Raw genomic sequence first — 144,179 nt, 5'->3', positions numbered from 1 at the left:
GCTAAAGTGAAATGGCAAATTAAGTCAAAAGTGATGCAGTGGCAAACATTTAAAGGTATATCTCAGAATACACAGAATAGATGCATTCTGAGTAAGGAAAAGTCCAAAGGACGGACACACCATCAATGGTTAACAAGCAAGGTTAAAGATAGTATTGAACTTAACGAAAAAGTATATAATTGTGCCAAGGTATGTGGAAGGCCAGAAGATTGGTCAAAACCTAAGGAATTGCAAAGGGTGACTAAATAATAAGGGGAAAATTATGAGTATGAGAGAAAGCTAGCCAGAAATATAAAAACAGATCGTATGTGTTTCTATAAATATTTTAAAAAGAAACGAGTTAACAAAGTGAGTGCTGGTCCTATAGTAAGTGAGTCTGGAGAATTGATAATGAAAAACAAGAAGATTGCAGATGAATTGAATAAGTATTTTGGATTAGTCTTTGCTATAGAGGATACAAGTAACATTCCAGATGCAGCTATACATCAGGAAATGAAGGAATGGAGGAACTCTGAAAAACTACAATCACCAGAGAAGTGGTACTGAGTAAACTGTTGGAGCTGCGGGCTTACAAGTGCCTGGGTCCTGATGGACTTCATCCTAGGGTCTTTAAAGAAGTGGCTTGTGAGAGAGTTGATGTATTGATTTAAATTTTCCAAAATTCCCTAGGTTCAGGGAAAGTCCCATTAGATTGGACGATAGCAAATGTAACTATTATTTAAAAAGGGAGGGAGACAAAGTGAGAAACTACAGGCCAGTTAGCTTAACATCTGTCATAGGGAAAATGTTAGAAGCTATTATTAAAGAAGCTATAGAAGGGCACTTGGATAAGTTCAAGGTATTCAGGAAGAGTCAATAAGGGAAATCATGTCAACCAACTTCTTGGAGTTGAGGAACTAAGATGTGCTATACATAGATGTCCAAAAGGCATTTGATAAAGTGCCACATCAAAGGTTATTGCAGAAAATAAAAGCTTATGGTATAGGGGGTAAAATTGGCATGGACAGAAGAATGGCTGGCTAACTAAAAGCAGAGAGTAGGCAAAAGTGGGTCTTTTTAAGGTTGGTAGGATGTAACAAGTGGTGTGCCATAGGGGTCAGTGCTGGGACCTCAACTGTTTAAATGACTTGGATGCAGGGATGGTTGCCAAATTTGCTGATGACACAAAGATAGGTAGGAAAGTTGTGAAATGGACATAGGAGGCTCCAAAGACATATAGATATAGTGGGTATAATGTGGGAAAATGTGAAATTGTCCATTTTGGCAGGAAGAATAAAATGGAAGCATATTATCTTAATGGTGAGAGATTGCAGCGGGATCTGGGTATCTTAGTGCACGAATCGCAAAAGGCTAGTATGAAAGTACAGCAAGTAATTAGAAAAGCTAATAGAATGTTATCATTTATTGCAAGAGGAATTGAATACAAAAGTAGGGAGGTTATGCGTTAGTTATTTAAGCACTATTGAGACTACATCTGGAGTACTGCATACAGTATTGGTCACCTTATTCAAGGAAGGATATTCAGAGGAGGTTTATCAGACTAATATCTGGAATGGGTGGGGTGTCTTATGAGGAAAGGTTGGACAGGCTAGGCTTGTATCTATTGGAGTTTAGAGTAAGAGGTGTCTTGACTGAAACATAAGATCCTGAGTGGTATTGACAAAGTGGATACGTAGAGTGTGTTTCCTCATGTGGGAGAATCTAGAACTAGGGGTTCACTGTTTAAAAATAAGGGGTCACCCATTTAAAACAGAGATGAGGTGAAAGATGAGGCCCTGAGTCTTTGGAACTCTGCTTCCACCAGCATTTCAGGAAGGGAGTCTTTGAAAATTTTTAAGGCAGAGGTGGGTAGATTCTTGGTAAGCAAGGGGGTGATAGGTTATCAGGGGTAGTTGGGATGCAGATTTGAGGTTAATATCAGATCATACTAAATGGCAGAGCAGGATCAGGGGGATGAATGGTCTACTCCTGCTCCTTGTTCATATGTATGTTGATGGTGAGAGATTTGACAATGGTAAAGCCATTGAATGCCATGGGGAGATGGTTCAACTTGCTCTTTTTAGAGATGGTCATTACTTGGCACCATGAGACATATGTTACTTGCCGCTTAGCCCATGCACGGATATTGTTTAGGCCTTCTGCATCTGGGCATAGACTGCTTCATTTTCTGAGGAATTCTGAATTAGGTTGAACACAGCGCCATCATTGGCAAATGTTTACCCTAGAACGGTCATTAATGAAGCAGCTGAAGATAGTTGGGCCCAGGATACTGCCATAAGGAACTCCTGCAGCAATATCCTATAGCCAAGATAGTCTATGACATCTTTTGGTTATCTCCAACAACTACCTTACCTTGTGCCAGATATAATAGTTCCCGTCACTGGAGTTTTGCCTCTGATCCCCATTTACTTCAGTATTACTGGAGCTCCTTTATGCTATGCTCAGCTGAATAGCTATTTAATTCTGCACGATGTATGCTCCAAGTTTCTGCTCCATGGATGCTCCAAGGTATATTCAAAACTGAGATCAATAGGTAGATTTTTGGTATCAATGGCTGTGGGGAGTAGGCAGGGAAGTGGAGTTGAGGCAGAAGATTAGCTATGGTTATATTGAATAGTGGAGCTGGTTCAAGGAGCCACATGGTCTGTCTGCCCTGTTTATCTTATGACCTGATCGCTCTGGTACAATTTAAAATATAACGGTGTGTCTTGGTGCAGATTTCCTGTCACTGAACTGCCTCATAGCCACATTATTGATGTTGCTGGTCAAACTCCCCACCCCCCCCAACCCTCTCCCCTCAGATATTGGTGGGGAGAGGGGAAATTCAGCAATGATAATGCCTGTTGAACATCAAGGGAAGATGCTAGATTCTCTCTTGTTGGAGATGGGCATTGCCTGGCACTTGTGGGGCACAGATGTTACTTGCCACTTCTCTGCCCAAGCCTTAACATTTTCCAGGTCTTGCTACATACAGGCATGGACTTCCCCAAGTTCCTGAAGAGTTGTGACTGGTGAACACTGCAATCATCAACCAGCATCCCCAATTCTAACCTTATGTTGGACGGAGGTCATTGATGAAGCAGCTGAAGATGGTTGGGCCTAAGTCACTACCCTGAGGAACTCCTGCAAGATTGAGGTTGAGATGATTGGCCTCCAAAAACCAGAACTATTTTCCTTTGTGCTAGGTATGGCTTCAGCCAGTGGAGATTTGCACCCCCCACCCCCCCACCAATTCCCAGATTTTAATTTTGCTACAGCTCCTTGATGCTATGCTCAGTCAAATTCTGCCTTGATGTCAAAGGCAGTCACTTTCACAACAAAAATAAAAATACCTGGAAAGACTCAGCAAGTCTGACAGCATCTGCGGAGAGGAACACAGTTAACGTTTCGAGTCCGTATGACTCTTCATCAGAACTAAGGATAAATAGAAAAGAGGTGAAATATAAGCTGGTTTAAAGGGGGTGGGACAAGTAGAGCTGGATAGAGGGTAGGTGATAGGTGGAGATAACCAAAAGATGTCATAGACAAAAGGACAAAGAGGTGTTGAAGCTGGTGATATTATCTAAGGAATGTGATAATTAAGGTACAGATATACCTAGTGGGGGTGGGGTGTGGGGAAGGGATCGAAATAGGCTAAAAGGCAAAGATAAAACAATGGATGGAAATACATTTAAAAATAATGGAAATAGGTGGGAAAAGTAAAATCTATATAAATTATTGGAAAAAACGGGGATCGGAAAGGGGGTGGGGATGGAGGAGAGAGTTCATGATCTAAAATTGTTGAACTCAATATTCAGTCCGGAAGGTTGTAAAGTCACTTTCATCACAACTCCAGATTTTAGCTCTTTGTCCATGTGTGGACAAAGGTTGCAATAAGGTCTACAGGCACAGTCCTGGCAGGACCCAAAAAGAGCATGTGTGAGCAGGTTATTGCTGAGCAAAAGACAATTGACAACAAAACCTGCCATCACTGATGATTGAAGGCAGACTGTTAGCGTGATAATGGCCAGATTGGATTTTTTCTACTGTGTCCAGGACATACCTGGACAATTTTCCATTGTTAGGTAGATGCTGAAACAACTTGCTTTAACAATTCCATACAATAGTTGTTCATAATTTCATATGTGCATTTTTTATTTCTAGACATTCAAAAGCAAACAAACATCACATTTTGGAGTCTTGGGCATTCAGTGAAGAAGTTATAGTTAGAAGTTGGGCTTTCAAAGCAAAGGTGCATTCATGCATTTTTTAAAGTAGAAAGTGCATCATGTGCAAGAGGGAAGGAGAAGGAAGATGGGAGATGGGAGATTTTAATCTACAGGTAGACTGGAAAGATCAGATGGACAAAGGTAGCCAGAATGAGTTGTTCATAGAATATTTTTGGGATAGTTTCTTGGAACAGCACATTCTGGAGCCAACCAGAGAGCAGGCTATACTAGACCTGGTATTATGCAACAAGATGGGATTAAATGATAACCTCAGTGAAAGCACTCCGAAGTAGCAGCGATCATAATATGACTGAATTTTACATTCAATTTGAGAGAGGGGAGAGTGGGTCCAGGACTAATAATTTAAACTTAAATAAAGGCTATTATAAGGGTATGAAAGCAGAGCTAGCTAGAGTATACTGGCAAATGAGGTTAAGGATAGGTTCATAGAGATACAGTGGCAGACTTTTAAAGGGATACTTGAGAATACACAGTAGATACATTCCAGTGAAAAAGACTTCAAAGGGGAGAACCCACCATCCGTGGTTAACTAAAAAGTTAAAAACTATCAAACTTAAGAAAAAAGCATGTAATTGTGCAAAATTGGGTGGTAGGTCAGAAGACTGGACAGAATATAAAGAACAGCAAAGAATGACAAAGACTAATAAGGAGGGAAATATTACGAGTATGAGAGGAAGATAGCTGGAAATATAAAGATGGATAGTAAGAGTTTAAGATATTTCAAGAAGTAGAGTTAACAAAGGGAGCGTTGGTCCTATAGAAAGTGAGTCTGGGGAATTAATAATGAAAAGTAACATCCCAGAAATAGCTGTAAATCAGGAAATGGAAGGGAGGGAGGAACTCAGGAAAAGAGAAATGGTATTGAGCAAACTGTTGGAACTGCAGGCTGACAAATCCCGGGTCCCAATGGACTTCATCCTTGGGTCTTAAAAGCAGCAGTTAGTGAAATAATTGATGCATTGGCTTTAATTTTCCAAAATTCCCTTGATTCATGGAAGGTTTCATCTGATTGGTAAATAGCAAATATAACTCCTTTGTTCGAAAAGGGGTGACAGAAAACAGGAAACTACAGGCCAATTAGCTTAACATCTGTCATAGGGAAAATTTTTCACACAATTAGTAAAAATATTATAGGAGGGCACTTTGATCAGTCAAGATGGTTTTGTGAAAGGGAAATCATGTTTAACCAATTTATTGGAGTTCTTTGAAGGAGTCACATGCGCTGTGGGTAAAAGGGAACCGGTGGATGTACTGTACTTAGGTTTCCAGAAGGCATTCGATAAGGTGTCATATCAAAGGTTATTGCAAAAAATAAAAGCTGATGGTGTAGGGGTTAATATATTGGCATGGACAGAAGATTGGCTAGCTAACAGGAAAGAGAGGGTAGCTATAAATGGGTCTTTTTCTGGTTGGCAGGATGTAATGAGTGGTGTGTCACAGGGATCAGTGCTGGGGCTTCAACTTTTTTACAATTTATATAAATTACTTGGATGAAGAGACAGATGGTATAGTTGCTAAATTTGCTGATGACACAAGATAGGTATGAAATTAAGTTGAGGAAGGAGTAAGAAGGCTACAAAGCGACACAGATAGGTTAAGCAAGTGGGCAAATAAAGTATATTGTGGGCAAATGTGAAATTGTCCATTTTGGCAGGAAGAATAAAGCATTATCTAAATGGTGAGAGATTGCAGAGCTCTGAGATGCAGAGATCTGGGTATCCTAGTGCACGAATCACAAAAGGCTAGTATGCATGTAGGCTAAGTAATTAGGAAAGCTAATAGAATGTTATTGTTTATTGTGAGGGGAATTGAATACAAAAGTAGGAGGTTATGCTTCGGTTGTACAGGGCACTGGTGAAACCACATCTGATGTACTATGTACAGTACTGGTCTCCTTCTTTAAGGAAATATATAAATGCGTTAGTTCAGAGAAGTTTCACTAGACTAATACTTGGAATGGGTGGGTTGCCTTATGAGGAAAAGTTGGGCAAGTTAGGCTTGTATCCACTGGAATTTAGAAGAGCAAGAGGTGACTTGATCGAAGGCTTTAAAGATCCCGAGAGGTCTTGACAGAGTGGAAGTGGAGAAGATGTTTCCTCTAGAACTAGAGGTCACAACTTAAAAATAAGGGGTAACTCATTTATGACAGATGAGAAATTTTTTCTGAGTTGAGTGTCTTTGGAATCCTCTTCCTCAAAAGGCAGTGGAAGCTGGCCCTTTGAATATTTTTAAGGCAGAGTTAGATTGATTCTTGATTAACAATGGGGTGAAAGGTTATTGGGGGTAGACAGGAACTTACAATCAGATCAGCCATGATCTTATTGAATGGTGGAGTAGGCTTGACGGACCAAGTGGCCTACTCCTGCTCCTAGTTCAAATGTTCTTGCATTAATATAACTTATTTCATGACCACATGATGTCCCAAAGTGCTTTACAGCCAACTAAGTACTTTTTTGAAGTAGAGTCATTGTTGTAATGTAGGAAATGTTGCCAGCCAATTTGCGTACAGCAAACTCCCATGAACTGCAATGTGCTAATGACCAGGTAATCTATCCTGGGTTAGCTGAGGCACAAATACTCATCAGGACACCAGGGATAACTCCCCTGTTCCTCTTTGCAATTGTACTACAGAGTCTTTACGTCCACCTGAGGGGGCAGACGGGGCTCAGTTTCATGTCTCATCCGAGACATGGACTTTGAAAAGGCATTTGACAGTGCCACACAACCTACTTGTAAGAAAAGTTAATGTTCATAGAATAAAAGGGACGGTAGCAACGGGGATACAAAATTGGCTGAAAAATAGGAAGCAGAGTGTGATGGTCAATGGATATTTTTCAGGCTGGAGGAAGGTTTGTAGTGGAGTTCCCAATGGGTCGGTATTGGGACCCTTGCTGTTCCTGATATATATTAATGATCTAGATCTTGGTGTGCAGGAGACAATTTCAAAATTTGAGGATGATACGAAGCTTGGGAGTGTTGTGAGCTGCAAGGAGGATGGTTTGACATAGACAGGTTGGTGGAGTGGGCAGATAGGTGGCAGATGAGGTTCATTGCGGAGAAGTGCGAGGTGATGCATTTTGATGGGAAGAACATGGATAGACAATATAAAATAAGGTGTGAAATTTTGAAGGGGTGCAGGCACAGAAAGGCTTGAGTGTATATGTGCATGGATCATTGAAGGTGGCAGGACAGGTGGAGACATTGTGTAATGCAGGCCAGCATCCATGGTACCAGCTGTTATCTGAATCTTTAATCGTAATTCAGGTTGTGGTTTTGCTTATTTTAGTCAGTTATTTAAAAGGTGTTATAAAACACTTAAATAACAAAGTAGATAGACATAAGTTAACACCTTTAATGTAATGAAATGTCCCAAGGCACTTCACAGGAGCATCATAAAACAAAGTAGGTCACCGAGCTACATAAGGAGATATCAGGTCAAATGACCAAAAGCTTGGTCAAAGAGGAAGGTTTTAAAGGAGTGTCTTAAAAAAGGAAAGTGAGGGAGAGACATGGAGAGGCGTAAGGAGAGAATTTCCCAGAATCTGGGGCAACTGACGGCACAGCCACCAATGGTGAAGTAATTAATAAGTAGCAAATGGGATTGCATTAGAGGCGTGCAGATAGCTCATAGGGTTGTAGAACTGGAGGAGATTAGGGATGTGTGTGGGGGAGACAAGGCCAAGGAGGGATTTGAAAACAAAGATGAGAACTTTAAAGTCAAGATATTGCTTGACTGGAAGACCACATAGCTCAGCAAGCACGGGGGTGATAGGGAAAACAGGACTTGCTGCGAGTTAAGATGCCGGCAGCAAGAGTTTTGGCAGACCTCACTTATGGTAGGCAGAATGTGGGAAACCAGCTAGAAGTGTGCTGGAATAGCAGAGTCTAGAGGTAACGAAGGCATGAATGTGGGTTTCAGCAACAGATGAGCTGAGATAGGGACGAAGTAGAAATAGGCAGCCTTAGTGATGGCATTAAGCTCAGAAGCTCATCTTGGTATCAAATGTGACACCAAGGTTGTGAACAGACTGCTATTAGGGAGAGGTATGAAGTAGTAAGCTATGGAATGGATTTTGGAGTGGTGACCAAAAACAATAGCTTCAGCCTTTCCAATATTTATATATCCTGGATAGATTGGACGTGGGGAAGATGTTTCCATTAGTAGGAGAGACTAGGACCCAAGGGCACAGCCTTAGAGTAAAGGGAAGACCTTTTAGAACAGAGATGAGGAGAAACTTCTTTAGCCAGAGAGTGGTGAATCTATGGAATTCATTGCCACAGAAGGCTGTGAAGGCTAGGTCATTGATAAATAGGTTCCTGATTGGTAAGGGGATCAAAGGTTATGGGGAGAAGGCGGGAGAATGGGGTTGAGAAACTTATCAGCCATGATTGAATGGCGGAGCAGACTCGATGGGCCAATTGGTCTAATTTCTACTCCTATGTCTTATGTTCTTATTTGGAGGAAATGGCATCTTTAAGGGAATGAAATTCTCCCTCAAGTTGGGGACTGTAGAAGTATGGCAAAGCATTACCATTATATCATTGAAATATAATTAATCATATGTTAAATTATTTCTAGGTGGCTTTAACCTTATTAACTGTTAAAGAGCCTTAACCTCTTTAACTGTTAACTTATATAATGTACACTTTGACAGCTGACTAAAGTGAGATCAGGTAAACAAGGACACAGCAGATAATGACTGGTTGAAGTAGAGAGAACGTAGCTAATCAGGTTGTGAGATGAGCTTCAGCTGATTTAAGAGCATACATAAGCAATGGAGTCATAAGGAAAGGGATACAAATGAAAGAACATGAACAAAACACAGCAGATCTGAACAAGACCCACCAGATCTGAACAAGACCCACCAGACCACTTTGCTGTCCAGAGTCTTGGATAGGGTAATACCGATCTCTATTCTGTTAACTGTTGCTTGAATACTATATGCATAACTGAATCTGCTAATGTTACAAGAAAGCCTCCTTATGCCTGGTCCAACTAGGATTGCCAAGCCACATCATTGACAGGCTGACCTAGTGCTGAGCAGCCCTGATACGGAGGCCCTGTTACAGTACTATGTAGATATTAGGCAGAACACCAGAAGCAATTCAAAATAAAAATTTACGATGGAGCTTGCGGAGGAATGTTTTTAGATTTTGTTTCTTTTTCTGCCAATATATAGATAGATAGCCAGCATGCTCCAGCACTTGATGTGCAATATTTGTAGATGTAAACAAATTCTTGATTGCATTATTTCTTGGCAATTGGGTACATGCAAGAAAGCAAAGTTGATTCAACATTAGTTACTTTATTCCTGCTCAACCAAGAACTGTTATGATTCAGGCTATTTCACAATATATTTTTAAAGCTAAGTTTAACACAAACACCAGCTTCCTTGGTGAGCATGCTTCCAATTAACCAAAATTGGATCTTATGCATGAAGTATCTTGGTTAGAGTGGCCTGAGTGAGCAACAGACACTTTCCATTGGGGTCTGCACTGGCATACATTGTACTCCTAAAAACCAGTGACTGACTGCCTGAAAATTATTATATTTAGCACTAAACAGAAGCAAAGGCAAAAATAGGAATTATAGCTAGTTTATATTTCCCTGTGCTTGCGTGATCTGTTGCCAAATAATAAACTTAAGTCTCAACTTTCTTATCTAGACTATATAACTATGATAAAGGTGCTTTACATGGTATTGAACTTTCATACAGCTAGCTCAGGAAGGATTTATTGGCCTTGGAGAAGGTGCAGCGCAGATTCAACATAATGATACAAGGGATTAAATAGCTAAATTGTAAAAACATTGTGTATACTTGGAGTTGTATCCCCTTGAGTATCGAAGATTGAGGGGTGATCTAATTGAGGCATTTAAAATGATAAAGGAATTTAAATTGGCTAGGTAAGCAGAATCTATTACCTCTGGTAGAATTCAGAACAAGAGGACACAATCTTATTATAGCTAAATCTATCAGGAGGGAAATCAGTAAACACTCTCCACATAAAGGGCAGTAAAAATCTGGAGCTCTCTTCTAAAAGGCAGTGGATGCTGGGTCAACTATATCTTAAGACTGATAGCTTTTAAGTATGGGTATCTAGTGATCTGGGTCAAAAGACAGTTAGTAAATGGGGTTGAGGTATAGATCAGCTATGATCTAACTGAATGGTTTAGCCTTGTTCCTATGGACTATACAGTGGAACAGCAAGATACAAAAATATTCAAGACCTACATAGTCAGCCTGTTAAATACCAGTACCTATCTTCCCTTTGAAATTAAGGTAGCATAAAAGATAAATAGAAACAGCATGTTCACAATTAATCAAATCATTCAATGTGGAACTCAAAGATACAGAATATAGCCAATAAAAAATGTAAAAAAGGCATTAAGCTGGACAGAAAGAACTTCTGTTTCCAAGTTTTATTACTCCTTGACCAGGTAATTTAGAATACAGTGTCCAATTTTGGCTGACTTATATGCTAAATGATATGGAGGCCCTGGAAAAGTCTCCACAAAAGGTTCAGGGGAGAGCAATATTACAGTTTACAAAGGGAAAGTAGGTAGTGCATAGGGTATGGTCACAGGAATCCTGAAATGTAAATTTTGATCATCAAGGGTCAGTGAGGAACTTCCGCCATTTTTATCCTCCCTGAATTTTTCCCTCATCTCTCCAATCACGTGGTCACTCATGGGTGAAGGTAATGGGGCGCATGATGCTCAGGTGCAGCGTTATGGCATGGGACAGGCCCAAATAGAAAAATCTGTCATTTACATATGTTCATAAATTCCTCATCTTATAAACAGGCAGTCTGGTCCGCCTTATGAAGATGATTGTCTGTTTCTGGCATCTTCATGTAAAGCAAAAAAGCAAGAAAACTTTCAATTCCACACATATGCATATATTCTAAAATGTAATTAAAACACCTGAAGAAAATATCAAATCCAAAGTTACAGAATTCAAGTGCAGTAGTTGAGGACGGTAGACAACCAGGTGTGCATCACATTCCTTTCTCATATAGAGAATTACAAACAGCACTCAGCAATTCAAAGACTATTGCAAAACTGTTACCCTGCTGGCAATATATAAATCCCGAATAAAAATGTCCAATGTAAATAGGTCCGTTTTGGAAACTAATCAAAAAGATAGCAGATAATTTCCATAATTCTAGAAGGTGGTTCATTAAATTACAGCTCTGCTATACTAGCAAGTTATTTTTCTTGCTGTGTATATCAAATACTATTTTTTTAAAAATGTTATACAGCACTATTATCCTTTGGGTACATGACATTTATTTTTGAAATTGGGACAGCAAGTTCCAAGAGTTTAGCATTTGCATGGGCTCCAAGTGTGTCAACACTGCCAGCATGCCCCAACACAAAAGTCTGAAATCCATTGCTGTAGTATAGAGCAAAATGGTCAATAAATAATTGACATTAAAAATAAACCCAAAGTAGTGTATAATGAAAATATTCAAATCACTGAACAGTTGGCAAACGTTTGCAAATTTGGAAATAACATCTTATAACAAAAGCCTGTTAAATGAATGCCAGAAATTCAAAAGAATTCAATAGTTTAATATGACAAATATGTAAGCCAGGAGTTCTCGCATGGGGAATAAATTATGTTCAAAATTACGCTAGTTTTCAAAAGTGAGGTTTTTTTGCTCAAGTTTCCACTCAAACTTATTTGCATATTACTAAGCATAAAATCTTCCTTGAATCAGTGGAACAGTAGTCTGGTGCTGCTTTATTAATGCAGCTGAAAATTGTTTATCAAAAAAAAATGAACATTTTTAAATCACTGAGTAACCCAATTTTAAATAATTAAAAATGATTTTGAAAACCCTATACAGAAACACTCACCTGTTGCATTGGCATACAGTTTTAGTAAATGAAATATTTTTTTTTTTACAGAGGTGTCTATTAAGAGACTTGTTGTCAAAAAAAGCTTCATTTTAAGAAGGCCTGCGAATGGCTTAATTAGCCAAAACATATTCTGGTTATTAATAAATTTGGGGTTGTGGCCAGCTTCTAACTCAGTTTTTTAAAAAACTATACTTGCACTGGATATAACTTGCACTTGAAATTCCTTAATGTTGTGTGGTTTGGCTGATTTCATGCAATTTTCACCAGGGAAAAAAACAGTACAACCCAGCAGAAACTCCAGGTCATCACACTTTTCCTCAGATTTGTCAATGAAAAAACTCAGGCCGCCTATAATAGCACCAACAAGAACAGCTACCAGATAGCTTCATGTTGCAGTGGTTCAGGTGAAGAGAAGAATTACTTTGATTGATTTTAGTGAAGTTTATCTTTTGAAAGTGAAGATGCCACATACTTGTATTTTTTTTGTTCTGAAAGCACACATATTCCAAAACTAGTGTCAAAGGGCTCAAATTTTGCAATTACTGGTTAAAATTTCCTACAAAATCTAAAACTTTGAATGTAAGTGGGAAGTAAGTTTTTTTTAATTAACAAATGCAAGCACCTGCATCACTAGTCCTTTCACAGTTTGGGAATGGAACTAAAGCAGGGAAGAGGAAGAAACACGTCCACATCTGCAAACTAGAGAATTGATTTTCAAGCTATGCTTGTGGCAAATTACATGTTAATTTTAAGCAAGCGGTCAAATTATCTTCTATTGTTTTAACTCCACAAGCCCTGGTGTCATCCCTCTATCTAGTGTGTTTACAATAGACGTTAGCTTCCTGTGTATATTTCACATAATTTATAGAACAATGTCTATCAAAATCCTGTTCCCACCATTAGTTTGTCATTTTATTTATGCTTGCTTTTAAAAAAAGTGAATGCTTTCTATTTTCCTTGCAGTGACCAACTAAGTTGGACATGTCAGCGGCTAATTGGAGGTGGAGGGAAAGAATTCAGATTGTTGAAGGAGAAAACAATCTGTAGGGTAGGCAACAAAGAAAAATCTTATTGACTAGAAAGAAGTAATCTGAGGTGAGATACCAAAGTACAATTAAACTTCATCAGTAATTGCACAAATCTTGTGGTCAATGCTGATATTGAAATGTCATTTCTGGGATTTCCTTCCATAGCTACCTAAAAACCTTATTCCCCACCCCTGCTGTCCACCTACCATTCTGCAATGAATGCTCAGCATGTGCTACTGTTGCTCATTCAGGGGTGGAGTGGTAAAAAAAAAAAACGGCCTTTTGCACACTTCATAAACACTCCCAAATGCAGGGTTGCACTGAAGAGCAGAATATCTTCAAAAAAAAGAAAACAAATACCAAAAATAGACTGGAGGGTCACGAAAAGAGATTGCAGAGAAGACACTGTCAAATTTACTTCTACATCTTCCATATAAGTGTTAGGGTACAGTAAGTTTTCCCAGGCTATGATTCTGAAGTTCATCAAATGGATGACGGATGTGAGAACAATCCCATGCCCCTACATTGCAGCTGCAATTCTTCAGGGCCTGATACCAATTGTATTGCTGATCTCTGGATTAATGTGCCATTCAGTGCATACTGATTATGTAGTATGAAACCAAGATGGCAACAGATTCACCTTGAGTTCAGGTACTACATATCTTAAATGGCCACAGTTCAATGCATGAAGCAATTTGCAAGGCCCATCCTTCAGTAGAACCCTTAATAAAGATTCAAGAGAAATGCAAAGGATATAGGACCCATCTCTTCCTTTCTTCCCAAGTCTCCCCTGACCTTCTTTCACCAACCATTGCCAAAAATTCACTTATTCCTACTTTCAGTATAATTATGATGAAATCTAGACCAAAGAACCATGGAATTACAAGCACCAAAATTTTAAAAAGAAAAACCTCCATTTATGTAGGGCCTTTTATGACACCACGACATCCCAAAGCACTTTACAATGAAATATAGTCGCTTCTGTCATGTAGGAAATTAATTACTTCTACTCAGGAGGCTGCATATTTTAAAATTGCCTGTATAGTACAACACAACAGGTTGGAAAATTTGAAAAGGGAGTGATTAAAATAGAAAAAAAGTATACTTTCAAAACTACTGAAGAAACACAACCTGAGCAGCAGCTGTGCATTACAGAAACTTTCACTGCACTCCTTGAAAAACAGATTACAGAGTGAAATATGCCAGACATTTGGCCAGTGGAAATAATAGAGCAGATTTTACAAACGTGCACTACTGGCAAGTTACCTTACCTGCTAGCCAGAAAGACCAGGATACCCAGTGTACATTGGCCATGAGTTCCTAATCTGTGTGGCTAGCAGAAAAAGATCCCCAACTCTAGCTCACATTTATAAAGTACACCCTTGCCCTGTTTGTTTACTATCAAATGCTGAACAACTGGAGGATCCATTATGCTTAGATCAGGAATTCTATAAAATTGGAGTGCACTCTTAATTCAAGCAAAACATTCACAACTGTATGCCAAAGTGCATTCCCGGCAGACCAATCATGTCAGCCTGTTCCTGACCCCCCCCCCGGAACCCATTTCTTGCTATCTTGACTCCATTCCCTCTCCCCTTGTTCAGTCCTTCCCCATCTACATCCGTGATTCCTCTGACACCCTACACCATATCAACAATTTCTAGTTCCCTGGCCCCAACCGCCTCCTTTTCACCAGAGACGTCCAAATCCCTCTACACCTCCATCCCCCACAAGGATGGTCTGATGGCTCTCCAATTCTTCCCCAAACAGAGGCCCAAACAATCCCCATCCACCACTACTCTCCTCCGTCTGGCTGAACTTGTTCTCACACTGAACAATTTCTCCTTCAATTCCTCTCACTTCCTCCAAGTAAAAGGTGTGCCTATGGGTACCTGTATGGGCCCCAGCTATGCCTGTCTCTTTATGGGGTATGTGGAACATTCCTTGTTCCAGTCCTACTCTGGACCCCTCCCACAACTCTTTCTCCAGTACATTGATGATTACTTCGGTACTGCTTCATGCTCTCATCTGGACCTGTAAAAATTTATTAATTTTGCTTCCAATTTCCACCTCTCCATCATTTTCACATGGTCCATCTCTGACATTTCCCTTCCTTGACCTCTCTGTCTCAATTTCTGGTGATAGACTGTCCACCAATATCCATTACAAGTCTACCGACTCCCACAGCTACCTCGACTACAGCTCCTCACACCCCGCTTCCTGTAAGGACTCCATCCCATTCTCTCAGTTCCTTTTAAAAACAGTTCCTCTGACATCTCCTCCTTCTTCCTTAACCGAGGTTTTCCACCCACAGTGGTTGACAGAGTCCTTAACCGTGTCTGGCCCATCTCCCGCGCATCCACCTTCAGTCTGTCCACAAGCATCACCCAGACCTCCGTCGCTTGTCATTTCAACACTCCACCCTGCTCTCATGCCCACATGTCCGTCCTTGGCTTGCTGCATTGCTCCAGTGAAGCTCAATGCAAACTGGAGGAACAGCACCTCATCTTCTGACTAGGCACTTCACAGCCTTCCGGACTGAATATTGAGTTCAACAATTTTAGATCATGAACTCTATCCTCCATCCCCACCCCCTTTCCGATTCTCTACCCCCCCTTTTTTCCAATAATTTATATAGATTTTTCTTTTCCCACCTATTTCTATTATTTTTAAATGTATTTCCATCCATTGTTTTATCTCTACCTTTTAGCCTTTTTTGATTCCTTCACCCCACCCCCACTAGGGCTATCTGTACCTTACTTGTCCTGCTTTCTACCCTTAATTAGCACATTCCTCAGATAATACCACCATCTTCAACACCTCTTTGTCCTTTTGTCTGTGACATCTTTTGCTAATCTCTACCTATCACTGGCCCTCTATCCAGCTCTACCCCCACCTCCCTAAACCAGCTTATATTGCACCTCTTTTCTATTTTTAATTAGTTCTATTGAAGGGTCATTCGGACTCGAAACGTTAACTATGTTCCTCCCTGCAGATGCTGCCAGACCTGCTGAGTTTTTCCAGGTATTTTTGTTTTTGTTTTGCATTATTAAACTGTCCTTTTACATACATTTCAATTCAACTCAGACAAATAGGATTAAAATCTTCTTTTTCCCTGCTTTCTGAAAGGACAAACCTAGAATGAGCCTGTATATTCTCAATCTGACCTCTAATGTGTGAAGTCATAGTAATGGGATTACAACAATTGAAAAAGCTTCGGAGCATGAGATAGGGGAACGCACTGGAAATCAGCAAGACACTACTTTTCAGCAAATTGTATTATATGTGACCAGAGAAACCAAAATGAAAAAATAATGGTGGTAGCCTTTGCTCAATGACTTCAGAAAATCATGAGTTCAAGCCCTACTCCAGAGATTTGAGCATAATCTTGACTGACTTCAGCGCTGTAGTGTTGAATCATTGAAGTTGCCATCTTTCAGATGAGATGTTAAACAGAAACCCATCTGCTCTCTCAGACGGATGCAAAAATTCAATGGCACTATGAATTGGAGCAGGGATGTTCTCCCAGTGCCCTGGCCAATATATAAGCTTCAAGCATTAACAGGTCATTTGATCAATTATCTTATTACTTCTTCTACTATTCACAAACTAACTGCCAATTTGCTTACATTATAGTGATTACAATTCAAAGTATTGCACTTAATTGGCTGTGAATTGCTTTAGACATCCTGAGATCGTGAAAAGCCCTATATAAATGTAAGTTTTTTCTTAATCCATTTGTTCCTGGCTAAGCACAAAAATTCCTAAACTCCAAGTGTCAATTTAGACAGTACATCTAACTTGAACAGTTCCAAAATGCTCACAATTATCTTATTCACAAACTAACTGCCAATTTGCTTACATTTTAGTGATTGCAATTCAAAAAAGTATTGCACTTAATTGGCTGTGAAGTGCTCTAGACATCCTGAGATCGTGAAAAGCACTATATAAATGTAAATTTTTTCTTAATCCACTTGTTCCTGGCTAAGCACAAAAATTCCTAAATTCCAAGTGTTAATTTAGACAGTACCTCTAACTTGAACAGTTCCAAAATGCTCACAATGGAGATTGAGGCCTTAGATTTCAAACTAGTGTCTAGATAGTCAGAGGACATACTGGAAGATCAAGCAAATCACACAGGAGACCTGCAGATTGAGTCCGCATTGTACACCCATTTACACTACCATATAATCAAAACTAAACTGTACACATAAAAGAAAAACTATTGTACCAGTTTAAATTATTACAAAGTTCACCTTAGTTACAGATTTCATGACTTAAATTCAGACGTCTTGGCATCTTGTGAAAGCAGTATCAAAAATCTTGAGAATTCTTTGAAGCTAAACTATTTATAATACATCCTGAAAAGTCAGAATGTGTTTTTTCAACGGCGCAAAGATTTTTGATGGAAGTCTTAAGAAGCAACACTAACACTTGTTTTTACACGTATAGCACTGAAAACCCACTCCTCCTGACACGATAAACTCATCATAATCACAAAAGCAATGAATGAATACATGACAATGCCAAGCACTAATGTTTTTAAAGCTCACGTATTCATCAAACTAATCAGTATGTTAAAACACAAACACAAATCTAACAACACATTTGCAATTGTTTGGAAGAGGGAAGCACATCATTCCAGACATAGGTATAATACCATCATAGCTGCAATGAAACAAAATACTTGCAACTTTCACAAAACATTTCAAACCACTTAAACACTAACTATTTTGGAGGTGCAGCAACTTATTTAGGTCAATGTGCTGTGCAATTAACAGCAGTCAAAACTTTGGCATAGTTAATATAAAACAAGGCTAAGCATTCATTTGGCAAAAAGGAAACTAAAAGTAATGTAAACAGTATTTAGATGCCAAGTCTTCAACTCTGTTGCAACAAAAGGGAGAAAGCATACACAGGAATTTATTTTTCAGAACACTGTAAAAATATATCTTCTGTACAAGTTTCAACTATGTTAATTAAAGCATAAAGAGGTTTAATTTTACCATGTTCTGGAAAATGTTCACATTGTATATAAAGTACAATGTCACAAAATGTACACAAATCCATTACCACAAGGAACAAAATAAAAAGTTTAATTTCTTTCCTCAGGCATAACAGTCAATCACACGAAAACACGACAGTGATTTAAATCTATGTAATGTACTACAGACACTGTTGCCTTGCACACGGTTGCTCTGATTTGAATGTCACATCATAACTCTCCATTATTGACGAGTTACAGTAAGGCACTTTCAAATTCCCAGTGAGATCTTGGTTTAAGTAAGAGCAATATGATTGATGTCCAGAATTTTAATTTGCATGTTCGACGGATATTTGTAGCCAGTAACTTTACATCATTGAGCAAGTGTGTGTGTGTGTGTTTTTTTAAATGTTATATTTTCTGCGACAAAGAAAATTAAAAGGTCTTAGAAACTTTGAACATTTGAATGCTTGGTAACACACCACCTAAGGGATTTCTCTAAAGGAATGCATCCTCTTTCTAGACTGTTATCTATATCCCTCTAATGTTTTATTTTAAAAGTCGCCTGTCTACAATAGATATTTATGAACCCCCCTTTGGCAACCTGGACCGAGTCCATGTTCGTGTGTAGGCCGCATCCCCATTCGGTATCAGCCCGCTGGAAGATTAGGCCCGAACGCTAGGCCTGAGCCAAGTTGCTGCGTTTCTCGGTAACACCGACCCGGCATGTTGAAGGGTAAAGGCGGGCCCGCGGTGGCAGAAGGCCGCACCGGGCTAAAGCTGGACTGATTAAAGAGAGGGAGAGCTCATTTATTACCTGCCGCCAGACTGCCTCCCTCCTCCTCCTCCTCCGCCTCCAGCTCCACCAGCACCGATACCGCCGCTGGGCTTTCGGCTGTTGGGCTGCTTCATGGACATGGCGGTGCTGATGCCGCTTCGACTCACTTCAAATCCCTTAATAAGAGGGTCCGGCCCGACATCCACAGCACGAATTAAAACCCACCCCCCCCCCCCCCCTTCCCCTCTCCCTCTCTCCTCCCCCACGAGGAAGTCGTTTCGGGGACAAGACGGGTTCAGCCGCCTGCTGTCTAGGTCGGACAGTCAGTCAATTACCGCCGCAGCGCCCGTTGCTATCGCCAAGCTTCGGCCGCCGCCACCACAACACGGCAAACGGGCAAGGGAATGGGGGGAGGGGCGGAGGGTGCGGGGTAAAGGAGGGGGGCGGAGGGACAGTGGAAGAAGATCCGGGCACACCTGCGCGCACGCGCGCACCCACCGGCGCATTCACACCTCGCCCGCTGAGTAACTGAGCACACCCCCCCATCACCACACGCAAAATAGGCCAAGCTTTAATCACCGACCCCCATCTTTCTCCGTAGCTGGAGAAATGGCGAAGCAAGCGACGTTTAATAAATTACTGACGACGGGATTTTTTTTTTAAATTGCTATCGTTCTTGTCTTTGCTCTCATCCTCGCCCACTCCTTCTGACCCTTGACCTCTTCAGCAAGGGCGGAGGTTTATTTTGCTGGTTCGGTGGGGGATGGCGGTGGCGGTGAGGGTGAGTGCGGCAGGGTCACGTGAGGGAATGTGCTTTGCCCCTATTGCTGTGCAGAGCAGCTGAAGTCATTGCAGAGGCAGCAGTGAGCAAAGCCACCTTGCACCGGTTCTTAATTAATAAAGTTCATTATTATATTAATTATTATATTAATAAAGTTGTAGTCTGTGGAATTCTCACATTGCGAATAACAGCTTCCCACCCAGCCCATTTTTTATAGGTGTAGTTATTTTCCCTGGCTTCACTGAGTTGACCTGTGGGTTATGATTTGATTTTGCACATAATAAAATTGCATTTAAATAGCACCTCTCACAAACACAGGATGCTCCCCAAAGCACTTTAAAAGTGCTTCATTGGCAGTAAATTGTTGCAATGTAGGATACATGGCAGTCATTTGCCCACAGCAAACCCCCACAAACAGCAATAACCACCAGATAAACAGATTATGTGATGGGGAGGAATAAATATTGGCCAGGACACTCGGGATAACTCCCCTGTTTTTCTTCAAAATAGTGCCATGGGATCTTGGATTATTGTTTCATATGAAAGACAGCACCTTTGGCAATGTGCACTCACTCAGTATTGGACTGGAAAGTCAGCTTTTTGAATTTTGTGCTCAAGTCCAGCAATGAGAAATGAACACACAACCTTCTGACTCAGGGACAAGAAAGCTACCACTTGCTTAAGTCAAATAGGCAAATTCTGTGATTTTAATCCTTTTGCATGTAAACAAATATGGGTAAATTGCACAAAGGGAAAGTACTGAAACAATTGTTTAGGATTAACATTTTTGTACCTGTCCACATATCAAGAAAAATAACGTACCTAAACTATATAGTTAGCACCTATAGCACCTCAGCTTTACCTCCACCCGCACTGCCTGTAGCATTGAAACATTTATCACAATAATTGACTTAAGTAACTAGTTTAGTTGATTTGTTGCATTGGAAAGGGTTGAAAATTTACAAGGAACTCATGATCTATGCAAAATCACCCAAATTGGTATTTCCTCCACCCATCTCCACATAGTTTTATAAAAGCAATATCCTGCAGATGCTGGAAAGCTGAAAGAAAAACAAAAATAGCTGGAAAAACCCAGCAGGTCTGACAGCATCTGCGGAGGGGAACACAGTCAATGTTTCGAGTCCGTATGACTCTTCATCAGAACTAAGGAAATATAGAAATGTGGTGAAATATACTTCCCCCCTCCTCACCATCCAAGGGCCCAAACACTCCATACAAATGAAGTAGCACTTCCCTCAATTTAGTTTACTGCATTCGCTGCTCCCAATGCGGTTTCCTCTACATTGGAGAGACCAAATGCAGACTGGGTGACCGCTTTGCGGAACACCTTCGGTCTGTCCCCAAGCATGACCCAGACCTCCTTGTTGCTTGCCATTTCATCATACCACCCTGCTCTCATGCCCACATGTCCATCATTGGCCTGCTGTAATGTTCCAGTGAAGCTCAACGCAAACTGGAGGAACAGCACCTCATCTTCCGACTAGGCACTCTATAGCCTTCCGGACTTAACATTGAGTTCAACAACTTCAGATCATGAACTCTCTCCTCTAGCCCCATCCCCTTTCCGATCCCCCTTTTTCCAATAATTTATAATTTTTAAAATATATTTTTCTTTTCCCACCTATTTTTAAATTTATTTTGATCTATCGTTTTATCTTCATCTTTTAGCCCATTTCGATCCCTTCCCACCATCCCACCCCTACTAGGGGCACCTTGTCCTGCTTTCTACCCTTAATGTCACCATTAGCACATTCCTTAGATAATATCACCACCGTCAACACCCCTTTGTCCTTTTGTCTATGACATCTTTGGCAATCTCTTCTTTGCCTCCACCTATCACTGGCCCACTATCCAGTTCTACCTGTCCCAACCCCCTCAACCAGCTTATATTTCACCACATTTCTATATTTCCTTAGTCCTGATGAAGAGTCATACGGACTCGAAATGTTGACTGTGTTCCTCTCCACAGATGCTGTCAGACCTGCTGAGTTTTTCCACATATTTTTAAATGAATTGTTCTAAGGCTGACAATGCCAGCAAGGCTGCATTTATTGCCCACTAGTCACCTGAGTTGGCGGTGGTAGGGTTTCTTCCAAGCAACTGAATAGCTTGCGAGGCCATTTCAGGAGGATATAGAGTGCACCATGGAATTTTGATTAAAGTCATGTATAGGCCAGGTGTAGAAGATGACCATTCTGTTGAAATGTCATTGACCTGAAACACTAACACCGTTTCGCACTCTACAGATGCTGTCTGACCTACTGAACATTTACAGTATTTTTATTTTTGTTTTGGAGTAACTGAAGTAGTATCAGAAGGATATCAATGAACCACCAGTGAGTGGGCTGTCACTACAATCTAACAACTATCATAGCAATTTTTCTTAACTGCTAACCATAAATTACAGTTCCATTGAATTCAATTTCTCACTTGCCACTTTGAATGGGTTGCCAGTCTAGAGCAGAGTGTGAACCACTGACACCATGATTTAATTAAATCATGCAGTTTTTTTTCACAATATTTTAGTAGCCATGTTGTTTCCTCAACCAGCCACTATAGACAATGTTTACATAAAAACTGAAAAAAATAGATTTACAGAAAATAAATATTTAAACTTACCGAGAAAATTGCTGTTGGGGATGTACATGGCTTTGCTCCAATCCCGTCAGGTTCCTCTCTGACCTATTTTTCTATTACACTGATGGCTGTGTCACTGCTTCCTGTCTTCACCCTAATCTAGAATATTTATTTCAAATTTTCTCCTTGCCTATACCTTTACATGATCCAACTTTGGTCTTCCTTTCCTCAACTACCTTCTATCTTTGGGAACAACTATCTGGATCATACTCCTTTCCACTCCACTTCTGTAAAGACTCTATTCTCTTCCTCCAGTTTATGTCTTTGGTTGCATATGCTCCATTCCACACCAATGTTTCAGAAATAATATCCTGTTTCCTCAGTTGAGGATTCCCAACCACTTCCACGGCAGTAGACTAAACCTTCGACTAGGTCTTTCCTATTCCCACGTTTCTGTCCCCCTCCCTTCCCCCACCATACAGAACCATGTTGGGCTCCTTAACCAGCAGATCATCTGCAATTTCCACCCCTTACAGCGTAATCCCACCACACACATCTTCTCTTCCTCTCTCCTCTTTCCAAATGGATCAATCCTCTATGATACAATGATTCACTCTTCCAACATCCCTACCAACTGCATTCCTTCCCTAGTATTTTCTCATTCTCACATTACCATCCACAGCTCCCAACGCTCCTCCTGACAAGAGACAGGAATTTATATACACTTTATGTATACTAGAATTTATTGCTTATGGTGCAATTTCTTCTACACAAATTAAGTAACCACTTTACCAGACACCTCTATTCTGACAACAAATGCAACACAACTCTGTTGCTCACCACTTCAGTATCCTACGTCACTTCGACTCTGGTATCTCTGTCTTTGCTTCAGTTGGGAAGCTCAACAAACTCAAGAAAGTCCATAATATTGAGTTTAATAACTTCAGACCTTAACCATAACTCCCACTGCTTCTTCAGCAGTAGTGCTGGCAATGTGGGATGGGTAAGTCAACAATTCGGGGGATAGGTGAAAGAATGGTTTAGCATGTGATTGGAAACCTCCATTGGAATGCCGTGCCTGCTTGGAAACTATAGTTTTTTTTTATGTGCTTCCTTTTCTACCTGCCTCATCCCCCACTCTTTCAATTAGTCAATCTATCATAAAAACAGAAAATACTATAAATACTTGGATCATTCAGCATGATTATTTTCTTTAAAAAGTATTATTTGACCTATTTGCATTAATGCATGGTTGTTTTAAAACTTGATTATTCGTTACCAATTATGCTTTTAAAGCAAACAAAAAATGTTTGCAGTGGAGAATTCAATCCCACAGCAATTTAAATAAACTAATTTGATTTACAGGAATTGTTAAGCAACTGCTTGTGATACTAGTGCAGGGGCATTAAATATTTTCATCTGTGAGTTCGGTGTTTTATGTCATAATGTGAATTTCTTCTTGCTGAACTGTCTCACAGAATTACATCAATGCATTAATTTCTGAGATCCTTCTTATTAAATTGAAACAAACCATTTAGTTGTATTTGCAATTATGCAACAGTATTTTTTTAAAAAGGTTCATACTAGGAAATTGAACAACTTCATAAAATGGAATAGATTTTGTTATGCTTGAAATGATTTGCAAACGTATTCATCAGCAATAACTTGTATTTTTATATTGTCCTTGGCATAGTAAAACATCCCAAGGTGCTTCACAAGAGATATCAAACAAAATTGGAGCCACATAAATAGATATTGGAGCAGATGATCAAAAACTTGGACAAAAAGGTAGGTTTTAAAGAGCATCATATAGGAGAGAGGTAGCAAGGCAGAGAGGTTTTGGGAGAGAATTCCATGACTTGGGCTCTAGGCAACTGAAGACACGGCTGCCATTTGTGGGGCGATTAAAATTGGTGATGCACAAAAACAAAATTGGAGAAGCAGAGTCCTGAAGGTTGTAAGGCTGGAGATTAGAGATATGGTGGGCTGAAGCCACGGAGCAATTTGTAAACAAGATGTGAATTTTAAAATCAAGGCCTTGCCAGATCAGGAGGCAATATAGCACAGGGGAGATGGGTCAAAGGGATTTGGTATGACTTAGGTTACAAGCAGCAGGGTTTTAGAAAAATTTGAGTTTATGATGGATGAAAGATGGGAGGCAAACCAGGAGAGCATTGGAACAGTCAAGTCTAGAAGGTAACAAAGGCACAGATCAGGGTTTCATCAGCAGTTGAGCTGAGGCAGGGATGGAGATGAACAACGTTACATTTCCATGATTATGTTTTCACTAGTTGAATCCTGATGGAATCCAAGGCTGTAATCTACTTAATGCAACTTACTCGATTACATGCTACATGCCAGTGAGAACCTGACAACCTGACTAATTTTAGACTTACTAAATCCACTTCTTGCCAGCCAGCATTATGAGGGAGGGAACAAAAATTATCAAGGCAAATTTTATGAAGAAATGGAAATCTTGAAGGACCTGTGCTAGGAATACTAACACATCCTAAACACAATTTTCAGATATTCCCTCCCTTACCAGGTTACCTCTCATAAAATGATCCCAATTGTTCTCATGGAACTTGCAAGGGGAAGACTTTTTTTTTAATTGAAGTATGCCCTTAATGGTTAAATGCACTGCTCAGTTAGGGAAATAAGACATGAAGACAAGGAAGTCTAAGTTGCCAGATCTCAGCTAGAGGATTACAGCTGCCAGTTCTGAACTAGAAGGGGAAAAGGTGGCTGCCATGGTTTCACTTCTGATTGCTATCCAGTGACACTTTTACTGCAAGTGAATGTGTGGATAGAAAGTGACAGGATTGTATTTGATTCTGATACTTTCACCCAGTTGAAGAAGCTGCTGTTCTCACTATGAGAAGTAGCCAGTGGGAAGTTACTGTTTTTGGAACTGTACCTCAATATGAGGTTAGGTCCTTTAGGAAGGTGAAAAAAGGAATTAAGGTGAATGCAGTGGGATGAGGGCAGCATGGAAGACAAAAGAAACAAAGGTAAATGTTTACTGTGGCACAATTTTTATTCTTTTTAAAACAATCCCATAATAGTTTTTTCACAACTAGGGCTGCAGCAAAATTTTGTCCATTCTGAACAGCCAAAAGTTATGTTGCACTGCCTGATTCACACGTATGACAGAATTATTGCTCAGTTTATTGAATTGAGATAGTGTGTCTAATTTAGTCCACTCTATGTAAAATTAAAATACAGTGATCCGGATTGAAGAGTTTGACCTGAAATGCATCAATTTGCACTTCAAGATTCAACAGCCTTCAATTAACAATGTGTGTAAAATGTTATTTACAAAATGGTTATATTAATACCTCCATTAAGAAGTAACATGGTTTTGCTGTAGATAATTTACACCTGCATGTTTTTCTTCAGAGACATTTGTTGCAAAACATCTAAAAAAAAACCTGCTTTAATAAATTACCATCTTGTGCAGTGTAATTAAAAATGGTGAACACTAGTGGTCCTCACAGCCAGGTAACAGACATTTCTTGCAGAAAAAATATCTCCTTCAATATACCTGCTTGACAATTTACTCAACACCCATCAATCAACAGCTGTCTTACATCAGCTATCATTCAAAATATTTAATCACTATAATAAGATCAACTCAGGAAACCATGCAAGTAAACTTCAATCTTTAGGTTTCTTTATAATCTGCAGGATATTAATAACTTCTGAATTAAGGTTCATTCAAAAATGAAGTACATAAATTGAAAACACTCCCTCTCTTTAAATTAAATTACATAATATATTAATACACAATTTTTTTTTCTAAGTTTGATTCTTTACAGCAACCACACAATTGCATCTGGCTCTGGCATTACAAGTGTTCCAAGCTTCTTGTTAAGTACTGCAACCCTTAGACAATATACTTACTGCTGACTTGACCACAAATGAGAGAAAGGGAGGACTTTAAGTAGCTTAGGTGCTCTAGTAATCTACCAAATTCCTTTTCCATCCTTCGTTACATAGGTATGATTGGTGCCATTTTGTATTTGCATAGGGTTCTACTCAAAAAATCTATGCATTGCCAAAAATAAAATCCCTCAAAACAAAAACAAATTACATGAAAAAGAACTGTATTAGCTGTAAAGTCAGTCGTAAAGAATAAAATTGTGCAAATGAGAAACAAAATCTCTTGCACATCAACAGTAATTTATTGCAGGATATTCATTCCCCAAAGTGTGGAAGAACTGGAGGTCTATAGATACGGATGATTTGCAATGGCCCTCGATGCAAGTGAAGGAACACCTGGACACATTAGTGAGATATTCAGTTTATTCTTTGGGTGTGAGATTTATGGTGAAGCACAGCCCATCTTTATTTCTTGGGTGTTACATGCTACTTAGAATTCTTTCATTTTACATGTGAATTATTGTTCCTGTTGACAGTCAATTTACTGGTCACATCAGTGGGTAAAATGTGGTTTTACCGTCACAAAACCTGGCTGTAAAAGTCAGTGCACGCACACAAATGGTTTTGTCAGCTTACCGTAATTTTTATATTCTAAAGTTAAAAGCTTATGTTAGTCAATTTGACGGACCCTCATCCTTTCAATTAACTGCAAATGTCTTCAGTAAACTTAACACACATTTAATTTTTTTTTCAATATATATCTACTCTTTTAATTCTTTTCTAATGCTAAGCAATCTTTACTCTTCCCTAATGTCAACATTCATTACTTGCAAGGCAGGTATATAACTTTAAATGCCGGCTACACCACCACTATAACATTTCCATTAGCCACATTACCCAGCTTACAAATGAAATTCTCAATTAATGTTGAATTATGGACAATTTTCTCCAATGGACTTGAATTTAAACTGCACAAATTTATTTCAGGTAGGTATCTAACAGCTGAGAGAGATTAGCATGTATTTAGTTTGGCCACAGTTATGCTGAAATTCCAAAGGAATGCAGTGTACTCATCGACATCATCACCTAGTCCACAAAAAATCTACTTTCAACAATAAAGATGTGCAGAAACACAATTAAAATTTGCTTTTAAATTCACTGTGTCCTAAAGTGTTCCAGGTATGCACACTGTACAGATTTGAATGACGGTTGTGTCAACTATATTGCTACTTCCATTTAAATCATACAGCCTATAATCCAAATAGTGTGTCTAAGTGCTGGACTTGTGGGTCTAATGAGTTAGGTTGCGAATTTCAAGCAAGTTGAAAAATATTAAGACAGAATTTTAATGCCAGTGTCCATGAGCAGTAAATTACTGTGAATTATTCATTGTGATAGAGTAGCTTGTGATGCCCTGAACATTTGACAAATGTACTGCAAACCTTTCAATTGCATGGCTCATACACTTAAGCTCTAATACCAGCAAATATAAATCAATAATGTTGTATTAAATAATTTTTCTGCACAATGCAGAATATAGCCCAACTGCCAAAAAACTGGCAATTCTTGAATATAGACTCATAGATAACACAAGTATGGTAGTAGTCAGCACTGAAAATAAGCAAATATACACACACCTCCCAGGAGGTTTTTTTGTTTTGTTTTTTTTTCCTTCCTCTTTCAAAAATGAGAAAGTTCAACTATTTGCTCCTTTTGCCTCTTCCTCTCCTGGAGGTCTGTTTGGTTATGGCTCCAGGTGACGATGCAGCAGATGCCACTGCAATATTTATCTGTCCCTCTTGAATCTCCTGTCGGGTGTCGGCTGGCATTTGATTGATTTTCTGCTGAGTCTCCAGGTAGAACATGACATCTCGCAGCTGCTCTTGCACCTCTGTAATCTGCCTGTCCTTCTCATCACATGTGTCCTTCAGCTTTTTTTCTTCTTCCTTCAGTTTGGTTTGCAGCTGAATCTGATTAGCTCGCAGGCACTTGTTCATTTCTTGTTCCTCTTTCAGTTCAGTGCCCAATTTCAAAACTCTGTTGTTCAACTGAGAACACCTAACAAAATAGCATGAAAAGAGACATATTTAAAAACACCGGAACACCCCAACTGGAATTTTATAAGAGCTCAATGTTCATTTATTTATTTTGGTTCTCAACTGTACAATACATTTCAATCTCCAGTCACATCTACATTGGGCATAGGAAAAATGACAGGGATTTAGTCGTGGTGGCATCTCCTTCCAATCTTACACAAGAGTAGTTTCCCATGGTAAATACTTCCTGTATTGGTACTATATAACCAAAAAAGAGAAGCAAATATTTTTTGTGCAAGAAGTTCCTGCTTACCAAGCTTGTTAACATATTTCTAGTCAGATTAAATTGTGAGATATACAACATGGATGGACAATAAATTCAGACCTTCATGTCTAGCAACAATAGCAATTTACGATTGGCTACAAATCAGAACAGCCCAAAATACAATTGTTTTAGCCAAGGACTGTACTTGAGACTTAATTCTCTAAATTAAATACACTTTACTGTGTATGCTGTTAAAAATACATAAACAATCCTACACCACTTTTTAAAGCCCTAATAGCATTTATGGTAAAGTTTAAGAGCTAAATGCCATTTTAAACTTCTTGAACAGTTTATGACTAACACTGTATTTCTGCAAAATAAACAATGTCAGTAGTACTGCTATAATAGAACTTTGATTTGGATGATCAGTAGGTCAACAGGTTGCAATTACACAACTCATATTTACACCAATGCAATGTCAGCAAGAATTGCTCAATATGCTTTTGAATTCCACTATAACTACTGTATATTCAAACCTAAACTTCAACAGTTTGAAGAAAAAAGTTCTCGGTTTATCATAGTATCACAGCACAGGTAAAGTAGGAACATAGCTTTCATTTGTAGAATTGTCTGAGGAATAGTATAGAAAGATCTGTTTGAGTGGCTTTACCAGAGAAGTATTCAAAATGCTCACAAAAAATGTCACTCACTGGAACCCAAAAGGATGCAATCTTCAAAATGCGTAAGGCAGGGCTAGTACAAATACTTCAGCATAAAACAAACATTTATATTTTAGGGCTCGAAGAACTTTAAAAGTTGTCATTTGTACAAATATTTGACATGTTTGCCACAGTGCAAATATTTGTGTGAGAACCTGCTAATCATGCAAAGTAAGTACCTTTTGATATGAAGGGACTTGACAAGTCTATTAAAAAATTTGTATTGCAGTCAAAATAGCCCTTCAAGTTTACAAGCAAAAGTTGGAGTTCACAGAAATTTAAATAGTTTACAAATCATGCCTACAGAGAAAATCAAAAGGAGGTGGCACCTCTGCAACAACACAGTCTGGCACAGCTCTTGTTACTAGCTGCAAGATGACGCATATTCCCAAACTGAAACCTCCAAAAACAATATGTGGTACATGTTCCCTACATATCAAAACTAGCATGATCAAATTCCATTTGGAATTTCAATACGAAACTATTCCTCAAATTGCATCCCAGTAACTAACTGCAGAGTGACAAGAGGTCCACCCACAGATCTGCAAGGGCAATCACACAACTAATAGGCAGGATCACATCACACCCCTCCCTAAACACATGAAATAACTGCAACAATGATCATCTATAATCCTGCAACACAAGATTATTCTCAGGTTAACTTTGACATAGGGTCATATTTTAAGAATAATTTTAACTGATGGGCTAGTGATGCCAAGTGTCAGCATGGCTAATTTCTTCACCCTCCGAACTGGAGAAGATCACAGAGAACGCAGCTGTGTTAAAATGAAAAGTAAATGTGGAAGAATTTGTATTTAAAAAAAAAACAAAACATTTCCATTTATATAGTACCTTCCATGACCAACAGGCATCTCAGTGTTATGCAGGCAATGAAGGAAACGTTGCAGCTTATTTGTGCACAGTAAGCTCCTTCAAACAGCAAAGTGATAATGGCCAGATAATCTGTTTTTGTGATGTTGATCAAGGAATAATTTTTTTAAAAATTAATTCATGGGATGTGGACGTCGCTGGCTAGGCCAGCCTTTATTGCCCATCCTAATTGGCCTTGAGAAAGTGGTGGAGAGCTGCCTTCTTGAATCACTGCAGTCCATGTGGTATGGGTACACCCACAATGCTATATTAGGGTGGGAGTTCCAGGATTTTGACCCAGTGACAGTGAAGGAACGGCGATATATTTCTAAGTCAGGATGGTGAGTGGTTTGGAGGAGAACTCCCCGGTGGAGGTGTTCCCATGTGCTTGCTGCCCTTGCCCTTCTAGATGGTAGTGGTCGTGGGTTTGGAAGGTGCTGTCTAAGCAGCCTTGATGAATTCTTGCAGTGCATCTTGTAGATGGTACACAATGCTGCCACTGTGCGCTGGTGGTGGAGGGAGTGAATATTTATGGATGGGGTGCCAATTAAGCAGCCTGCTTTGTCTTGGATGGTGTCAAGCTTCTAGAATGTTGTTGGAACAGGTGGTGAGTTACACATTTCAGGATTCCTAGCCTCTGACCTGCTCTTTAATGTCATTGAATGTCAAAAGGCGATGGTTAGAGTCTCTCTTGTTGGAGATGGTCATTGCCTGCACTTGTGTGGTGCAAATGTTACTTGCCATTGTCAGTCCAAGCCTGGATATTGTTCAGGTCTTGCTACATTTGGACATGGAGTGCTTCAGTATCTGAGGAGTCACGAATGGTGTTGAACATTGTGCAATCATCAGCAAACATCTCCACTTCTGACCTTATGTTGGAAGGAAGGTCATTGTTGAAGCTGCTGAAGATGGTTGGGCCGAGGACACTATCCTGAGGAACTCCTACAGTGATGTCCTGGAACTGTGATGATTGATCTCCAAAAACCACAACCATCTTCCTTTGTGTTAGGTAAGACTCCAACCAGCAGAGAGTTTTACCCTGATTCCCATTGATTCCAGTTTTGCTCGGTCTCCTTGATGGCATACTCGGTCAAATGCTGCTTTGATATCAAGGGTAGTCACTCGCACCTCATCTCTGGAGTTTAGCTTTTGTGTCCATGTTGAACCAAGGTATCCTGAGGTCATGAGCTGAGTGGCCCTGGCAGAAACCAAACTGAACATCAGTGAGCAGGTTACTGCTAAGCAAGTGCCACTTGGTAGCACTGTTGATGACCCCTTCCATTACTTTACTGATGATGGAGTAGACTGATGGGGCGGTAACTGGCCAGGTGGATTTGTTTTCTTTTTTCTGTACAGGACATACCTGGGCAATTTTCCACATTGCTGAGTAGATGCCAGCACGGTAGCTGTGTTGGAACAATTTGGCTTGAGGTGAGGCAAGTTCTGGAGCACAAGTCTTCAGTATGATTGCTAGAATATTATCAGGGTCCATAGCCTCTGCAGTATCCAGTGCCTTCAGCCATTTCTTGATACCACGTGGAGTGAATCAAATTGGCTGAAGACTGGCAGCTGTGATGCTGGGGACCTCCAGAGTGGCCGAGGTGAATCTTCCATTTGGCACTTATGGCTGAAGATTGTTGCAAATGCTTCAGCTCTATCTTTTGCACTGAAGTATTGGGCTCCCCCATCATTGAGGGTGGGCATATTGTGCAGCCTCCATCTCCAGTTAGTGTTTAATTGTCCACCACCATTCACGACTAGATGTGGCAGGACTGCAGAGCTTAGATCTGATCTGTTGGTTGTGGAATTGCTTAGCTCTATCACTTGCTGCTTAGGCTATTTGGCACACAAGTATTCCTGTTTTGTAGCTTCATCAGGTTGACACCTCATTTTTAGGTATGCCTGGTGCTGCTCCTGGCATGCCCTCCTGCATTCTTCATTGAACCAGGGTTGATCCCCTGACTTGGCGGTAATGGTAGAGTGGGGGATATGCCGGACCATATGGTTTCAGATTGTGGTCAAGTACAATTCTGCTGCTGCTGATGGACCTACAATGCCTCATGGTTGCCCAATCTCGCATTGCTAGATATGTTCGAAATCTATCCCGTTTAGCACAGTGATTGTGCCACACAACACGATGGAGGGTATCCTCAATGTGAAGACAGGACTTTGCCTCCACAAGGACTTTGCGGTGGTCACTCCTACCAATACTGTCATGGACAAATGCATTTGTGACAGGCAGTTTGGTGAGAATGAGGTAAAGTATGTTTTATCCTCTTGTTGGTTCCCTCATCACCTACCACATACCCAGCCTAGCAGCCAAGTCCTTTAGGGTTCAGCCAGTTCGGTCTGCAGTGGTGCTACCGAACCACCCTTGGTGATGGACGTTGAAGTTCCCCACCCAGAGTACACTCTGAACCCTTGTCACCTCAGAGCTTCCTTCAAGAGGTGTTCAACATGGAGGAGTACTGATTCATCAGCTGGGTCGGTGTGGCGGGAGGGGGGAGGGGGTGGGGTGCAAATGGTAATCAGTAGCATGTCTGACCTGATGCCATGAGGCTTTCGTCAATGTTGAGGACACAGAGGGTAACACCTTCCCGGCTGTATACTACTATACAGCCACCTCTGCTGAGTATGTCCTGTCCCACTGGCGGGACAGATGATGGTATCTGGGACATGATCAGTAAGGTTCTGTGAATATAATTGGCAGGCTGTTGCTTGACTAGTCTGTGAAACAGCTCTCCGAATTTTGGCACCAGCTCCGAGATGTTAATAAGGAGGGCTTTGCAGGGTCGAGTTTGTTGTTTCTGGTGCCTTGGTCGATGCTGGGTGGTCTGTCTGGTTTCATTCCTTTTATACTTTGTAATGGTTTGATACAACTGAGTGGCTTGTTAGGCCACTTCAGAGGGCATTGCTGTGCATCTGGACATGTCAACCAAATTTCCTTCTCTTAATTACATTAGTGAACCAGAAGGGTTTTTGTGGTCATCATCAGATTTTGAATTCCAGATCGAATTCAAATTTCACCACCTACTTTGGAGCAGAGAAGACTGAGGGGCGACCTGATTAAAGTGTACAAATTATGAGGGGCATGGACAGGGTGGATAGGGAGCAGCTGTTCCCCTTAGTTGAAGGGTAAGTCACAAGGGGACACAAGTTCAAAGTGAGAGGCAGGAGGTTTAGGGGGTATGTGTGGGAAAGCTTTTTTTACCCAGAGGTGGTGATGGTCTGGAATGTGCTGCCTGGGAGGGTGGTAGAGGCGGGTTGCCTCACATCCTTTAAAAATTACCTGGATGAGCACTTGGCACGTCATAACATTCAAAGCTATGGGCCAAGTGCTGGTAAATGGGATTAGGTAGGTAGGTCAGGTGTTTCTCACGTGCTGGTGCAGACTCGATGGTCCGAAGGGCCTCTTCTGCACTGCGATTCTGTGATTCAAACCTGGGTCCCCAGAGCATTATCCTGGGTCTTGGATTAATAGTCCAGTCACAATACCATTTTGTCACTGCCTTGATCAGGACATCGGGGTTAACACTCCTGCTCTTCTTCAAAATGGGATCTTTTACATCCACCTGAGGGAGCAGAGGGACTTTAGTTTAATGCCTCATCCAAAAGACAGCAGCTTTGTCAGTGCAGCACTCCCTCCATATTGTAATGGATTGTCAGCCTTGGTTTTTGTGCTCAAGTCCTGGAGCGGGTAGAAACCAGAGCTAAGAGTGCTACCAACTGAGCCATAGCTGACACACAAAGAAAGATAGGGAGAAACCCTATAACTGGTACCATAGCATAGGAATACAAGGAGAAGGGAAAGAAATTATAAAGATTCCTTTTCTTGATTGATCCTTTCCTGCATGGGTTGCTGGACACCAACTTGTGGACATCAGATAAGGGCAGGATCAACTACAATATCAGGAAATGCTGGAAAATCTCAGCAGGTCCGACAGCATCTGTGGAGAGAGAAAGAGAGTTGACATTTTGAGTCTGTATGACTTCTTCAGAGCTAAAGCTGAAGAAGAGTCAATCAGACTCGAAACGTCAACTCTGTTTCTCTCTCCACAGATGCTGTCAGAGGCGCTGAGTTTTTCCAGCATTTTCTGTTTTTGTTTTAGATTTCCAGCATCTGCACTATTTTGCTTTTACCAATTGTAATATCCCTGTTAAATGAACAGCCTGCTGACAACAGCTCAGTTCATAAACGAACAATAGCCATTTGGGTGTCTGGATTCTGGGATGACACACCACTTTAGGAGCGTAAAGCAAAGAAGGGAAGAAAAGTGACAAAAAGGAAGTAGAAGCTACCACATCACTTTTTGAATGCACCTTTGCCCCACTTAAACTGATGTTTATTTTTCCTTTAATTTATGGGGCAGGCGAAACATTTGTTGCAAAGTGGCTTACTTTCTCTCGAGAGCTTGTTTGTCTTTCATCAGTTCATTCAACTTCTGTTCCAGACTGTCGCACTTTTCAATGGTTTCTTTGAATTTTATTTTCATATTGTTGATCTGGAAATTTGAAATAGGATAGGATCAAGTTTGGAAAGAAATACTGAAGATGGTTTATCAATGTTGCAATTTACATCAATTATCATTCACGTACAGACTCAAGAGTTTACCACATTCGGAGCATTTATTGGTTCTGAATTTTTTTAGTTGCACTGCATTTGATGTCCTTAAAGATAATGTTCTGAAGTGGAGGCTGTAAAAATAGAATGCACTGAAAATACACTCCTGCTTCATCAGCATTTAAACAGACAAGTTAATCTAAAAAAGCTTTGGACTTTGTTTCTGATTCAGGTTTCCAGAATTCATTGTATTTATCCCCACTCCTGATGTACAACTGTTTTTTAGTGCCAGATTTTGTAAAGTTTTTACCTGCATATAAAGAAATATATATGCACAAAAGCAAAATACTGCAGATGCTGGAAATCTGAAATAAAAACAGAAAATGCTGGAAATATTCAGCAATTCAGGAACCATATCGCTGAAAGGAGAAACAGAGTTAATCTTTTGAGGTTGATGATTGACCTGAAACATTAACTCCATTTCATTCCCCAGGGACCTGCACCAATTATTATTAGACTGAATGAGGGATGAAAGATTCAAACTGAATCAGCATGTTAATGTAACATAGTGATTATAAGTTGCATGGTAGACCAGAACTTGAATTTTGCTGAGAAGAGAGACATGTTGGTGAAGCTTTTCATCTCGCAATCATCAGGGCAAACACAAGGATGCCAAATTTCAAACAACCACACAATTTGTGACAGGAAAAAAGTTCATTTACGCTTGCTAGAAGCGACATTCATTCATACGCAGGAACCTGTTCTCTGCAAACAAAAGGAATAATTTCAAGCCTTGCACCTTTTTAAAATTACTCAGGGGCTTGGGAAGCCTATATTTCTCCCCCCCCACCCCCCAAATAGTTTTCTCCATGGCAACGCCTTAGCCAGAATCAACTTGTCAACCAAACATCACCCTTTTCTCCTGTAATATAAATTGTTGTGATTGTTTGAAAGTTGGCATTCTTGCGCTTGTCCTAATGAGTGCAAGATGAAAAGCTTTGGCAACATGTCTCTCTTTTCAGTAATATTAAAGTAATTCTTGTTTCTTCATTTTCAATAGTCCTTCATCTAAATGTTACACACGAATCACATCGTTTTCACCGAATTGCTTGCTCAGCTCACTTGACTATAGTTTCCTAGGCTATCCATATGCCCCCTTTTAAAAAACTGGCAGTATGCTTGCTATTTTCTGATCCTGAGTGCCAGTCCTAATGATTCCTTGAAGATAGTAGCAAGTTCATGGCTGATTAAACCAAATATTGTATGAAGTTCATTGGCACCTAATTCCTCATCTTCCTTTAATGTCATCCAACTGTTAGCTGCCTACATTTTCTTCACTCCTCCTAGAAATTCAGCTTCCATGCTGGGTTCACTGAGCTCCCACATTTCCTGGTATCTTTGCTGTAGTGTGGTCACTTGATACCATGCCACCTTTGGGATCTTTCTCTTTACTATCCTTTAAAAAAAAAATAAACTTTGCTGCAAATAAATTTATAAAAATACTTAACATTTATTTTAATATTCCATGCTATCCTAGCTTTATTTTGAACTCTCGTAACTTATTTCTTAAACCTCCTTTCCTTGTTTTTATATTTGCTGAAGTCTATCTCATGTAACTTAAACACCTAGCAACTTCTTGTTTCAAAAATTTCACTTTTGCTTATACCCACCTCACATTGATGCCTTTAACTGCCTTTCTTCACTAGGTATCTGTTCTGTACTCTGCATAGTATTTCTCAGCCTGACATTTTTCTACCATGTTTTTCCTTCAAAAAGTGCTATTGTCTAGTTTCCTTAATTGATCCTTCATCCCTGCAACATCTATCTGCTTAACATAAACTGTTTTTATTGTCTACTTCTTTCCATCCTTTTTCATATTGTGGTTACTGTTGTCAACTCTTAACCTACTCTCTTATCTCCCGGCTGTTTGTAATATCATGTCCAATAATGACCAACTTGTGTGGGCTGTTTGATCGATCGTTCTACGTAATAATGCCGGAGTGTTGGATCAAGTCTCAACTTATCCTTATTCTTCTATAGATTTTAAAATTTACCCCAAACATCTGCATCTGTTCCTGGCACAGTTCCCTTGTTTAACTAACCTTCTCCCAGGCCTATGACCTAAGGTAAATGTCCACATTTCTCACCCCTATTCACAGAATTGCCACCTTATTTGCACCTGGATCCAATAGGCCCCTGTGTTATCAAGTTCTTTTTCATGTAAAAATCTATACTACATGCAGCCATGCACCCCACCCAGCCCCCAACCAAAACCACGACCGGTTTTCTTTTCTACTGCTATTAAAATAATCTCTATCCCTGTATGTTTACCCAATTAGTGTCATTGTTGAATCAGGTTGATTTGTGACACTTATGATAGCCATTAGGGACATCCAGATATCCCATTTTTTTTCCTAAAGATTCCTGGAATTTATATACAGAAAATTAAGGCATATATTTTCCCAGGCCCCACACTGATTAGTTTATTTATTGGCCATTGTTTTTCTAACTTTTTGTATCACTGTACTCCATAAATTTACTTGTTGCTGTCAGTTCTGTACATGAACTGCAATTCTTTCTGCCTTCAGCAGTCTTTTTTTCCATCTATAATTGCCCTCCTGTAATTATTAGCACAAATCGCTCCCATTGCTTTATTTACCCCATAACAATGACATGGATGAGAATCCGATTAAGGTGAAGTCTGTACAGCTTCCACTTGCCCGAGAATATGTTTCAATGCTCCTTCACTTCCGTCTCTCCTGCTTCTTCTTCTACTTCTGTTGCCCATGTCATTTAGTTCTCTCACATTCTATATTTATCCCTTTCCTGCTCTTCTGATTCATGTGTTGCTTTTTTCTTTCACTTCTCACTGCCTTTAAACTCTCCACCTTCACTTCTCACTCTCCTCTTTCATCTCTCAAGTGACTAGGAAGGATTCTGGTTTGGCATGCTAGCAAGGACTTGATCTACATTGCTGAGCCAGCAGACAGGTGGAAATCACTTAGATTGAACAAGTAGGTAGACCAAGAAACATTTGGAGGAGTCATTTGGGTGGACAAACCTTGAGGCATTCAGGGTGAGCAGATGGGCCAAGAAGTACTCAGTATGGGAGGAGGTGGGGGGGTGGATGTGGGCAAGTGACTAGTTTGGAGCCACTGGAACAGAATGGATGGTCAAGCAACTATTTGTTGGTGAAAGAGCATTGGCCCAAAATGTTAACTTGGTTTCTCTCTCTGCAGCCTGACCTGCTGAGATTCTCCATAATTTGATGAGACATTCAACCGCATCTTGTTCAGGTTGATGTTAAAGCAGGGATCTCTCCCGATACCCTCATTCCAACCTCCCAAATCCACCCAAGAGATGAAATCAGCTTTCCACTGATGTTTATGGAACGTTGGCAGATGTAAATTGGCCACGTAATTTGCCTACAACAGTCACTGCCCTTCAAAAGTAATTAATTCCATGCAACTTGCTTTGAGACATTTCTGAAGTTTGCATTGAAATCATAACTTTCACATAGTTTCCCATTCTGAACTGTATGCCCCTTAGTTCTTCCTTCTTCATAAAATGCAAGCTTTTAAAGCTTAAACTATTGATTTTCATTTTCTCTGCTTGGCGTCTTGCATGATGGACCTTCAGTGTGTTTCCCTAGGGTTTTAGTTTTTAAAAATCAATTCCAGTGTTGCAATCCCAGGAAGTGAAAGTTAGTTCCCTAGTTTAATTGCGTGGGGTATGGAGGGCAAGGAAGAGACAGTTGAGACAGATTAACCATGCTGCTGCCTAGTTTAGTCAAACACATCACCTAGAGTTATCAATAATGGAGAAGCACCTGGAAAGAACAGGTTGTATTCTCCCACTTTCTTGGACATGCATTGCAAGGGAGAAAAATAAAGAATCACTAACAAAAGCAACTTACCTCTTCTGCTGCATCCTTCTCCAAGTGTACTATTTTGTTTTCCCAATAGATGCGTTGAGATTCTAGCTGACTGGTCAGGAGGTATGAATACTGTTGAGAAAATATTTACAAAATCTATTAAATCATTTTAATAAATGGTTAACACAGAACATGAAACATGTTTAAAGTACACCGCTGGATAAATCTGAACATATATTTGCATTCAAGTACCACTTTATTAAAAAAGAGTTCCCATCATTAGAAATCAAAATAGTGTGTAAGCTTATTAAGTTTCTATTTCAGGGCATTTTCCTTTGCTGAGGGATGTTGGCAAGTAGCCATGTTTGCTTTAGATCCAAGTTTGCAGTGTAGCAGAGCAAGCTGAAATTTGTCTAGCTTCCACAAGGCACCTCTTATTACTAAAAAGATTTGCTTTTGTATAGTGCTGCACAGGCAATTAAGTACTTGTGAAGTGTTGTCATTGTTGTAATTTAGGAAATACGGCAGCCAATTTGTGCACAGGAAGTTCCCACAAACAGCAATGTAATAATGGCCAGATCACCTGTTTTTTTTTTGAGGTGTTGATTATGGGATAAATATGGCACCTCTGACAGTACAGCACTCCCTCAGTACTGTACTAGAATGCTAGCCTTGATTTTTGTGCTCAAGTTCTGGAGTGGGTTTTAACCCAAACCTTCTGACTGAGGGATGAGGTGTCACTAATTGTAAACAGGAGGGTAGAGTCTTACAATAAAATACTGCAGGTGTTGGAAACCTGAAATAAAAACAAAATGCTGGAAAAACTCTGCAGGTGCAGCAGCATCTGTGAAGAAAGAAACAGAGTTAGCGTTGCGCTCCAAAGAACAGTCATATTGAACCCAAACCATTAACTCTGTTTCGCTCTCCACAGATGCTGCCACACCTGAGTTTTTCCAGAACTTTGTTTTTACTAGTACGTCCTCTAACACTCTAAGTCCTTGTTACAGCACAATGAAGCTCAAATTTGGCACATTAAACTCCTACCCATGGTAATTTGCTTTTTGAACCATAATTTTACTTTAGGACAAAGAAATATCCAATTTACTGCCCTTCCTATGCATACTCCAAAAAATGCAGGACATACATAGTTGTAAATTCACTATTGGATACAATATTTAAAGCCACTTCTCACGGTGAATCAATGGATGTGACACCAAACTATACAAACTGGCAACTTCCCAGGTTTAATTGATGGCCTGTACAGTGGGAGCCAATACCAAAATTGGTACTTCTGAGGCCTGTAATTGGTCTCAGTGGCACAGAGATGATTTGAGAAAAGGCAAGATTCCTGCCCTCATCACTATCCAGTAACCTTTGTATGCTTACATAAACATAAGCCGAAAATGGGATTAGGCACAACTGTGATGTCTCTCCTCTCTCTAATACTAATTCATCATTCACTAATTTAGATTCATGCATGAAGATCGCTAAAGGTTCCAGACTGTTACTGTTTGCTCTGGAACCATACTGGAGTAAGAGGTGTCAGTTTCATAAGCAACTGGGTTAAAGGGAGGAGACAAAAAAAAGCATATTCAATTTTATAAACTTACTTCCAATTAGCCAAGATAATTTTTAATGTTTCAATGTACAGGTGCCCCTGTAGTACTTAGGTAAGCAGTTTATCCACAGAGAATGAATGCACTACCTAAACTCTCAATTAAACCATTAGAATTGCACTATAAAGCATTTGTTTACAATTTTCCTTCTTCCTGCCTTCAAGGCAGACTGGGTGCCAGCAACCTTTCCCAGGTGACGATACTTCCTCTGTGAGTCCAGACAGTTAGCATCAACAGACTACTAAATCATGAGCAACATTACCTCATTATAGCTGAGCCCAGTCCTACCCTCATGTTCACACATGGCACTTTTCCAGGAGAAGCTGTTATTGTTTCATAGGGACAAACCAAGGATCAAACCTGGAATGTTCTTTAAAGAACTCAATGCAATTCGAGGTAGTGCACTCAGCCATTGTTAAGAGATCCCTGATAATAGACAATGTATAAACTGCCACAAAGCAAAAACCTTTGTACTGATATCTGTATCATCATGTGATATTGCACACTTTCTGCCGTTGCATGCCAGCGCAATGGCTGCATAATAGAACTTTAAGTAAATTATTAACAGTGAGTTCAAGGCTGTAATTTGATCTTTAGATTCAGAAAAGATGCCCCCATTGTTGGCAGTATCTAAGACATCACCACCCACTCTCCGAATGACTCTCAGCCTTCTTCAGTCCCTGGTATCCAGTGCTCTAGCTCCATTCACTCAGTAATCTCACTTCTGAAGCAGGAAAAAAGAACCTCTGTAACATCTTTATTTTAAATACATCAGTACATCATTTACCAACTGAACTGGTTAGAATCAAATTACTTTCATGACGATTTTCCTTTGAGAAGTTTTGATATTTGACAGCTCCACCAGTTTATGACAAATTTTGGACAGGTGTCTAGATTAATTTAAATAGGGTAATCAAAGTGAATTGAGCTTTTCCAAGAGTGTTTTTCCAATTATCACAAAATAAGCACCAATGAATTTTAGGCATCAAGGCTGTCATCCAGTCATAAGCAACCCTTGGCACTATTAAGATTAGACATAGTTGGCTCTGTATTTCAGCTAGGGCTTCCAGGCAACAGGCTGCAAGCTTAATACACAAACCTCATACCAACAGTTCAACCTGCAGTTTAAAAAACATTTTATTTTGTCTGAACCCTCTACTAGCACCAGAGTAGCCAGTTAATGTGACAGAAATTACTGCACCAATAGAATGGGGGAGCTGGAAGATCTCAGCTGGATAGGTTGCTGGCAGCTAATATCTTTGTTAGCCTTGCCTTTACTTTCAATGCTACCACTATGTACAATGACAGGGAAGGAAGGAAAGTCCACCAGCACTGGCTTTTTTGAAACCAGTTAAAAATGTGAATAACCAAAACCTCTCAGTAGCAGCAAAACTGCATGGTTTATAATGGCAAATAAGATCTAAGTTAAGAACCTCCTGGGTACTTGCTTGCTTCTATAAATGGATTTTAAAATAAATATTTATAGGAAACTACACACATTTCTTGCTTTTCACTACCTTTCCTTTAGCTGGGAGAGGTGAATGGGGCAAACTAAAGCCTACACAATGCAAAACACCACTGCCACAATTGCTTACTAACAATGTGCCTACACCAAGACTACAAAAGAATTCACAAGCTGGTCAGTTATTAATAGCCAATGCTCACTAAAACAGCAGTAAACAAGTCTCAGCAACAAATCTACAGGCAGCAGGTTACCAGCGTGCATTGTTTAAATAAATACTTTGGTGTTCAACCCATTTTCACATCTAAACAAAATTTGTGTGGCACTGCAGTATGACCAAAATAATTTCACAATGTCATATTTCACTTTCCTGTGGGGAAAAGCAAGAACAACAGAATCTGAATATAAACAATTATAGGTACACTTTCCAATGGACCAAATAATGCCAGAGGCTGCAGACTTCCACAATCAATCTGAGAAAAGAACAGGAAACAAAAAAAGTTACAAGCAAGTATTTCAAAGGTCCACTAACCTCTAACTGAAGGGCATCAATCTTTTCATCCTGGCAAGTGTCACCCTCACACTCATACTGGACAATTTTTCCATCTGTTTTACTGGCCACCAGGCGATGAACATAGTTATCTAGAGAAACCAAAGCATAACTTCAAAATAGTGAAGATGTTAAAACACACTAGCAAAATGCACTGAGTCATTGTTTTTTCAGCAAATATAAAACACATTGCCAATTGCTAGCATTTGAATATTTCAAATTAGCATTCCTTCACAGCCAGTTTTGTTGTATGCCAAAAAACTAATTGTATATGCCAACATCATAAATTAAAAGAAACTTTTAAATATAAAAAAACCTCCTGGATTAAAAATAATTGGTATTTGAATTCATGCCCTCCCTCATCTTTCCCCCAACCCATACCCCAGCCACTCTCAAGAATCTTTCTACATTTAGAAGAAACAGTAATAGGAAATATTTGTTTTTTTTAAAACCACTTTCCTTCAGCTAATTTAACCAGCAATTTGAGGGGTAAGGGTATATTTGCCTTTACACACTTAAATTGGTCAAGATACAGACTAGTCAAATGTGGACAGTCTGTCAACACTTGCAATTCTCAAAGGGAGCCTTAATGCAGCCTTTCCATAGGAATCCCAAAAGTTACTGCCAAAACAGAACCAAAGTATCAGGGGCAAAGTCACTGGCTCCACTTGAGCACTTCCTTTGAGACTTTTGCTTTGGGATGGTGCTTTGCACCCCCTTTGAAAGTTGGGAGGGTTAGTAACTCAATACACATGGAGGGACAGTAACATTGTCAATATTTCTTCAATGATGCTTCATAAGTATTACCCTTAGCCAATGTTCGTTTTATATTTTAATTATCACCAAATGTTTCTTAAAAGAATCTGAAATTTGATTAATTTCAAATTGAATGAATGGCCTCACACAACAAAATATTAGCAAATATCAGCAGCAATCAACAGAATCCCAGTATTACACCAAGCACAAAATGCCACCTTCGTCATTCTGTTCAAAAAATAGGCAGATATTCAAAGTTTTTAAACAATATTGCTGTCCTGATCAGAGCGTGAGATACCCTACAGCTAATTGCTTAGTTGAGAGTTAATGTAATTTAACACAAAGACTATGGGTTTCGGATATCCACAGCTGCCTGATTTGAATCCACAGCCTAAAACATGACACTAGAACTTAACTACACACCAAGCATTAATCATCACATCTGCATCACAAGAATATAGCTCATTTAGTAAAAGTATGAAGTTATCTTCATTTTAAAAGTACATAGGTCAATAAGATTAGTGAAATGGCTCGTTCATTCCATGGCTGTGTTTATTCGTGCCACAACAATAGGGGGAGCACTTCTTGCACATGCCCAGATGCATATCTTTGTTGGTGTCAGCTACCTGCATTAAAAACAAAGAAGCTGGCTTGACACAGACGAACAATGAAGTTCATGATAGCCATTTTCAGGTCTGTGTAGTGCTTAACCAATTGCAAGTTCTTGTATCTAATCCACCTATCATTTAACAACTGTTCCCTCTGTAAAACAAGCTTCTGACGATTCAGTAAATGATGATGACATAGAATCAGGAAATTTCCCAACTTCTAATGTGGAGAATTGATTGTGACATTTAGTTTAAGGACACTTTTTATTAATTACAACTCTTACCAATGTGGGATTCAAAACCATGACCCTGAGATTAATAGTCCCATTATCTACCAACTGAGCTAGTCAGGCTATGTAGTATCTCCTTACACAAAGCCTTTTCAATTTGTTTAGACTTTCCAATAAATATCAGCCTTATATCAGTTTAAATATCTTACCCACTGCGATAACTATGTACCATAGCAAGTTGAAAGCATTTACAAATTCCATTATATTCATATTTAATCACAGGAATAATATTGATATGGGAGGTTGATATCAATAACTCTTGAAAGATAATCAACCCTCAATGGCTGCCCAGTGAGTGATCCCAAATTAACTGAACTCAATCTCTTGCCTCTTAAAGCAGAGGTATAAAACCTATTGTGCGTTAACTTTATAGCTAGAGACAGCTTCTAAAAGTTGCAAGGCACAGATCAAAATCTGCGAACGTGCCAGCAGCTGCAGTGCGGGCCAAGTGTGCATGCACATTTGTTCCTGACACTTTTCCGGTTAGTGGCAGGAGTTAAAGTATATTAGTATAGTTACCTCCAGCATAGTCCCAGACTCTGTGATTAGTGAGCTGCATGGCATACGTGTGTTGTGTTTCTTCAAAGTGTTTATACGCATGACGGCTGACGTATCGGCCACATCCTATGTGTCCACATATCAAACAAATCCACAGGTTCTGTAGGAGAGGAAGGGGGAAGTAGTTGATTATTTTTAAAAAATAAAAGCTACACTCAGCATGAATATACTCGGATACGTCCTGACAATTTTCTGCACTGTTAGCAGTAACACAGATTTACTATCGTGGATAAACGAGAGCATCTTTTATCTAGTCAGTGGTGGGATGTTTGATTATGGGCACCTTTTAAAGACATTGTTATGTATCAAAGAATACAAATCATCATCCAAGCTTTCAGGTTGATTTCCAAACCATTGCACACAAACAAAATTTTTAAAAATCCTGCAGTATTATCTTTGTTAATCTCCTGGTTTTATTTAAATTTCCCTTTTCTCTCTCACTTGTTGTGCCTCATTTACTCTCTGATCTTCATTTTGTATACACTGGATTCAATTTGTTACTTTTTTCTTTCTCTCATTTGATTGTCTCATGCAACTTTCTGCTCTTCTGTACACATCCTATTATTTCTCCTTGTCTCCCTCACACACAAAAATGCTCGTTTATAAATTGTCAGATAAAAGTGAATTGGGAGTCTAAGATATCTTGCAATGCATCATCTGCACAGGGAGATCTGGATTACCAAATAAGATGTCCTAAACCTTCATCACATCAGTTCAGACCAAAGGTTCATCAGCCAAAGTGAACAGCAAACATTGCAACAAACATTAATTGAAAAGCAGAATGCTGCAGTTGTTGCACATCTGAAATAAAATAGAAAATGCTGGAAGTACTCAGCACGTCATGACAGTATCTGTGGAGAGAAACTGAGTTAACTTTCAGCCTGATGTTCTGATGAAAGGTCACAGGCCTGAAACATTAACTTAATTTCTCACCATAGATGCCACCATAACCTGCTAAATATTTCCAGTATTTTCTGTTTTTATTGCAATGAACATCTCTGCTGTGTACCTTTCAAAGTAGCTAAATAGAAGAATTTCAAATCAGTGGTCAATCCCAATATGCATTTGCAAATAACAATGCCACAGCTGTCTCCACAAATCCTTTGTCTCTAAGAAAGTTAAACAGTGAAGTTAAAAGACTGAAATGACTCATAAGATGGTAGCCTACTGAAAAGAAATGGAATGTGGTCCCTTTAAATGAACGAATGCAGCCTTACATGCCTGGATATCTTAATAAATTCAGAGCTCTTGACACAGCTTCTCTAAGAGGTACATTCTAAATGCTTCTTAAAAATCACTTCTTAAGCCTACTTTATATAAGATGTGTGGTATTAAAAACAAAATAATCTTGTTACTTCATGTGCATAAGAGGGCAGAATAACTTGAACCACAAAGCTTATTTTTAAATTGGTAATCCTTGTATGGTAGCATGTCTGTTTCTCTCCTTTTCTAATGAGAATACATTAATAATCAGGAGCAAAGTGAGGCTTTGTGCATTATCCCCATTCTGGATGCCATTTGTGGCATTTGAACGGTTTTGTTAAAAGGGTCAATAATAAAAACTGAAACAGCTGAAAGCTAGAAAATTCTACGGAATGGTTTACATGCACATGCAATATAGAACTAGTACATGAAATAGATAGGGTGAGGCATACACACCTTTGATCTCTGAAACTTGGGTTTGAATTCACTACAAACAAACTAGAACAGAAGGAAAAATAAAACAGCCCTCAGGATGAAAGTTTGTTCTCCTTATTGTGCCACATGAAAGGAGTCTGGTCAGTCTCAATCCAGTGCTTTATGGTATGTGCCCACCACACATAGCCGGTCTAATTCAACTCAAATGAGCAATCTCACTCAGGTGGTCTTGGGATAACTGATGTGAAGGATCAATGCAATACGGGTGCTCTGTTCAGGATATGGCTGAGTCAGGGCATAGTTTTCTATGTGCTATAAGTAACCTGCAAAGGCTTGAATAAGACACCAACATCAGAAATGGAAATATATTCCAGTCCATAGTCCAGACAACTGAGGCAAGCATTCCTTCTTTTTAAAAAAAAACAGAATTAGCACCCTCAAGTGCTTTAATCTGATCACAGTGTTATTTATTGTTCTTTCTTACCTCCTGGACTCCACACTCAAAACATTTATTTTCTTCAACTGGCTCCGGGGTCTGACAGTATCTGCAAACTGGGCACCTAAGAAAAAGTAACATACTTCGGTTATTAATCAGGCCAGGTAAACAAACTGCTCCCTCTTTTGCATGCAAGTTAATGTTAAATTATTTTACATTTCTGGAACTTTTATACACAAAGGGCAAATGCAGGAGTAAATTAATACATTTTTCTGATTTCTAAAAACTTACATATTGACAAATAACACTGCCTCAAAAGTAAAAACTAATGCTTAGAAAAGAGTTTAAAATCAAGATACCAAGTCATGAGGCGGTATTTATCTATCTTCAGCAAACAACTTAAAAGGCACAATAGAGAACTGAGATACAATAAGTGCCAAGTTTCCTAAATTAGTCCAATTTGGAGCCACTCCAATGTGCAGTCACCTGATTTAACCTGATGTGCTCTCTGTACATTTGCTTTGTCATTTAACATTTTTTATAGCTGCAATGTTACCACACAGCGAGCCAACTATTGTACTAAATCCACCAACACAGATTTGCCGACTGACTTTGGACGAAGAACCCAGGATTCAGTAAGCTATAAAGATGCTTAAGTAAGCAGTGTTGCGCATTTTGCAGTGGCAGAATAAACAAGGTAGGGCTTGTCTAGCAATTTCTAAAAGTAAAAGAATTACCCTTCTATTAACAGTTTAATTATGTACCAATATAATGTACCATTACTAGCTTTTTGCCCATTCTTCTATAATTGGTCTCATACATTACACAATTCAATTCATCCATTGAAATACTTCCAGACTGCACATTGAGAATTTTGGAAGCACTAATGTCAGACATACATATCACAGGTCCCATGAAGCACTTAAAGCTGAAATAGAGATTTTGCTTCATGGATCAGAAAGCTCTTCCACAGATGAAACATCAGCTATAGATTTTAAATGCTGTTACCGTCAAGATATTACAATGGAAGGTTTTAGTTTGTTGTGTAGGAGTTTTGTAGCATGGAATACATTTAACATAGGATCTTTAACATACTTTTACCCCCTACTATACATCAAATACATCACACAGCAACTATGCAGACAGTGGGAGCTGCTATATGAGAATCTTATTCCAATTGTTGTCCTGTATTCCCATAGTTTAAATTCTGTTTGACTTACGTTGTGTCCTCCCAGTGTTGCAAGCAATGACTATGAAAGCTGTGATTACAGAGTATTGTTAGAACACCATTTACAGATTCATCCATTCTTTCAAGGCACACAATGCACGGTGGTAACTCAGTTACACCCATTACAGGAAGACTGGCTCCCTAAAAGAGAGAAAATATAAAATCAACATATCTAGGGAAAACAAAGTTAGGCTCTTACAATCACAATGGATGATACAGAATGATTCTCAAACAGCTAGAGCCCTTTTAAGATCATAACTAGAAATTAGCTAAGGAGCTGCGGTCAAGTAGGTTCCACCGCAGCTAAGGAAAATCTAACATTATTCTTCCTTTAACTTCATTGCTAGGACTTTCAAGTGTCAAGCTTCCTGCTTCAGTCAGGATAGGGGAGAAGAAGATAGTCAAAGTCATAGACATTTCCAGTTGCCTGAGTTGCTTCATTAGCTCACTTCAAATGGAAGGGGGTGATCACAAATATTTTCCATTCCTTCTTTAATTCCCCTGCCTTAAAGTGAGATGGAGTGGAGTGTCAGTTACCTGCTGATAATCAGAACTTATCCATTGAATATCATAAACCAAGCAGACTAAACGACAGAATAAACTTGTTATTTTGATTAGGTATCCACTGCTGCCATTTAGCCACAATATTTGACTGTATTAAAATACAGCACTGTTATTAAATATTGCAGAATACCTACATCCTCAGATTTGATGACCTCAGCTCTTTCCACGTATACCAACTGGCAAACATCATCCTCAATAGAATTAAATTGCCGACCATTACAGGCAGTATAAAAGCTGTCTGCTTCCGCCTAAAAATCAGGAAGAGGAGTAAAAAGATTGCACTGGTAAAAACAATATACTTAATACTTCTAAATACCAAATGCACAAATATGACCAGAATGAAAACTATTTCTTACCTGTGAACAAAATTTGACGAGAACCATATACTGGTTTGGGGTGGAGTCTCTTATTATTTTCATGTGCTCAATCGAATCATCAAATGGAGCAACAAACCTCATAAGATCATGGCTGGTCATGGTGGCTGGGACAGTAAGGATGCATAACATGGCACTACGCCTCACATCTTCTTTTAAGGACGTCATCTTGCTGTAGAAGAAAAACAATATTGCTCAACTCTCCTGGAAATTGCAAAAGGATAATGATGGATAGTCATGAGTAATAATGACAACTCCGCATTTGGGAGTAATAATTACAGGAAAAGGGATGCCAATATATTCAGGATTCGAGTTTAATGAAAGGATTAGTGCTTTTGATGCAAACAGCAACTTGCTAATATCATCCAGGTAATGGATATGTCGCAAGTTCTTGGATAATCTCCAGAGGTACATTCATTTTAAATGAAAACATTATTAATGTTCTAGCTTCCTTTAAAAATTCAAATTAAACTTATTGAGGTATACTTGCCCCTGTACAAAACTATACCACTTAATATCACCATCCTCAATAATGGCAAAGCCTAGCAAGCATGCAAAAAACAAGGCCAAAGTCTTTGCAAATATCTTCAGCCAGAAGTGCCAACAGGATGATCCATCTCGCCGCCTTACTGAGCTCTCCAGCATCACAGATCCCAGTCTTCAGCCAATTTTATGTACTCTGCCTGATGTCAAACAACGGAGTCAAGGCTTTGAACACTGACAACATTCCAGCTGTAGTGCTGAAGACTCGTACTCCAGAACTGGCCATGCCTCTAGCCAAGTTGTTCCAGTACAGCTACAAGGCTGACAAACCTGACAAAGTGGAAAATTCTTCAGGAATGTCCCATCCACAAAAAACTAGACAAATTCAGTCCGGCCAATTACCGCCATCAGTCTACTCTCAATTATCAGCAAAAATGATGGAAGGTGTCACTGCCAGTGTTATCAAAAGCACTTGCTCAGCAACAACCTGCACACCAATGCTCAGTTTGGGTTTTGACAAAGCCACTAGGCTCCAGGCCTCATTACTGCCTTGGTCCAATTGTGGACATCAAAGTTGAATTCCACAGGCCAGACAAGACCGATTGCCTTTGGCTTCAAGGCAGCATTTGAACAACTGTGGCAAAGAGTCCTAGTCAAATTGAAGTTATTGGTAATCGAGGGGGAAAACATACCACCTGTTGAAATCATAAAGGAAGATGGTTGTGGTTGGAGGCCAATCATCTCAGGCCCAGTATATTTTTGAAGTTCATCAGGTGGGGTTCCCTAGGGCCAACCATCTTAGCTGCTTCATCAACGACCTTCCTTCCAACATAATGACAGATGTGGGGATGGTTAATGATGACTGCACTGTGCTCAGTTCCATTTGCAACTCTTCAGAGAAGCAGACTGTGCTCTAATGCAGCACAATATTCATGTTTGGGCAGATGTATGGTTCAAATGTTACTTGTCACTTAAGTGCCAGGCAATAAACCAAGAGGGTCTAACCACCCCCCCTTAACATTCAATGGCATTACCAAATCGCTCACCATCAAATCCTCAAGATCAACACTGACCAGGAACTTAACTGGACTAGCCACAAAGAGATCAGAGGCTGAGTGCTCTGCAGCACGTGACTCACCTCCCAATTCCCCCAAAGCCTTTCCACCACCTATAAGGAATGTGATGGAATACTCTTCACTAGCCTGGACGAGTGCAGCTTCAACAACGCTGAAGAAGCTCAACATCATCCAGTACAAAGCAGGTCCACTTGATCAGCGCCTCATCCTCCACCTTCAACATTCACTCACTCTACCACCAGCACACAGTGGCAGCATTGTGTACCTTACACACACAGGGTGCACTGCAGCAACACCGCCAAGGTTTCCTCAAAATCATCTTCCAAACTCACAACCTTTATCATCCAGAAGGACAAGGGCAGCAGGCGCATGGGAAGACCACCGCCTGCAAATTCCCCACCAAGTCACACATCATCCTGGCTTGGAAACGTATCATCATTCCTTCATCATCGCTGGGGCAAAAGCCTGGAACTTCCTACCTAAGCATAGGGAGTACCTTTAGCATAGGAAATGCAGCAATTCAAGACGACAGCTCACCACCACTTTTTCCAAGGGCAATTAGGGATGAGCAATAAATGTTGGCCTTGCCAGCAATGCCCAAATCCTGTGAAAAAACAAAAAAAAAACACATTCTGGTAGCTGAACACTATCCTGCATCTACCAATACCTTTTATTTTTCATTAGCCTGCCCTCATACAGTGCATTTGGCAGTAAGGAGAAAGCCAAATGACTATTCTTGACCCTTCCTTAACTCCTGAAACTGTTCCATGTAAGCAGGTCATTTTCATTAAACAGCAAAAGCACAGATGCAAAATTCTTATGAAGCAATAGAGATTTAAAACTCAACAGCATGCAAGTATGGTGTTATGGCGGAAATTCAGCCATACACAATTTAAAGGGTAAAAGCAAAATACTGCGAATGCTGGAAATTTGAAACAAAAACAAAAATTGGTGGAAAAGCTCAGCAGGTCTGACAGCATCTGTGGAGAGGAAGACAGAGTTAATGTTTCGAATCTGTATGACTCTTCCTTCATCAGAACTAAAGAGAAATAGAAATGTGGTGAAATATAAGCTGTTTCAGGGGGGTTAGACAAGTGAAGCTGGATAGAGGGCCAGTGATAGGTGGAGGCAAAGGATAGATTACCAAAAATGTCATAAACAAAAGGTCAAAGGGATGTTGACGGAGGTGATGTTAGCTAAAGGATGTGCTAATGGTGACATTAAGGGTAGAAAGCAGGATGAGCAAGTGACAGATGGCCCTGGTGGGGGGGAGGGATTGAAATAGGCTAAAAGGTGGAGATAAAACAATGGATGGAAATAAATTTTAAAAATAATAATAGAAATAGGTGGGAAAAAAAAAATATAATAATTATTAGAAAAAAGGAGATCAAAAAGGAGTGAGGATGGAGGACAGTTCATGATCTGAAGTTGCTGAACTCAATATTAAGTCCAGAAGGCTGTAAAGTGCCTAATCGGAAGATGAGATGCTGTTCCTCCAGTTTGCGTTTAGCTTTACTGGAACAATGCAGCAGGCCAAGGATGGACTTGTGGGCATGAGAGCAAGGTGGTGTGATGAAATGGCAAGCGACAGGAAGGTCTGGGTAATGCTTGCGGACAGACCGAATGTTGTTCCGCAAAGCGGTCACCCAGTCTGCGTTTGGTCTCTGCAATGTCGAGATCGCATTGGGAGCAGCGAAAGCAGTAGACTAAATTGAGGGAAGTGCAAGTGAAGTGCTGCTTCACTTGAAAGGAGTGTTTGGGACCTTGGACGGTGAGGAGGGGAAGGTGTTGCACCTTCTGCGGCTGCACGGGAAAGTGCCGTGGGAAGGGGTTGAGGTAGAGGGGGTGATGGAGGAGTGGGCCGGGGTGTCCCAGAGGGAACGGTCCGTATGGAATGCCGATTTGGGGGGGGGGAGTGGCGTGTGTGTGAAGGGAGGATGTGTTTGGTTGGAAATATTGTTGGCGGAAATGGCGGAGAATGATTCTTTGAATGCAGAGGCTGGTGGGGTGATAAATGAGGACAAATGGGGCCCTATCATGGTTCTGGGAGGGAGAAGAAGGTGTGAAGGTGGATGCGTGGGAGATGGGTTGGACACGGTTGAGGGCCCTGTCAACCACAGTGGGTGGAAATCTTCGGTTAAGGAAGAAAGACATGTCAGAAGAACTGTTTTGGAAAGTGGCATCATCGGAACAGATGCAATGGAGGCGAAGGAACTGAGAGAATGGGATGGAGTCCTTACAGGAAGCGGGGTGTGAGGAGCTGTAGTCGAGGTAGCTGTGCGAGTTGGTGGGCTTCTAATGAATATTGGAGGATAGTGTATCACCAGAAATTGAGACAGAGAGGTCAAGGAAGGGAATGGAAGTGTCAGTGATGGACCATGTGAAAGTGATGGAGGGGTGGAAATTGGAAGCAAAATTAATAAATTTTTACAGGCCCAGACGAGAGCATGAAGCAGCACCGAAGCAGTCATCGATGTACCGGAGAAAGAGTTGTGGGAGGGGGCCTGAGTAGGACTGGAATAAGGAAAGTTCCACATACCCCATAAAGAAACAGGCATAACTGGGGCCCATGCAGGTACCCATAGCCACACATTTTATTTGGAGGAAGTGAGACAAGTTTAAGGAGAAATTGTTCAGTGGGAGAACAATTTCAGCCAGACAGAGAAGAGTGGTGGTGGATGGGGATTTTTCAGGGCTCTGTTCAAGGAAGAAGCAGAGAGCCCTCAGATCATCCCAGTGGGGGATGGAGGTATAGAGGGATTGGACGTCCATGGTGAAGAGGCGGCGGTTGGGTCCAGGGAACTGGAAATTGTTGATGCGGTGTAGGGCATCAGAGGAATTGCAGATGTCGGTGGGAAGAGATTGGTCAAGGGGAGAGAGAATAGAGTCAAGATAGCAAGAAATTAGTTCCATGGGGCAGGAACAGTCTGACACGATCGGTCTGCCAGGACAGTCCTGTTTGTGGATTTTGGGTAGAAGGTAGAAGAGGGCTGTCCGAGGCTGGGAGACTATGGAGGTGGAAAGCTGTGGAGGGAAGATCTCCAGAGATGAGGTCAGTGACAGTCCTGGAAACAATGGCTTAATGTTCAGTGGTGGGGTCATGGTCCGGGGGAGGCAGAAGGAAGCGTCTGTGAGTTGGCGCTCAGCCTCTGCAAGGCAGAGGTCAGTACGCCAGACAACAACAGCACCACCCTTGTCAGCAGGTTTGATGACAAAGTCAGGTTTGGACCTGAGGGAATGGAGTGCGGCAAGTTCAGAAGGAGACAGGTTAGAGTGGGTGTGGGGAGCAGAGAAATTGAGACAACTGATGTCACGCTGACAGTTCTCAATGAAAAGATGAAGAGCAGGTAAGAATCCAGAGGGATGGATCCAAGTGGAGGAAGAATATTGGAGGCGGGTGAAAGGATCCGTTGAACGCGGGGAGGACTCCTACCCAAAGAAGCGAGCATGGAATCAAAGGGGGTGGAAGAAAAGTTCAGCTTCGTGCCGAGCCCGGAATTCATTGAGGTGAGGACGTAAGGGTATGAAACTGAGTCCTTTGCTGAGCACTGAACATTCAGCATCAGAGGGGAAGGTCAGGGGGTATGGTGAATACATGGTTAGGGCTGGGATTAGAAGACGGGATTTTAAAGGATATTGGATCTTCAATTTAGTACAAAAGCGAACAAATGTGACTCCTGCTTAAACAAACGCATGACTCACCACTTGATTATATTTCACTGATATGAAGAAAGTAAATTATTTCTATAGAATTGCTACTGCATAATATATTGAGATTCTATATTTAGATGAAAAGCATGCAGAATCCCAAATGGAAATAAAGTATAAAGTAACCAAAGCAAAAAAATATGAAGTATGCCCAGGGGACCCTCATTATTTTGCAAAATAACCAGAGGGTGATCATGATCACCAATACCACCTGATAGTCAGCAAATAAAGTAAAAATAAAAGTAAAATGCTGTGGATGCTGGAAATCTGAAATAAAAACAGAAAATGCTGGAAAAACTCAGCAGGTCTGGCAGCATCTATCGGGAGAGAAACATTTTGAGTCCGCTCTGAATCTCTGAAGAGTCATACAGACTCGAAACGTTAACTCTGTTTTTCTCCTGACAGATGCTGCCAGACCTCCTGAGTTTTTCCAGCATTTTCTGTTTCTATTGCAGCAAATAAAGTACTTATTCTGCTTTCTTTTTACTATTTTTGTCCCACTTTTCTTTCTATTCTCTTGTTTAATGCACTTTTGAAATACTGTAACAGAAAATGCTATAAACACTAAACAAGAACTTTAAAGGGAAATAATAAGGGGGTGGGGTTCATATGCTCACTACTTACTCTGACATCTCTACTCAAAATATTGTATTATACTCATCACTTTACAGATGCTAATAGACGTTGTGTTATGAGCATTTCCTTTTTTATTTCAGGTTTTCAGCATTTGCTGCCTCATTTTAATCTTGACTATTGCATTCCTTTTCCTATTTTTGTTACTTGCTTTGTTTCCCCAATTTGTCTCTTCCTCACTACATACAAAAGGTACAAGTTATTCCATGTTTCATAGAGAAGCTGCCTAGAAATAGCAAGTGGCAAAAATAAAATTCTTCTACAAAACAACAGTATACGATCACTACAAGTTATAGTGTAGATTTTCAAAATCGGTTTTGCATACTCCAGGAGATTCACAAGGGGATTCTAAACCTGGAAAGGAGATTAAACTAGTACTGGGGAGATATAAGAATTGCATTAAATTTATGGTTTAATTAGTTAGCCTCAGCCCATTCAATTGTCCAACTTGTTCAAAGTTCTTTCAAATTGTGTGGACAAGAGCAGGGACTGCAGGGGTGTGCGGGGGTGGGGTGGATGAACAAACTGACAGCACTGTGGTGCAGGAAGCCATTCAAGCAGGAGGAGTACAAAGGAATGTAGTTGCAGTAGGGGACAGTATAGCTAGAGCGATAGCTACTGGTCTCTGCAGCAGAGAGTGAGTCCCGAAGGCTGTGTTACCTGTCCAGTGCCAGGGTTAAGGACATCTTCTTGGGGTTGGAGAGGAACTGGTCAGGTGGGATGGGAAGGATCCAATTGTCGAGGGTACCGATGATATAAGGAGGACTAAGAAAGATTCTGCTGAGGTAGTATGAGCAGCTAGGGACTAAAATAAAAAGCAGAAGCACAAAGATGATAATCTCTGGATTACAAATAGTTATTTGGTAGTACAGAATTTGAGTATTGCTGAAGAAAAAGAGATGTCAAAGCTTTTCGCCTTGCACTGATCAGGACACTTGGCAAGAATATCAATATAAGTGGAAAACAATAATTTTTACTGTATGATGAGAAGATTGTGCTGATTGGTTGGCAAGCAGACTCTGATTAGTAGAGGGATCGCCATGGAGAATGCACCAATTGATGGTGACTGACAGTTTACTGCCAAGCCTTGTTTGAAATTAAACCGATTGGTCAGGGCATTGCCTTGAGAAATGAGTCACTTATTTTGTTTAGCTGAAACAGGCGCAATGTATATACATGTTCTGTCTGCAAAGAACAGGGCCCTGTATATTAATATATTTAGCTTCTAGTACACGCAAATGTGCCACACTGTGAGCCTGACTGACAATCTTAAACTGGTTGTTAGCGTAATTCTTAGCACACTGAGGATTATTTAGCAAACTGTGTCTAATTGCGGAATCGCATCTAATGTTGGACACTGTTTTGAGTTTTGCAAAGCAAGGGCTGGTTAGGCACAGCCTGTGCCTTGCCCATCGCAAACAGCAGCTGCAACACGCTGTTTGAAATGATCAGCCAGTCTTTGGGACATACGGCGGACATAACTAGCATCAGACTGACACTGAAATTCATATACCACACGATTCATTTGTGTGATAGGCAGAACGTCTTTTTGGCTTGACGGCAGCACCCTATTAGTGGTGAACACCACTCATGGTGCTATTACATAGTAGCAGCGGGAAACAGATAGTTTCACTTTTTGCTCAATTTTTTGAGATATTTTGCCCTTCCAGGGAAATCTTGAGGTAGACTGGGCACTTTTCAGGGTAGAAAGTGACAGCCGTTCATGAGTTTGCATGATATACACCACGAAATGATCAGATCAGGGTAGCCATTATCCCACAGGATGCTTGTGATGCACCCTATTTCAACATCAAGCTTGTATGGTGAGCAAATGACTCAGGCCCTGCTTACAAAGTTGCCGATAAGATCAATCTTTAGTGTGTAGAACTGTAAGAATCTCAACACGTATGTTGACCAGTGAAGGTAGGCTTGCAGTAGACCATGGTGGAGAACCCCATCAGATTTTTCAACTAGTACGTCAAGGGAGTTCACTCTCTTCCTTTTTATATACTGCAAGAAGCTTTTACTGCCTTTTTATATTTCGTGCTGATTTTCTCTCATGCTTTAAATTCTGATTTGTCCAATCTATATGTAGATGAAAATCATCCATGATTATCGCCTTACCTTTCTTACAAGTCCCTTTATCATTTCCAACAGAATATTTTTTCCAAGGTAGCCTAGAAGATCGTGAAAACTTTACAAACCAGCATGGATGACAAAAACCATTCACGCCTGGAAGTGGCAGGACTGCAGATCTGATCCTTTGGTTGTGGAATCGCTTAGCTCTATCACTTGCTGCTTATGTTGTTTGGCATGCAAGTAGTCCTGTGTTGCAGCTTCGCCAGGGTGACATCTTATTTTTAAGTATGCCAGGCGCTGCTCCTGGCATGCCCTCCTACACTCTTCATTGAACCAGGGTTGATCCCTTGGCTTGGTGGTAATGGTAGAGTGGGGAATATGCCGGACCATGAGGTTACAGATTGTGGTTGAGTATAATTCTGCCGCTGCTGATGGTTGAGCTGTTAGATCTGTTTGAAACCTACCCCATTTAGCAGAGTGGCAGTGCCACAAATCAGTGCCATGATGGAGAGTATCCTTGATGTGAAGATGGGACGTTGTCTCCACAAGGACTTTGCAGTTGTCACTCCTACTAATATTGTCAAACAGAGGAATCTGGTATCCTTGTATATGAATCACAAAAGTTAGCAGGAGGGTACAATAAGTAATTAGGAAGGCAAATAGAATCATGGCTTTTATTGCAAGGGGGATGGAGATAAAAGTAGGGAAGTTCTACTACAACTGTAAATTGGTGTATAGTGGCATTAGTGAGACAACACCTAGAGTAAGGTGTACAGTTTTGGTTTCCTTACTTGGGGCATATACTTGAATTGGAAGCAGTTTAGGGAAGGCTCACTAAGCGGATCCCTGGGGTGAAGGGATTGTCTTATGGAGGAAAATTGAGCAGGTTAGGCTATATTCCTTGGAGTTTAGAAGAATAAGAGGTGACTTTATTGAACATAAGATTCTGAGGGGGCTTGACAGGATAGATGCTGAGAGGATGTTTCCTCTGGCAGGGGAGTCTAGAACTAGAGGGCACAGTTTAAAAATAAGGGGTATCTCATTTAAGACCGAGTGGAAGAGGAATTTCTTCTCTAAGGGTCATAAGTCTTTGGAATTCTCTTCCACAGAGAGCAATGGAGGCTGGGTCATTGAGTATATTCAAGGCTAAGTTAGATAGGTTTTTGATCAACAAGGGAGTTGGGGGTTATGGGGGGCAGACAGGAAAATGGAATTAGGGCCACAATCAGATCAACGACGATCTTTTCGAATGGTGAAACAGGCCTACGCCTGCTCCTACTTCTTTTAATCTTATATTTTATGTAATAACATGGTTTTCCATTGGGTAGCTGTCACTTAGATTGAGGAAATAGAACAGAAGGTGCTGGGTAATATTTATAGGGAACATAACACTACAGCGCTGGACACTCAATTGAAAAACCAATGTTCAAATGAGATTAGATCTAAGGCTGCACTTGCACCATTCCTATACAGGAAAAGGTTCATGAAACTCAGTAATTTTGGCAAAGGTCTCTGCCCACATCATGCAAGCGAGTGACCTGGCAAACTGATCAACAAGAAATATTGATGTTCTCAACAGAAAGGATGACCTAGGCTTGCTCTATATTCCTAATGAAGAATTTGAGGAGTGATGGGAAGGGGAGAAGAGAGTTGTATGAAGCTACAAAGTTTGAACATTATACAATGCAAATGAAAATTCAACAATTAGAAACACATCTGCCTCCAACAAGACAAACTCCCTGATGCAAAAATCAAGGCGAAAAGGGTCTCAGGGAGGTCATCTTGTAAGCACTTCCTGCACTGCGAAGAGTCAGGCATTCAGTTCAAGCGCAAGTCCATAGATACAGTTACAATAGAAAGTCTGAGAAAAATGTTAACTTGTTCAAATAAAAAACCTACATACAACTTCTGCTTAAAGCAGCATTTCAAAGCTGGACAAAAATCAAATGGCAACTGACTTCAAGTACATGGAACTAATTAAAGAATATACCATGCAGTAAAACCATTGCTATTAAATGATTCACATACTTATGAAAAGCAGTGCATTTATTCTCATCTTTTAGTGCACGTGAACTGAAACTTACTTCACCAATAATGCAAATTGGTGCCTCCAGTTATGAAATGTTTACTCCCGTGACTCGTTCCATTTTCAGCTTCAGGTAATATTCACTCTCAGGATCACAACTTTTCATGAAATACAGAGTAAAGTCAAGATTGGGTCCAATTCATCAGAAGATTGGCATCCTCAGACTACCACCTATAGATGAGTTTCAGCATACTGGTATCTAACTGCAGATGGAGGATATGAGCAGCAATTTTAAAATTGTACAAACTACTTTCAGATATCCACTACAGCGCAAATATGTGGATGCTGGGAAGCTAAATGGTCATCCCCCAAAATACTAACTCTGTTTTCTTTCCATAGGTATTGCCTGACCCACTGAGTATTTCCAAAATTTTCTGTTTTTATTCCATTAAACCACACATTTGTAGGAGCGCTCCAAAGGCACCTTCCCTTGGGAAATATTCAATTTTAATTAAAATTGCATATTCTAACTTCACAATTCATAAATTCTTACTTAAAAAACCTATAGGAACAAAAATATTTGGATTTACCTATAATCCATAGGAAATCATTTCCTCAAAAGCTCTCTCAACATTCACTCTTTCCTCTTCACAGAAGTATTCCTCTTTTTAATCCCTTCATTGTCCCCAGTTCAGGCCACTATTTTTAATTACCTGCCCCATGTAACTTTCCAGCCACAGTATATTAACGTTGGCAAACTGTTGTTTAGCAGCTATACTACTTAAAACTCAATTATTTTGGCCTAAAAGTAGGATAAAGGGCACAGAAATTCCAAAAGCAAATTGGAATGCCATGCATCTGGTTTAAATGTGTTAATTAAACGGGTTACACACTCATCTATTTAGGCATATCCTTAAATCTGGACTGACTGATGGGAAATTATCCAAATTGGGTGCATTAGCAGTGACATACCGTCCAACCCACATTGCATGCTTTTCCTCCAGTGATGTTATTGAAGGCAACACATTCCATCCAGGACATGAACAGCTTTGAAAGACTATTTACCTCAACAATCTCAAACATAATAGGAAACAATCCCAGGAATACTGTCACAGAACAAGCACAGACAAGACAAGTTCCTAGTTAGCTTCAATTACAAAACAGTGTGTAATCAATGTAATATTAGAAGCAATAGCTGATGCTGAAACAAAACGGCAACGTGGAACACACCAGCATAAGCGGTTTCATCACTAGAACTTCAATAAGGTGTAACGACAGACACGCAAAATATTCACACTTCTGCACTCTTAAACTGCAAAAAGGTACTCAGGTATTTTTTAAAAACTATAGATATTATCCTGTTAAATTGGAGAGAACACTATGCACATTATTTTCAATTTGTTATACATTATTTGGTGAAGGTGGTAGGTGAGAGAGCAATTTAAGGTGATGCATTGGGATTAATGCACAACATTACAGCACATTAGAAGGCTATTGCTGATAGGGTTAGATGAAGTAGGGCAGAAGGAATCTCATGTGGAGTATAAACATCTGCATAAACTAGTTGGGCCAAATGGCCTGCTTTGATTATATAATTTCAATGTAATGTTGACATAAGGGCAATTTCCCCAATAGAACATAGAATAGTAGAATACCTACTGACAATACATGCAAAAGGTTATTGGGAATCTAGACCTTGTCTTTTAATGGCCAGTCATAACTTCTCGTATCACTTTTACATCTTCATGTGATGATGCTTTCCAATTGTGTCCACTTAACTACTACATTGTAAAATGAATATATTTTATATTGCTGAACAGCAATATGGAACCAAAGTTTGGATAATATACAGCACTAATGAACATTTCTTAATTCAGTGTGTTCTTGGAATAACCTGAATTCAGTTTTGGTGTAAAAATGCAGGAAAGCACAGGTCAGCAGCCAACATCTGAAAGAGAAAGCTGTTTCTTTCTTTCAAATGCTGATCAATCAGCTGCACATTTTCAACTTGTTTCTGTTTTTGAAGCAGTCCAACTTGTTTAAATAAAATATACTAAGTTCCCCAGTGGCCTACTGGGTAAAGTCGAAACCCAAGCTGTTTGTCCAAATGTTTGTTGTGGCTTGTACTGAATTAACTGATCTCCACGGGGACATCTGACGAAGGGTGACAGCAGTCCTAGCTAAGCGAGGGTTAAAAAAGTTCCTATTTCTGATCACCATCCAGTAACACCTGATGGAAGCAGGAAAGCGTGGATATCAGTTAGGAGCAAAATTGTCAAATCATGATTCATAGCTCACTGAAGGAATGTACAGTGGAACTTAGTGAATGTCAGCACCTTCTGGAGGGCACACAATTGGGTGAAAAAAAATGACATCAGGGTGGTCACAGGAGCACCTACTACTCAAAAGTATATTAAGTAAATGAATGGACAGTTTCAGAATGATTTGGTGAACATAATGCTGTTACTTCAAGAAAAAGATATGCTGCTGAAGGAAATGAGTCGATACTGAATTTTCGTAACAACTGAGCAGCATGGAGCAAAAAAAGGCAATGAGTAAAATTGAAGGGAAACTACATCTATGATAAAGCTATCAGTATGAATTGAGCAAACTTCCTCCAACTGCAAAGTAGCATTAACAAAACACATATTATCGCTATACTTTGCACAAAAAAAATGTTAAAATTATTTTTTAAAAATTCATTCATGGGATGTAATTGGCAAAGCTGGCATTCATTGCTCATCCCTAGCTGCCCTTGAAGTGATGTTAAGCTGCCTCCTTGAATCGTTGCAGACTGTGGTGAAGGTGCTCCCGCATGCTGTTAGATGTGAAGCTCCAGGAGTTTGATGAAGAAATAGTGATATATGCTTAAGTATTGCTAAGTATGGTAATGACCATACAAAGACAAGTGCTCCATTCCCAAAGTAATCCAAAGTTTTAAGGCAAGAAAGTCACCTAAGATGAATGGAAATCTGATAACGCTTCATTTATTGTGGGGGCAAAAGAATAAACATAGGCCACCTGCTGGGTGGCTTGTGGATATGCTGTTTTTTGCATACGCACCCAGGCATGCACAATGTGCTGGTAATGCTGGGAGAAGATAGAATTATAGTCTACAAACCCTATAGCAAATTTTAAGATTAAATTGATTTTTCAACCACTAAGATGCAACATGTTTAAAAACACTTTCTCACTCAGTTTTGTAGAGATGCATGATTCCATGTACCACTTCAACTGATGAATTCCCACTAAAGAAAGAAATTTGGTCAGGCAGCTGTTTAGATGGCGAGTCTGGTGTATTCCCACTCTGATCCTTGCACACTTTACTATTGTCATTCGGATCAGCAGTACTTGCTTTCTCCACAGGGTCGGTGCCATATGTTGTCTTTTGCTCAGATTTCAGTACACTTTCCACAGTACCTTTGTCTGTAAAGACATGCATTTCACATCAGGGTGGTCACAAAAATCTCCAGATCACAAAACACATTAGCAATTAATGGAATAATCCTACAATGATTTGATGAACAGGGCTTCCAGATGTTTAATGGACAATGAGAAGCAAGTCAGCAATCGTGGTAGAGTCAGCTAAATTTATGAATTATTTAAGTTCTGGGTGATTCTTCCAGCTCCAAAAGCCAACAGATTTTCTGTTGCATCTGAAATTCTGGGAAATTTTTCCACCATTCGCGCCTTTTTAAATCAATTATACTAGCAATACATGTGAATAATCACTAGAATGTAAAACTACCTTTGATTGCGTTCACAGCACTTTGATTCAGATCCTCCATCTAGATCAAACTGTAAATCTTTCAGCTTTGTTGTCCTGTGAACTTAGCCCTCTGAAATTTAAGTTTAGTTCAATGGTAGCATTTTTAAACATAACTACATCCAAGGAAAGATATACTGGCATTGGAGGCAGTTGATTCCAGGTATGGAGGGATTTTCTTATGAGAGGTTGACTAGGTTGGGCCTGTACTCATTGGGAGTTTAGCAAAATGAGAGGCGACCTTATTGAAACATATAAGATTCTTAGGGGGCTTGACAGGGTAGATGCTGAGAGGCTGTTTCCCCTTGTGGGACAGTCTAGTGCCAGAGGACATAATTTCAGAGTAAGGACTCACCCATTTAAGACAGAGATGAGGAGGAATTTCTTCGCTCAGAGGGTAGTGAATCTGTGGAATTCTTTACCGCAGAGAGCTGTAGAGGCTGAGTCGTTAAGTATATTGAAGACTGCAATGGACAGATTTTTAATCAGTAAGGAAAGCAAGGGTTATGGGGAAAAGGCAGGGAAGTGGAGTTGAGGATTATCAGATCAGCCATGATCTCATTGAATGGCGGAGCAGACTCGATGGCCTGAACGGCCTACTTCCGCTCCTACGTCTTATGGTCTTACCAAGGGTCCCCTCATGATTACATGGTCAGAAATCTCAAAAATTGACATCATCCATTGTGAATTTCACGAGACAAGAGGTGGTGATATATAAATGAAAGACAATCTTGTAATGCCTTTGGAACAGGTGAGGGGAAAGATTGACGAGAAAACAAATGCCTTAAACTACATTCATTGAAGATGAAAATAAAGTCAGTCAGTCATTGAATTGTAATTCAGAAAATCACAATTAGGTTACTATGGGTTCAGAGAAAGTTTCAGATTTACTTCAGTGCTTTTGAAGTAGGTTGTTATTCTGCAGAACAAAGTCAACATACAGAGCACTGAATTTTATTTTACATTTCTCCCTCCATTCCCAAAAGCATTCATTCATAGCTGATCTTCCCTTTCCGAAGGTAGAAGCGTTAAGATCAATCGAAGCACTGATGCAGCCATACTAGCCGAGATTAGTTACTTCACCCCAGATCAGGGATTAAACGCAAGAGTTTACTGGTTGGCAGGACTTGGCTACAAATTAGATAGACCAGCATGAGCCACTGCAACTGACAGGTACACTGAATTTTAGCTCTGTCTTCCTGTTAACTGTTTAAATCCCAACCATTTACAAATAATCAATTTCTGCAACATTACATCCTTCTTTCATTTCCAAAATACCTGTAACCAACCAATTTGCTCCTAGATCTCTTCAATTCTGCCACCACTGGAGGGCAACAATAGCAGTCTCTTCCCTTTTATGGAAGGTATCTGGCCTCTGGTTGGAACAGCTGATGTTAAACCAAAGTTGCATTGCCTCACTTTCTGTAAAACCATGTATGCTACCCTATTACTGCAGCTATGATTGTTAATTTTAATAATAGGCAGTCATAAAATAGTTTAAATTCCTATAATGTGAATATACTTAACAAAAGGTTACATTTTGCTCTATACTAACAAATTGCTTAGCATGACCCTTTGTAATTCACAGAGTATCCTGTTACTGTACCTTTGTTGGAGGTTATAGTTTCAATTACCATGTCTCTCATCTCTCTACGACCAATGTGTTGATGCAAGATAGTGGATTTTTCTCCAGTTGTTTTACCCTCCAGCAAGAGCTTTGCTGAACTGAGCGATTTCTTCTCTTTACTCTCATCATCTGCCATATTGACAGCTATACAGGCAAAAGACAAAGGGAAACGTAGGCTATTACAGCAGGATGATTTTTGTGCCTGCGTATTTGTTATTCACTATGAAAACAGTGTATATAATACTTGAAACAAAACACGAAGCAAAGCATGCAGTATTATTCTAAGACACATGATGTGAATTTCTGCATAACCCCCATACAATACAAGTCAGCAAACATGACAAGGTAGAAGTTTGTAATAAGTACATTAAACAGATGGAACATGTAAACCTAAAGAAACACATGATCCAGATCTCCAGCACTTGGGGAGCTGTTCTGCCAAGATCAAACGATCTCTTACTAATTTGTAGTTACCTCATTTACATAAATCCACTTCCTGGCAATTCTTAGGTTTATTTTTAAAACTACTGTAAAACATGGAATACTTTGTTTATTACTACAATTTTCTTTAATCACTCAAATTGACCAAGAAATTGCAGGCATCTTGACACCAGGTTTATTCAGCGTTTCAGTACTAATACTCCAGAAGAAATATCATACTTCAGCAATATACTTTGTGATACTTTTAATTCATCACCTGAAACTACTTCCATTATCACTATCACCAGAGTGTCACACAAATCAAAATGCTTTCTCCAGATACAACTCACATTTGGAAAGAATTTTTTTTAGTTAAACAGCTGGATGATTTTCATTATTCAAGTGGGCATAGCATGAAAATTTCATGCACCCATTATGCTTTTCCAAAAGTCTAGAAGCAAAACTGGTGAGGTAACAGTTGATGACACAGTATATGCTAGTTACACATTTCCTTGTCACCAAGCACAAATTCATTCTTAAGGTGTTTGCTGCTAAGTTGTCACACATTTTAATGCATTGTCAACATTACACACCAACAAAAAGATGTGAACTTTCAGTATCCAGACACCTGTAACAGCACAAAAACTCTATAAAATCAGTTGCTTGGTTGTTCAGAGCTTGAATATTGCTGGAAAAAAAAAGACATGTTGCTGAATCTTTTCATCTTGCGCTCATCAGGACAAAGACAAGAATGCTAAATTTCAAACAGTCACAACAATTTATATGACAGGAGAAAAGGGTGCTGAAAAGCTTTGGCAATATGTCTCTTTTCAGTTATATAAAATAATTTCTTCAATTTCACAGTATCTTTTGAAGGAAAGCAAACCAGAAAATTGCCTGGATATGATTTCAAAGCTGCAAACTTATCTTGAGGCTCAGATTATATTTTATTTTAGGGTCATGCTCTCATTTCGAGGCTTTCCATTGCACAGCCTGTACCAGTCAGAGCAAAAGGTGATCTATGCTTAGGTTGTCATCAATACAGCTTTGGCACTGACTGTAGCACAAGCCTGCAGTAATGGACCTGGCATCTGTTCAGCACTTCCACATAAGGGGTCACCAATGGAACACTATGAACATCGAAGGGTAAATCTGCACTTCCCACCCTATAAAGTAAGCTGCTGGTGCTCCATTAATCCATTCTTCACAGGGCGTATAAAAGCACAATTTATCATCCATTCAGTTAAAATGGATGGAAATTATAGCTAACAGTGAGCTATTTATTGGCTCAGTACTTAGCTCAGCAGAATTTCTGGATTAATTCATTGTTTGTATTTGTTCACAGCAAACACTGTCTTATAATCAGGGCCCCTAGCACTACATAACTCCACAATCAAGAGTTTACTAATAAGTTTCTTAGTTATTATGGAAGTCTTGCACATTTGCTCCTTGCCTGTTGTATTAGTTAACTAAAAACAAACTATCCGCCTTCTGATAGGGATGTAATTGCTTTCATATTCCTGGTGAACTGACCCACCCCTCTGTTGTCATCTAGCTGCAATGGATGGATAACTGCAACTCCAGCCTCTTTTCTCTGCCATCTTAGTCTTCTCATATCCTCTTCCTTGTCAGATTCTGTACATTTACAACCCCCAAATTAAAAAAGAAATTTGAATTGCTGTTTCATTTTTAAGATATATAAACATGCATTAGTCAATAATATATATTTATTGGTCACAGCACCCTTTTCCCATGCAGTATAAACTGTTGTTCTCTTTAAGATTCAAGAAGGCAGCTCACCACCACCTTCTCAATGAGGGATGCCCAGCCAGCAAAGCCCACATCCCACGGATGAATATAAAAAAAAATTGGCATTCTTGCATCTGTCCTAATAAGTGCTAGACAAAAAGCCTCAACAGCATGTCTCTTTTTTTCAGCAAGGCTCACCTTAATGTTCTGCAGCATCGAGATATATCTGTCAGAATCTAAATTATCTTATGGTAGAAAGTGGACTTCGGGTCCTGCAGAATTGTGAAGACCCTAATTATTGACTTTGATAAAGGGGAAGGAGTTAAAACGCTGTGATAATGGTGATAAAATCACTATATCGCACTGCTCCTCGATTAGAACAATTTAAATCTCCCAAAATGCCCATTGGCTATGAAACGAATTAATTTTGGATCCACATCAGGACAGTGTTTATTTTCATTTTTGGAGAGAGGGAGTCAGTATCACCAACAGTGAAGAGGCTTTTATTTGACAGAACCTCCAGCACAAAGTTCCCAAGGCGATTACTTTAAAAGACAGACATTGCCTAACTTCAGAAAGAGAGATCCATTGAAGTAATAGCTTTAAACCACCCCCCCCCCCCCCCCGCCCCCCCCCCTCCCCTCCCCAGCACCATCGTCACTAGACGGGGTTTTCTCTGTCTGCTTTAGACGGGGAGGCCCGGGGCTCGAGAGCCCGAGGCCTGGAGTGCTCCCCGGCGGGAACTCACCGCAATAGTCGAAACCCTCCGGATGGTGCGAATGGTTCGCCAGCTCCAGACGTACGGCCACCAGTGAAACGCTCATATGTTAAACCCCACAGATCTGCTGACCGAGTTAAAAAAATGTTTCTTTTGAAAACCCACAAAAAAATTTAAACCAACGAAGCCGGAAAACTTCCGGCCGGACGCCCGAAAACCCAGGGCGGGGGAATGAACCACAAGAAAAACAAATAAACCCTCGAACCTCCCCACAACAGGCCAAGCCGCCAGAGCCAAAACTTCACCGCTCAAACCCACTTCCGCCGAACCGACCCCTCACCTCTAACCCCTGACCTCCCTCCGGTGACGCAAATCCGGTTCCTCGGCAATGGGATTCAGTCCAGCTGTGAACAGCCGGGGGACTAGGGGGTTTACAGACCGTTTGAGGGATGAATGACCAGAACCCCCATTCCCCCCCTCTAAAATTAACAGAAATCTGCCCTCTTCGGGTTTGGGTGGGGGTTAGCCGTTGGGCGTAAATCCGGTGTAAATGGGTGTCTGGAGAATGTGGTGCAGACAGGTCAGCAGCAACTGGGGAAATAACCGAGTAAGGAGAACGACTTCACATTCCAGCACTTTCCATTTTTTTACTTCAGGTTTCCAGCATCTGCAATATTTTGCTTTTGTATCTGTGTTAGTGTATGAATGTATTAGTATTAGTTTTTAATTCACTGTCCCTGTCTCTTAACACCCACCTTTAAGAAGCTCTGCTCTTCTCGCAGACAGATTGGTCTCCTTTCCCTTGTTCACTTTCATTGCTTAAAACCTGTTGCGTCTCTTAACTGTTCCAGCTCTGATGAAAGGTCGTGGATCTGAAACTTTAACACTGTTTCTTTCTCCATAGTTGCTGCCAGATCTGCTGGGTATTTCCTGCATTTTCTATTTCCTATTTTTATTCCGCATCCTTCACTCTGGCTACCTGGCTCGTTTAACGGCAAGTAATTAAATACACAACCCTGAAACCCCTTCTTCCACTTTAACAGGCAGTCCCTAAATCACTTAATGCTTCTCTATACCATTTGAACACAACTCTCATTAACTCTATCTTCTTGCAGGACAATTTGGCACTTAAATTCCACTGGAGGCAGCTCACTAAAAGGAGTCATCCCTACCCTTTACCACTTAATTCTCTTCAAGAAAATGAATATGGAGCTCTTAGAAAGACACTCAGCTCTTTTGGTGAAAGATGGTGAGGCCAGCAGCATATTGCCAGTGCTATGGCCTGCCTGTGAAACATCATACAGTCACAAACTTCCATCCCCTCTCTATCTCCTTAATTCCAACATGATGGCCCAAATCCATGCTTAGCTTCTACTCTCCTGCAGATCCAGCACAGTGACAAGTTGGCAGAGGAGGAAGCTGATAACTGGGAGCAGTCAGGAAAAAGATTGTGGATGATGGGAGCTAGGATTTCAAAGGACTTCCTAGATGCCCAGTTCCTTGAACCTACAATCCTCTGACTGAAAGAGTAATACAACTGAGCAAAAGCTGAAACCTAATGAAAGAAATGAATACATAGGCAGTGTTAAAGAGTCCATTGAATGTGTGCATTTTGGAATTCACTTTAACAAAATAGAATATGGACTGTGTTATCGATGAAAGTTAGAGTTGTTAAGGAAAAGGTGCACTTATGATGTTTTTCCTCAAGATGATGATTGGCATACTTATGAAGGGGCAAAGAGAGCTGATGTGTTGACATGTTGTAGGATGGATAGTGGATCCAAATCTGATGGGGGAGGAGGTAAAACGAGTGTCAAGAGAAGACTTCAGTGAAGAAAAATTCTGAGGTATCTTTTGCAGCAAATGCAGCCTCAGCTCCTGCCTCAGGAGCTCTCTATGCTTCATCCTGTCCTGTTAACCTGCTTCCATAATAATGGCATTTGCCCATTTTTGTAGTCCATCACCAAACATTATTTGATGTTGTACGTTACACTTCATTGTAATATCACAGCTTTGCCAGAAGAGGTCAATGTGGGAGTACTGTTGGCTATTTCAATATCGTTATTAAAATCCTGTTAGTAATTAAACATTGCTTATTTTTCATCTGGAAAAATGTTTGATCAATTTTAGGACAATTTCCATTAATTCTTACCTTTAACGAAACCTGACTACCCACTTGGGTTGTTTTTTTTTTCTATTTTTTCATTGAATATTTCCTTCCTTTTGTTTGACCAAGCTGGTAAACCTGTTATGCAGGAGCTCCATGTTTGAAGTGATGTCACATGGTTAAATATTAAATTTACATAGTGATGTCATAATGCGGCAAAATTATTGCATTTTGATTGGCTAAAGTTTTACCCTTCATAAAAATGTACCAGTGGTTTTACTTGAGTCGCAGGCTCTACGTTTATTGTGATTAATTCAATAAAATGCGGCAAAACTCTTAGTCATGGAATGATCATATTAAACAGTGAGGCGATCTTATAAAGGCTGATCTCAAAAAGGTAATCTTACAGTAAGAATTATATCTACAAATAGTTCCACGATTATTTTATCCTCAACTTTTTGCTGACTTAAATTATTCTATTTTCTTAACACTGTCATCTTCCATCTTGACTACATAAACCTATGAAAAGTGGAAAGCAAAATATCCCAAACTTGCACTATCTAAAATTGGTGCAACTTTCAAAACTATTTCCCCACCAGTTAACCGGGAAATGTTCTGGGAAGGTTAAAAAAGCCTGTGGACTTTTTAAGAAAGACTCGTGAAATCCCTCTGTATTTCTCTTAGGCGATCAAGTAAGGCTCCAGGAGACTGAAAACCTACTATTCATCATTTGAATTTATAAGAATTTACCATTTATAGCTGCAAATCTCTTCTGAAAGTTCCCTTTAAAACTGCAAATGTCCTCTTCTTCTGAATGTTCCCTTTCAAAAAGAAAAATCGATACACAGAAAAATCATATCTCGGTCTGTTCTAAAAGGTCATGACTCTACGAAAAGGAATGCTTCCTGGAATTGAATTTAACTCTTTTTATGAGGATGTTCTCCAGTCCTATAATCCCAATCCAGCTCGTGACTCACATCTCAACTGCATCTAATCTTCCATCATTTTAAAAACTTTAATCATATCCTCTGTAAACCTGTATTTCTTATGAATAAATAACCCCAGTTTTTCAAACCTAACCTGATAACTAATAGCCCTAAGCCTAGATATGACTTTAGTCATGCTCCCGTCTCCAGAAACTGAAGATCCTTCTCCAATTACCATGCTCTTTGTTTTATAGTCAATAGTCTACAATGTATCTTAAAGCCCCATTTGCCCTAACATCTCATATTGCTCAATTACCTTCAACAGGTCGTAAGCTATTGGCTCCAATTCTCTGTCAATCTGTAATATTTAATCTGACCCCTGCAGAGCATAAACATGCCTAGGGTTTCCTCACCCTTAATACATGAAGATGTCTGCAAACTGGGATCCAATCAAACTTCCGTAAGTTTGCATTTAACACCATAAATATGGCATAAAAATGTTCATGGCAAAAGTAATTTATGTTTGTAAACTTACAAATGATTGCTGTCATGCCTTCATTAAAATGTTGAACAGGGCCAATTTATATTTATGGAACTATAACATAATCAGAGGATAACAGTGGAAGGAAGGATCAGCATATCAGAATCTTCCAACATATTAATTCTATATTTAAAAAACAGTTTAGAGACTTACCTGACAATTCATTTGGCAACGTCATACAAGCCAGAAGGTCCCATGTTCAATTCCCACATCATGACGAATACTACAATTGACTACATCCAAGGGAAAATCAGCCAAGTCCTCCATGTTTTATCACTATCCAGTAAACTTTCTTGGAAAGTACAGATGTCTGCTTTCTGACCTTGCCAAACCTTCAAATGTGTGGTGAAGTCTCCTATTCTGAAATAGCCTGCCAATACTTAATGTAGCTTATAAGTGAATGGCCACAGGAGAGTACCAGCACCCTTGAACCCCCACCCTGCTGCCATTGGAAGGAATAAAACAATTCCAGTTCCACTAATACCAGAGTCATGCAAACAAGCAGTGCTCAATTCTGATAACTAAGCTACAACGTTAACATAGGAACAGGAGATGGCCATTCAGCCACTCAAACCTGTTTCACCATTAATCTGTAACTCATTTCCATCTTTGTTCTATATTCTCTGAAATCTTTATCCAACAAAAGCCTATTTATCTCTGTGAAAAAGGTGCTTCCTAATTTCAGACATAAATAGCCTAGCTCCAATTTTAAGATTATGCCTCTCACCCCAGCAAATAGTTTCCCTGTATCTGCTTTATCAAATCTCTGTCATTTTAACAATCTCAATTAGATTTCTTTCTAAGTTTGTCCAGCTTAGAGTAGACAGGTGGGGTATGGATGGTCAGATACAGAGGAAAGAAGTCAGAGAGGGCTCCTGTTCTAATTTTTTTTTCAGGGGAGAGCGCGAACGCAGTCCCCCACTACCACAGATGTTGCAGTCGAGTATCCCGCATTTGGGGACATCGCAGGCATCAGCACACCTGAAGTGCAATGGGCTAGCCTCATCCTGGGAGAACCACCTTCTTGATCACAGTCTCTTAACTTTTTTCCTGTGGCCCTTTCTGGATAATGAATTTCAGATGAGGACACAATTGGCTCAACAGTGCTACTCCTATGGTTGGATACCTGCTGACACACACCATCTGGGGTCTCATGTAGAATGGCTGTTTATGTAGGATATCGAAGGAATACTGGTTGCAGAGCACCTACAGGAGAAACGTTTGGTCAGAATTGGGCTAAAGATGAAAGAGCACTGCTAAATGTTCATAGATGATTGCTATTGAAGTTCAACTAGTAATCAGAAAATGAGTGGAGGTAGAGGTTATGGAGGTAATGATTCAGGCGGACAGATTCATGGACATAACTATCACAGATTGATGTAGAAAAGAGTAATTAATAAATCCCTCCCTCCCCAAAAAAGCATCCTTTAATATTCTTTGTTTTCTAGTCGCTTTGACTCTTATATTAACTATTCCTCCCAGTGGTTTCTTCTGATGACATCACAGATTTGGCATAGCTGGTGGTCTGCTTGTGAAAGATGAACGCCCTTTCTTGTGAAACAGTTGCAGAACAAAACACAAATTAAACTACTGAGGTAGAGAATAACAGTTTTTTTTAACATTTTTTGTAGATTGATTTTTTAAATTTATGTGCCATCTTCCGCAGTGTATTTTTCAGTGCTTATATATTTCTGCAGGAAGAGTTCATTCAAAAGTAACCTGCTTTGATAAGCAGCTACTCACAATGTTTTTCTGCTACAGTGTTAGCAAGGACTTGAACAAACTGGTGATAATGGAAATAGCTTTAAGGAAACTGATAAACGAGAAAAAAACTTGAAAACGGACCATAATCTAGTGTCTATGTATCTTTCCAATTGCTGATAAGTTGATAATTTGGAGCCTATCTAAAATGTGACTTATTTGGCCTTTACATCGAGTGTTTTGAGCTCATAAAGATTTCTTTACCATCACTAACCTACACATACCAAATATTGTGAGATAGCAGTACAAGTCAATGAAAAACTACTGAAAGTTCCCACTGTCCAAATACTCAGAAGCTTAGGACCACATCTATCTGGTTTCATCTGCTTGCAGGGATGTGTATAGCTAATATCACAAATTTGCTTAGGATGGTGGGGGCGAGATGGTGTTGCTTATTACTAAATCCTCATCAATAAGGCAGCCAGAGACTTCATTCAGTATACTTCATTATATTAATAAATTCAAAGGGCTTCACTTTCTCCCTTCATTTTAAATTATGCCCCAGGAAGTAGTATACTGTATTAGCTACCTGATGCACAGCTTGACATTATAATTACTCACAACTCAGGTATGTATAATTATCCTCAGACACTTGTGCAAGCAAAAATTAATCAGATTAGGGTTTAGGGAAACACGGTCTGGAACATAAGCACTGTGTGAAGTCAAATGTGTTGCAGTACCCAGATTTGAACACAATATGCCAGTTGTGGCCAAACCAGTGTTTTATCATAACTTCCTTGTGTGATTACACTATGCTGCTTTAAGTCCAGGATCCATTGTGCTTTTTTTAAATCGCATTACCAAACCTGCCCTGCCACCTCAATGAATTGTAGGCATAAACCCCCCCAGTCTCCCCTTTCTTCTTTAGAACTCTTCCTTTAGTTTATATTGCCTCTTGTTCTTCCCACAAAAATGTCTTACATCTGGAACAGCTTGGCTAGAAGCATAGAAAGTTCTGGAGCACAAGTCTTCAGTACTAGTGCTGGAATATTGTCAGGGCCCATAGTCTTTGCAGTATCCAGTGCCTTCAGCTGTTTCTCGATATCACATGGAGTGAATGGAATTAGCTGAAGACTGGCATCTGTGATGCCAAGGACCTCCGGAGGAGGCCGGGATGGATCATCCACTGAATATCAAGGGGTGACGGTTTGATTCTCTCTTGTTGGAGATGGTCGCTGCCTGGAAAATTAAAATGAATGCATCTATTATCTCAGCAGCCACTTTTTTTAAGGCCCTAGAATGAAGTCCAGCAGGACCTGGGAACTTGTCAGCTTCGAATTCTAATAATTTTCTCAGTCCCCTTTCCCTGGTGATTGTGAATTTTTTTAAGCTCCTCCCTCCTTTTCACCTCCTGATTCACAATTATTTCTGATTGTGTCCTCTACAGTGAAGACCGTTGCAAATTGCGGTTAATTCATGTCATTTCCTTATTTTTCATTATTACATCCCCTGACTCTCTCTCTAGAGGATCAACACTCTACTTACTTGGTTCCTTTTTAAATAACTGCAAAAATTCTGTTTTTATATTTCTAGCTAGCTTTCTCTCATACTCTAATTTTCCCTCCTTATTAATCATTGAGTCATTCTTTGCTGTTCTTTATATTCTGTCCAATCTTCTGGGCTGCCACCTACCTTTATGGAATTGTATGCTTTTTCATTCAACTAGATACTATCTTTAACTTTCATAGTTAGCCATGGGTGGGGTGTCCTTCCCTTAGAGTCTTGCCAAAGCCACAGAAGATTTTAAGTTTTGTGTTAAATTTAGTAAATGGTATGTATGTTTCATTGAAAACTCATTGAACTTCATATTGAAAATGATATTGAAAACAATACTGAAACCCTACAAGACCTTCTCCATGTTAAAGGTGTGACACTATACAACACTGCTACTTCACATTTTATGATTCTATACCATGTGACAGAGATTAAGAGATTTCACAACCTAGGAAGACAAAAATCACTTTGTCCTGCTCTTGCACAAGTTTCCCATCTATTCACTCAGGTCATAGTGGAATTACCAGAAGACCAGGTTGCCCACAACTGGGAAATACAATATGTAGGGAACCAAAAGAAATGAGAAGAGAAGTCACATTTCAAAGGGAGAGAGGAAGTGGCAAATTGTACATTATCAAGTCAAAGTCAAAAAAAGGCAGGGTGGAGAAAACTAAATTAATAATAACATGATATGGCACAGGAGGCAGCTATTTGGCCTATCGAGTCACTAGTGACTCTTTCAAGCAGCAAACTTGTTAGCTTCATTTCCCAGATCTTACCCAATATTGCTGCGATTTTTCTCCAAGTATTTAATTATCATTTTGATATCTACAATTGAATCTGTATCCAACTCTCAAACATTGTGTTCCAAATTCTGACCATTCAAAAAAATAAAAAATCCTTTCTGGTTCTTTGCCCTTCAGCCTTTGGAAACAATTTGTCCTCATTTACTCTATCTAGACCCTTCATGATGTTAAGCAAATCTCTCAGCTTTCTCTGCTTTAAAGAGAACAACCCCAGCTTCTCCAGCCTATCCATGTATCTGTAATCCCTCAAGCCTACTGTCTAGAAGAACAAGGCAGTAGGTGCATGGGAACACTGCCACTGAAAGTTTCCATTCAAATTACACACCATCTTGACTTGGGAGTTATAGCCCTGTCCCTTCATTGGCAGTGGGTCAAAATCCTGGAACTTCCTAATAGTACTTTAGGTATCCCTACACCAAACAACAGCTCTCCACCACCTTCGAGAAAAAGGGATAGGCAATAAACCCTGGCTTGTGAGCAACACCCACTTCACATGAATAAATAAAAAAAAACTCTTCTATTTCCTCTCTAAAGCCTTCACATTTTCCCTAAAGTTTGGGAGTCCAGAATTGGACACAATAATCCAACAGAATTGTTACCGCACAGAAGGCAACCATTTGGCCCATCTTGTCTGCACGATTCTCCAAATGAGCATCATGACCTAGTACCATTCTCCTACTTTTTCCCCCTAACCTTGTACATTCTTTCTATTCAAATAATCATCTATTGCCTTCTTGAATGTCTCAGTTGAACCTGCCTCCACCACACTTCCAGGTAGTGCATTCCAGACTTGAACCACTTGCTGTATGAAAAAAAATTTTTTTCTCATAACAAATTTGCTCCTTTTGCAAATCACTTTAAATCTGTCCTCTTGTTCTTGATCCCTTGACGAGTGGGAACAGTTTCTTCCTATCTACTCTATCCTTCATGATTTTGAACACCTCTATCAAATCTCCTCTTAGCCTTCTCCTCGTCGAGGAGGACAGTTCCAGCCTCTCCAATCTATCTTCATAACTCAAGTTTCTTATCCCTGGAACCATTCTTGTAAATCTCTTATCCATTCTCTCCAACATGATCACATCCTTCCTATAGTGTGGCGCCCAAAACTGTACACAATACTCCAGCTGAGGTCTAACTAGTGTCTTATATGCTCAGCATAAACTTCTGCTCTTGTACTCTGTGCCCCTATTAATAAAGCCCAGAATACTATATGCTTTATTAACTGCTCTCTCCACCTGTCCTGCTACCTTCAATGATCTATGCACATACACGCCCAGGTTCCTCTGCTCCTGCACCCCCTTAAGAATTGTACCCCTTATTTTATATCATCTCTCCATGTTCTTCCTACCAAAATGAATCACCTCACACTTCTTCGCATTAAACTTCATCTACCACCTATCTGCCCAGTCCACCAACTTGTCCTTGTCTTTTGAAGTTCTATATTCTGCTCCTCAGTTTACAATGCTTCCAAGTTTTGTATCATGTACAAACTTTGAAATTGTTCCCTGCAGACCAAGATCTAGATTATTAATATGTATCAGGAAAAGCAAAGGTCCCAATGCAAACCCCTGGGGAACTCAGCTACAAACCTCCTTCAGCCCGAAAAATATCCATTGACTATTATCCTGTTTCCTATTACTCAGCCAATTTTGTATCCACATTGCTACTGTCCTTTTATTCCATGAGCTATAACTTTCCTCAAGTCCACAAGTGTGGCAGTGTATCGAATGCCTTTTGAAAGTCCACGTACATCACATCAACAGCATTACCCTCATCAACTCTGTTACCTCTTCAAAAAACTCCAGCAAGTTAGTTAAACACGATTTCCCCTTTATAAATCCATGCTGGCTCTTCCTAATCAACCCACATTTTTCATGTGACTACTAATTCTATCCTGAATAATTTTCTCGAGAAGCTTCCCCACCATGGAAGTAAACTTACTCATCTATAATTGTTGGGCTTATCCTTACAACCTTTTTTGAGCAAGATGGTAATAATTGTAATTTTCCAGTCCACTGGCACCTCCTGAGTCTAGAGAAGACTGAAAGCTCATGACCAATGCCCCTGAAATTTCCACTCTTACTTCCTTCAAAATCCTTGGATGTATCTCATCCAGCTCCGGTCCCTCGTCAACCTTAAGCACCGACAGTTTATCCGACACTTCCTCCTTATTAATTTTTAATCCTTCTAGAGTTTCCTCCTCTATCACCATGGCCTCGGCAGCATCTGCTTCCTTGGTAAAGACATGCAAGTATTCATTTAACTCCACATCCATGCCCCCTGTCTCCATGTGTAGATCCCCTTTTTGGTCCTGCTCCTCCTTTTACCACCCTCTTACTATTTATGTGCCGATAGAAGACTTTGGGATTCCCCTTTTATGTTGGCTGTCAGTCTTTTCTCAAGATCCCTTTTTGCTTCTCTTAGTTGCTTTTTCACATCCCCTCTGAACCTTCTGTATTCCGCTTGATTCAGTTGTATTTTCTACCTGACACCTGTCATAAACACATATTTTCTTCTTTATCTTAATTTGTATCTCCTTTTTCATCCAGGGAGCTCTGGATTTGTTTGTCCTACCTTTCCTTTTTGAGTGAATATACCCTGACTGTGCCCAAACCATTTCTTCTTTGAAAGTAGCACAATGTTCAACTACAGGTTTTTCCGTGAACCTTTGGAACCCGTCTATCCGGCCAACCCTGTCTTGATCCACTGAAGGCAGCTGCCCCCCCAGTTAATTATGCATACTCTGGATTGCACAATTTCCTTTTCTACCATCATCATTGCGATACAATGATCACTGTCTCCTAAATGTCCCCCCACTGACACTTGACCTACTTGGCCCACCTCATTTCCAAGAACCACGTCCAATAGTGCATCCTTTTTTATTGGATTGGACACATCTGCCATAGAAAATTCTCCTGAACACAATCTAGGAACTCTTGCCCTTCTCCATTCTTTACAATACCATTGTCCCAGTCTATATTCGGGTAATTACAATCCTTCATTTCAATTACTCTATAATGTTTGCATCTCTCTGTAATTTCCCTGCAGATTTATTCCTCTACATCGTTCCCACTAGCTAGCGATCTAAAGACTACACTGAGCAATGTAATTGCACCCTTCTTACTCCTTAGCTCTAGCCAGAGAGATTTCATCTTTGACCACTCTGGAACATCCTCTTGCTCCAGCACTGCAATGTTCTCCTTTACCAATACAGCCACCCCTCCTCCCCCTTTTCTTCCTTTCCTATCTTTTCTGAACACCTTGTACCCAGGAATGTTTAATACCCAGTCCTGCTCTTCTTTGAGTCAGGTCTCTTATCACCACATCATATTTCGACATGACAATCTGTAACTGTTACCCTCCAATTCTCCAATCTTATTAACTATACTCTGTGCATTCATATACATGCATGTGTTGGCCAGGGGCTGCAGCCGAACTGCTGACACAGGCAAAAGAAACTTTTGACCTGAAGTAACCTGAGTCCAGTCACCAGCCTGAGCTGGCCGGAACCGGTTTGAAGTGGCTGAGTTTCTTGGAAAACAAAGGGAACGTGATAAGACACAAGTCCTTATTTAGGAAAGGAGTAACGAGGTAATGCTACCTAAGTTCTTGGGACAGAGCCAATGAGAAGATGCCACAGACTAGGCAAGCAAGCCTAAACCAACGGGAGAGAGGCAGCACAGCTTGAAGAGATAAGATTCAGTATAAGAATGGAGAATTTTGGGTGTGGAGGCTGCGAGAACTCTGGCGAACAACCATCGCAGAAGTGGAAGAACCTATGTCAGCAACGTAGAGACGCGAGAGAGAGAACGGAACGCCTGGCCAGCGTCAGCTCTCCTTTTCAGGTATTAGCTTTTATATTCTGTGACAACTCAGGGAGTGTCAGAGAAACCTAGTGGGTGTGCATTTAGATCCTAGTCTTGGGTATAAAACTATATAACCTGCTGTAAACTGCATTTCTATATTTAACCAGACTTATAAGCTATATGTAGATGATCTAACAACATGAATAAAGCAAATTGAGAGTTAAGAGAGAATTGACTCTTCTCCTCTTTGTACTAAGCCGATAACCGTTACCGGTGACCCTCCGGCAACACACAGTAATTCTGATTTAGACTTCATGACTGTCTCCCTTACTCCGACTCCAACTATTGACTTGCTATTCTCTATACTAGTGCTATCTGTCTTTCCCAGTATTTTGTACACCCTGGTATTCCTCTCTAATATTCTCTCCTGGTTCCCACACCCCTGCCGAATTAGTTCAAAGCCCCGCCAACAGCATTAGCAAAATGCCCTGCAAGGAACTCAGTCCCAGCTCTGTTCGGGTGCAACCTGAATGGCTTCTACAGGTGCCATCTTCCCCAAAGCCAGTCCAAGTGTCCCAAGAGTCTAAAGCCCTCCCTCCTGTATCATCTTTCCAGCCAAATATTCATTTGCCTTATCCTTCTATTTCTGTAATCACTTGCACATGGCACTGGGAGTAATCCAGAGATTACTACATTTGAGGTCTTGTTTGTTAATTTTTGACCTAACTCCCTAAATTTTGACCGTAGGACCACATCTCCCTTCCTATCTACCTCATTGGTATCAATGTGGACCACGACCTAATTACCCTCCCTCAGGAGGATGTCCTGCAGCCACTTGGTGACATCCTTGACCCTGGCACCAGGGAGGCAACATACCATCCTGTCTGTTCTGTTCCCCATATCACTATTGCTCTTCCACTCTTCTTCCTCCGCTCCTGTACAGCTGAGTAGCTCGTGGTGCCACAAACTTGGCTCTGACTGCGCTCCTGAGGAACCAACACCCTCACCAGTATCCAAAACGGAAAACCGATTTGCAAGCAGGATCCCAGGGTACTCCTGCAGTACCTGCCTGGTTCTCTTGGACTGCCTGGCAGTCACCTATTCTCTTTCTGCTGCATGCTCCTAGCCTGCGGTGTGACTACCTCCTTGAACGTGCTATCCACATAGCTCTCAGCCTCGCAGATATGCCACAGTGACTCCAGCTGCCGCTCAAGCTCCGAAATCTGGAGCTCAAGTTTCTGCAGCTGACAGCACTTCCTACACATATGGTCGTCTAGGACATCAGCAGTGTCCACAACTTCCCACATATTACAGGTCATGCATTCCACATGACTGAGCTGCCCTGTCATGGTCTTGTCTTCACTTCCCTTACGTTAACTTTAATGTACTTAGGTTTATTTATATTACTTTATTTTACTGGCCCTGACTTAAATTTACTCCCCTATTCTAAGTATTTCTTATTTAAATCCAATAGGTGCTTCTTTAAAGATAATACGCTTTTCTAAGTTAGAGCTATTTAAGGACACTCCCTAACAGCAGTTTCTCACCAACCAATGAACTTATGGTTTTCCTGTGATGTCACTCTTTGTTTCTTTTTCTTCAAACCCAGCATTCTAGAGCTAAAGCAGCTGTCTCCTGTATAGCATCACCCCCACCCGGCTCTCTAAAATCCTCGCCGTCTCCGGGTACGTTCTCTAAACAGGTTCTCTCTGTCTCTCTCCTGGGTAAAATGGTAGATATAGCATAACATCCTGCATTAGTGTTTCCATAAGGAAAAATAATAAATGACATTAAATCAAAATTCACAATTGCAAATCTCATTCCATGCAGTACTTATGAGGAATTCACTGTTCAGAAGTTTAAGGTTTTTCCACTGCATTTTAGATGCTGTCGATTACAACTCTTAAGTGGTGTTTGTTACCAATGAAAGAAAGAAATCCAGAGCAGGCTCATGCCAAACTGTCCTAAAGTTCATTAAACTACCTTATGTCAGAAACCTGAAGAGAAAACACAACAGAAAAAAAAACCCAAAATAATGCTTTCCAGAATATTTTATTGATTTCATTGTGAATCCATGGCATCAGCAAGATAAAATAAAGCTGTGTAGCTTAGATGAACTCATTGACGCATGTAGCAATTTGTAGGGTAACACAGAAACTAATGATGTTATGCCTATGGTACTTAACACTACATGGCCACATCGAATTAGACAATATTCAATAAGCTGCAAGTATTTTCATGGTACATTGCACATTTAACAAACTGACACAAATAGTTTATGATTCTTCAAATACGAAAAAGTACATCAACTAAACGCCAGACCAGAGTTTAATCTTATGTTTGCACATCACTATATTTGGCGGTTTTAATAATCTCAAGGAATGTAGAGCAATAAAACACCAAGATTAGGCATTATATAGTATTGTACTCTTACACCTTACATTATAAGAAAGGAAAGATTACTTGATCTAAGTGGGTTTATAATAGCACTTAAATACCTTAACAATTGCTGCAAATCCATTGTGCATTGATAATTATAGAAAAATAGCAAAATAGCTGGATTATACAAGAGCAGCAAACACCTATAACTCTGGTTTGTAGTCATAGTTTCAAGAGGATTCACAAAACCTCTTGTAAACCAGCTTAAATTTACATTCCTCAAGATTAAGGAAAAAAAAGTGCTAGAAAGTTCAATTAGAAAATACATATTGTGTTTGTAAGGTATCATGGTTAACTATCCTGCTTGCTACAGTATAAATGGCATTCTCAACTTGCATGGAAAACATTTAAAGGGCATATTTATACCTAGTCACAATTTCTTCTGCTCACCTGTATTTTATATGTACATAGTAGAAATGTTGCAAATAAATGAATACACGTGTAGAGTGTTTTAATCATACAAACGTATGGCAGCACATAATCCATTCTGAGCCAAAAACCTGTTTGACTTAATTAATTCCCCACCACAGGTGCAGAGTTAAATTAATTCAACTAATTCTAATGAACACCTTCCGTGTCAAAGCTAATCTGTGCAAAAGCTCAATCTCTCTTCCTTGCTACTGAAATTCACTGTTACTTCAAAATGAAATGGGAGCAGAGTAGTATCTGACCAAAGAAACACCTAGGAATAAAGTCCTATAAATATCAACCTTAACTTGGAATGGAAACCGAGCAGAAATCTTTACAAGACTACAGAAGGATATGGTTTACTGGAAAAATATTGTAAAAATATTTACATTTTCCCCTAAAAAAAACATTTAGTCTGCTGATGACAGCTAACAATTCATTCAATTAGAGTTTAAAGAGTTAAACAAAAACTCACTAAAGATGAACATATTAAGCAAATTCTTCCAAACTAGTTTCACTAGCTGATAATTTATGTTCCTAGTTTTGGCCAGTTCTCTGAATTGTTTAATCACATAAATAGTGAAAACACAATTCGATACTTTTAAACTTGTACCAACTTCTCATATTTAAAGACTCCATGTTAACCACACCTTGTCAAAGGCATTACGTATAAACATACACCATCAATAGCTCCACCTTGCCATCTAAAAGTCAGTTATCTTATGGAATGATTCAAATGTCGAATGATTCTTTTTCCAAGTACTGGAGTGATTCATTTCATAAGTATGTGTCCTGCTCAGTTTCTTCTGAGCTGAGACTTAGTTCAGACGGTAGTTGAGAGTCCTTTTTTAGCGATGATTGTTTCAGCTCTTCTGCAATATCTATTGGTTGGGTAACATTTTGTTCATCTTTTAAAATTCTATTGGTCTCATCAGGGGCAGATCCATTTGCCATGGATTCTACTTTTCCCACCTTTTTCTCCTGTTTCTTCTTTTCTTTCTTTTGTTCTTTTGAATTTTTCTTATCCTTTTTCTTCTTTGAATTGCTGCCTGAATCAGGAGACACAGGAGGGGAGTGTATCACAATGGAAGGCATCTGTACCAATGCTTTATGAGAATGAGGCTCAGCCTCATTGATTGCTTTAGCACCATGCAATCTAGGAGGAGGCTGGTACTTGAGGTCACCATGTGTGTCCTTCCACTTCCTTAATTGAATTAAATGTTCTTTTTCAACCTCTCTTTCTGTGATGGGGAGTTCGATTATCTGTTTTAAAAAAGTACATAAAAAGGTATTTTATTCATATTTGTGTACCCATTATAGTTTTTTTGCATTGACAAGAGTACTGTGAGTGTTCCGGTCTCCCTCATCCTTCAGATCAAACTTTAAACCCAAGGCCTCATCTGCCCTCTCAGGTGGGCAGTAAAAAATCCAATGCACTACACGTACATTGTCTCAAAGCCACAACCTCGGGAGGGAGTCCATGCCAGGTTTCGGATTGTGCCAGTTTTCAGGTCAGGCGGTTCAGGCTGGGTCAGGTCGAGGGTCAATGGGATCACGCAGAGCATGGCAAAAGATAAGTGTTCAAAGCCTTTAATTAGTGAACACATCATTGCAGCACCTAGTGCAACAAGCCGGTAAGTTATATTACTTACCTAATAATAATAAAAATTCATGTATGACAGCTTAAAAAATGTCCAATTTTCAGACAGCGCCAGTTTTCAGATAGCTGGTTTGAGACACTGTACATATATTTCAAAAAACAGTTGAGATTTCCTGGTGTCCTGGCCAATATTTATCCCTCTATATACATCCCTAAAATAGATTATCTGTCTAGTTCTTATCACATGGCTGTTCATAGGGGTTTGCTGTGGGAAAATTGGCTGCTGTATTTCCTAAATTGCAACAAAATCAAGAAATACTTCAATGGCTGTAAGGGATATCCTGAGATGACGAAAGGTGCTATATAAATGTAAGAGTGTGTTACAAAAAGAATAGCAGTACTAGTGAAGGTGCAAAAAAAAAACAAACAAAAACTTGAGAATGTTATCTCAACTGAGAGGTTATACCTATCAGAAATGATTTTACAGGCTGGAGCGCTTTGTTCCTTTAAAGAGGAGATTGAGGAATAGCTTGATAGAGGTCTTTAAGATTTTGAAATAATTTGAGAGTGTTGGCATAGAGAAGTTGCTTCCACTTGTGGGGGAGACAAAAACTAGGGACCAAAAATATATGGTAATCCAATAGGGAATTCATGAGTGAGGTTAGAATATAGAACATGCTGTCACAAGTTGTGGTGACCTACCAAAGATGTATTTAAGAGGAAGCTACATAAACATACAAAGAAAAAAGAAAGAATTTGTTGATGAGGCTAGACAAGGAAGAGTGGGAGGAGACTTTAGAACAAACACTAGCATGGATACCTGTTTGTGCTGTAAGTACAATTAAATGATTATCCTTAATTCACTAATAAACAATGATGCGTGACATACTTAAAGTCACTATTCTTTTCCTCAAGTACTTTTGTGGGTCCTGACCTTGGTGCTTTCTCCATTCATACTCACTACCCAGAGTGTGTACACATAAATCAAACTCTCCCTTCCCCTATTTTTTTTTTTGCTGAACAACAATCCAAAATTACAATAATATATTTTGTAGAAATTGCACACTTAGTATTATAATCCTAGTATTACTCTATAAATATCCAGAAAAGTGCAGCACAAATATGCAAAATCCGTTTTGTTATCCAATACTATTCCTCAAATGCATTAAGGCTAAATATAATCCTCAAATATATAATCCTCAAACTTTAAGGATGTTCGAATACAAAATCATGTAAAGTAACACAAACAAAGAATGGAGACAAGCTACCAGCAAAAACTATACACTGTTTTAAGAAGTCTTCCATCTCCTAAAGGGTTGGTTATTATTTTCCCCAACCACATCTTACAGACTTGCATTAAAAGCTCCAGATGGCTGTGGTGTGTGCTGGAAGTAGCCAGTATTACAACACAGCCTCCAGAAATTTCCATATTGTGATATAGTACACTGGGCATAAATTATGAGAGCAAGGTAAGACAATCATTCTATTCGCTGCCATATAATTAGCAAGTAATAGGGACAATATTTATGCTGCAGTAACATTAACGTGCTAAACTATTTTTTTGTAGCATAAAAGGTGATTGAGCAATACTGGGACAGATATGATGCAAATTCATGAAGATAAATCTATTACTATAGCTCTCTAATCTGATAAAGTTACAAAAGCAGCTTTTGTTGTGACCATAATGTTGGCAAGATTAGTGCAGACTCATCAAAATATTAGCATACCAGATGTTATGAGGTATTAGGAGTAAATAATTGTGGCTGCAATTAATTCACCAGATATGAAAAGGCAAAAATGATCACTTATAATGTAGCCCATGGTCTGCAGCATGCCTGATTTCTGGTCGCTGAAACGAGTATTGAGGGGATTAATTTCAGGTGGCAGTATCCTGAGCTGAATCATCCCCAGAAGTGTTGCCAAACTGGAAGCCAGCAACTTGCGAGTGTCGAAAACTCCCATCTGAAACCAAGTTTAGGCCCCTTGTAAGTGTAATCAGGTGACCGTTCATTTTTGGACTCCACTTCCAAATTTGACAGAAACTGAGCCAACTTGCAGGGCAAAGTGCATCAGATCCCCGATTAGTACGCATTTTGCCGGTTTTATGGAATTGAAGCCTAATTTGGAGACAGTCTTCTAGTGCACGTTCTAAGAATATTGCCCTCTTCATGGTTTCCAGCAAGAAACCATTTTTCAGCCAAAGTTTCCCCATACCTGAGGCAATAATTCAAAACAAAAACACAAGGGAAAATTACTAATGATTTTACTTCTGTTTGAGGGAAGTTCCTAGAGTTCAATTTGGGAATCTGTCAGATTCACCAGATGTGTTAATACCATGAAGAGGGGATTGTGCATCAACCCGTGCTTCGGGAGGTTCCAACAGTCCCTGAATATTCTCAATTATCTTGCATTGAAAATTGATCCCATTTGGTCCTCAAGTGAAGGCACCTGTGAGATAAATTATTTTGTGAATGCGCAGAAGATTTTAGTTCAGATTAAAGCCAACTAACTGAGAACACTCGTGTGCAAACCTAGCTTTAGCATGAATTTTAAAAATTCCATTTGGCGACACTGAGATTCTGTCTAGAAGAGTTTGTAAATTGACTTACGGTTAAAATGTCAGATTCCTTTGTGTTTTACTGCGTGAAAGTGTAAGCTTGCATTGTTAGGCAGGACATAATAACAATCCTGCATATAAAAGTGCAAGCTGACACAAACAAAAAAAATATATTATCCTAATAATATGATGCTATCAACATTAACCACGTTGATTTAACAAGAGTTTGTGTGTTTACTTGTCTGCCAGATAATCAACTCTTACCAGCCACACACAATAATGCTCTCCCAAACTGCTTTTCAAATATCATTTGTACACCTTGTTGAAGGAATACCATCCAAATAAGTTTTGCATCCTGATCTTAAAAGAAATATTTCCACCTAATAATAGTGGCATCAAGATAACTCAACCTAATCCTTATAAGCACTTTGGTAAGCTTGGAACCAAATTCTTCCCTTATCCACAGACTTTTAAACTTGTGGCTCAAATGTCCTTTCAGGATTTCCAATCCCGTACCTGTGAGATGGAACCCCTAATGGACATTGCCACCTTTGTGTTAAAATCCATTGAACAGCTTCAGCCCTTGATGAAATAATTCCTTCCACAGTGGGAGCATGCAACCCCTGTCCTGTTCATTGACGGTACAACCAGGAAACTTGTTTAGGGAGTCACAGACATGAACCTTACCTCCATTTTGAGCAAGTTTGCATGCTAATAAGATACTTCTTAAAGCATTGTTCATGGGACATGGATATCGCTGGCAAGGTCAGTATTTATTACCCATTCTCAATTACCCTCGAGAAGGTGCTGGTGAGCCACCTACTTCAACCACTGCAGCCCAAATGTACACCAAGTATGTTTTAGGTAGGTAGTTCCATGATTTTGATCCAATGACAGTTGTCATGAAAGTATAATAATTTTCATAATATTGTGATTTATTGTAAAAGTAGGTTAATAGTGGGGTTTGGAGTGTGAGAGTGTGTGTGTGTGTGTGTGTGTGTGTGTGTGTGTGTGTGTGTGTGTGTGTGTGTGTGTGTGACTGAATTGGAGACAGCTGCTCCGGAGGCTTTGATTCATCAAAAGAAGCTAGGTTTGAAATGCTAAATATGTAAACATGGCTGAAGTCTTAGAAAATGTAAGGTGAGGAGAATTTACATTTTTAGATAAACCAGGACAGTTTGAATTTCAAAGAGATGGTAGGATGTTTACACCTAGCCAGAGATGCTAGGCCAAGCAGTGTGTTTATTTTTCCCAAAGGTTACAATATTAGCATGATGGAAAGATTTATATTATGAGAAAGCTGAAGTTCCAAAGACATATGGGAACAATGAAATTTACATTAAAAGGGAGAAACATGTATAAAGGAGAATGAGTCTGTGTGTCAGGGAAGGCATTGTAAGATCTAACAGAAGTGTGAGAAGCCTCCAGTATTTGTGCATTAAGCCTGCTGTCTACAGAAACCGAAGCTGGAAAAAGCCACTTTGAATTCTACTGTCCAGGTATTGTGTTGACTTGCCTGGATCTGTTTAAAATCATTTTTTTTTAAACTGTTGCCTGAACAGGGAAAATGGAAGCCAGGTTAATTAGGGGTTTTAGGAGTTATTATAGTAGTAATTTGCAGACCTATGTATGTGCTTGAAATCTTTCCTTTTGTTAATATATGTTTAATTTAATTTTCTAAAAAATCTCTGAAGTCTTGGTGGACTTATTACTTCTGAATTCAGGGCACGCATCTTGAAATGAACACAAATTGCAAAACCGTTGTGATAGCGGGATCAAGTTTCCCTCGTGGATTTGATCCACCTGGCCCCACATCAACTGCTGCATCATTATCACCATTCCCTCACTGTGTTATATTTCCAAGTCAGGATGTTGTGTGACTTAGAATGGAACTTGCAGGTAGTGGTGTTCCCAAACACCTGCTGCCCTTGTTCTTTCAGGTGGTTTGGAAAGTGCTGTTGAAGATTTGACTAGTTGCTGCAGTGCATCTTGTAGATGACACATACTGCAGCCTCAGTGCACATTGACATTCACTCCTTCAAATGTGCCAATCAAGAGGACTGTCTTGTCCTGGATGATGTTGAGTTTTTGATTGCCGCTAGAACTATACTCATCTAAGATGGGAAGTATTCCATCATACAGCTGACTGTGCCTTCTAGATGGTGAAAAAAAATTGGGGAATCAGGAGGTGATGTAGGCGGACTACTTCGTTACCTGAGGAATTGTGAATGGAACCAAACTCTGGGAAATTATCAGCTAACATCTCCTCTTCTGACCTTATATTGGAGGAAAGGTCATTTGGTTGTTGTAGGTCACTACCTGAGGAACTCCGGCAGTTACATCCTAGGCTGACATGATTGGTCTCCAATAAACATAACCATTTTCCTTCGTACCAGGTATGACTCAGCCAGTGAGGAGTTTTCCCATGACTGAACATGGCTATGTACCAAGTCTGTGCTAGAGTACAGATAATTGCAGTTTGAGTCATGCATTGTTACATAATTACAATACATGAAGATGTTAGATGCTTGGTGACTGGGTCTGAGTAATAGGGGTTCTGGAGAGAAAAATTAAGTGTTGCAGTACATCACAACAGCAACATGCCCTTGTTAGCAGTGTGGATTGTGGGAACTGTCTCCTCAGCAAATAGTTCTGTTTCTGAGAGACTGAGATGAGTGGGAAGTTGGTTTTGACTGTCAGATGTTTCAGATGCTTAGGTGACCATTCTTAGATTGTGCCCAAAAGATGCAACTAACTGCTGCCAGAGAAAAAGAAATCTGTGGCAGAACTGATAGTCAGCACTCATCTTCCTGGATTGGGTGGATTTGCTATGTTTGTGCAGGGTAAGGTAATGGAGGAGTTTGAGTTCCTCATCTGCTCAAACAAAAGCTTGAGGAAACTCTACTCAGTCAAAGGCTTTTTTGAGGCTAGAAATTCTGCTCTTGCAGTAGCGCACAATATTAAACAATTCTGGTGGTGTGTCAAGAGGCATTCTTGGATTGATCCATATTCTCTGGGTGCTTTAGGCAGGAAGCAATCAACTCCAACCTAATCTAGGATCTTGTTCAGTCCTTTATGATGACAAATAAGAGATATGCTGCACAGGCATTAGAGTCCTTGCTTTTTTTATGCATTAAAATGACCTTGATCAATTTGACTGATTTAGAATAGTGTATGTTACCAGTATTTAGTGAAATAATATACTTTATCATCTTTTTTGTGGGCTGCAGTGGGAACTTGTTCTCCCAGCTGCAGCATGGATCCATCAGCAAGGGGAGGTCTAGTGACCAGGTGGAATTCCAGCAAAGCCACCTTTGCTGTCACAAGCTGAAGGCACTCTCCTTGAGGTCTGCCTTCAACTCAATGACATCTAAGTGTTACTAATCTTATCTTTAATCTATTTGTAATTCTAGCTCCAAACCCCCCCCGGTTCTGCTCACCCACCTCCTGCCCTCAACAGTTCTGCTCAACTTGAGCCAGGGGTACAGAAGTATTTTGACTTCAAAGAGCTTTAGGCTCGCGAGCACCAGCCCTAAATAAATCAGTGTAAAACCTAAGGTAAATCCAGGGCAAAAAGCCCAAGTTTATGTACTGATAAGTCCCATCAGCGTAAGCTGCCTGGGAGGCCAAAAAAGGTGCACTGGAAGTTCCTGCTTTGAGCGCAAGTTGGCACCCCATCAGCATCATGGTTAGATCAGGGGAGAACACTCTGTAGAACTCAGCAGGAAATCATGTTGTGGGAATACAGATGCAGGAAGTATGGGGGGGGTGGGGGAGGAGTGTGAAATTATCTACTTGCAGTTTGCTGCACAGCATATTGGACTTACTGTTTAATGGATGAGTTTTATGATAATTGTAATTAACTTCACCTATTAGCAGTGGTAAACTGGATAACACAAGATTTATTGACCGCTGTACACTCATAAGGAAGATGTATCTGATCAAATGACTTTTAAGCATCCAGATCAAAATGAACAAATAAAGTTATGTTGCTACTGGGATTAAGGGGTGGGGGCTGTAGCTGTGCACTTCCGTACTGACTTGTTTTCTCCTTTTTTGGAGTTGGCACTTTGCCAGCTGTTTTTGTTTTAGTTTCAAACTTGACCCCAGGTTTTCTGTTTTCCAGTTCTTACGTTTTTGTGTCTTTTCCCTTGCCTCCCACTGCTTAGCTATTGACAAATCCTTTGGTTTCTTTCATTTCTTTATATTAACCCCATGGGGCCATGATGTTTTTCAACAAACAACACATAGAAGGGCATTGTTCACATGGTTGTCTATCACTTGACTAAGATATTACATCAAACAATCATTTCATGTGCAATGAAGGTTTGCTTCTTTTTCCTTTCACTGGCCTCTTTTTATTCATTAATTGTTCGTCTCTCATGTTTCAGTTCTTAACAAAAAAGACACAAATGTAAAACCTTCAGAGCGTCTGTTCTCTCCACCACTGACCAACCCGAGTTTCCAGATGTTTTGTTTCATTTCAGATTTCCAGCTACCACAGATCTTTGCTTTTCAATTTTATGGTTTTGTTTCAGTTCTTAACAAAAAAGACACAAATGTAAAACCCTCAGAGCGTCTGTTCTCTCCACCACTGACCAACCCGAGTTTCCAGATGTTTTGTTTCATTTCAGATTTCCAGCTACCACAGATCTTTGCTTTTCAATTTTATGGTTTTTTCTGAGAAATCTTGTCATTGCCTTAATCCACCCCTTATTTTAGTTTCAGGGTGTGGCTCAACGTCATCCATAGTTATCGTTTGCTAGCCTGACTTCTTCCTCATTTGCAAATACAAGTTTATCTATGACCATCTGAGCTTCCCAACCCTGGTTTCTACCATGTCAGTACTGGGTGTGTCCATTGCTAATAGATTTCATAAACAGACGTTGCTTTTTGGAATGCTGTACATCAACATATTTAGCATGCATTCCTAAGCAAAACTGACAAATGACCTCAGTATATCATTGCTTACATTGTGAAAAAGGAAGCACTAACCTAAAAAAGATCAAAATGCTTGGGGAGTTAATCCAATCTAAAATGAAGGAAAATATTTAAGAGTACTCTTGCTATACTTTAATAAGCAAGTATGAGTATTCATCAATTTAACCTTCATATTAATGAGAACTTCACTCTCTGACATGGGCATCTGAACAAATTCAGTGATGGAACACACTCAGTAATAACAGCTAGGAGACATTTAACCTTAAACTCATGGGGCCATGATGATATTTGGGTGTGTTTCAGCAATAACCAATATATATCGATTACCATGCTAACAACATCCTTCTATTCAAGCAACTAAACTAATGTGCATATGTTAATGTATAAGCCCATGAAGGATGATATGGCAAGAAGAGTTGAACTTTTGAGGAGCGAATGTCACAGGAGCTTTTAAGCTTTGGCATCATTGTACTATAGCAAGGGTTAAAATATACACCATCAAACAACTTGCATTTATGTAGTGCATTTAATGTAGCATGATGTTCCAAGGCACTTCATGAGTACTTATCAAATAAATTATCTCCTTCTGTAGCTTAGTGTCACATTAAGACAGGTGAAATGAGGTAGTTTAAAGAAGCATCTTGAAGTAGAAGTTTAGGGAGGGAAATTCAGAGTTTAGTACCTAGGCAGCTGAAGGCCTAACCACCAAATGATGGAGCAAAGAAAAAATCTCCAGAATTGGAGCAGCTCTGGAGAGATGGGACCTGTACAGGCCAGACAGGTTGCATCTAAATAGAACTGGGACGGATTCCTTTCAGGGTGTTTTGCTGGTGCTGTTGGGGGAGTTTAAGCTAACTAACATTGAAGAGGAATACCAAAGCGCATAGAATACGTGAGCACTTGAATAGGGAATAGCAAGTTTTTAGGTGGGGTCAGAATAAGGGAAAAAGTAATCAAGTACAAATGTACATGAATGAACACCTAGTGTGGCAAATAAGATTGGTGAGTTATAGACACAGATTGCCATTTGGAAATATGACGTTGAGGCTATAAAAGAGACCTGGCTCAAAGGAGGGCAGAACCGGGTGTTAAATATTTCTGGATCCGAGGTGCTTAGGAATGATAGGAAAAGGGGAAGGGACGGCAGTATTGATTAAGGAGAGCACTGCAGTGCTGAAGAGGATGTCCCAGAAGAGCCAAAGACAGAACCTATATGGCTAGAGCTAAGGAACAAAGAAGGTGCAATCACATTGCTCGGTGTCGTCTATATGCCAACAGCTAATGGGAAGGATGTAAAGGAACAAATCTGCAAGGCAATTACAGAGAGGTGCAAAAATTATAATGGGGACTTTAATTATCCAAATATAGATTGGGATAGGACTAGTGTAAATGTCAGAGAGGGGCAAGAGTTCCTAAAGTGTGTTCAGGAAAATTTTCTATAGCAATATGTTTCCAGTCCAAGAAGAAAGGAAGCATGCTAGACCTGGTTCTTGGGGATGAGGTGGGCTAAGTGGATCAAGTGTCAGTAGGAAGACATTTAAGGGACGGTGATCATTGTATCATAAGGTTTAGACTGGCTATGGAAAAGGACAAAGAACAATCCTGAATAAAAATTATTAACTGAGGGAAAGCCAACTTCAAAGGGGTAGGAATTAATGGGGGCCAAATAAATTGGAGTCAAAGGTTGGCAGGAAAATAGTGGCTAATAAATGGGCTACCTTCAAAGAAAAGATAGTTTGAACAGAGTCAAGGTATATTCCCTTGAAACAGGAAAGGTAGGGTAAACAAATTCAGAGCTGTGGATGACAAAAAGAAATAGAAACTAAGATCAAGAGGAAAAAGTGTGCTTATGTTAGGTGTCAGATAAAAATACAACGGCAAACCAGGCTGAATGTAGGAGGTTCAGAGGGGAGGTGAGAAAGCAATTAAAATAAGCAAAGAGGGAGTATGAAAACAGACTAGCAGCCAACATAAAAGGGAATCCCAAAGTCTTCCACAGGCATATAAATCGTAAAAGGACGAGAAGGGCCAATTAAGGACCAAAAAGAGGATTCATGCATGGAGGGCATAGCTGAGGTAAATAAATATTCTGCATCTGTCTTTACCAAGGAAGATGATGTTAGCCAGACCATGGTGAAAGAGGAGGCAATTCAGGCACTAAGGGTTTAATATTAAAAAGGAGCTGGTATTAGATAGGCTGTGGATACTTAAAAGTTGATAAGGCACCAGGACCAGATGAGATGTAGCCAAAGATACTGAGGGAAGTGAGTGCAAATTGCAGAGGCACTGGCCATAATAATTTTGTAGCATTCCTTAGACTCGGGGGTGCCAGAGAACTGAAAAATTGCAAACGTTACACTGTTGTTCAAAAAAAAGGGTGTAAAGATAAGAAAATCAAGTACAAGCCAGTCAGTCTAACTTCGGTGGTAGGGAAACTTCTAGAAGCAATCATTCATGACAAAATTAATAGTCACATGGATTAAGGAATGCCAGCATAGATTTCTTAATGAAAAATTGTGTTTAATTAACTTGAAGTTTTTATGAAGGGGCAACAGAGAAGGTTGATGAGGGTAATGCTGTCAAATTTGGTGTACATGAACTTCCAAAAAGCATTTGCTACAGTGCCACACAACAGATCTGTGAGCAAAGTTATAGCTCACAGAATAAAAGGGACAATAGTAACATGGATACGAAATTGGCTGAATGAGAGAAACAAGAGTGGTTAATGGATGTTTCTCAAGCTGGGGGAAGGTTTGTAGTGGAGTTTCCCAGGGGTCAGTATTGGGACCCTTGCTTTTCCTGATATATATTAATGACCTACACCTTGGTGTACAGAGCACAATTTCAAAATTTGCAAACAATACAAAACTTGGAAACATTGTGAACTGTGAGAAGGATAGTTTAGAACTTCTAAAGGACATAGGCAAGTTGGTGGAATGGGCAGACAGGTGGCAGATGAAGTTCAATTCTGAAAAATGTGAAGTGATTCATTTTGGTAAGAAGAACAAGGAGAGACAATATAAAATAAAAACAATCTAATACAGGGTGCAGGAGCAGAGGGACCTGGGTATATACATGCATAAGGATTTGAAGGTGGCAGGAGGTTGAGAGTGCAGTTAGTAAAGCATACAGTATCCTAAGTTTTATTATTAGGGGCATTGAGTACTAGAACAAGGTTATGTTGAAGTTATAAAAGGCATTAGTTTGGCCTCAGTTAGAGTATTCAGTTCTGGGCGCTGCACTTTAGGAAGGATATGAAGGCACTGGAGAGAATGCAGAAAAAAGAATGAAGTTCCTCATCCTTGGAACCAGTTATGAAGATAGATTGGATAAGTTAAGATTGGATAAGTTAAGACTTTTCCTTGGAGAACAGAAGGCGGAGATTTTCAAAATCATAGGAGGTTTGGTCAGAGCAGATAGGGTGAAACATTCCCATTGGCAGAAGGATTAAGAACGAGAAGGCACGGAGTTGAAGTCATTGGCAAAAGAAGCAAAAGCGATACGAGAAAAAAACTTTTTTCACGCAGCAAGTGGTTATGGTCTGGAATGCACTGCCTGAGTGTGTGGTGGAGGCAGGTTCAATCAAAACATTCTAAAGAGAATTAGACTGTTATCTGAAAAGGAAGAATGTGCAGGGTTACCGGGAGAAGGCAGGAGAATGGCACTAAGTGAATTGCTCATTTGGAGAGCAGGTGCAGTAACGATGGGCCCATCGCTGTAACATTTCAGTGATTCTGTGGAGGGATGCAGATATTTCGGAAGAAAATGAGAGAGATTTGGGCCGGGAGAGCAAAGTTATTAAAGGCATTAATTGAGATACTGCCAAACTGAAAGCCAATGTAGGTCAGCGAGTAAAAGGGATAATGGGTAAATGGGGTTTGGTGCAAGTTAGGACGTGAGCAGCAGAAATTTGGGTGAGTTCAAGTTTACGGAGCATGCAAGATGGGAGCCTAGCCAAGACAGCTTTGGAATAGTCGCTAATTCCATTGTAATCTTCAAATGTTTCTTACATTCAATTTAAACAATTTATTTTTAAATCAATCACAATCCTGATTAAAACAAGTTACTGATTTTTAATATTTAAATCTGATGCTTTAGCTATACAGTTCATGGGATGAATATAGTATAATTCCGTTGAGCTATTTTGAATCATGCTGTGGACACGTATTTATACCGTTTGTGCCAACTTTTCTTATGTATGTGTGCAATTGTGAACTGACAAACGCTAAACCATAACTGGTTTAGTCCTAACATCTGCATAAAATGAATTCTTAAACTTATGGGAAGTTATCTAGCAATTACTCGGAGCTGTGCTAAAACATAAATTTCGGTCAAATCAAATTCTGATGGTCACAATTTCATTCACTTATTTGCTACTGGTTCATCGGTAGCTTACAGGTAGTTCATCAGTAGTTTATAAGCAACTAAATCTAAAATAGATATGTGGGTGAACTGAAATGTTACCCTGTGGTGAGTTTGTTTTTCAGTCATAGATCAAATTTTAGCACAGAAAATAGTCCACAGCAGCACCCATCAACTCTTTGAGAAATAGTAACACTGAAAGTACTTCCTCTACCGGATAATGCAAACAGTTAAAATCATTTCCTTTTCTGTGATTACGCAAGAAAATTAACGAACCACTGAAATGTACAGAAGAATGTTGCAATATTGTCCCCATGCACGAAGTCTTTGGCTATCTACCCTCCAAACAGATTGGCACAACAGCTTGCACTTGTATAGCATCTTTAATATAGAACAAACACCAAAGCTCCTCGGAGGTAGAAAAGAAAAATAAGAAAGAAAGACTTGCATTTATATAGCTCTTTCCATGACCACCAGACATCTCAAAGCACTTCACAGTGATTGAAGCACTTTTGAAGTTGTTCTAATCTAAGAAATGCTGCAGCCAAATTGCATATCAATTGTGATGTTATTGAGGGATATATATCGGCCAGGACACAGAGGATAACTTCCCTGCTCTTCTTCAAAATAGTGCCTGTGACCTTTTACATCCACCTGAGTGAGCAGATGGGGCCTCAGTTGAACAACTCACCCGATAGATGGCACCTCTGACCACGCAACACTCCCTTCTGTACTGTAATGGTGTATCAGCCTTGATTTTTGTGCTCAAGCCCTTGGAATGGGACTTGAACCCAGAACCTTGTGACTCAGGTGAGAACGCTACCAACTTAGCCATGGCTGACACAAAGAGAGCACAAAACCTAAACTTCAAAATATCTTGATACACTATTAATTCTCCATGATAAACGTCACGTTGAAATGTACAAAATGAACCACAAAATTCAAATGAAGACATTACACCTACATTGCAGGCATGGTTTGGCTTTAAAACAATAGAAAAAAAGAGACCCCCTACCAAGCCAGGGTACAAAGGACATGAAATACGGAATAACAATGGTCTTAAAATGGTTCCGTGATTTGTGGGAATACAAACCCTGCAAATGGGAACCATGTTCTTCAGAAGTAATGTGCTGCAGAAAATGCAGTCTCAATGAAATTTCTCAGATGTACACGCCCCACCCAGATTCACTGGTATCAACTAATCTTTGCCTTGTCTAACTGCAAAGTTCAGTTAAAATGTGTATTTTTTCCACAACAGCATCACATGTTTATGTTTACTTTAATTTCTGCAAATAGTCAGGCACTTCTTTTTGCATATCAAATAAATCAAAAACGTTAGAACTTTTAATATCGTTCATAGACTATTGGAACATAGAAAACATATTAAAATTTTAGCTAATAATTGACATTTCTCTGGTAATTCATTTTGAGCCATCAAGTTGCAGCTAGAGAATCTCCTGAAATGACTTCAATGATTTCAAAAGGAAATTGGATAGGCACTTGGAGGAAATAAAGCTGCAGAGCTATGGGATAGAGTGGGAGAAATGGGACTGACTGGATTGCTCTAAAGTGACATGGGTTCTATGGGGCAAAATGGCCTGTGCCGTAATGGCTATGACTTCTCTTCCAGCTTCAATAGTTTCTAGAGTCCCTAATACTTGGTCCCCTCAAACAACAAATTCCACACACACGCTGACAACACCCAGATTTTTTTTTTTTAAATATATATTCACAGGATGTGGGCTTCGCTGGCTGGGCCAACATTTATTGCCTTTCCCTTGTTGCCCTTGAGAAGGTGGTGGTGAGCTGCCTTCTTGACCCCCTGCAGTCCATGTGATGTAGGCACACCCACAGTGATTAACGTTAGGGAGGGAGTTCCAGGAGTTTGATCCAGCAACAGTGAAGGAACAGTGACCTATTTCCAGGTCAGAATGAGGAGTAGCTTGGAGGGGAACTTCCAGGTAGTGGTGTTCCCATGTGTCTGCTGCCCTTGTCCTTCTAGGTGGTAGTGGTTGTGGATTTGGAAGGTGTTGTTTAAGGAACCTTGGTGAGCTTCTGTAGCACATTTTGTAAATGGTACACACTGTTGCCACTCTGTATTGGTGGAGGAGGGAGTGAATGTTTGTGGTTGGGGTGCCAATCAAGCAAGCTGCTTTGTCCTGGATGGTGTCAAGCTTCGAGTATTGTGGGAGCTGCACTCATCCAGGCAAGTGGAGAGTATTCCATCACGTTCCTGACTTCTGCCTTGTAGATGGTGGACAGGCTCTGGAGACTCAGGAGGTGAGTTACTCACCGCAGGATTCCTAGCCTCTGACCTGCTCTTGTAGCCACAGTATTTATATGGCTAGTCTAGTTCAGTTTCTGGTCAACGGTAACCCCAGGTTGTTGATAGTGGGAGAATTCAGTGATGGTAATGCTATTGAATGTCCGGTGAGTTGTTCAATTCTGCTGCTGCTGATGGCCCACAGCACCTCATGGTTGTCCAGTCAAGTTGCTAGATCTGTTCTAAATCTATCCCGTTTAGCACAGTGGTAATGCCACACAACACGATGGAGGGTATCCTCAAAGTGAAGACGGAACTTCATCTCCACACAGATTGTGCAATGATCACTCTTACTGATATTGTCATGGACAGACACATCTGCAGCAGGCAGATTGGTGAGGATGAAGTCAAGTTTGTTTTTCCCTCTTGTTGGCTCCCTCATCACTTGCCGCAGATCCAGTCTTTAGGACTCAGCCAGCTCAGCCTGCAGTGGTGCTACCAAGCCAGTCTGCTCAGCCGCTTTAAAACCTCCGATTGGTCAAGCTGTTTGCAGTACTGGACGAGCAGAAATTTCCTTCAGTTAAATATATTGAAGACTGAAACTATTGCTTTTGGTCCTCTCCACAAAATGTGTTTTCTATCCACCAATTCCATCACACACTCTGGCTGCTCACTGAGACTCAACCCAACTTATCACAACATTTAGTGTCTTATTTACCATGAGTGGTACTTCTGATCCCTATATCCTCTCCATCCGACTGCCGACTTCCAAACCCATATCAATTGTCTCTGATGCCCAGCATATCTGCTGCTGTAGCGCTCATCGGTTCTCCAGATATGACGATTCCAATGCTGTCAAGTGGCCTTCTCTCTTGCGCCTTCCACAAACTTGAGCTCAATTAAATCTCTGCTGCCTCTGTTGGAACAATCACCACCTCCAAGTTTCTCCACTCCTTTTAAGTCACTCCTTAATCCTGCTTGTTTGATCAAGCTTTTGGTCGTCTGTTCTAAAATCTACTTGTGGCTTAGAGTCAAATTTTGTTTAATAACACTCTTGTGAAAGGCCTTGGGATGCTTCACTACATTTAATGTGCTGTATTACAAAAACTTGCATTTACATAAGTGACCAAGGCGGATCAAAATCTTTCCTTCTCCCAGTTAGTTGCTTTAAATTGGAATATAGTAGCTTTGTCAATCTTTTCTTCTGATGGAAGCACACAAATTTTCAGGACAGTTCAGCATGGCTTGCAACAAAATGTTACTTATACCATCATCTTGCACTCAAATGTAAAGGCAGTAATTTTGACTAGATTCCTACCTCTCGCACAAGAAAGCCATCTTGCATATATCTGGGATCAATACTGCGAAGTTTTTCCATGGTTTCGTACTGGCCCTGACACTTCTTCAGTTTTTCTGAGGAGCCAAGCGTATATTTCAGCAGAATGAGGCCAACGCGAAATATCACCTTTACACCTGGGTAGAGCAAAAATGGAAAAGCAAATAGCAATTGGCCACATTAACAGCATCAGGTACAAAATGAATATTTAGCTTTGCAAAGGTCAAACATAATCTTCATTGTTTAAGGAAACTACTAAATCAAATGAGAAAGGCAACTGTTTTCAACCTTGGAGCTACGGATTACTTGTTTCACTTTTTTCAAAAGGCTATTGTACAATTTTTTTTTTACACCAAACTATTAATTTTGTTTTTAAAATAATGAAAATAGTCTTATGGCATCAAATGGTTAAGGAAAGCATCTTTACAAACATTCACCCAGCTGACCAAGGGCTCAAACTAGAACATAAAGAGCAGAGCAGCAGAAAAATTGTACTCTTAAGAATAGATAGTGAACTGAAAATAGTAATGTTGGCAAGCCAAATAATCGTAAAGATTTCAAAAAAAGCTTATACATTTTCAAACTTTATTGTATCAAAATGATCTCAAACTGGTCATTTCCAGTTTTATTTTCAAATAATGTTATATGCCATATGGTACAGTGTTAGAAAACAGAGAATTTTATTGATTTCCCTTCATCCACGAGTTTATCCAGCTCATTCCAAATTAATTTGCAATTTTAAATTTTGGGAAATAGCTTCAAGAAAAATGCAACAATTGTGTGGCTTCACATTCACCTATGCTATCAAGGGCAATTATGGATAAGCAATAAATGCTGACCTTGCCATGATACCCAAACTCCCATGAAGGAATTTCTTAAAAAGCCAGTTTTTCTATTTTTAAAAAATCTTTGTTTATTTTATAATCATAATGCTCAAAGTGAGAAATGTGGTGCAGAGAAATGAGATGTTTCATATTTCATCCTCTCTCATCATCCAGCATTCTTAGCAAATTGTAACATTGTTAATTACAGAATAAAGCACTCCCTACAATGCATCTTGGGTTCAGCCTCAGAGGATCACCCAGATTGCAATAATTACATTTTCTATTTCTCATGTCACTACCCACTGAACTTCAGTGAGACTACAGATTTAGTGCCAGTGCCATGACTCACTGGGGATAGTGTACTATCCAGTCCCACTGTTCCCTGAGCCGCAGCAAATGTGAAAAAGTTGATCAAACCACCAGACTGCCCTCATTCTATCTAACTGTTTAATTTAGATTAACAGAATGCGAGCACCAGGTTTGTAAACTTAATAAGTAAATAACTGTTTCTTGAGCAAAATGTCGTTAACCAGTGGCAAAAGAAAGAAATATGAACTGCTAATTTCTAATACTAACTTAAACTCTACCCCCTTCTTAAATCCCTATACTCACACATACAAGACATATAAGACACACAAAAATGTGGATTTTAAGGGTGGGGTAAAACAGTTCAGTTGCATCGATTCTGCAGTACAGGATTCGATGGGTTGATTTTGATCAATGTCTTCCAAATTCCTTTCAGTTCTTGTTGATGACATGAGATGGTTTTCCAGCACTTTCAGTCTTTAGTTCACTGGTTGAGCACTTGCCTTTCAATGTCTCTAACAGTGATTTTCCCCTTTGCCTCCTGACAGGGGTTTTCAGAGAGAAAGCAGGTTATAGAGATAAGAGGAAAAAAGGCCAGCTAACTATTATTGTGGAATTACTGGAATCTTTCACACAGGAGAAAGAGGTTTTAGGTCTTGTTCCTTTCAGGCTAGGAGCTATTCAGCTGCACTGCTCTCACATAAAACCTGGTCAGAAGCCAATTAAACATTGTTACCAGGAAGCTCCCTTGGTCCAGGACCCCTTTTCTGGCACCATCCTGTCTTTCATGGCACACTATTCCAGGACTGCAACATTGTATATATCTCTCATCCTGTTCCAATGGACATGTCTTTCAAACTGTAGCCATTGTAATTTTAATCCACAATCCAACAGGAAATTAAAAGATATTTTCCTTACAACAGTCCAACAGAAATAAAAAGATATGTTCCTTAGCCCAGTTAGAAGCAACTTTTCCCAAGGAGCCCATGATCTCTACAAATCAGGCTGAGATTGCACAAACTTATCTCACTTGTGTTATTAACCTCAAAAATGGTAGGCAACACACTACATGGGCACAGATAAATTTAGGACACAAATGGCACCTCATGACTATCAATATCATGTGTTACAAGATAGGGGATAGGAAAGTACTGATGACTCCCTAGAGAGATTTCCCAATCTTAGATACGTAGTTGGAAAAGGTGCAGAGCAAAAGCTGAATGCTTAAATCAGGAAGGATAAAATTCCCAAGTTAGGTCAGCCAAGCCACTAATATGAACTTCCTTGCAGTCAGGCCATTAAATAAACGTGCAAAATATTGGTCATCTCCTGCCAACTTGTATCTAAGCATCAGCTATATATCAGATGGCTGATGCTGGTGTTAAAATAGCCAACAAAAACACAACAGTTTTGGTTATGTACCTTCACAGAAGAACATGTCCCAAATTCTCAGCACAGATACCCATGGCAAAGTTCTTGAAAACGCACACATGAACCACTCCGTCATGTAGAGGATGGGGTCAATCTTGTATTTTTTAAGATGCTTATGCGCCACTGGTGAAACCTTACGCAACAAGGCAAAAAAGATCTCCCCATCCAACTGGATTGCTTCCTGAGGAACAAATCAGAGAGTTATGAAAATATGCCAATTCCCACTGAAAAAGTTTAGCTTGAAACTATTTTGGACAGTAATTAAACTATGTAACCTTTGATGGGGTTTCATAGTTTTAAACAGTAGTTATGAAATGCAAAACCAACCTTTGGGATACAGGATAAATTCAGCACAGAATTAATGTTTGTATTGGAAATGAAAGAGTCATAGGTACAGGTCAAGTGTATGTTCTAATGTAATATTTGTTAGATTCACAATAAACTTGACTGGTAATTAGTAGCAGGATTAAGGACATTGAAAGCAATATTTTAAAGCTATCCATTGAAAACATTTATTGGAAAGTCACTACCCAGTGTAGTACTAAGCCTTTTAGATCAGAAAGTATTCAGCTCAATACTGAGTCCATTCTTAAATAAGCAGGGGCACTAAAATTATCTTCAGTACAAGGGAAGGGGAATTTCAGCTGGAAGCTGCATTGTAAGCATACTCATGTATGATTCCCGCTTTATAGTCAAATCATCTGATCACATTCGCTCATTTCATGTATTAAGAGTAGCCACTTGGGTGAAATCTCAAAGGGCTCTCAACATCTGTGGAACTGCACAGCACAGGGGAGGTGTGTAGAAAATGGTGGGGGGGGGGGAGAACATAAATTTGGTGGAATTTTATGAAAGTAATGATGCTGCATGGAATAAATTACAATCAAGACATCCCGTATAAAAAAATTTTGACAGTATGTATTATTAAATCAAAAACTATAAAATATTGCATTTACATTTAATCTTTTCCAGCACCCACTGTAGCTTGTAACCCTACTAGTTACAGAAACACAATGGAGGTCATGTACACTGTCCATGTGTTGGCAGCATGCTTGATAAACATATAAACCTATGACTCAACATAGAGATAAAATCCAATAAACTATATCTTGAAAAAGAGCAACCACAGCAATGTGGCACTTTTCTACAGCTAATGACAAGTATAAGATACCGTACATATCTTCAGAGTTTACAAACAACTAATTGAGCTCTCATAACTCTTGCATCCAGACAACTACGTATGGCACTTCATTTATGGAGCTTTATTTGCAATCCAGGCCGTGTACGAGATTCACATGAGGAATTCCTACACAATGCCACTACTGTATATAATTTTAGCTGAAAAAAGCTTTTGGCAACAGAAGCTAGAATGGCACTGTCCAAGTGCGAAAGGAAATTAAGCTCCCTCACGATGGAAAACAGCAAAACTGAATAGCTGCCAAAGCAAGAGATAAAGGCAACTGTGTTTAGCAAGTAGGCTTGAGAGCTATGTCTAAACTGAACAGTGAAACCTTATGTGAAAGAGCAAGAAGTATACAATGCCCAAGTGTTTGTGCAAGTGGAAGTTTAAAGGTTGAACAGTAGCCTCTGTAGCAAGTTTGACTACAAGTTGGCACTTTGGGAAGGTATGATGAGAGCCCACAGTCAAAACGCACATAATTTTAAGGATGTTACTAAAATATAAAATTTGAAAATGCAGCCATGTGGACATGAAAGTCAATATTATGAAATGTATTTAACCAAATTATCTAATTGAAACATCACACCTCAAATTTTCAAAAGTAGGTTTCATCAAAAACAAAATTTGATTTTTAACCAAAAAAAGCCATTTTTCAAGTTTTTTACCTAGTCATATAATTCTTTAATTTTTTTTTTAAATCAGTGAATGAAAACCAGAGGTGACTGACAGAAAAGAGGTCTTGCACTTATAACTTATTGAGCATATAATTACTAAATACTTTAGAATTCCTGGTGTTACAATTATGGAGGTTTATAAGATTGTTTTGGAACGGTGTCTTTAGTTTAAGGTAAAATGAAAATTGGTTATGTGACCTGTTCTGAACTCTGCCTGACAGCAAGTCTGCGTGGTTTGATTATTAGACATTAAAGAGGGCCCAGATTATTTTACTGGGAAGAACGTGCAAGGTACTTACATTTGAAGACGTTGGCAGCAGCCTATGTACCAACTAGTGGATCCACTGACAGTCTCCGAAGTCCCAGAAATGTTCAGAATGTCAGGTTATAAACAGCGTGCTTTAAACTCTCTATTTATCTCCGAGCAGTTGGGGTCTCAATCAGCATATCTACCCGGATTCAAGGCCCATGTGATTCACATCGCCATAGAGATCAGCTATGAAAGGTAAGGGGTCTAAAATTTTCCTGAAAAGTTACAGACACAGGTAATCTGCCAGGATCTGGGAGAGGGAAATCAGCCATAGGCAGCAAGATGCTGTAGCTCACCACATAAGAATCAAGTGTGGGAGCTGATGCTCAGATTGAAAAGACTGAATTCATGAGGAGTTAAAATTAAACTGGAAGATTCTCCTGGCTCGTGGTAGAGGAAGAATCCTTGGGGGAAAAAAACCTCACTGTGAAAGACAGTTCTGAGATTAAAAGTTCACAAGCTTTAAAAGGAAAGGAACAAAGATAAACCCTCTGGAGATAAGAATCATCTTGGATTGGTTCCAGGAGAATTGAATGTCTATTTAAAAGGAAGTGTAAAGTATACCTGTGAAGTGTGTTTTTAGTTGTGCTAAAAGATAAAAGGCGTATGTTTTGTTTTGTCATTTAAGTTGCCTACAAAGATAGTGTTTAGCTATTGATGCTTTTAGTCTTTTATTATAATACAAGTCTTAAAATGTGAAATCTTGTGCTGTCATCCTTTCAGCTATTAGCTAGAAGTTCGAATTTCTTTTTAGAAGTTATTGGTCTCTATGGAGATCGTAACACTGTAACATTGTTACTCTGACATTTTTCTACATAATACAGTAAAAATATCCTCAAGAGACGAGCAAATATTCTAAAAAGACCGAGTTAAAGAAGCATCTTACAACCGTATTTTTCACATGTATTTAGACAAACATAGCCAGTTGCATAGAAATAGGTCTGTACCACTGTGCATAATTATAAAACTGCAGAGTTCTAACCACTATTTTCTTCTGCCACATATTCCCCCTGCACCCACACACTATAATCCTGTGGTTGACAGTTCTGGTTTTTAATATTTCTAAGTAACTCCATCAGTAGGTTTAGAAACTCACCAATCCAGCACTGTAATATCCTGGAAGATATTTCTCACATATCTGAACTAGGCACCAAAAAGCTTGCTATGAAATAGAAAAGGGAAAGCAATTAAATCTACACATTCCCGAGAACAGCAGCAATACAGAAATTAAGGACACTTAATACAGGATTAGACAATGCTGTTAGTTAGCATCATTATATTTTGACATCTAGCAAATTAAGGTATTTCCTATCTGCTAATGGAATATTCCCCTGGATTAGACTCTTCCAAGTCAGCCGTTAGGATTCAGACAAGTAGGGTGCATAAGACGTGGAATTGTGAACCAAGACCCAAAATGACAAGTTTCTACAGGTGGTCATATACGTTCATTAAAGTGAGGAATAAATCATTCTATAGCTGCTTTGCGTAGGCCATTTAGCCCCTCGGACCTGTTTCACCACTGAACAAGAATCATGGTTGATCTGTGGTCCAACTCCAAATCCCTGCCTTTGTCCCATATCCCTTAATACCTGTGATCAACAAAAATCTATCAATCTCCATTTTAAAAGTTAACAATAGCTCAAGAATCGCCTCCCATTTTTGGAAGAGTGTATCAAACTTCTTGCCACCTTTGTCTCTAGAAGTGTTCCTTAATTTCATTCCTGAAAGGACTGGCCATAATTTTTAGGCTATGTCCACTAATCTTATACACCCCACCAGCAGAAATAATCTCTCTCCATCTACCCTATCAGTTACCAATTAATACCTTGAAAGCTTGAATCAAATCACCCTTTACACAAACCTAATCTGTGTAATCACGCCTCCTAATTTAATCTATAGGGTCAGGTAGTTCATTTATGTTGCACTCTTTTCAAAGCCAATATATCAATCCTAAGATGTGGGGCTGGATTTTGCCGTCGGCGAGCAGGGGGCGGGGTCCGCTTGCCGACGCGTAAAATGACATGGGATGACACCGGTGGGAACTCCCGACATCATCCCGCCCCATTTAAATTTTCAGGAAGGCGGCCCGCAGCAAAATTAGCTGTGGCCCACCGACCTGTCAATGGCCAATTGAGGCCATTGACAGGATTGTTAAAACAATTAAAGGACCTGCCCGTCCAACCTTAAGGTTGGTGGGTTGGCCAGGAGACCCGGCAGGGACTAGAAAAAACATGAAACCTCATCCACCGTTGGGATGAGGTTTCATGTAGGGATTTAAAAAGTTTAATAAAGTTTTAGTGAAATTTATGAACATGTCCCATCTCATGAGGGGACATGTTAAGGATTTTTTTTTCTCTATTGTAAATGTTTTTACAACCGTCAGCGATCTCCCTGAGGCAGCACTTAGCCTCAGGGAGATGTGCGCTCTTTGATGCGCATGCGCAAAAGAGCGCACTCTCGCATTTGGGGAATCCCCCCCACCTGCACAGGAAGTGCATAGCGCTTCCTGGCGGACATCACAATGGGTGATCCTTAATTGGCCCGCCCACATAAAATGGCGGCGGGGCCCACTTCCCACCCACCGGAGATTGGGTCGGGCCCGCCCGCCCAGTAGGCAGAAAATTCTGCCCATTGTGTCCAGAACTAAACACAGTACTCCAGGTGTGGTCTAACCTCATATAGCTGTTCAATTTATTTTGAAATTAAAGTTAATTAGAAATCCCATCACAAGAGGAGGCATACTTTGTCAATTGCAATGAAAAATTATGTTAATGCATGCCAAACAATACTGCATATAGTCGTACAGGGGCATTGCAAGAGGGGTAGAAAATTCAACTGCAGGCACAAAATATTTGGGCGAAGGCAAGATTTCCAAATTAAAAAAAACTTCAATGAAAGTAATCACAGGCACAAAAGAATCATATACAGAAGTTTCAATTATGTTGTAAAAGATCTATTTTTGAAAGTTTATCAAATATGAGAAAAAAACATTTCATCCCATAGTTGTCAAACCAGATGGGTAAAAAATGGCAGATGAAATAAATTTGATTAAATAAATGTTTTAAGAGCTTTGAATTGCTCTAGTATGACTTTTATTGGAAAGACCTTACAGACTGGTGATTCTTAATTTGTTTTCATATAAAATGTTTAATAGTTCCTAAATAGTTAATTTAATTGGAAAATCAATGCACACGTGAAGCTACTAAATTGCGATTTATTATTGTTTACTGAAGGTGAAACATGAGCAAATCTAGTGAAAGTGTGACATAGAAATTTGCATTAGACAGTATGCAATACCAGAAATGTAACAAACTGAAGTAGATAGTAATATTCCATTTGCACGCACATTCTGCCAACACTGTGCACAGCCTCGTACGTGAGGAAACAATGGCAGTTGTATGTAGCAAAAGGAGGCTGCCACCTGTGGAACTTCATACAAGCATGAATCGTTAACTTCAGGAAAGGAGGTGGGGGTAGGGAGGGGAACCAGGAACTTTTTTTTAAAAAAAACTCTCTCCTCAACCATTTAAATGTTTACTTCTCTTCCCGGAGGCATTCCAGGCACCATTCCCAGTTAGTTAGGTCACACGCTTAGAGGTTGATGGTTCTCTACAAGCAGAGACAAAGACAGGCAACAGTGGGGGCGGGGGGGGGGGGTTCAACTCTACTTCTGATTTTTCCTCCTTCCTTCCCTCCCTGTAGGGAAGTGCTGGCCTACAATTTACATTACACACTGCTATGGAGCTTTCCATTTTGCAGGAATTTTTGAACACACAAAGCAATTTTCTCCAAATAGACTTTCAGAATTGGTTTGAAACGATGAGAAAAAATATGGTGTTTAGTTACCTCAGCAGGCATGTGCATAAGAAGGACAGCAGCAATTGGAGCCTGTGCCTGACAGTACCCCTCCTCTGGTCTGTAAATTGTGTATGCTTTTAGAACTCTATAAAGATCTTGTTGCCTAAAATAAACAAAGAATCAATTGAATTTTGAAAAGCCATAAGAAAACAAAGAAAAATCATAATTTCCTTGACATTTAGACCTAGGTTTGGTTACGGGCACATTTTTATCCTCTTGCTTCACTGTAAATATCCATAGATTCAATGTTTTCTTCTGGATACATAAAGTCACCATTAAAGTAATGCCCCATGCTACTTCTCAGGTAATGCTTAACTTGGAGGTCTCAATTTAAAAACATTGTTACCTGGTTTCACAAAAATTCCCCACCTTCAGCTCTTGAACTCCCCTCAAATTTAAACTTTACAATTATATTCCCCATTTTTAAATTAAGTTGAAGAGGGAGCATTCACACATCAGTACCTTTTAAAAGTTACATTATTAAAATTCTGCCTAACTTTTGCACTGTTCATATTTGAGCAGTAATTACCAATATCACTGGAAGAACTAGCTTGATGAGTTACTGAACCTTGAAATATGTAGGCAAGGTGAATTAATGGGACGTCCCAAGATCATGAAAGGCACCATATAAATGCAAGAATTCGTTTCTTTCTTGGTCCTGCACTGAATTGTCTGCTGGGATTGTGAGCTCAAATCTCAGTGTGGTTTGAACCCACGGCCCTTCGACTGAAGTGAGAGTAACATCGAACAGTAAGCTTTAAAGGAACACAAAATGTAAAGGATTCTGAGTACAAAGGATTCATAAATGTAACTAAATAGGTGCGAATACAATAAGATACTTAAGAAATAAGGCACCAAAATTACCCAGAGTACTTCTTTGTTCTTTATTAGAATCCTTGTTCAAGAGAGTCAACTTAAAAGTTTTGCGTCCTATTTGTTGTAGCTTCATACAGAGCTGCTACACCTCACTCCAGCATGTCTGTTTACATAGAGTATCATTTCGGATAGATAGATTTAGGGTTTCACATTGTAATAAAAATAACCTATTTAAATGATTAAGTATTTTTTTAAAACTGTCCTTTGTATAAGAATTACCTTTGCTTTAACATTGTGCTTTACATCTTTAAAAACATCAAATAAAAAAAGCATGATCATACCCATGGCCGCCTCTAGCAATAAACATCTCATGAAAAGGAAATTGGCGATGCAGATCTCTTTCTATTACATCAAGCCATGTTGGATCTCCAGGTGACTGATCCATTTCCTAAAGAAAACAACCATTATACCCATAAGATTTTAATAATTATTTTGATACAGCATAAGCTTTCTAAGTGTACCAACTACAATTTAATGTAACAGGATATTTTATTGTTAAAATATTTTAGAAACATAACACAACTGCATTTAAGCAGACTGCTTTACAGAGTTATGCAAAATCTGGGTTAGGCCTATTTTACCATTCTTTCGTTCCATGCTGGATTATGACAACAAGCAGCATTTATATAGTGCCTTTTAACATAGTACAAATGGGGGGAGGCGGTGACATCATGGTATTGTCATTGGACTGGTATTCCAGAGGACCAGGGTATTGCTCTGTGGTGCAATTTGATGGTGAAATTTGAATTCAGTAGAAATCTGGAGTTAAAAGACTGATGAAGACCATGAAACCATTTTCAATTGTTGTAAAAACGAATAAGGAAATCTGCCGTCCTTAACTCCAGACCAACAGCAATGTGGCTGACTCTTAACTGCCTTCTGAACAAGAGCCATTAGGGATGGGCAATAAATGCTGGCCTAGCCAGTGACGCCTACATCCCATGAACTGAACAAAAAAATACAACTACTTATATTTATAGTGCCTTTAACATAATGAAACATCCCAAGGTATTTCACGGGAGCATTATAAAACAAAGTATGACACATAAGGAGATTATTAGGTCATATGACCACATGGATAAAGCTTGGATAAAGGGCATAGATTTTCAGAAGCATCTTAAAGAAGGAAAACAATGTAGAGAGGTGTAAGGAGGGAATTCCAGAGCTTGGGACCTAGGCAACTGAAGGCACAGCCACCAATGATGCAGGGATTAAGATTGGGGATGCTCAAGAGATCGAGAATTAGAAGAACGCAGATATCACGGAACATCATGAGGCTGAAGGAGATTACAGAGACGGGGAGCGCAAGACCATGGAGGGATTTGAAAACAAGGATGAGAACTTTAATAGCAAGACATCGAAATAGTGGCATAATCATTTAGAGAGGTAACAAAGATCAGGATAAGGGTTTCAGCAGAAATAAGGAGATATTTCAGAATACACAGAATAGATACATTCCAACGAGAAAGAAAAATTCCAAGGGGAGAATCACCATCTATGTTTAAATAAAAAAGTTAAAGATAGTATCAAACTTAAAGAAAAAGCATATAATGGTGCAAAGATGGTGGCAGGTCAGATTATTGGACAGAATATAAAAAACAGCAAAGAATGTCTAAATGATTAATAAGGAGGGAAAAATTAGGGTGCGAGAGAAAGCTAGCTAGAAATATAAAAACAGATAATAAGAGTTTCTATAGATATTTTTAAAAAGTTAACAAAGCGAGCGTTGGTCCTAGAGAAAGTAAGTCTGGGGGATTAAAAATGGAAAATGAGGAGATGGCAAATGAACTGAATAGGTATTTTGCATCGGTCTTCACTATAGAGGATACAAGTAACATCCCAGAAATAGCTGAAAATCAGGAATTGGAAGGGAGGAAAGAACTCAAGAAAATTACAATCACCAGGAAAGTGGTACTCAGCAAATTGTTAGAACTGCAAGAATTGTTAGTCCTGGGTCCTAATGGATTTCATCCTAGGATCTTAAAAGTAACAGCTAGAGAGACAGTTGATGCATTGGTTTTAATTTTCCAAAAACACTAGATTCAGGGAAGGTTCCATTAGATTGGAAAATAGCTAATGTAACTCCTTTATTCAAAAAGGGAGAGAGACAAAAAGCAGGAAACTACAGGCCAGTTAGCCTAACATTTGTCATAGGGAAGATGCTAGAAGCTATTATTAAAGACACGTTATAACAGGGCACTCAGATAAATTCAAGGTAATCAGGCAGAGTCAACATGGTTTTGTGAAAGGAAAATCATGGTTAGCCAACTTATTGGAGTTCTTCGAAGAAGTAACAGGTGCTGTAAATAGAGTCAGAATTTTACAGCACAGAAACAGGCCCTTCGGTCCATCATGTCCATGCTAGCCATCAAGCACCTATCTATAATGAAGGGGAACCAGTGGATATGCTATATTTAGATTTTCAGAAGGCATTTGATAAGGTGCCTCAAAGGTTATTGCAGAAAATAAAAGCTCATGGTGTAGGGGGTAATATATTGGCATGGATAGAAGATTGGCTAGCTAACAGGAAACAATAGGCATAAATGGCTCATTTTCTGGTTGGCAGAATGTGACGAGTGGTATGCCAAGGAATCAGTGCTGGGGCCTCAACTCTTCATAATTTATATAAATGATTTGGATAAAGGGTCCGATGGTATGGTTGCTAAATTTGCTGATGACACAAAGGTAGGTAGGAATGTAAGTTTTAAAGGAGACATAAGGAGGTTACAAACAGATATAGATAGGTTAGGTGAGTGGGCAAAGATCTGTCAAATGGAGTATAATGTGGGAAAACATGAGGTTGTCCATTTTGGCAGGACAATTAAAAAAAAGAGGCATGTACAAAAAGAGTTATGCAGGTGCAGCAAGTAATTAGCAAAGCTAATAGAATGTTATCATTTATTGCAAGGGGAATTGAGTAGGGAGGTTACGCTTCAGTTATACAGGGTATTGGTGAGACCACATCTGGAGTACTGTATACAGTATTGGTCTCCTTATTTAAGGAAAGATGTAAATGCTCTAGAAGCAGAGATATAAATGCATTAGAAGCAATTCAGAAAAGGTTTACTATATTAATACCTGAAATGGGCAGGTTATCTTATGAGGAAAGGCTGGACAGGCTAGCCTTGTATCCGCTGGAGTTTAGAAGAGTAAGAGGCGACTTGATTGAAACACAAGATCCTGAGGAGATTTGACACGGTGAATGTGGAAAGGATATTTCCTCTTGTGACAGAATCTAGAACTCGGAGCACTGTTTCAAAATAAGGAGTCGCCCATTTAGGACAGGGATGAGGAATTTTTTTTTCTGAGGATCGTGAGACTTTGGAATTCTCTTCCTCAAAAGGTGGTTGAGGCAGAGTCCTTGAATGTCTTTAGGGCAAAGGTAGATAGATTCTTGGTATGCAAGCGAGTGAAAGGTTACCAGGGGAGGCAGGAATATGAGGTTAAAATCAGATCAGCCGTGATCTGATTGCCTCAGCTCAAGCCTGCTGTGCGATTCAATGAGGGGAAATGTGCATGGGGCAATAACAGAAGTAAAAGTAGGCAGTCTTGGTAATGGATGGGATTGGAGCCAGAAACTCAGCTCAGGGTAAATTAGGTTGCCAAAATTGCCAACAGTCTAATTCAACCTCAGATATAGTGGCTATGGAGAGGGAATGTGTTGTCAGTAAATTAAAGAGGAGGAAGAAAAATAATTTGGGTTCCCATACTGAAGCAATACAAGAGTGACCGACTCCCACAGGAAATGCTTGTGAACATTTTCCATTGAGGTTATTTTGCAAGCAGGCACTGCCAAGTCTCAAATATGAACAGTGGTCACTTGACAAGGTGCCAGAGGATGAGGCACCTTTGGATCGTTTCTCTGGCAAAGGTGTCAAGGACGTCAGAAGGTCAGAGGTGGAGAGAAACTACTGTAAAACCGTCAGTGGTATAAAGACATCCATTAAGATTTCCTAATAATATTCAAAAGTGAATATTTTAATAACAGTCAACGCATTTCATTTTGTTTATACTCACGTCAAACTTCCCATGGTTTTGTTCCATTTTTACTTTACTTCCTGACAAATACTGCCAAGCTCGTCCTCGTAGTGAGGGTGGAATTCCTTTCTGACATCGTAGTTTTACCTGTATTAGAAAAGCAAGAAATGTTAATAGATGAACATAATACAACGTCAATTTTCTTTAGTGGTCTTGCTTTTTTTTTAATCGTCAAGGATGAGGTCATCCCAGTGTTTTAGTTCAACCAGACTAACTTAGAAGTGAAATGTGGATGCATTAAACAACTTTGACTAACTAAACTGGTGTTATTTCCAACAGCTTATTGCTTAAGCTTTTATTTTATGATTTCTTCCTAATAATTTAATTTTATATCTGTTAGTTTGATTAGCTTGAAGTATACTGAAATAAATTTCTGTATTCATTTCATCCACCTGCACCAATTAATGATTTGTATTTGCGGGGGGGGACTCAGCCTTTGCAGCTTTACTGGGGTGTGTACTTCAGCAAGGAGGTGGGGGGGGGGGGGGGTGCAGAAATGTTTCCTTGAAGCCCCTGCCACAGCATGAAGGGCCAATGACAGGGCAAGATGACAAGAAACTGCAGAAATTGTTAAAAATTCTAAAGTTGAAACTTTCCAATTGATTGTTCTGGCAAATGAAATAATTGTGAATCCCATTTCTGCCAGGATTAGCTCTTGCCACATCATAATGCCTAAATCAGACCCCAAAACCAAGCAACTAAGCAACTAACCATGCTAAGCACACCCAGCATTAAGGGTAATTGGTTTGTGTTTCTGTTGGACATCATCCTGTTAGCCTCGCCTCTTTTGATGACGCTTACACAGAAAGAGCGTCTCATCTCTTCCAGTAGAATCCAGCAGCATTATAAAAAGAGGTTGTGTGTTAGGAAATAGAGATGGTTTAAGTAAGCTATATTGGTATCTGTAGGTGTTAGGAATGAGTTTTAGCTTTAAAGTTTAAGTTTGATTTGTATTTCTGTATCTGTGAGTTAAGTAGGGTCAAATTGAGTTTTAGTTTCACTTTAAAAAGGTGCCTGCATTTCTAATGGAGGCTTTTTACAACTGTTGCAGCTAGGATAAACAAACAGGAGAAGAAGAATTGGGCTGATGTCGAAGTCTCACCAAGGTTCGGCATTATCAAAGATCCCAGTTCTGGTGTGCAAGTAGACACACTTTGTAGATGACCTGTAGGCATATGACAGCAGCAAAGGGATGAATATGCCAAAGAGTGTTGGTGCCAGAACACACTCCTGTTTGACCCCACTGCAGATGTCAAAAGGTTCCAATGTTGCCCCGTCAGAGCTGACCGAAGGGGAGATCACATTGAGCAGCATCAGGCAACCAATTTTGTCCATAAGCTTAAATAGATTGCCTCTGCTCACTTGATCAAATGCCTTGGCGACATCCTTTGTTCGTGACATTTCTCTTCTAGCTGCCAGGCTAAGAAGATTATGCCAGTTGTAGATCTGCCAGGTCTGAAACCACATTGGGATTGGGGTAGATGCATTCAGCCGGGATCTGCAGTCTGACAAGGGCAATACAATGCTCAGCAGGTAGATGCTTCAATAGTTGCTGCAATTGCTGCAGTTACCCTTGTTTTTGTCACAAATCTTTGTATCATGCATATCCTGGAGACACTGCACCCTCCCTCCAGTAGGGACAGAGAAGTTTGTGCAAATACTGCATGAGTGCTGGTTTCCCATGTTTGATGAGTTCAGACAGTATAGTGTTAGTACCTGGAGATTTGCCCATGGCAAGCAGGTAAATAACTTTGCTAATCTCCTCCATTGTGGGTTTAATAATCAGCTCTTCCATGACAGGTGGGTATTTCTATTGTGTCCAGAGCTTCCTTGGTGGCAGTGTTATCCCTAGTGTACAACTCAAGATAGTGGTACACCCATCTCTCCAACTGCAGTCGGTGATGACCTCTCCTGCCTTTGTTTTCAATGGAGCCATTTTATTTGCTGATGGACTCATTGCCTTTTTATCCCTTCAAGTATGTCCCTGACATTCCCTGTGTCAGGGGACATCTAGATAGTCCAGCAAAGTTGTAAGCAGTAGTCACTGCACACGGCCTAACGATCTGTTAGACTTTACTTCGAGTGGCTTTTAGAGCATTCAGAGTCTTCTCGTTTGGACCTCTTTTGTAATTAATGAGAGTGGACTGCCTGACTTCAATGACTGGTTCCATCATAGTAATGTTAGCCTTGAGCCAGTCAGCATTTTTCTGCTCTTGCTTCACATATATTGAGGGTGCAGTATTTTGGATGGTGTCTCAAAGCATGTTCCATTTCACTTCTATACTATGTGTGAATGCCTGAGAGCACCTGTTCAATCAAATTGAGGAACTGTTGGTTTTTATCCAGGGAGGCAGTATGGCTGATGTTGATACAAGGATGGCAATTCTGCTTTGAATGAAAGAACTTCATGGGTTTCCTGCTAACCCTGGTGAATACCAAGGAGTGATCTGTATCACAGTCAGCATTGTGATAGCTGCATTCAGAGTGCTTTTCAGAAAGTGATATCTGGTGATGATTAGGTAATCAGCTGGTGCCAATATCCTGATTTTGGATGTCTCTAGGTCAACTAGTGGCATGGTTTGTTCTGAAGGAAGGTGTTAGCTACATAAAGCTCAAGTAGTTTCTGTCCATTCTCATTTATCATTCCCAGATGACGTCCAAAATCCCCCAGTAAGTAAAGATGTTCCAACTTAGGGATTTTGCTGATAGCAGTGACAAGCTTCTTATAAAACTGACCTTTCACCTCTGTATTGGAGCACAGCACTGGAGCATGGATATTCAAGAAGTTAATTGGCCCTACTTGAGTTGAGAGGCGGGTAGAGAGAACACAGTCTGCATCATTTGTTGGGGGGGTTCAATCATTGACAGTGGTGAACAAAAACAGAAACAGAAATACCTGGAAAAACTCAGCTGGTCTGGCAGCATCGGCGGAGGAGAACACATTTGAACTAAGAAAAATAGGAAAGGGGTGAAATATAAGCTGGTTTGGGGGGGTTGTTATATTTCACCCCTTTCCTATTTTTACTTTGTTCTGTTGAAAGGTCATGAGGACTCGAAACATCAACTGTGCTCTCCTCCACTGATGCTGCCAGACTTGCTGAGTTTTTCCAGGTATTTCTGTTTCTGTTTTTGTTTTGGATTTCCAGCATCCTCAGTTTTTTGCTTTTATCTCTGTATTGACAGTGGTGAGTTACTTACAGCCAAGCCTACACTTGGCTCACACTTTTCCCTGTCAGATGAACATGTAACGTTTTCTTTCAGTGATCCACTCTCAGCGAGCTTGGACTCTTGTAGGGAAACTATGCCAATGTTCTGCCCATCAAGGAAGTTCCCCTCCAAATCACTCACCATCCTGACTTGGAAATATATCACCGTTTCTTCACTGTCGCTGGGTCAAAATCCTGGAATGCCCTTCCTAACAGCACTGTGGGCATACCTATACCACATGGACTGCAATGGTTCAAGAAGACAGCTCACCATCACCTTCTCAAGGACAATTAGGGATGGGCAATAAATGCTGGCCCAGCCAGCGAAGCCCACGTCCAGTGAATGAATTAAAAAAAAGGTTGTCTTGCATGCATTATTGACCAGCTGAAAGTCGTCTGTTGATCCCGTGCACATGGTCCTGACATTACAGTTTGCCAATAGAAGAAGTGGCATCTTCTTCCTTTTGTTTGTTTTGTCTGCAATGGATTCTGTCCACTTGTTGAACAGAGACGCTAAGCTCCAAGCACCCACTGAAGCAAATGAACCATGGCAGGTCAACACCTTACCAGTCAGGAGCTGCCAACTTGAGACTGACCAATGGGAAAGGATGGTCCCTCCCACCATTGGAGACAGCCAATAGCACCCATTCTCTATGCCAGCTGAGGTGGACTTCAAACTTGTAATTGCTCTCTCATGTGGTGTTCCACTCTGCAGCGAAACTGGAGTGTCTTCTCCAGGGCACATGCCTGTAAAGTTTGTGGAGACCCTGGAATATCCAAACATCAATGTCCCCTCTCATTCTCCACAGATGAGGCCCAAGGATTGCAAAGCAGTACCTTTGGCACCAGCTTGGTTGCAGGAGTTGCCAGAAAGATGACATTGTTAGACATCAGCCCATCTTTGGGCTCTAATCCAGATTTTGAGTCAGGATGTACTCCCTTAGCTCCCTTTACTCTCCTTTGGTATCCACATGGCAGTGGAGCTGTTTGCCCATTGCTAGGAAGTTGGCTCTCGAGTGCCAGGACATGTCCACATGCCAATGGGCCTGCACGTGCCATGTCTAGGGGCCAAACCCCTTCCAAGTTCCGCTGAAGCTTTAGGCTGGAGCCAAAGGGACTCATTTTTCATGTGTTGCCACAAAGAGGCACAGCTAAGGACTTGCCAATGAAGAGGCTGTGTACCGACAAGGAAAGGCTTGCACATTTGGCTCTCTTCCTCGCATTGCTTCCAGCCAGTGGTATAAGCTGAAAACAAGAAGCAAACTAGCACAAAAGGGGGAGGCATGCCAACTCTCTTCACCCACACACGAGATGCATCACATGAACCCACTGGAGACACTAGCACACATATCGTGCAGTGTAAAGCTTCAATCCGACCTTCATTGTCTTATTCTGGCTATGTATATAAACATGCTGCTTTAAAAAAAAACATCGTTTTCATATCATCTCAAATTTGAAAGTCACAAATCTGCTTGTTACCCTCATGTTCCCAATTTGTCTCAGCAAAATCTACAAGGTATACTTGTACTCCCAATATGTACAGTGTTATATTTCATTTTCTGTTCAATTCTACTTAACTGATCCAAATCCTTCAGCAAGCTGTTAGCTGCCCCAAATGTTTTCCCTATTTTAGTGTTCCATGCAAATTTAATAGGTTGGATGCAAGAAAAATGTAAATTAAAGTGCATAAAAGACTATTCATGGCTTCAGGTGAATTAATGCATTGTTCTTGGTCTATAGTGTCTTACTGGATTGTGAAAAGTTTCTCCTGTAGCAAAGTAAGATTTTGAAACCAGGCAAAGAAAATGATTAACCTTTGCTATTTGCTTCATATGCAGAACTTTTTAAAAATCTGCTTTTGATTACTTTCTAAATGAAGTCACAGGTTAGCAAGAGTCCACTGAAACCACAATTTGAGGATGTAACAGCTAAGGAATAGATTCATTCAGCTGCTTCTCATCAAGTTCAAGAATATAAAGTCTGATGACGAAGCAAAATTTATGTAGCTGATGATTATTTTTGTAAAATTGTGAATAAGGCAAAAAGGATCAAGAATTATATTTGATATTCTCCAGTAGTACTGTATATGATACCCAAATGAGACAGACCCAAGTACTTGAATTCAACGTATTACCACAAGGACCTGCAATAAAAAATTTTATTTTTAAAACCCAAGAGGAGTGTCAGTGGCTTGCATTTTAAACTAAAATTTTATAATACACGAGCTTAAGATAAACACTAAGAAGTGCTTCCTATCAGTTTCTATATCCCCTAATGAAGCTTCCAACAAGCATGCAAAGTGCTAATTGTATCAGTGTTGAGTGTGACTTCCAATACTGCAAAAGGTATGTTTTGAGGCATTTTCTAGTAGGAGTAAGGAAAGCAGAGGTGGATTTTGCATTTCTTTAAGCTTAAATAAATGCATTTAACTCTCCTCACATTCACCAAGAAATACTGCACTAGGGTAAATTAAAAGGTTATGGAACATAAATTCAGGCATTAGAAAAAGAAGCACCACACTCTAACCAACAAGGAAACAAAATTGATAATAAACAACATACACATGAATCTCTTCATTTTAAAACTACCCATCGGGCAATCAGCCACATTGAAAAAACTTGACCTTCTTCCTATAGTTAACTGCAGATAGAACAGAATTATAGAATCTTACAGCACAAAAAGGGGCCATTCGGCCCATCACGCCTGTCCAGATTTTTAAAAGAGCTGTCCAATTTAGTTCCCTACCCCAGGTACCTCCTCAAAAACTCTGCAAATGAGTCCTTTTGAAGTATATGTGCAATTGCCTTTTGAAAGTACCAATGAAGTCTGCTTCTATCACCATTCCATACCTCTGTGTGAAAAAAACTCTTGCCCTCCCGTTCCTTTGCCTAATTATTTTAAATCTATAATCTCTGATTATGACCCAATTACCGGAAGAAGAGTTTCTCCCTACTTGCTCCATCAAAAACCCTCAATTTTGAACACCTCTTCGTTGTCTTCTAAGGAACAATCCAAGCTTCTCAAATCTCTCCACATAACTAAAGTACCTCACTCCCACCAGTCTGTAGCCTTTCCAAAATCTTCTCACCCTTTGTTATGACCACGACTGGAGTTAATTGCTACACAAACCAAATCCCAGAGGGACACTTGGTTTCTGGGCTGCAACCTTTTTTTTTGTATTATTAACGAGAAGCCAACGCACTGACTTCAGCTGTAAGTGGTCCAGTAACACTTTCAGGTTTTTAAAAATTAAAAGTTTCATTAACAAAAATAAAATAAAACTTAAGCACATATGATTAGAAACATAATTAACGTTAGTCCTACAAAACATTCCCCTGGAACACTCTACTTGGTCAAACCCACAAGTAAACACCTTCCAGGTAAAACTCAGGAGGTCTGGCAGCATCGGCGGAGAAGAGTTGACGTTTCGAGTCCTCAAGACCCTTCCACAGAACTGAGCGAATATAAGGAGAGGGGTGAAATATAAGCTGGTTTAAGGTTGGGGGGGGAAGAGAGAGAGAGAGAAGTTGGGGGGTGGTGGTGTGGTTGTAGGGACAAGCAAGCAGTGATAGGAGCAGATAATCAAAAGATGTCACAGACTAAAGAACAAAAGAACACAGAGGTGTTGAAGGTAGTGATATTATCTAAACGAATGTGCTAATTAAGAATGGATGGTAGGGCACTCAAGGTACAGCTCTGGTGGGGTGGAAAGATTAGCAGGGCATAAAAGATTTAAAAATAATGGAAATAAGTGGGAAGAGAGAAATCTAGATAAATTATTGGAAAAAAAATAAAAGGAAGGGGGAAGAAACAGAAAGGGGTTGGGGATGGAGGAGGGAGTTCAAGATCTAAAGTTGTTGAATTCAATATTCAATCCAGAAGGCTGTAAAGTGCATGGTCGGAAGATGAGGTGCTGTTCCTCCAGTTTGTGTTGGGCTTCACTGGAACAATGCAGCAAGCCAAGGACAGACATGTGGGCAAGAGAGCAGGGTGGAGTGTTAAAATGGCAAGCGACAGGGAGGTTTGGGTCATTCTTGCGGACAGACCGCAGGTGTTCTGTCTCTTTATCCCTTGATATATCTGTTACCACCATCCCTTTAATCCCATATGCTTATATTATTAAAGTAGGGTTTAATGATATTAAACTATTGATTTCTGACTTCTTTACAATGAGCTTTGACAAACATTGAAAAGAAAGATTTTTAAAAAATAAACAGGTGTTAAACCATGTAACAGTTTTTGTGACTTATTCCAAAATGAAAGATGCTATTTAAAGCAAGTTTCTTATGTGTTGAAATGTGTCCAACAAGTACGCAATTGAATTAAGAGGCCTGTTTAATTCAGATTCAAGTCTGAAGCAATAGACACTGAAAAAGATGGTGGAATAGACAAAAAGTGACAGATGGAATTCAGAGTCAATATTACATTTGAAAAAGTAATATTTAAACTTAAATTAAAATTAAACTTAGAGAGATGGATGACAGAAAAGAGCAAAGGGATGAGAGGTCCAGATTTACAAAAAAACTATAAAAACACCAGCTCAAGTAAATAAGGCCATAAAAAGCCAAATAACAAAGAAAATGAAAAAGTGGAAATGTAATGGCAAATCTATATTAGACCTCAGTATAGTTGGAGCAGTGAGTGGAGTTTTGTGCTCCACACAACAGAAAGGATGCTGCAAAGCAGAGCACAGATTCATCAGGATGCTGCATGGTGTGGTGAAGGATGAAAGAACGAACTTGCATTTATATAGCTCATTTTCATGACCTCAGGATTCCCAAAGCACCTCACAGCCAATTAATAAGTTTGAGGTTTCACACCTATGGGCTTGGAAGTCAATTAGCTAAATTGATTAGATGACTGGAGTGTGGTGCAGAATGATGCCAACGGTGCAGATTTAATCCTGGTAGTTCATGGGAGCTGCCTCCTTGCCTTGCCCCATGCTTGATGCAGGGTGGTGCCACTCAAGCCATATAACCACATCTCATTCTAATGGCCAGAGGTGCCTATGGTCCCTCGTGGACTATAGCTAATCACCTATGGGCTAACAGTTGACCAATCATGCCACCTTTAATTTCTCACCTTAGCTACTCAGTCTCCTAATCCCTATCACAGCTGATTATTCCTCCTCTGCATTCCTATTCCCTTAATACAACGCCTGGCTCAAATTCCTCTGCAAAAGCTCACAGCAACTCTACATCCCTCTCTTGGCATCGTCTGAAGGGCCTACTGCAACTTGTCACTGCTTCCTTCAAACTGCAGTTTCAAGTGCCCCAACACCCTCTCTCACCAACTTTATCACCCTGTGCTCACACTCAGGGTTAACCTTGCAAACCTCCTCCCCAATCTGTTCATTCCAACCTCCTGTACCCCCTTCAACTATGTCAGCAATCTCAGTTCTCCTCCACGTCTCTCCAGATTATCCTTTCACTTGTGAACAAGGCACTTCTTAACACAATTTTATTGCAAATGGCTGCATTGATATTTTCGCTTTTACTAAATTTTGACTCTCAAGTGGCAACATCTTGTCCCTTACTGAAGCCTCTCTATCCTGTTATACTTTCCACCATTTTCCCTACCCAAGCTGCCAGTGACAATATGGCCCTTATCATCAATTCATACTACTCTCTTTCTCCCTAATGCTGACAACTTCTCATCTGAGCACTCAGCTTTCCTTTCAAATTAACTGTCACCCCCATGATCCACCCCTAGTTTCTAGTTAAATGAACATATTAAATATTTATCAAACGTCATCAACAGTAACTTCCAATTAATGTACAAGGTATCCTTTCTGAAAAGTAAAAATGGAAGGCAAGAAATTTGAAAAAGTGCAACTTGCAAAATCATTTCAAAATTATCTTCAAATTCCCTTTTAAATGACTTCATCTGCATGAAAGCCAACCATAGTTTAAGGCGGTTCTTTGTGTTTAACCGTGACTGAACAATTACTCAGGAAGGAAAACTATTTAGAAAGTATGTCCTGAAAGTTTATTTGAACTATGCTGTAGCAGACTGCATGTTTCACAAAAGCTCACAAGCAATTTACCCTGAGATTCCTATCTTTCCTAAAGCAATGTGCAGAAAACTGCTTCCAAGTCTGGATTAACTGAAGTGTGAAATCCCAACAATAAACTGGTACCACCCACCTTTGGATAACTCACAAGAAACATTGTTAAAGGTTAGGATTTGGAAGATAGCAATTCTCACAAGCAGCAGTTATTCTGAGCAAGAGTGGGTGTGACAACTACTTGTTTCTGATGAGCTACTGCAACAACAATGGACTTTTGAACAATTTCAGTCTAAATGCATTCAGAACAATTCAAAAATAGGGATGTGGAAATGGCAAACTGACATGGCTGTGGCTGTAGTAGATTAATGGGTGTAAAATGGAAAATGTGAGCCTTCATTCATGCCTTTGCTACATCGGGACTTGACTACTCCAGTGCAATCCGGGCTGGTTTCTCACATTCTACCCTCTATTAAACTTAAGGTCATCCTAAATTCTGGTGCCCGTGTCTTAATTCGCACCAAGTCCTGTTCCTCTATCACCCCTGTACTTACTGAACTACACTGGCTCCTGGTCAAGCAAAATCTTGGCTTTGAAATTCTTATCCCAGTTTTAAAATTCCTCCATGGCCTTGCACCTCCTTACATCTAATCTCCAAGCCCACAACTCTCCAAAATATCTGGTCTCATCTAATCCTCACCTCCTCAGTATCCCTGAGTATAATCGTTTCACCACTAGTGGCTGTGCCTTCAGTTGCCTAGTCCCTAAGCTCAGCATTGCCGCACTACCTCACTTTCCTTAAAACCTACACCTTTAGCCAAGCTTTTGGTCATCTGGCCTAATGCCTCCTTGTGTTGCTTGATGTCAAATTTTGTTTAATAATGCTCTTGTAAAGTGCTTTGGTTTTATTACATTAAAGATACATATAAGCTATTATTGCACATGGAAAATTTACCCTATTAATAATAAAGACATTTCAAAATATGTATCTATCTTCCATTACATTTTTCCATGTTGAATGCATTTGGAAACTTAACAAGCTAGGAGACTTTTAAATCAATTGGATTCTTCAAAAAAAGAGTTGATTCTGAAGCTCAAGTAACAAAATACCACCATAAACCGATGGAGTTAAATATTACATTTTCTAACTTATTGCTGTAGTTTACTATAAAATTTCAGTTTTTTCAAAAATGTCCATCAGTTCTGATACATTTCATTTGTCCCCCATATACTTTTCATGCTTGCTGACAGATTACAAGTCTTTCAAATTATATGCAGTTTGCCAAACACGAAATCTACTACATTGACTCCAAGTTCTATTTCTGCAGCATTAAAAATTCTAAATTTAGAAAATTCTGTACACATGTAAAAGAATGGGTAGAGGTTTTGAAAGGTGCCTTGCTGTTGAACTTCTGATGCAAATGCCAAAAATTAATGTACATAAATAGGGACAGTAACCAAACAAGTCAGTCCCAGGGATGAAAATTATTAAAATGCTGGCAGTCTAAGGGCTAAAGAAAAAGCCAAATTTTTTTTTAAAAATTGTATTGAATGTTAGATTTATTCAACTATTGGTTTTATGCTTTAACTCCATTTTTTAGTTGACATTTTTTCTGCCAAAATTGCTTGACACCAATATCAGAGCCAGTACCAGAACAGAAACTGGACACAATTGTGAATTTAAATGAAAGATCAATTTACTGGTCGAAGTTTGTCATCATGGACATAACAGTGATCTAGGGATGTTCCTGAGATTTTTAAAAAGCTTGAAAAGTGGGAATGTGTTTTCAGTAAGGAATTACAAATCAGAAAACAATGGAGATACCCTATAGTTAGAATGCGGAAACTGTTGCCATAATCAGTTGCTTGATGAAGAAAAATGTTAAAAAGCATAAGCCAACATCAAAAAAAGCAGGTTTGGCTCAAGTGGAGAACACCACCAACACAAACTTGAGTCCGTTTCAGTGCTGCACTATTTTTTACTGGAGAAACCATGGAGTGGTAGGATTTATGTGCAAGTGCAGGCAGTAAAAGAAGGACATAAGAAGAAATCAAACCAGATACATAAGTGAAGCTGTTGCCACACACTGTCTAATACCAAATGGATTGTCAGTGGCCTGGTTGCAAGAACCTTCCCTTGTGTCAGTTTGGCTCAGTTATTAGCATTCTTGCTACAAGGTCAGAAGGTTGTAGATTAAAGCCCCACTCCAGGATTTGCGCACATAATTTAAGAGACAGCAGTAAATTACTGGGAATGCATTGCCAGGAGTGCTGTCCTTTTGATGTTAAGAGTGACAATCTGCCTATTCAGGCAGACTGCAAAAAGATGCAAAAATTCTACTGACATCCTGACCATCAGGGCACCCTCAAACAATACCAAAAATCGATAAACTGGTCTCATCCTTTCATTACTATTTGTGGAACCTTGTGTGGAAAATGGCTGTTTTTCTTTCTATATAAAGGCCACTGCACTTCAAAGTAATTCACTGCATGCAAATCACTTCATGATGTTTTGAAAGGTGATAAATTGTTAAACAAGTGCAAGTCTTTTTTTTTTAATTTGTTTTCAGTAGAGTGGGGTGTCAGAAGTTAAGAACACATTTACAAGTGGCTTTATTAAAACACCTAACCCAATGAACACAAACTATTGGACACCCCAAAATGGACACGTTACCCTACTGAAAAAAAAAGTTTTAAAAAAAAGACCTGCACTTGTTTAACAATTTATTACCTTTCAAAACAATAGACAAGACTGGTTGCACTACAATTATAAACCACATGTGCAAACATGTTCTTTTTGTGGTCTACAATGTGCCTCCGCTTATAGGTACTAACATTGCATTTGTCCTGTGTATATAAGCTCAGTTAATGAAATATTCAGTAAGACCCCAACAGGAGATGGTCAATGGAACCCCAACTATGGAACTAGTAATTTAATCCACAAACTAAAAGATTATAATTCTAGCAAACACCTTAAGGATCACTGTAAAATGAAAGATCTTTAAAAACTAAAATTTTGGGTGGAGGCTTAGTTTGATTATGGAAACATCAGGCAACAAAGTTCTCAATTTATAAAAGATTTAGCAATCAAACATCACAACCTCCAACACCAAAACCTTTTTTCTCAGTCATCTACAAAAGTCACCAGAAATTTCTTTTTAGAGACTTTAAACTACCTTATGAAATTTAATTTTAATCATGATCAGTATTTTGGACCTCACCAGAGGTCAGGTGTTGGTAATGCATTTCTAGATGGGTGAGAAAGTAAATGATATAAAAATGTGCTTTAAAAATCTGCCATTGGGATTAGGCAGCTGATTTTAGCAATAAATGTACTGAGCTGGCCAGTGTGCATGCCTTTTGTGGTGTTCCATTCAAAAACAGTGCTTAGGATAGTTATAGGGACTGACTTTTCAATTTCAATTTAAAAGGATGGTGGCTAATGGATAGTGCTCTGAGAGATGGAATTACATAAATATAAAAGCATCTATAGACATGGAGACAAAGTCTGAAGGAAGCTGGAAACGTGAAAAAGAATTCCATAAATGTACCCAAAAGAAAAGGGCACATTTTGCACAGTTTGCAAAATATGCAATCCAAAGTATTTCCTGTTTTGTGGACAAATAGCCACAAGAAAGTAGTTATTTTCCATTTTCAATAGCATTTAAAACATTTTATTGGCTTCAACTATGCACAACACAGATTGCACCAGCTCATTGCACCATATATAGACAGTTTTCAGGAAAGGTTGCTAAATTTGAGGCAGTTTGGCCATTTTTAACTCACGTAGCAGAGACCAAATATGGAACCTCACATCTGTTAAGCGTCAACTTAGTCTTGTATCATTTGTTTCTTTAAAAAAGCTTTCATAGCCTTTAAATGGAACATCAGACTCTGGTCAAATTGCAAGATTATAGGAAGAATATTTCTGATCCAGAGTTAATTAAGGTAAAAATTTCTAAGTTTTTGTCAAGCTATCTAGAAAGATAGTCATTCGGTCATTGGAAAAACAGTTTGTTCCCTCACTTTGTTGTGGGTCATAATGCATTTTAACTGAACTATTCTAAATTCATACATATTCTTGATTTCTGAATCGTCATCAATACTGCCAGGTGTACTTTCGTTGCTGATGTAGCTTCTTAGTTTAGACATTAAATTATTTGACTTCAATCTAGCTGAACAAAGCTCCTTTGTTAACTGGATTTTATCATAATTTTTGATTATTTTAAAATTTGGTTTCATCTTCAAAAGCATACAAGGAAGAGGCTTTTTTTCCCTGCTAGAGACAGCTTTCCTCTAGATGATGTACAATGATATTCTTCATACTGGAGTAACTGATAAAGTTGCATGACAAATATTATATATCAAATGTGGCAGCCTAATGAATTGAAGCATACCAAATTGAGGAAAATAAGCTAATAGCAGACAAAGAGAGTCCAACAGTAAATCTCAGTGGGGGCAGGATGGGGAAGGGGGTGGAGAAGAAGAAGGGAAATGTAAAATAGAGAAAGCCCTTCCTTAGATGAGGATCTAGAGCATGTCCACCTAATTAAGACTTAAAGTCTGTAAGATCCAGCTGCAGCAGCTCAAGAAGGCAGATCACCACCACCTTCTCAAAGGCAATTAGGGAGGGCAATAAATGCTGCCCTTGCCAGCAACCCTCACATACCATGAAAGAATTTAAAAAAACATTTTGCAACATTAAGGACTGTTTTCATGCTTTCATCAAAGACCACTTCAGTTTATTTAAGTCCTTCATGGCGCTGAAGGAAGATACCAAAGTAAAGCAAACCCATTTTAGATATCAAATGTATATATTACAATATTGTCTTGTACTTTGTAATATTTTGCCTTGCACCTTTTATTTCCTCTACAGTATTTAAATGTAAATACCGTAGTTTAACCTGTACAAATCTAATTTGTACAGTGATATTTGTCATGTTGGAATACTTCATAACAGCACAGAAAATTCATAACCAGACCTCCTGTTGCTTGCCATTTCAACACACCATCCTGCTCTCATGCCCACATGTCCATCCTTGGCCTACTGCAATGTTCCAGTGAAGCCCAATGCAAACTGGAGGAACAACACCTCGTCTTCTGGTTAGGCACTTTAGTGCCTTCCGGACTTAACATTGGGTTCAGCAACTTCAGACTAAGAACTCTCTCCTCTATCTACTTTATTATCCCCTTTTTCAAAATTCATTTTTATTTTTTATCCATTTATTCATTGTTTTATCCCCCTTTTTTATCCCATTTTCGATTCCTTTTCTCCCACCACCACCATCCCCTTCCCCGACCCAAGGGCCGTCTGTTACTTGTTCATGTTATTCTTTCGAGTGCTTACCCTTGTCCTGCTATTATCACATTCTTCTTTCTTACCTTAATGCCACTATCAGCACCTTTTTTAGCCTTTACCACTACCATTAACACTCCCTTTGTCCTTCTGTTCATGACATCTTTGTCAATCTCTCCTTTGCCCCCACCTATTGCTGGCCTTCTACTCAGCTTCACCTGCGCCACCCCCCTTACACGGTATAAATTTCATCACATTTCTACTTCTCTGTAGCTCTGAAGAAGGGTCATATGGACTTGAAATGTCAACTCTGTTTCTCTCTCCACAGATGCTATCTGCTGTTTCTTGCTCCATAGATGCTGCCAGACCTGCTGAGTTTTTCCAGCACTTTCTGTTTTTGTTTCAGATTTCCAGCATCCGCAGTATTTTGATTTTAGCACAGAAAATTTAGTATGCAGCTTACTAGGAAAATGGCTAATCATCCGATGTATGCTACATTTACAAGGAGTTGAGCACCACTGCTCACAGGAAGTGGCTTTAAACAGTTAAGAGAAATCACTTTGAAGAGCCTGAATCATAAGAACCCAGTCTACATGGCTCAGTGCCACATTTTATGCAACACTGACCCATTGGGGAGAAGGCTATATTTGAAACAGATTCTTGCAGTTGATGTAGCAAAATAGTTTGGAAGGGATTAGTTGTAGAAAACTACATGAAACTTATTGCAAAATGACTGTACTCTAAGTTTCCTCTCAAAGAGAAAAGTGCAGCCAAGTGGCTAGTGCAGCAGATACTGACCGTTAAAAAGCAAACTCTAAAATAAAGCAGATAAGTCAAGAAATGGTAGATAATAAAATAGAGAAAGAGAGAGATCATTTTGAAACAATTACTCAGTAGGTAGGTTACTGAAAGGAGTAAAATTAAAAATCTGGGTGTGCTCAGTCAGTCACTGAAAGCACCCAAGCAATACAAAGGTTGCCATCAATGGAAATAAGGCTAGAGGATGCAATGAAGGCATTCAAGTAGTCATTATTTCCATTCTGCTCTATGGCAGCTTGCTCAATGTTGAAGACAAAAGAAATTAGTCAAGTGGCATACAGTCACTTCTCAGTTCTGCACATTAGCAAAACAATGCTGGGCCATTTGAAAAAAAAAATTCCTGTAAACAAACCAGTGTCTATAACAGGTCAAGTTGTAAAGCCAAAAAAACTGAGTTACTTTATATAATTCAATTACAAGATAGCTCAACAATCTTTCAAAAGAGAAAATTTGACTTAGAATGTTGAGTGATATAACTAAGGATTGTTCCATTCTTTTAGTATCGCGCAGTAACCATGGCTACAAATGGCTAAACTTTGGCCAAGTAACACATCTGGTATAAATAAGATTATTTTCAATCAATATTTAACTATTGCTAGGCAACAATTCTGGTGATTCTTCTCCCCTACCCAAATCAAAGCGTTCTATCTTTTGGCTTCCAGATTAAGGTCTTTATACTTTATACTATAAGGTCTTTATACTTGTAACATATGCTGCAAGTAACAAAAAATTATCAAAGCATAATTTTTGAATACACCATGAATTGCATCTTACTGTATAAGATTTCTTTATATTGCAAATATTTGAAATAGTATTGAACAAATCTTAACATTTACGAGTACTATAAAGTTTTATTACTAATTTATTGCTTTGTCAACAATCATACAGTTTAATGTTTTCATATCAGTCTTACCTTCTTGTGTTTTTTTGCCATCCATTTGTCCCAGTTGTTCAACATGTCCAGCCATTTGGATTCCCGTTGTCGCAATACTTCAGGGGGTACTTCGTGTTGCCTAGAAACAATAATTTGTAGATTACTTTTAAGACTGGAAATTCAGTAATAAGATTGAAAACACTGCCAGATGAACACTCATTTTTTGAAGATTCTAACTGGTGACAGCTGCTTAGACTTTGCAAGATTAGGAAACTTTCTGAAAAACCAGACACAGTGATACTATAAAAAAAACTAGAAAATGCAGAAGTCTGAAGCTATAAAACAACATCATTGATTCATAAGAGATTGCACTCAAATTTCACAAAGCACTTCATATGTAACGAAGTAGCACTAAAGTGCAGCGTCTTATATAGGCACACATGGCAGCAATCTTACAAAAAGCTAGATCCCACGAGCAGTAACAAGGTGAAATGAAATAAAGCATAATCCGCTTTCGATGTCTTTAGTTGAAGGAAAATAGTGGGACACAGCCAGCTCAGCTTTGAATTGTGCCATGGATCTTTTAATAGTGGCCTGAACAGGCAAATGATGCCAGTTTTCTCCGAAGAAAAGCAGCGCCAACGGTGTTACCCTCCCTCAGTACTGCACCCAGGGAGGAAGTAGAGAGAATTTCCTTAAAAAAAAACGCAAGATTTGAAAAGTAAACATACAGCATCATTATTTAAAAAGCTATCTTATCTACATGCCAGTAAAAGTAATTTACCTCCAATTGCCTAGACATCTATTAATATCAGACTTCCCCTTTTCAAGCGGCTCCTCCATAACACATCATCTATTGGTTTGGGCCACAATTCAGGTTTGTTGAAATGTCATAGAATTTACTGCATAAGAGACTGTTATTTGGTCCATCATGTCCATGTTTTTTCTTTAACTTAAACTATCTATTCTTAATCTATTTCTATCCTTTTAATTTCTTCCCTTTCAAATTCTTACTGATTCTCTGAATAGCATTTGCCTAATTAATCATTTAACCCATGTACTGTTTCAAAAACCTCTATTGCAAACAGTGTATTTCAGTTCCCTCCTTCACTTTTTTAGTGATAACCCAGAATCCACGTGCCCTTATTACCAATTCACCAACTGGTCAAGGTGATTCTGCACCTCCGAATTATCCTGGGATGATTTTCCAATTTAATGGCGCTATGTAAATGCTTTATCACCTTATGAAAGTCTTTGATTATTTTGGAAACCTCTATTGGAGCAATTCTTATCCTTTCCTGTTTCAGTGAAGTAAAGGTCCAAGTTCTGAGCCTTTCTTTATGCAGGTTATCTGGCACCATTGCATTAATTCTTCATTGTTTAATATCCTTTTCCATTGTTTAATATCCTTCCCATAATGGGGTGCCCAAAACTACATGCAACACCCCTAGTGTGATCCAACCAATAGCTTGTCCAAATTCAACATCTTCTGTCTGCGGTTTGGTTCTTGTCTGGAATGTTGAATTTTACATTCCACTCCTAACAGAGCCACATGCATTTTAACATGGTCCAGTATATTCCTTTCTTTGTATGCTCTTTGTATGCAGAAGAATCTAGAAGTTTCTCATTTTAGAATTCCAACCCGACTTTTAGTAAATATTGGCACTATTACTTAATGGATGGGTTTGGCACTGGAAATAGTAGTTGAAGTGACATTTTCAAAATGTTTTACAATCCTGGTTTGTCGGCCTTTAATTATTTAAGGATTTCTAAGCCAGTCAAATTAAATGTAAACACCACTTTTTGAATTTCATACAATGCAACACGAAGGAATGTTACTGCTTGTGCAGTTTCACATTAAGGTACAATTATATGTGTACAACACTTAGTGCAGGCAATCATATTTGAGGGATGGTCATTTATATCAATTTATGTCAGTTATTTCACTCTGTACTTTTAGCTGCAAACAAGGATGTGCTGCTGTAAAACAGGATGCCATGTCAATTGTTGGCCCAACGAAAAAAACAGCTACTTCCTTTGCAGCACTGTGTGTAACGTTTTACCATAGACTGAACTTTTACCAGCAAGTCAGTCAGAATCCATTAATGTTTTACTGAGATGTATTAGTTTCTGATTAAATATTTATAGGTAGGATCATAAACAGTAATTCATTCACTTTGTTGAAAAGCTGTTTCTAACTGGCAGTATTCTACACTCCTTGCTACTAAAAAACTGAAAATTGCAGAGACTTAAATCAGCGCAGTGCCTTCACTTTTAACGTAATCCTGGGAGTGGAACTCCAGTTGATCCGCTGTGAGCCTCAACCAGGCAGGTTAACAGTACTCCAAGGCACTGTTAATTCATGGAACAGAGATGAATGGGTACATCCACTCAGGTAGCAACTCCTCCTAGTTGGCACCAGGCAAGGCGGCAAGTCAATATCCTATGGGGACAGTGGTCTTAGCTGATAAATTAACTGCAGTTTATTACTGGACCGTGCATGTCTTAGTCAATTGTAGCCCTTTGCTCATTGAGAATTCCAAATTGTCCACCTTGGCATGGGTTTGTTCCATTTAGGTTTTACGGGGTTTGTCCCTGTAGGGAGATTGAATGTGCATTTCATATCAGGTAAACTGAAGCAACATACATGAATTTCAGCAGTGGTGTAACTTTGAGGCTCTTAATAATGGTGGAGGGATTTCCAGGAGAGTCAGATTGAGCTAAAACTGTGCATTTGAATGTACCTTGACTAAAAAGTCACATGATGCTTAAAGAGCACTGAATATTTTCTTATTCTACTGCAATTCCATGTTTAGTAATAAACAAAGTATTCCAATTCTCAATCTCTTCTGACATTTAAACATTCTTTCCCAGTTAAAGTCAACATAAAAACACTGAACAGTTCCAACCAAAAAAAAAATGATCCTATTTTCTTTGCTGAACTGGTTTTGATTTTAAAATAATACTGTTCTACTTTGGTTCCGGACAAACAGTTGAACATTTCACTTTTAATTTACATAAAAGTTGTATGGACCATGACTGAAAACTAGCTAGTTTAGCTAGCTAATTTAACTAGTTCCATTCACACCAGAATTAGAGATATGCTATTTTATAGCCAGAATGCTCTATTGCTTCTTGAGGCCAGGAAATATATCTTGGAAAGGCAAAAGTAACTTGAAATTAAAGTCTTCTATTGTCCTGAATGCATTACAGAACATTTCACTTAATTGTGAGACTAGTGAAGGCAGTATCAAAGGCATACAAAGTAATTCAAGGTATGAGAACAAAAATCCTAACGCAAAGACACAAAAACAAGTGGAAAATGAGGCCAACGTGTAAATTATCCCGAGATTACTGATTGGTTGCATTCAAATGTTTTCAATAGGGGAGAACATGGGAAGTATCTAACTGCACAGTTTCATATATCTAAATCATCCAGACAGCAGAAAGGGAATTTATATTATGTTACAATTTACAAGATTATGATGTTTTGGGACTGTATCTTTAAATTTAGGACAAATTAAGGAGGGGCATGTGAACCGTTCTGCAATCTGCCTGACAGTCAGCCTGGGTCTGATTGTTAGAGATCAAAGGAATGCTTAAGATTATTTTACTGAGTAAAGTGCAAGGTATTTATACTCAGAGACATGGCAGCAGTTTCCAAGTTTTGAATAAGTAGACTCCGAGTCTCCCAAAGTCCCAGAAAGGTGCTGTTGTTGTTGTAATCAGGTTGTAAGCAGTTGTCCACTTGCTTTTAGGATGAATGGGGCTTGGGATCAAAGATAGCCAATTAGCATTTCTACCTGGATACAAGGTTAATGTATTTCACGATGCCATGGGGAAAAAGGACAGAAGAAGCCACTTTTAACTTTTCAATGAATACAGAAAAAGGCATTATGAAATCCCGTTCATGTGAATTCTGACCAAACCCACCGTACTTTCCTCAGCCTGTGGATTCTAAATCCCCAGCGAACTCCCAATTTTGTTACCATCCTTGTAGAGACCAATAACTTTTAAAAAGAAATGAGAACTTCCAGTTAATAGTTGAAAGAATGATGTCAAGATTTCACGTTTTAAAACTTTTACTGTAACAAATGACTAAAGGTACTATTGACTAAACGCTTATTTTTGTAGACAATTTATGCTTTAAAAAAGAGGAATATTCCCCATTTCTATTTATCACACATGGCACTCTCCACGGAAATACAGTCCTTACAGCAAATGGTCTACAATTGCTCCCAGCTTCCATGGGTTCCCATATACCCCAAGTAGTAACTTTAAATGACTGTCTCCAGGCACTTCCCTCAGTTTTCAGAGAGTTCTTTAAATCCACTACCAACAGTAAAGCCCGTTCCAAAGATTCTTCTTCCTCTGACCATGCCAGGATGAATCTCCCGGAATCCTTGCATGGCTGCAGAGTGCACCTCTTTAACTAGAGACCGTCTCCCTCCCATATTCAGCTGTCTCGCAAAACCAAGTGGCCTCTTTTCTCTGCTGACCACACAAAACATCTGCTGTCTGGAATTTTCATTGACTTGTAGCAAATCCTGTAATCTGATCTCAAAAATGTCTTCCTCTGCCCTCTTCCCTGTGGCAAATAAATTAACCTTGCATCCAGGTAGATTATTTACTTTTGATCCCACCTTAGAAGTAAATGGACAACTTACAGTACAACAGTTTACACCCCAATACCAACACCACCATTCTGGAACTTTGGAAGACTAAAAGCCTACTCACTATAAACTCACTGAGTGCCAGCAAGCAGGTTGTTTTTGAGCAAGTGCTACTCGATAGCACTGTCGACAACACCTTCCATCACTTTGCTGATGATCAAGAGTAGACTGATGGGATGTTAATTGGCTGGGTTGGACTTGTCCTGTATTTTGTGGACAGGACATACCTGGGCAATTTTTCACATTGCTGGGTAGATGCCAGTGTTGTAGCTGTACCGGAATAGCTTGGTTAGGATGTGGTTGGTTGTGGAGCGCAAGTCTTCGGTACTATTGCCGGAATGTTGTCAGGGCCCATAACCTTTGTAGTATCCAGTGCCTTCAGCAGTTTCTTGATATCACCTGGAGTGAATCAAATTAGCTGAAGACTGGCATTCTGTGATGTTGGTACAAAGGAGGAGGCAGAGATGGATCATCCATTTGGCACTTCTGGCTGAAGGTGGCTGAAAATGCTTCAGCCTTGTTTTTTCTAGCCAAGACACTTGGCTGGCAAATTTCACCTAATCTTCCACTTTTGCTGCTTGAGTTAGCTTTCATGATGTGCACAGCTATTTGCAGTGGCTCTTATCAAATTTTCGTTTTTGTGTAGCATGTCTGGCTTTCATGAGGAAGTATAGTGTTTCATTTAATACGTCATTTTCTGTTGCTATCATGCACAAACAAGTTTTACTGAGAAATCTGGGAAAATTCATAGGATCCAGATTATTGGATAAACTCTCAAATTTATATTATCCTTAGTAAATAAGGCAACAGGTTAAGAACGAAAATAGTAATCGGGCCTTAACATACAAAAGGTTTCAAGATCAGACTAAATCTTGCACAATCAATTGAAAGCAAGTGAAAAAGTCTGCATTGACTTTCAGCAGTTACCATTGCCTTACTATAAAGACACATTAAAATGGTACTAAGCCTAGATTAAATGATGTGACAGATGGGTGCGCACAAAGGGGAAGAACTTTTAAAAGTAGAATGTTAAATTAAGTTCACAGGGCACTTAACACAATGCACACAGTCATAATTAGAATTTTACAATCTCTCACTTTTTTTTAAAATCAACCACCAATCATATAATGCATTCTCTAGTCTCAAAGTGGCCAAAAAAGCTGCAATTCAGCCAATTGTTCCTTTTTTCTGAGCTTTGCTTCCTTCTAGCACAACTTCGAAACCAGGTTTTGAACTGATCAAACTTTCAGTTGAAACAATGAGTTTCAGTTACAATTAGCTCTCACTTAACACATGACCTGTTTAACAAATTAAGCATTAATCCATCAGAAATATCAGGGTGCTCTTTAGTGCACAGGCAATTATTCTTAAGATACTTAAAACCTACAACAAAACAAAATGGACAAAAGATGCATCTATTTATACACTGAAATCTAAATAAACCCCCACAGAAATGGATATACTCAGACAAATTCTACTGCCCATTTTTGTGAAACCTAAAATTTCAACTGGACAAAGGCATGCATGAGAGTTTCAAAAGAGATGGCAGAGGTGGAGGTGGTCAACATTATAGAAGTGGAAGTATTTGAGATGAAGACTATACGATGTGAGAAGATCTGGTTCAGCCTGAAATAACAGCCAGAGAGAGGGATGAAATTGGTGGCACAGGTACAGAGTTTGTGACAGGGGACTCAGATAAGAGCTTTAGTCTTACCAATAGTGGAAACTACAGCTCCTCCATAACTGGATATCAGAGCCACTAATATGGCTACTCTCATATCTGCCAAGAATATTGCTGATTAAGACCAATAGCAGCGCTGTGCTCGGATTCAGGAAATAGTGTATGGCCTGTGGAGACAAATGTCAGTGGTCTGGGGAGGGGTAGGAGGAAAGGGGAAAAAAAATGAATAAGTATATATGATCTCAATTTAGAAAGCATGCAGATGTTTGATTTCTAACTTGACAAGAGTGAACAACTTCCCTGACCAAGTTGGCAAGTATCTTTATCCCCTCAATTGGTTTCCTAATGGTAGTTTGACTTGCAGAGCAAGTGAAGAGAGATTTGCACACTGTCAAAGCATCAGAATCAGTGGTTGAAACATGCTTGACATAGTCACTTGTCAATTGTAACATATTAAATGATCATTACATAGTATACTTTTTGAATAAAAATATACAAATTTCCAAATCGTTTGTAGGAAAAAAACAAATATCAGAAGTTAACATTTCAAATTGTGGCAATATTTACCTCAGGAAAACAAAGAAAAATGGTTTATGGAACAGAATTTGCTTTCAAGTCATTTTGTGTACGAATAGATACTTCACAATCAAACAAGAAACATTAAAATCCCAGAGACATCACAACTACAAATGGTCTACAAGGCCCCAATGGATCATGAATAGCATTCACAAAGTTAATTAACCTTAGTCCACAATTTCAGCCATTTTATCCAATAGTACATTCAGAAACAGGATGTGAAATGATACTAAACTTTGGGTGCGTAAGTTGAGTGTTGAGGATCAAACTGTGAGTAAGACCATCTCCTCCAATGCACCTAGAACTTTCATTCAGCCCATCATACCTGGGCTGACTCTTTGAAAGCGCTGTCCAATTTAGCTCCATACTTCAGCCTTTACCCATAACCCTGAAAATTAGTCCTTAAAGTATGTGTCTTTCACCTCCCTAAACAACAAATGTAACTGCCTTGGGTCATGTCAAATGAGCCAACATAAAGCTAACATGATATGGGGAAAATGTTTTCAAATATTTTCAAATTTACTTATCATAGAAGTCAGGGGTACTTACTTTTACATTCTATCAAACCCACCGTTAAGATTATTTCCAACCCTATCGTTAAATCCTTTGGCTTCTTCACATGCATTATTGTAATAATAGATATAGCCATCTCCTTTGCAAACTGATGCCTTTTCTTGTCTTTTATCTAAACTCGTTCCAAGGGTTGGATGCACTATAAACAATCTTTTTCCATTGATTTCTATTCTCTGGGGCCCTCACCCACCTGTCCCATAGACAGGCCAATCCACATTCTGACATTATCCATCCATGCCATCTCGGGTCTTCCTTGTTCACATTTTCCAGGTGCTTTACCTTGCATTATCTCTTTTTCCCAAACAGTCCCTTCTTGTTCGCATCACATATCCAAAATACATGAGCTTCCTCAATATCACTGCCTCAAACAAGTTCCTCTAAACAGATACACCAATCTTACACTTCAAGGTGTGCGTGCAATTTTTTAATGCCCCTGCTTGTCACTCCTCATTTACAGGCCCACATTTAAAGAACCCAAACTAGAGATCGCACCCCTTGCCTCATAATAGAATAAACATAGAATTTCACACCTAGAGTATAGGCATATGTGAAACCTTACAGCCGACTGTAACAGCCTGAAAGGATGCAACAAAACAAACTGACTAAACCTCAAAGGCAGCACCCAAGTTAAGTCTTGCATTTAAATTGGTCTCAATGACAGACAAGAATCACACATCAATAGGGGTAGAATCAGGACTTCCAGTGGGAGGAAGGAATGGCTTAAATACAAATTTGGCTAGAGGCTGATAATACACACCTAACAACTGAATGAACCAATTCTCAAAGCAATCATGTACTGCTACAAGAATCTGCAAAGCACCAACAATTTCAGATTTGGTTTATGACTCAAAGCAGCAGAGTCAGCATACAATACATTCTATGAGATTATGTTTTAATTATGTTTTTAAAGTATTCCCTTCTACCCCACCCATTACTTTTTCAGGCTGTGCCATGGCATGCAGGACTGAAAAAAGACAAACTGAGCCAGTTTCAATGTTTGTAGACAAGATGGTCAACACTGGGTGAATATATTTTGATAAATGCGCCAGAGTCTTGAAAACATGTGTCCGGTGAACAGCCAAATTAATAGGAGCCATAGAAACAAATGGTAACCTGAACTCAAACTTTACAGAAACTAAACCAGCCTTTAACACTGACAATTTCCTAGCCAATGCAAAAATTCAGAGAGAATTTAACTTTGTTTCTAAACGTAAATGCATCGAAAGTCATCCTAGGAATAACACTAGCAATGTTACTTCATAAAATCATTTCCATCAACCTTGGTTAGCAAGTTTTACCAAGTAAATGGGGTGGGAGGGAAAGGGGAAAACAGTACTTCATTGTGACTTTGGGGCAATAAACCTGTCGCTGAAATATTTTATTAATTTTAGTCAAATTTACCTGTGTCAAGGAAATTTAACTGCTTCCTAATTTTGTTGACTGCAGCAACTAACTGTAAAGGTGAGAAATTCACACGTCTTACATAGGTAGTTCTGCGAGGTAACATAATGAGATTAAAGAGCATGAGCTGGAATAACTGATACATTACATCAGCGGAAACCTAAAAGCTTGTTTTTTTTAAAAAACCAGCTTTGCTCATTTTTCTTCCCTGTTTCCATTGGTCTCAACATTCCTATAATTTTGAAACCTACATTCCATTAAACTGCAAGAGAAGAAACACTATAATTCAAGATGGGGGGTTCACATATTCAAAAGTAGCCTCAGTTCTGGGAATTTCAGTAAATTAGGTTCTGCTTAGAATTTATGACAATCAGACCAAAATGTAAATAATAGCCACTGAAAAAAGAATCTGAGCTGTCACTATGTCGGCACTTCCTTTTTCCAAGTACACTGTGGTGAAAACTGGGCTGTTCACAAAACCTGCATTCACTATGAATAGGCTATAAGGTAAATAGGAACAAGAATGAAAGTTCTCTGCACAAATTATTCACTACAAGCTCCAAGCATATAACACCTTTACCACTACCACAAGCTGCCAAGCATCGATTATGCAAAGTTTCTTTTTCACAAAAATAATATAAAAAAGGAAGTATCAATATAAAAGTTTCAAACTCAGTTCTGTTATTAATCTATAATTTGCTGAAGTATAAACAATGCTTCTACTGGAATAAAAAACAATTCTCAATACATCCAGTTTTTAACTTATTACATTAGCACTATGGAACTGTAATAACCAGCAGATCCTAATCTAAGAACACTTGAGTGCTCACATATTTATAGCTTGGTTTTAAATTTAATTCCCAAGAAGTCTTTCAACTAAAAACTTAAATCAAAGTACTGTGACCGTTATATGCAATGCAATGGTCATGAATGACACCCCACTGACAATTTACACCCCACTTTAAAGATTAAAGCTACTTCAGTGGTGTGGTATTCAGTATCTATTGCAAAAGCTCGTGTACCATGACAATGGGCAAAAATAGATCTAGATTTAAGATGTAATGTATAATACATCAACCTATAAACAGGGTGATTTGTGTACTGGATGTTCTGGCTGAAATATCTTGTCCCAAATTTCTGGACTACTGAATACCTTATGTTGTGATGGAAACAGATGATACCATGCAGCATTAATAATAATTTATATTTAATAATAATTTACTTTTATGTGGCAAAACTATAAATTTCATATCATTCAGAATTGAGGTTCAGATCTGAGCAACAGCAGCCATGAAAGTAAGGGGTTGTAGCCAAATATAGTACTGAACAGGTAAGGGGTGCAACAAAGTGAAAGAGTTTGTTATGAAAGTTTTAGAGTGTGAAATCAAGGTGACAAAAGGCTTTGCCAGTGATGGTAGGACAGATGAAACATCCACAGGCCAGAGTTGGAAAAGTGAAGGGTCAAACAGGTATACAAAGGCTGGGGGTGTGGATATAGCTAGGGAAGAGATTGGTACCCCACAGCTTTGAACTTAATGTGCACAGGACACCAAAGAAGATTTACAATTATATGGGTGGTAAGTAAAGAGGGCTTTGTGCAAAACAGAATAGAATGCAGATGGCAGCAGTCTGAATGAATTGGTATTTCTGGAGGATGGTGCTTTGAGAAGCTGGCAAGAAAGTAGTGGGAAATTTTGAGTCTGGAAATGACAAAAGATACGGACATGAGTTTCAGCAACAGCAAAGACAAGTAGCAATGGAACTCTGAGCGGTTAGTACCATGGGCGAAGGGCAATGGAGAATGGGGTTAATCATACAGGTCTCTGACCACAGTGATCTGAAGTGTTGTGGGTGGAATGGTAACAAGACCAAAGGAATTTGAACTGACCAAGGACACAGAATTGAGATGTTCCAGAATCTTCAGAGGTACGGGAGTTTGGGGCCAGGATGACAGTTGAAGAGGAAAGGGTGGTTGAGAGCAGGCTTTTAATTAGTAGGTAGACAAAGCACACAATTGCGCATACTTGGATAAAAGTTTTCAGGTGTTTTAATATCATCCTCTGTTATATTATTATCAACTTAAGTGCATTCTATTTGCTGTTGACCAGCTAACTTGCTAAACCAATATGCAGTGTGAACGGATAGGGAGATTTATAATTTACTTAAAGTTCCTGTTTTTTTTAAATTAACAATGCTCAGAAGAAAATCCTAAGGGACTATACATTTGAACTAAAACATCATAATTTTGGTGGGAAAAGCCACCTTTTAGGCTATCACCTCTTCTAATGTAGTTTAATTTTAATAGTCGTACTGACCTATTCAGTATATCTAGTTCAGACTTTTGTCGATCAACTGAAAAATGCAATGCAATTACTTGACTAGTAACAAAAAGAGTGCAGAATGGCAATCCAGGCCAGCTAAATAAACATGTGAAGCGTATCTGTGGCTCAGATCCATTATTTCCACATTAAATAAAAGGCAACTACATTAAATGCTCATTTATCCAAAGAATACAAACTTCTTTTTAAAAATATATTTTGACCAAAGTTACAGGTTGGTAATTGGTGAGTTAAAGTGTTACATTCACATAGAACAGGACTGTCCAACAGAAATGACTGACTAGCTATAGAAGTGGCTATGGCGACACATAACTAACATGTATGTTTACTTAATAAACATCTACTAAATTCAGTAAGTAAGGAAGCAAAGAACTCACAACAAATCAAAAAAAAAACACTGGCACAATGCTTCTCGTCTGATCACTTTACGAGAAAAAGACACTAAATAAGGTTAAATTAATATGCTTATGCTGTATGAATTGCATTGAGATCACTTGGTCAATAGTTAATCAAGTCACTGATTCAAAAGATTATCGGTTCAAGTTCCCATCCAGGACTTGTGCACATAAACTAACATAACATCTCTGAAATACAAAACAGCACCACATTGTCAGAGATGCTGTCCTTCGGGTGAACAGTTGCCTGTTCGTGTGGACATTGTGGCTCCTAGGATATTATTCAAGAAGGGAAATCTCCAACTGAACAAACCAGCATTATCCTTAACTTGCACCTCCTAAAACAGATACTAGCTGGTCTTTCATGTGATTGCTGCTTGAGAGACTATGCTATATGGGCTGCTACATTCAGCAAAATCAATAGCACTTCAAAGTATAAGAAGGGCTTTGGGACATCTGCAGAAACTTGTTAAGTCACTCCACAAATGAAAAATATTTTTCTTATTACATGCAAAATCTTCATTAACTGACTATAATCATTCCATTCAGCTGGTTTTGACAATGAAGGCAATGTGAAGCATTATGTCATCATTCAAAGGTATATTACCCAAGTCTTCTTCCCCTAGATTCACAAATTTATCAAACTGTGGCAAAGAATACTAAGGTGAGGCATCAAGAGGGCTGAGGAAATATGAACAAGCGTGAATGAGTGAGAACTAGTTACAATTACAGTGTGTGCATGTGTCCTGTCCACAAAAAGCAGGCCAAATCCAATCCAGCTAAAGTGCCATCCCAGCAGCCTACTTTCAATCAGCAGTGATGGAAGGTGCCATCAAAAATGCTATCAAGCAGCACTTCCTCACAAAACATCTGTTCACCAATGCTCAGTTTGGGTACCATTCATACCACTGGGCTCCAGACTTCAATACAGTCTCGGTCCAAATATGGACAAAAGTACTGAATTCCAGAGATGAGGTGGGAGTGACTGCCAAGGAGCCCAGTAAATTGAAGTCAATGGAAATCAAGAGAAAATTCTTGATTGAAGTCATACCTAGTTCAAAAAGAAGGATGTTTGCAGTTGTTGAAGTCAATAATCCGGCCAGGTTGGAAGCTTGGTATTTAGCAGCAAACAACTCACCTCCTGACTCCCAAAAGCAACTCATCTAGGCTTCTTTGACAGGCTCCTCCCAAACCTAACTAGAAAGACAAAGGCAAGTTTCTCACAGCATCTGACTTGGGAATATCTTGCAATCCCTTCACGGTCACTGGGTCAAAATCTTGGAACTCCTTACCTAACAGCACTGTAAGTACCTTCATCACAGATTTCAGTGATTCAAGGCAGCGGCTCACCACCACCATTTTTCCAAGGGCAATTAAGGATAGGCAATAAATGCTGGCTTTACCAGCAACATCCACATCCCATTAATAGTTTGTTTCTAAATTGACAAAGAAAAAAAAGTCCATTTTCAAAAATGGGGTAAACGTTAATGGAATAAGAAAGATTTTATTTTGAACATGACATTTTTAGCATTAATTTCCTACACTATAGGCTGACTGTTATTTCTTTAAAATTATCTTGAAATTTCAAAATGTGCACTCAATTTTCTACCACACAGCATTGTCAGAAATACATCTATAATGAATTCTATTATAGAATGAAAGATGCACAAAACCATACAACATTTTATATTTACATTTCAACCACAATAATGTGGTTGCCTCAGACGTGCTCTGCAGCCATGGTATCTATGTAACTGGTCCAGTTAAGTTTCTGATTGCCTTAAGTAACATTTCTATAAATCTTTTGAGAGTTCCTATTCTCAATAATGGAACTAGGACAGACAATCTGTCCTCTTTTCTTCCCGCTAATTTTAAATTCACTGTGAAAACAATCTAACACATATTCTAGGTGGCCTGGTGGAGCAGCACGGCATGGATATAAATCTGTATTTATCTCTGACCCCAACGAGTTTCAGACCTCAGGTGTGGCTCCTGTGGTTTGTCCCAAACAAAGCACAAACAGACGCGAAGGTCAGAAAGGTTCATTTTCAACCACCTTTCATTCGCAACCTCAATTGGAGGACTAACAACACAGCCTTGGACTACCCTCCAAATCAAGAATGTGTGAAAAGGCAAGGGTGGGAAGCAAATTCATTCAAATCTGGAGCAAACTAATATGGAACAAAGTTCATTAGCTCAACTGACAGCTCTGTTGTTAAAGTTCAATTCCAGATGAGTACAATATTAAGATCTCCCAACCAAGGTGACATTCTGTGTGTTATAATAAGCCACAATATCCCTACATTAGGGAAAGCTCTTGCATCTGATTAACATTCAGTAACCCGCTGCTAGAAACTGCATATGTAATGTGTGGGCTTACGCTGCGATCTCCTTTCCCCTTTTAAAAGGGAAAGTAGCCAATGAACACATTAACTTAGCACAAATGAAAAATGCTCAGGTAGGAAAAGACTGGAAAGCAAGAGCAGTGGTGAAATTGTTGCCTAACAAAAATCGACCTTATTTGGTTGGGTGTGTGTGTGTGTGTGTGTGGGAAAGGATTTAAGAGAGAATGAAAAATTAGGAGCCAAGCCAGAAACATTGTTTTATTAAATGCGGGAGATTGCTGTGTGCAAAATGAGCTGCCTTGTTTCCTACATCACAACAGTGACTGCACTTCAAAGTGTTTCACTGGCTGGAAAGCACTTTGAAACATTCAGTGGTCTTGAAAAATGACATATAAATGCAAGTCTGTCTTTCTTTCTCATTTGGTTCCCTTTTACGACTGTCAAATTGGTTCAGAATAAATCTCCGATTATTCCAGCTCATCTGCTTATTTTCCAGCGTCATTAAAGCAATAATTATCATTGGTTCAGTTGGCTGGCTCAAAGATATTTACAGTGATGTTAGCTAATTTGCTTTTTCAATGTTTGCACCATAAAGCAGAAAACTCCAAATAAACTATAATTCTGGACAGTAGTGTATGCCTCAAAACATGTTACAATAATTCTACAAGAATATCAACAAGGTGTTAAGATTTCAATCATTCAGCAGATTTCAGAGTTTTCCAAAAGAGGCATCAAGGGCTGATTTTTTTTTCCATCAATTTTATTCAGTTTTTGTATTGAAAGCTGAGATAATTTTACCATAATAAACTAGATAATACCACCTATATGCCAATTCGCAATTCATATTTCCTAATCTTCAACCTTGTTGTCTTGGCCTAGGTGTATCCACAAAAGCAAGTTCACAAATCTAATGCCAAACTTTCCAAAAGCTCCTTTTACAAAACTAAAATTGTCAATTATTGTAAATTTCCCCCAGAAGCACATTCATGCACAGACTTTCAGGCAGACATCTATCATTATATGCCTAGTGGCTTTTCTACCACCACAGGCAAGGCGGCATGCATTTTTCAGACTTCTTGCAGTGACGCTCCAATTATTTCCCACGTCACCTCCAGCATTTACTTTGAGAAACACTGCTGTGTTTTCACCCCCACCATCCCCACCCCGTTCAAAAGCTTAAGATGTCTTATTATCTTTGCCCATGGTATCTTCTCCTTGGGATTTCCCAAATGACTCAGCCTTGGACTTTTCTTTATAGCCATTGATATATATATATTTTTTTTTTTCCTGACCAGTAATGACTTCGTCTTAATCGCCGATGGTTTCATGATGTTTATCCCCGGGGGAATTACTAGGTAACGCTGCCATTCCAATCAGTTGTCAAACTTTGGGCCCTGTTGGCATCGACTCTGCAATCTGCAATGAACTCCGGGGGGGGGGGGGGGGGAGACACGTGTCGCTTTAACACAAAAAAAACACACAATTTCCCTCAGGAAGTAAGTTTAGCCTGAGGGAGGGGGAGTGCAAGAGAGAGAGAGAAAAAAAAATATATAGTTAAACAGATTGGGGGGGGGGGGGGGAAGCAGCGGAAAAAAACTTGGAATTTGCATCAGTGACACTGGACCACAGGGGAAGAGGGAGTGAATTGAGGCAAGTTATTTACGCAAAGCTTCGAGGCTGCAGTTTGCCTCAGTGCCGGGGCTGTGATTTCTTGCGCTTGGGACTAGAAGCTGGATCGTGGCCCGAGTGCTGGAGAGAGACAGAGACAGAGACAGAAAAATCCCTTCAATCAATACTCACAGGTCCCCCGTATATTGAGCGCCGCCGACGAAACCGTACTTGTCGATCTTCTGGTCCCCGTTGACGAAGCCGTTGATCTCGGAGTCGGAGCCGATCGAGCTGAGGTCCCCCCGGGGGCAGGAGTCGGGGTCGGGATCGGGATCGACGGCCAGGCTCTCAGTGGTGCCCCGGGGCGACGCCGCTTCGGGCGCCGCGTTCGGATCGTCCTCCCGGCTCTTCTTCATGGCTGTCTGGGGGGGGGGGGGGGGGGGGAGGCCTGGGCCCTGGGCCCGCGCGGAACTGACCTCCTCTCCTCCTCCTCCTCCGCCGCCTCCTCCTGCACCGGCTCCTTCCCCTCCTCCTCCTCCTCCTCCTCCTCCGCCGCCGCCGCCGCCGCCTCCTCCTCCTCCTGCACCGGCTCCTTCCCCTCCTCGTCCTCCTCCTCCCGCCGGGAACGTTCCGCCCCGGACTCTCCTCCTCCCCCTCCCGCCGGGAACGTTCCGCCCCGGACTCTCCTCCTCCTCCCGCCGCCGC

General features: G+C 39.6%; 3 protein-coding genes and 1 non-coding gene across 13 annotated transcripts in view; all 4 read right to left on the bottom strand.

The window, feature by feature from the left end:
* atxn2 (ataxin 2) overlaps positions 1-19,099 on the bottom strand; it is a 122,886-nt gene extending 103,787 nt beyond the window's left edge. For 4 of the 7 annotated variants that reach the window (XM_041202055.1, XM_041202057.1, XM_041202058.1 and 1 more), the window contains exon 1: positions 18,926-19,099. In XM_041202055.1, coding sequence (XP_041057989.1) covers positions 18,926-19,026 — 101 coding nt within the window. In that variant the 5' untranslated portion in view covers positions 19,027-19,099. The remainder of the gene's footprint in view (positions 1-18,925) is intronic. The other 3 variants (XM_041202056.1, XM_041202059.1, XM_041202061.1) reach the window with 1 other exon arrangement.
* A 6,184-nt stretch (positions 19,100-25,283) lies between these two features.
* On the bottom strand, positions 25,284-98,292 carry LOC121285533 (BRCA1 associated protein). 4 transcript variants are annotated; one of them, XM_041202065.1, is made up of 12 exons: positions 98,167-98,292; positions 63,930-64,094; positions 61,752-61,983; positions 48,535-48,724; positions 48,313-48,426; positions 47,607-47,755; positions 46,435-46,510; positions 44,274-44,412; positions 42,083-42,192; positions 38,515-38,604; positions 34,436-34,539; positions 25,284-28,205 (listed from the first exon to the last, which is right to left on the bottom strand). In XM_041202065.1, exons 2-12 carry the CDS (start codon positions 64,084-64,086, stop codon positions 27,848-27,850), a joined length of 1,719 nt encoding a protein of 572 aa, XP_041057999.1. In that variant the 5' UTR covers positions 64,087-64,094; positions 98,167-98,292; the 3' UTR covers positions 25,284-27,847. The 4 variants fall into 4 exon arrangements, with proteins under 4 accessions (XP_041057999.1, XP_041057998.1, XP_041057997.1 ...); XM_041202064.1 differs by lacking the exon at positions 98,167-98,292 and adding an exon at positions 68,990-69,116; XM_041202063.1 differs by lacking the exon at positions 98,167-98,292 and adding an exon at positions 67,593-67,704.
* Positions 71,305-71,460, bottom strand: LOC121286595. The gene has a single exon (XR_005945009.1). It is a non-coding gene; the product is annotated as a U1 spliceosomal RNA (small nuclear RNA).
* tbc1d10ab (TBC1 domain family, member 10Ab) lies at positions 80,315-143,924 on the bottom strand. Its single transcript, XM_041202066.1, has 9 exons — positions 143,667-143,924; positions 127,923-128,022; positions 111,661-111,768; positions 107,925-108,031; positions 106,756-106,870; positions 104,006-104,071; positions 100,737-100,926; positions 98,167-98,321; positions 80,315-82,388 (listed from the first exon to the last, which is right to left on the bottom strand). Exons 1-9 carry the CDS (start codon positions 143,888-143,890, stop codon positions 81,903-81,905), a joined length of 1,551 nt encoding a protein of 516 aa, XP_041058000.1. The 5' UTR covers positions 143,891-143,924; the 3' UTR covers positions 80,315-81,902.
* Positions 143,925-144,179: the final 255 nt, after the last annotated feature.

The sequence above is a fragment of the Carcharodon carcharias genome, chromosome 13 (genome assembly GCF_017639515.1).
Source record: "Carcharodon carcharias isolate sCarCar2 chromosome 13, sCarCar2.pri, whole genome shotgun sequence".
Taxonomy (NCBI): Eukaryota; Metazoa; Chordata; class Chondrichthyes; order Lamniformes; family Lamnidae; genus Carcharodon; species Carcharodon carcharias.
This window is presented reverse-complemented; position numbering and strand designations above follow the sequence as displayed.

Excerpts from the sequence above, each read along its gene's own strand:
- LOC121285533 (XM_041202062.1), bottom strand. The coding sequence starts at position 66,943 with ATGAGCGTTTCACTGGTGGCCGTACGTCTGGAGCTGGCGAACCATTCG. Across the intron at positions 64,095-66,867 it reads GGAGGGTTTCGACTATTGCG|CTGTCAATATGGCAGATGAT; the intron begins GTGAGTTCCCGC and ends TTGCCTGTATAG. Across the intron at positions 46,511-47,606 it reads CAACACTGGGAGGACACAAC|GTGCCCAGTTTGCAGATACT; the intron begins GTAAGTCAAACA and ends ACTTTTTCTTAG.
- tbc1d10ab (XM_041202066.1), bottom strand. The coding sequence starts at position 143,890 with ATGAAGAAGAGCCGGGAGGACGATCCGAACGCGGCGCCCGAAGCGGCG. Across the intron at positions 106,871-107,924 it reads ATTGCTAGAGGCGGCCATGG|GCAACAAGATCTTTATAGAG; the intron begins GTATGATCATGC and ends TGTTTATTTTAG. Across the intron at positions 100,927-104,005 it reads GATATTACAGTGCTGGATTG|GAAGCAATCCAGTTGGATGG; the intron begins GTGAGTTTCTAA and ends TTTGTTCCTCAG.